This window comes from Lytechinus variegatus, chromosome 18 (genome assembly GCF_018143015.1).
Source record: "Lytechinus variegatus isolate NC3 chromosome 18, Lvar_3.0, whole genome shotgun sequence".
In the NCBI taxonomy this organism is placed as follows: domain Eukaryota; kingdom Metazoa; phylum Echinodermata; class Echinoidea; order Temnopleuroida; family Toxopneustidae; genus Lytechinus; species Lytechinus variegatus.
Genome location: NC_054757.1, coordinates 17,715,379 through 17,841,284, shown reverse-complemented (window position 1 = coordinate 17,841,284; position 125,906 = coordinate 17,715,379). Strand labels below are relative to the sequence as shown.

At 37.3% G+C, this 125,906-nt stretch overlaps 7 protein-coding genes and 1 long non-coding RNA gene across 9 annotated transcripts; 3 read left to right on the top strand and 5 right to left on the bottom strand.

Moving 5' to 3' along the window:
• Nucleotides 1-4,761: 4,761 nt before the first annotated feature.
• Nucleotides 4,762-14,366, bottom strand: LOC121405602 (cytochrome P450 2J5-like). Its single transcript, XM_041596533.1, has 6 exons — nucleotides 14,091-14,366; nucleotides 12,391-12,565; nucleotides 11,738-11,825; nucleotides 7,732-8,122; nucleotides 5,878-6,343; nucleotides 4,762-5,259 (listed from the first exon to the last, which is right to left on the bottom strand). Exons 1-6 carry the CDS (start codon nucleotides 14,286-14,288, stop codon nucleotides 5,081-5,083), a joined length of 1,497 nt encoding a protein of 498 aa, XP_041452467.1. The 5' UTR covers nucleotides 14,289-14,366; the 3' UTR covers nucleotides 4,762-5,080.
• Nucleotides 14,367-23,126: 8,760 nt separating this feature from the next.
• Nucleotides 23,127-25,056, top strand: LOC121432022. The gene is made up of 3 exons (XR_005972174.1): nucleotides 23,127-23,524; nucleotides 24,519-24,680; nucleotides 24,966-25,056. It is a non-coding gene; the product is annotated as an uncharacterized LOC121432022 (long non-coding RNA).
• Nucleotides 25,057-40,823: 15,767 nt separating this feature from the next.
• Nucleotides 40,824-74,038, top strand: LOC121432131 (endosomal/lysosomal potassium channel TMEM175-like). The gene is made up of 21 exons (XM_041629987.1): nucleotides 40,824-42,485; nucleotides 50,235-50,279; nucleotides 51,792-51,886; nucleotides 53,955-54,006; nucleotides 54,475-54,510; nucleotides 59,861-59,944; nucleotides 61,040-61,108; nucleotides 61,309-61,401; nucleotides 61,838-61,916; nucleotides 62,392-62,475; nucleotides 63,148-63,202; nucleotides 64,398-64,528; nucleotides 65,333-65,367; nucleotides 65,612-65,656; nucleotides 66,577-66,651; nucleotides 67,553-67,659; nucleotides 68,281-68,361; nucleotides 69,142-69,202; nucleotides 70,741-70,803; nucleotides 71,455-71,521; nucleotides 73,882-74,038. Exons 1-21 carry the CDS (start codon nucleotides 42,201-42,203, stop codon nucleotides 74,007-74,009), a joined length of 1,770 nt encoding a protein of 589 aa, XP_041485921.1. The 5' UTR covers nucleotides 40,824-42,200; the 3' UTR covers nucleotides 74,010-74,038.
• A 5,576-nt stretch (nucleotides 74,039-79,614) lies between these two features.
• On the top strand, nucleotides 79,615-82,770 carry LOC121431871 (carbohydrate sulfotransferase 5-like). Its single transcript, XM_041629642.1, has one exon. It carries the CDS (start codon nucleotides 80,564-80,566, stop codon nucleotides 82,286-82,288), a length of 1,725 nt encoding a protein of 574 aa, XP_041485576.1. The 5' UTR covers nucleotides 79,615-80,563; the 3' UTR covers nucleotides 82,289-82,770.
• Nucleotides 82,771-89,814: 7,044 nt separating this feature from the next.
• LOC121431732 (carbohydrate sulfotransferase 4-like) lies at nucleotides 89,815-93,755 on the bottom strand. Its single transcript, XM_041629421.1, has one exon. The coding sequence runs from the start codon at nucleotides 93,011-93,013 to the stop codon at nucleotides 91,394-91,396; it is 1,620 nt and encodes a 539-aa protein (XP_041485355.1). The 5' UTR covers nucleotides 93,014-93,755; the 3' UTR covers nucleotides 89,815-91,393.
• A 3,591-nt stretch (nucleotides 93,756-97,346) lies between these two features.
• LOC121431873 (glutathione S-transferase 1-like) lies at nucleotides 97,347-101,739 on the bottom strand. The gene is made up of 5 exons (XM_041629643.1): nucleotides 101,399-101,739; nucleotides 100,275-100,370; nucleotides 98,585-98,700; nucleotides 97,824-97,928; nucleotides 97,347-97,591 (listed from the first exon to the last, which is right to left on the bottom strand). Exons 1-5 carry the CDS (start codon nucleotides 101,538-101,540, stop codon nucleotides 97,418-97,420), a joined length of 633 nt encoding a protein of 210 aa, XP_041485577.1. The 5' UTR covers nucleotides 101,541-101,739; the 3' UTR covers nucleotides 97,347-97,417.
• On the bottom strand, nucleotides 97,370-111,379 carry LOC121431874 (glutathione S-transferase 3-like). 2 transcript variants are annotated; one of them, XM_041629645.1, is made up of 6 exons: nucleotides 110,904-111,379; nucleotides 109,183-109,275; nucleotides 108,394-108,509; nucleotides 106,207-106,311; nucleotides 104,819-104,975; nucleotides 97,370-97,434 (listed from the first exon to the last, which is right to left on the bottom strand). In XM_041629645.1, the coding sequence occupies exons 1-6, from the start codon at nucleotides 111,043-111,045 to the stop codon at nucleotides 97,418-97,420; spliced, it is 630 nt and encodes a 209-aa protein (XP_041485579.1). In that variant the 5' UTR covers nucleotides 111,046-111,379; the 3' UTR covers nucleotides 97,370-97,417. The 2 variants fall into 2 exon arrangements, with proteins under 2 accessions (XP_041485579.1, XP_041485578.1); XM_041629644.1 differs by lacking the exon at nucleotides 97,370-97,434 and having other exon boundaries at nucleotides 104,705-104,975; nucleotides 110,904-111,378.
• A 4,510-nt stretch (nucleotides 111,380-115,889) lies between these two features.
• Nucleotides 115,890-124,121, bottom strand: LOC121431844 (glutathione S-transferase-like). Its single transcript, XM_041629606.1, has 5 exons — nucleotides 123,766-124,121; nucleotides 121,748-121,840; nucleotides 120,612-120,730; nucleotides 117,533-117,637; nucleotides 115,890-116,526 (listed from the first exon to the last, which is right to left on the bottom strand). Exons 1-5 carry the CDS (start codon nucleotides 123,905-123,907, stop codon nucleotides 116,353-116,355), a joined length of 633 nt encoding a protein of 210 aa, XP_041485540.1. The 5' UTR covers nucleotides 123,908-124,121; the 3' UTR covers nucleotides 115,890-116,352.
• Between the last annotated feature and the right edge of the window lie 1,785 nt (nucleotides 124,122-125,906).

Here is a 125,906-nt window from a genome sequence, read left to right as displayed (position 1 = left end):
CATGCGCAACTTGATTTTCAACCAATCAACAGCGTGCATTTGGGACTTGCGATTGATTTTTTGGCTTGCGTTTAAACGCAACTCTTTCTGCAACGGGCCCCTGGTGGGTGTTTCATAAAGCTGTTCGTAAGTTAAGAGCGACTTTAAGAACGACTGGTGATCATTTCTTGCTGTAAATGGTATATGCATTGGCGATTTGGTTAAGCGCGTAAGGAAGGTTTACTAGTCGTTCTTAAAGTCCACCTGGTTGGGTTTTGATATTAAAGGTGGGCTGATAATTTGGATGGTACGAATCCATGTGTCTTTTTGTACAAGGTTGCCAGCCTATTCTTACTTCTGCGGATCTTCGGTGTGTCCCACTTTAGTTTTTGTAACATCTTGGTGACACTGGACTCCCTGCTCTAATCCTTGAAAGTGAATGTAGCTGCCCTATGTCGAACCCGTTCTAACTTGTCCTGGGACCCGTTGCAGAAAGAGTTGCAATCAATCGCAATCAACCGGCGCGCATTTGGGACTTACCATTGATTTTTGACTTGCGTTTAATCGCAACTCTTTCTGCAACGGACCCCATGTCTGATCTGTATTGTGGATCCAAAACTGCTGCGCAGAGATTTGCATGCAGTGTCCTTTGTTCGAGTGCTGTAAGATGAGAGTGCAGAATTCACTTTAAGAGTCCCAACTTGTTATAGGCTTTGGTGATACTTAGTCAATATGGGTTGACCAACATAGGTCCCTTGATAACTCCACCCCGAGCCTATAGTTGACTTCAATTCAATTCAAATAAACATTTATTTTCCTCCATTTTACAAAATTACTTCATTATAGAATATAAAGAATATAAAATAAACAACTTATGTGTAAAGAGGAAGGCGTATGTCCCTAGAAGCACATGCTTGTGGCGGGATACGCCAGTGGACAAATATATACAATACACAAAATACAATACAAAGACTTAGATTGGTGTTCTCTTTAATATGTGTGATTCTCAATTGAAAGTATTTAAAGGCATTGAATGACATCTACCAATACTTTCCCATGTAGTTAATTTGTTTAGATCCCTAGCATTATGTATGTCTCGGTATGCAATACAGTTACCAGCAAAAAGCCGAACGTTGGAGTACATCCTAGAAGTAAGATCGTTGATATATGAGAGGAAAAGGAGGGGTACAAGGACCGTCCCTTGCGGGACGCCTGATACATCATACTCAGGGTGACCAGATTTCACAAAATGAAATACGGGACAATTGACAAACGAAGCCCACACAAAGTGTTAAACTTGGGAAAAAATATAGAGAATTGGAAGAGAAGGTGAACGAAAGAATAAAGGAGAGAAAGAAAAGAAATGATTGAGAAGGAAAGAAAATAAAGGAAAACAGAAAAAATAACAGAAAGTTAGAATAAAAGAAGGATGAAAGAAATAATAAGAGATAGAAAAAAAAGGTTTCCGTCATTCTTTGAAATGAATATAGAAAGAAAGAGGAAGGGAAGATTAAAAATAAAATGTCTGAAAGACAAAATAAAGGAGAGAATTAAAGGGGGAAAGGGTGAGAAAAAGAAGGAGGAAAGAAATAATGAAGAAAATAAACAAGTTTCCTTCATTCTTTGAAAGAAAGAAAGAATAAGGGAAAAGAATAAGAATGGAAAAAAATAAAGAAAGGAAGAAAGAGCGGTTCAAGGGAAGAATGAAGGGAGGAGAAAACGCAAAAAAGAGAAAATAATGGGAGGATAGAAAGACCGAAAAGAAACATGAGACGAAGAGAAAAGGAAGCCAAGGTAATTATAAGATAATAAAAAAGGATATTTGATAAAGAAGGAAAGTAAGAGAAAGAAGGAAAGAAAGAAAAATGAACAGAGAGAGGGAAAAGAAAATGTCTATTGGAAAGAAAGAGAGGAAATAAAGATAGATGGAACAAAATAGGGCAAGCATAAAGGTTAGGGTATATATAAAAGAAAGAAAAAGGTAAAAGTTCAAACTTCAAGAAAACAAAAAAATCCAATCATCTAATAAAAATCATAATTTTATTTGGTGTTTTTTAAAATGTATTATTGAAATTTAAGAAATGAAATGTTTTGGAAATGAATGAAATTTCAAAGTGAAACATATTGTCAAACTTAAAAATTAGGTGAAACATCGCGGCATCGTACACACCAAGACTCGAAACGAAAGCTGAAACAACTAGATCTATGAAAAATCAACTTGTTCCTCTGATTACATCTCTAAATCATTAATCTGAAATCCATAGTATAATTATAAGAATTTCCCGCCGATTTTGTGATTATTTTGGTGGAAAAACTGTTTATCATGTGAGATTGTTTGCACAATTGAGAATTTGCTTCGATCCTATACATGCCTAGCTAGTAGCCTGCCACACACAGGCAGGAGGCCAGTTCGTGATTGGGTTAGCAAGAAATCACCGCAGATCTTGCAAAAGTTTACAGTTATCGATTTTATTGTTGTCCCTGCTTCGTCAGCTGTTGGTTATTTAATGAAAATTCTTCATTTTTAAAAGTCTTAACTACATTTTGTTCAATATTCTGAAATACGGGACAAATAGGCGTCCCGGGAAGGGTTTGTCGGGACGCCGGGACACAGGAGCAAAATACGGGACAATCCCGGGAAATACGGGACGTCTGGTCACCCTGATCATACTTGTCTGATGTTTCACACTGTACGACTACTTGCTGGTGACGATTTGTTAAAAATGAAACAATCCACTGCGAACTCCGGTATAATGAAGTTTTCTGAGTAGGTATTTGTATGGCAGGGAATCGAATGCCTTACTAAAGTCAATGAGGATTAATTCAACCTGAGCTCTATTATCCAGATCCTTTGCTAAGTCATCTACGAAAGCTGCCAACTGTGTCTCGCATGATCGACCCTTGCGGAAAACATGTCGTACATCGGCAAGTATGCCATGCTTGTCGTAGTGAGCCATGATATGATAAGGATTAAAAGGTATGGAAGTCAGGGATTCTGGTCGAGAGTTACTGGCCTAACTCCTGTCACCTTTCTTGTTTAGAGTGAGGTTACATTGGCTTCTCTCCAAACCGAAGCTACGCGTCCAGAGTCCAGGATTTCTGGTAGATCTTTGCCGGAATGGCGTCAGGTCCAGAAGCTTTGTTGGGTTTGATTTTTTTTCAAGAGCTATTCGACCCTCGTCTGTGTAACTATGATGTCAGGCAGATCAGGAACATCAGAATCCTGAATATCTGGAAGATTTGTCAAGTTTTCTTGCGTGAAGACTAAACTAAATTGTTTATTCAAAGCATTTGCCTTATCTTAGGTAATATGACCTTGACATTTTCTGCAGACCATGGGGGAAGTGGGAAGAGCTCCAATCTATGATGCATTTCACACTCAAATCAATAAATATCTGATAATGATTGAAAGACATATTTTTTCCTTCATATTCATCATTTAAGCATTTGGGGGAAAGACTGCAGTACTAGAAAAAAAATATAATGTAAAAAATTTACATTCATGCATCTCCCGATGGCATTTTGGAGCGTAAATTAAATCATTATTGCCCTCAACCTGGTAATTTCTTTTCAAGTATACTACACTTGCTGTTCAGCAAGGACTGATTTTTTGTCCAGTATTGTTCAAATCGATCTAGTCACCATCAAAACAATATACAAAATGTACCTAAATGACGAGAGAAATGAAAATAAAAGGGAACTTAACAACAAATTCAATACTAAGAAGAGAATATACACAGAAGGCTATCATACAGACACTGTATTGACTATTTATTAACTGGACAAAATTGATCATGAGAAGAAAAGAATTAAACTAAGTACAACATCTCCAGCACAATACCAGAAGGGGCACAATTTAACGTTGCGAGAGGAAGTAAAGGGAACTACTTTACATATACTTTTATCAAGTATATAAACCTTTTAACTTAGTTCTACGATGTTACAATCATACAATGGTTATTGTATAGTTAAACTATGATTTCTTCTGAACGAATTCGTTTCGAAAAACATTTGGATATATATTTTTCGGAATGATAATACGAAATGTACCATGCTATTTGTTTTTTCAAATACATTTAGCATGTTGAGGGTTACGAGAAGATAACATGAAGTGCAAATCTAGGATTGATCTCTCAACGGATTAACGAAGATTTTCTGCAGATTCACAAGATTTTCAATGACATTATGTGTAAAGGTTCTAATTTCGTTGTTTCAGAATTATTCCAAATAATATTACAGCAGTGCAGACTTGATAAGGTGAAACATTTTACATTATAGAACGCTAGTTTTGGGCATGAAGCTCATAAGGATAACGAAAATATACACATGATTAAAAAAAACTTGCAAACGACTGCTTTTGGATTTTTATATGTACATCCGAGAATAATAAGGTTGTGGACTAATATTTGAGCACCTTTTGATTTAAGGCGGAGGTGGCAAACGTTGCTGCACCTGTCAAATGGCACTGGCAATGGAAAACAGTACAAATTGTTTTAGAAGTATAGCCAATTGAATGTTCAGCTACCCGAAACATTTTATTATGATTGGAATAGTTTTCAGGTTGTGAATGGCCCTCTTCTTACTCAACGTAATTTTGATTTTAATATGTCTTCTTTCTTGCAACATGGGGGGGGGGGTGTTTCACAAAGATTTAAGTATGACTTAAGTCGCACTTAAATGCCGACGCGTACGTGATATTAATATTATTAATAGATACGCAGTAGTGCGCGTCCTCATAACACAATCTGACCAATGCGGTCAAGCCTTTCATACCTTACGCAACTTGGAATTTAAGTGCGACTCTAATTCATACTTAGATCTTTGTGAAACACCCCCATGGAATAAGAAGAAGAATAGAAGAATGTCGACTGGATCCGAAATTCTATGATTCTTTTTTCACCATTCTGTAAAAAAAAGTATAAAATGAAAATGTGGGACTAATAGAACAGACACGTAGAATATCTGTACGCGAAAGTATTTACTTAATTATGACGATTCGACATGAGATCTCGTAAGTTTTGGGACGAGGGGGACGGGGGGGGGGGCTTTCAAATACATGTCCCCCGTTCCCCAAACTGCCGCCCTAAGCAAAACGGATAGATTACTCGATCTTCTCAGCATGGATATGGTATGATTCCGGTCGGACGGTAAGCCCCACAAGGCACTTTGGATTTTCTGGAGTTCCTTCAGCCCGACGGAGGTTAAAGCGCTTCACGATGTAAGTGGTGAACAAGAAGATCTCGGCCCTAGCCAATACCTCGCCTGGACAAATTCTTCGACCTAGACACAGATGAATGAAATGCATAAAAACAAAATTAAGTCTCCTCTTAGTTCAGCTGCAGCAATGATTTTTAAATAAAGAAGACAATACTGCCCAACTTTGTCAAAAGGAAGCAAGTGACACATCAGTCAAATTTGAGTTATAACTGTTTCTGAAGCACCCCACGTATATTGCACATTCAGGCAAAATTTGGGGAAGAAAATAAAATGAAAGTTCTTTTGAAAGATATTGAGTCAAATATGCTGTTAAATACTGACGTCTATGTAAATGACGAAGACACATTGCTCATTTACAACAAATGACACTTTCGTAATTTGCTTCCTTTTGTCAAAGTACGGCAGAATACTGCCCCTAGCACAAAACAACCAAAAAGCCCGACCTCACTGGTTAGGATCAACGTTAACTTTATTGCAAAGTGCGCAACAGTTTGAATGAAAAAGTATGAGAACTCTTGATATTTTTCAGAAATGCTTTTAAAAATGCGCAGGAACCTACAGAAAAGGGTTTCGGGAGTCCGTATTTCATTATATTGCAGATATTTCAAGATCAAGAGACTCTTAAAGAACAGTTCTTATGATTCCCGCATACAAGGCATAACAAGGATTTGATTTCCGTACCCACTCCAAAATGAGATGGCTCTCGCTTCTTATTGAACTTCCCATCTTTAGTCAAGAACCTGTCCGGTCGAAACTCTTCCGGCTTTTCCCAGAGCATCGGACTTCTTGCCAAATCCCAGACGTTAAACGTGATCTGTGTGCCTTTTGGGATGTCGTACTCGCCGATCTTGAAATCCTCAACAGCAATGTGAGTGAAAGGAATAGGGGCCACTGGTCGGAAACGCATGCATTCAGCAATGATGGCCATAGTTTGGGGCATTCTGTTGTGGTCGGAGTACTGTGGAAAGCTGTCCTTGCCGACGACCTCGGCTATTTCTTGACGAATTCGACGTTGCGCTTCAGGATGCGATGCTAGTGTGTGGAGAAGCCATTCAAGAGATGAGGCCGATGTCTCTAGCCCACCAATCATCATTTCGATGGAAGATTCAAGAAGGTTGGTTTCATCAAAACTTCCCTTACCCTCCACCTATGGTTTAAGTAATCAGAATTGATGGAAGATCAAATAATTTAGTCGTATATGCCCCCAGCCCAAAAAGTATGAGACCGCTGTACTACTATAGAACCAAGAGCACGTAAACCCAAATTAGATCAGTACTGTAAGAGTAAGAGTCTATTGATTACTTCTACTCTTACAATGATAAGGAACCATACGTCAGGATTTCATGCTAAAGCTAGGCTGACACTTGAACGATTCCGTGGCACGCATTCGCATGACGCGCGTCGTGCCAGTGCGCAAGTTAGTCGTAAACTGGTGTGAAGTGTGCGTAAACCCGAAGTGACTGCTGCTATGTCGGGCCAAAATATTGTAATGTTCAAAATTTTGGTCAGGACGAAATTTAGCGACTGGGTCGTGAACTATGCGCAAACTGTTCATGAACTCGTCGGGACGATGAGGGGAGATGCGTGCCAGTGTGAGCCATGCTATGGTTGAAATGGTTCATGAACAGCTCACGTCGAGTTTACGTGTAGGAAGAAACGCAAGAAAAATTCCTCATCCACCCCCCAAAAACGAAATCCATCTGTTCTATTTTTCCCCCATTTCTCTCTCTTTTCAGTTTTTCTTTTCGTTTACTTCCATTCCTTGGGTTTTTTCCATTTTGTTTTGGGTGAAGGGGGTTTGTTTTCTTTTATTATTCATTTTCATTTCTCCCCCTTTCTTTTTTTTGTTTCTTTTTCAAAAAGTTTCCTTTTCTCTTTATTATTTCTTTGCAGGGGTTAACTTCTAAACTATTTCTCGGAACAGGTCAGTAAATTGTCATACTGTTCAAACTCGTGTCTTCTGGTAATTCATTCCCTGACCCACACTTTCCTTTGTGGATTTCTTCGAGGTGGGGTTACCTTTTGTTGCTCTTCTGCCTCTTTCAGCCTTTTTTGCTGCTCTTCAACAATGGCTAAAGCAGTAGCCAGGTATAGGCATCTTCTCTTTCTTGCAATGATTGTATCTCTGACATTCAGCATGTTGTCTCTTCCACACCCAATTAAAAATGACCAGGGGTGGGGGACCCCTTTTTGTATGGCGTGCCCAAGTCGGCACGACACCATCTGAATTGCGCAAACTAGTCGTGCCAATGCGGGGAATGCGTAAGCTATATGCGTAATCTCGTCGTGAACTACGATAAAAAACACGTCCCATTATTAGTGTATTTCAAAGGGAATTATTGAAAATTAGTAAATGACTTTCCCCAAATTGTCCCTATAGGAACTTGTTGGTCCTAATCGTTCTATCTGAACCATCTGACGACCGATTCATCATTGGAATGAAGTGGCATTAAACTTCGGCAAGTCTGTGGCCCTCCACATTTTTATTCAAAGATTATGATATCAAAACTTATACATATCAAAACTTATACATACCTTTCCAGACATCTCTAGATACTTCTTGATGAAGTCATCTCCTTGTGACCCAGTTGCAGACCTGTGGCTTGCGACACTCTCCTTCATATAGTCAAAGAGCGCACTCCACCCTTCTGTGAGCAGTTGCTTCGGCCGAGACGGGATAGCCGCAAGGATCGGCACTACGTTCAATAGGCCGCCTGGGCCAATCGCGTCAAAAATTCGCTGAGAGCGAACCAAAAGATGACGCAGTTTATCGTCGTCGTACTCAAATGAAACTCCGGTTGCGATCTTGAGGATGATGTTTCCAATGGCGGGATATAGCCATTTCTTAGGTTGGAACATTTGCCCTTTGCTCTTTTCAATCTCTGACAACACGCGAATCGCCTGGTCTTCGATGATATTTTCATACCTGTTTCATGAAAAACAAATAGCATTCGATCGTAAATTATATTGAGATGAAATTGAAATATACATTTATTGTTTTAAGCGCGGTTATATTTATGTATATTCAAGAACCCGGGATTTGTCTGATTATTCAGGGTGTGTTACATTGTTCATGTTGTGCATATCATGTTATCAGCATAATATGATTCCCAGCGAGTATCCATTCGAAGAACGTTCACCGCCACTGCCCGTTTTTGCAATGACCTCCTATTAGTTTGCGACCGCCTGTCGCTTGATGTCTTACAAGAACAGCTAGTCGTTGGCGATCGCACGAACCTGGTGAGCCTGGTCGCATCTGAAAGTTAAAAATGTTCAAAATAAAAACGCGACCAATTCACTCGCATCGGGTCTTGCGCGTGTTGCTCAACGTTCCAAAAACTTGATGCGAAAGTTGACACGACTACGCATTTCGTCGGTTGGATGTCGTGCAAAGCCTTGCATGTGTACTATAGCGACCCACAAAGACCAGTCTCGCGACCGGGTGGCGAAATTATTCTTCCCACAGTAGTTCCGGACCCCAATATGAATATTCATGACTTTCGTCTTCGGAACAAGAGTACGTATGTGCGTACACCCTCAAATTGCCTACCCTTCTAGCGGGCCTTTTGGTCTTAGGCTTAGATTTATAACAACATCCAATTCTTAAACACTTATGAAATTTGCCATCAATGACAAGGCTAGGCCATATGACTTGCCTATAGGCTAGATAGGCTAGGGCTTTAACTTTCGATTCCGGACCTGTCTAATGCCTGCAGTCAAATAATGCCATGGCTAACTCAGAACTACTTATTTTGCTTATTTCTCAGCAGTTTTACGCATTTTCTTTCAATGCTATGTGGCAAATATATTTTTATTTATACATAGAAACACTTTGGTGATAATTTCATTGGATGTTACCACAATTTTGTAAAGATCTAGTCCACGGGCATGCGTACTCTTATTCCGAAGACGAAACCATGAGTATTCATATTGGGTTCGGAACTGTGGGGGAAAATTTCGCGATCGGGAGCGATTGTGATACTGTTGCGCAATCGAACACAATAGTAGATTTGACAGTCTCATAGGCTCAATACACCAACCTAGAAATGTTATTCTTTCCGATGAAGTTTTTTTCTTGATTCGTGTTCCTATGGGGTCCTAGAACAAAGTCAGCTTGGTTGCCCAAAGTTGCCGTTTGGGCAATTTTGCTAATTTGCATAAATCCAAAATGGCCGCCAGATGCAATTTGAAAACCTAACTTTTGAACCCCTGTCCACAAAATGATGAGTAATGACTCGTTTTAGGGGTTTAGAGATGTGTAGAACCGATTTCTGTAATTATTTTTGCAATATAAGGTCATCTTCAGGTCAAATCCAAGATGGCCGCCATATGCCATCTTGAAAAATTGACCTTTGTTCCCCTTGCCTCAGAATGACGAGTAATACCTCTATTTAGGGGTTTTGGGGCGTACAGAATCCACTTCTGCTTTCTATTTTGCAATATAATGTCATCTTCAGGTCAAATCCAAGATGGCCGCCATATGACGCCATCTTGAAATATCAATTGTTGAACCTTTTTCCCCAGAATCATGAATAATAACTCTATTCATGAGTCATTTGGTATGTTGATTCAATTCATGCAGTTTTTTGCACAAAGGATAATCTTCAGATCAAATCCAAGATGGCCGCCAACCGCCATCATGAAAAATTATAGTCCGAGGCTTATACGTGTTAGAACTAATGTAAAGGGAATTCAGTAGGAATACTCATTTCTTTTATTAATTCTCAAGTTCAACGTCAAGGTGAAGTTACATCTTAGATGTCAGATTTCAACATTAATTGCTCAACTTAGAATGAATCCGCTTTAGGTTTGGGCTATGATCCATTTCGAGTCTATTTTTATTTGCTCCATCCATACCTTTGTACTGAAGAGGCTTTTAGGGTCTTATTTGAATTTGAAAGTGTTTTATAAATATTTTTTTTTCTAAATCAATGTGTCCAATGATTGGTAGGCATCAGTTCGCCTTAAAAGACGATGGTGTAGCGCTAGGCCTTACATTTTCGATAGTGACTCTAGAGCTCCACTCTACAGTCATGACAGTGGAAGTCTCTAGAGCAAATTTTTACAGATGAAGGAGGATGGCGCTGAGACACGTTTATATAGAGATGCTGTCCTAGCCTTCCGTCTGCCAATTTAGCATTCCGATTATTTTCTGACGTCTTGACCCCTGTACTAAGTAGCTCTCCATAGAATGGCGACTATCATCTACACCTTCATAAGTGTTCGTGTCTATGCCGGCAGGTTTTATGTCACGTTTGCAGGTGTCTTTGTAACGGAGGTGTGATCTACCGATGGGGTGAGACCAATCACACAGCTCACCTTACCTTGGGGAATCCAAGAAGAGATTTGCCAAGGTTTCATGAGGCAAAAATGCCCCAACCACCTGAGGTGCCTTTGGCTAAGGAGCTAGAATAAGCTTTTGATGCCAGCACGTACGCTGAAGGGCCTCTGTATTTTCCACTTGTCCTGCCATTTAACGTGCATGAGACGTGCGAGGCAGCTGACATGGAAGGTGTTTAGCCACTTTTGTTGGTCGGCGTACGTTTTCCAGGACTTACTTCTGTGCAAGAGCTTGGCCATGACCGTGACAGATTTTGCACTCCTGATGCTTATATGCTTGTCCTGTGAAAGGGGACAAGAGACATATAGTCGGTCCAAGGTAGGTGAGGAGTTCACCACAACCTGACGAGTGTGTGCTGTAATTAATATACATATCTGGAGGACAGTCGGTGTCTTGAGTCTATCAGGATTTCTGACTGTCTCAAAGGCTGATGGATGATCCAAACCCCTTACATGCACAGGACAGGCAGCTGTAATGTATGACTAGATCTTGTATTCCCACTTCTTGAGAGGCAGGGGCGACATCGTTTCCGTAAAACATATTACGAATGAGAAAAATCCTGACCGTGGAACAGTCTTGGGGGAGCCTATCTTCTGCAGGAGGCTAAAGAGTGCACTCCTGCTGACCAAGTCAATGGCTCTTGTCAGGAGGAAAAGTCCAATAATAATTATAAAGGAAGTTAATAAGTAAACTAATTTTTTTTTAAAAAAGGAGAAATCACTTTTGAATTCAAATAAGATTTTAAAGTTTTTTCACTGGAAAAGTATGGTTGCACAGAAATAAAAAAGGATCAAAACTCCCGGACATAAGCCTTGGACAGTAATTTTTTTCAAGATGGCGGTTGGCTGCTATCTTGGATTTGATCTGAAGATTATCCTTTGTGCAAAAAACTGCATGAATTGAATCAACATACCAAATGACTCATGATTTTTGGATTTATGCAAATTAGTAAAATTGCCCAAACGGCAACTTTGGGCAACCAAGCTGAATTTGTTCTAGGACCCCATAGGAACATGAATCAAGAAAAATACTTCATCGGAAAGAACATTTCTAGGTTCCGAAAATGTCAAATCGACTACAACGCGGCTTTAACGTTCCACTACCGTTGCCCGAGTGTGCGTCTTTGGAGTGAACACTCCTGATATGAACGTCACACTAGTAAGACAATCACGGAAGAAAGTTTTGAGAAAATCATCATACCTGATCCCACCTACTTCAGGTTTCTTGAAAGCGGAGAGAAAGAAGCGACGCTGCTCCTGCCATATCTCACCATTAGCGAAGGCAACACCTAAGGAAGATATCATACAAAAGCATTACTATGGAAGATTATCACACAAAAGCATTTGCATCTCTTTTGCGTCTATGTATTCAGTTAACCAAACACTGGAGAATAGAAATGAACTCTCAATGATAAGTGCAATTTCCCAATACACACACAAAACCCTTCAGACAACGGCTATACTAAACCATGGATCTCCAAATCAAAAGATGGGTGGTTTGGATGCCTTTGAGTCGATAAGATTCACCGCTTTCTCATTATGTAATGCTACTATTTAATGATAATAATAGAACAAATTTCCTAGTCTTTGTTGGCTTTGCCATGCAATGGTAACTTGCGTGGAATCTTTGTTGTCTGTTGATTAGCGATACCATGGTAGTTACCATTGGAAGGCAAAGTTACCATAATCGTATCGCTTTTATGCAACGGGGGCGTTGTCTTGGTCGTAGTAGGCCGATGTCCTTAATCAGAATACGCCTTCCATTTGACATGATTCAGATTTGGAGCAGCAATATTGAGAGCCAGAATTTTTATGAGCTATTTTTTTTTTAATTTTGTAACCGGCACTTCTTACCAGCAAACTTCCGTCCAGTGATTTTTTCGACGACAGGCATTGCCGGTCTATCGATCACGTGATGGCCCCCAAACACTTCTTGAATGAGCTGCTCATCGCGCAGTATTACGAGTCGAGTGTTGAAAAGCTTGATGCTAATGACGTTACCATACTTCTTCGTCCACTGAGCCACCACCTTGGAATTTTTTTTTGGGGAAAAAAATAATACCAGAGCCCCGGCTTACAAGGAGAAAAGTACATATTATAAAATCATTTCATGACAATAAACAACCAAAAAGTCTGAATGAAAACAGCAACTTCTCCCGGAATATGGGCAAACTACGCATTTGCAATTTTTCGTCAAGTCCAGAAACCAATGATCAAACTGTTTCTCCGGTACACAGACCTCCGAGCTGTTCATTGTCATTTCACAGGCATCTATATTTCCTTTACCTTTTTCTTGAATTCGTTGTGCGTCGCTGAAGCCGGCGCTGAAGCCCCCACTGCCGCCCGATGGAGAGCGAACATCGATTACTTCATTAAAAGTGAACAACTTTGGCCGAGAAAGCGCTAGCAATAGGCGTTCCCTGAAGGTACTCGAGGGAAGTCGTTGTAAGCGTCCATGGGTACCGGTGCCTCGGGAATCAAAGATATCGGGCTACCGTCGGAGTCCAAGCCTCCGTATTTTTTGGTGCTCCCCTGATGTATTATTCATAAACCTGTTCATAAGTTAAGGGCGGCTTTAAGAACGACTGGTGAACCTTTCTTACTCGCTAAATGATAACCTATGAACATTTAATGATGAATATCATTTACCACAAGAAAGGATCACCAGTCGTTCTTAAAGTTGCTCTTAACTTATACGAACAGCTTTATGAAACGCCAGGTCTTGGAGCACTTTTATAGAGGTACAAATTTCATGGCTTTGCACCTTTCGGACCAGAAAGGTGCCAAACTGCACCATTTTAATGGAACTGTAAATTAGACATAAATAAGTGCCGCAGAGTTAACACTCCTCCGTAGAATTTACGGTCAAAGAAATGCATGCGTATGCATACTTGACTTAGAAAACAAAATCCTGTAAGGAATTTACATCTTGTCATAGTTTTACCACAAACTGCCCGTTGGCAGACGGTGCTTTGCGTTCACGGCAAGGAGGGCAAATTTGCAGCCGCATAGGCCTATGATGAACAGTCATTCTTGCGTTCAGATACACATTAAATTTATTCAATTTCACGAATTTCTACATTGACTTTTGTAAACATAAATTCATGCAGGTATCAGATTGTTGTGAAGAATGAACATAACGTACATGCTATTTTTACAGAAGAAGGCGTTCAAGACCCTAAAAGCAAAGGATTGTGGTGGGATACACTGTAAAAACTGCGGTGTTAAAACTGACACCAATTGGTGTTTAAGGAGGACCACACCCTGAGGTGTTAAAATTACACCCTAGAGATTAAACATAACACCAAAGAGTGTAAATGTAACAACAAAAGGTGTTGTAATAACACCTTTAGGTGTAAAACTAACACCACCAATTTAACACCGGTGTAAAATAACTGGTGTGGTCCTCTATATGTACACCGGTTAACACCACAGTTTTTGCTGTGTACGCTCGTCTAACGAAGGAAGAAATCGTTAGACGCCATGTGTCATGCTTATTAATCCTGAAATAGATCAATTAAAATATTCACTTAAAATATAAGAAAAGGACCAACCTCATGTTGATATTTCTTCGTAAAAATCAGACTCAAAACACTGCCCAGAAATGGTAAACCTGTTGGTCCTGGCGGGTAATTGTACCGTTTGCCATTGAAGAACTGATAGAGGAAATAGCAAAGAAGAGCCAGAAATGATGTTTTGAGGACGCCGCTGACAAGAGAAGCATCATTGATGGAAATATGATCCAGTGCCATGGTTTCTCTCAGAACTCAAGAAGTCGTCTTTGGAAAAAAAAAACAATGGCAACGTCACAAATTTGTGGATGGCTTTTGTCAAGCGGTCAATGCCGTATGTCATGATAGTCTCGAAATTTCATGTTTATCTTACTGCTAATGTCACGTGATAACCTTCTCCGTGTCACTTGAACAAACATGATTCTCAGAGTTTGTTTGAACATTAATGAATGTTTACTCAAAACTTGTAGTGGCAATGACAGGGGATTATGGGCCACTATCAGTACATCTCTCAATTTGTGGATAGCTTTTGTCAAGCAAGGTCAATGTCGTAATGTCATGATCGTCTCGTTTATTGGCCTTTTTTATTTGCTAAAACGCGTACTAACCTTCTTTGTGACACGTGAACAAACCTATAATTCTCAAAATTCGTTTGAACATGAATAAATGTTTGCTCAAAATTTGAAATGGCAATGACTAGGGACTATGGGTCACTGTTCTCTCGATCAACCGAATGTTCCACAGCCAAACGAAGGGGTGGATGGGTGTAGGTTTTTTGTTTTTTTTTTTAAATATTCTCTCTGCACCCGGCAACGAATAAACTTAGAAAAAAACAACAACCAAAAACCCATAATTCATTTTGTTATTTTAGATAATTTTGCTGAATTTCCGCATGAACTGCGAAGGGGGGGGGGGAGGGGGCATAGAGAAGCGATCACCTCACAATGAAAATATGGAGGGGGACATCGAATCCCCAAGAATTTTGACAACTTGAAAATATGTAAAATGTAATGCAAGTATTCTGTTCAAATAGCATTGGAAAACAATAGAAGACCATTCAACCCTGCATGAAAATGATATTGAATAGGCCTATACAATCATTATAATTTCGCAATATTTAATCATGGCATTAATTTATGAATTTTCATTTAATTGAGGTCGATTGGATCAATCGTAACTCTTTGTGTTACCGTGCGAGAAATGTCGAGAAAATAATTTGAATAGACGTGCATTTTAGATGTTGACGTTTTTGGCTTTCCATAGCTGTGTCAATCGATCAATCACAACTCTTTGTAAGATGGGGCCCTTAGAAAGCATATTTGACGGAGCTATAGGGTTCACGTGCTCCACTGAGGTTGACGCCATATCGGGTCTATATACCTTTGGACTTCGCTCATTAATGCGTGATAGCAATATTTGAATATAAACATAACATTATATACGTGCATACGTGAATTCGATGCAAGCCTAAAACATCGAATGCGTTTTTCCCTGTATAGTGTCTTGTTATATCAGTCAATCAATCAATCAATCAATCAATCAACCAACCAACCAACCAACCAACCAACCAACCAATCAATCAATCAATCAATCAGTCAATCAAGTCGGCAGTATTCTCGAGATCTATGGACAACTTATCTGATTGCTGATTAACTAGAAAACCGCTTTATTTTGCGAGAGGGCAATGAGAGCGAGTTCAAGTTTATGTTTTGCCACTATAGGGACAGATGAAAGAGTCGTGAAACTAGCATATCCATTTGACAGAAGAAAGCAAAAAGAAAATGCGTGAATATTCGTTAGGAGGCTAAAAAAATTCTGAAAAAAGGTCATAACGGACTGCTAATAACACAAGCACTATCCACCAAAAACATTTTCTGACAACCCCCCCCCCCTCCAATGAAAAAGTGGTCATTTAGCCATTAGGAGATGCGGTATTGTCTGTCCCCTAAGCATTCTGCAAGATAGTAAGTAGCTAGCGACTAGTGGCTAACTTAATAAACGAGTGTGTGTGTTTGAGTTTTGTCAGACGTGTATCAATCAGATATGATTATTTACGTCTGGGACCGACCTTTAACGTCACCATCCGAAAGACGTGACCAGGGTACGAACCTCGAACTTCTGCATCAATGTTCCTCACGTAGCTTGGATTACAGGCGCACGCCACAACGCCCAGTTGATTAAAAGCTACACTGTTAAAAATAATTCAAACACTGTTTACTAGTGAATCACACAGTAGTTGTTCAAACATTTAAACAAGTGTTTAAAATATTAAACAACCATGCTTGCATTATTCATGATTAATGTGCGAATGAACACCTCCAACACGCTAGTGGGCGCCCTTCCCCAGCAATTTATTCTGCACTCATTTGAGTATCCAGTCTTCCCCTTGCTGTGTCTTTGGTGTATATACTGTTTATTGCTGTTAGTTCATGACGTACCTTTAATAAAAGATTTGGTCGTGTGCTTGTATACTTGCGACTTTTAAGGGGAAGTTCACCCTGAAGAAAAATTTGTCGTAAAAATAGGAAGTTTTTATGAAAATCTATCAACCATGGAAATTATTAGAATTATTAATTTCATTTTTCTTTCTCTCCATTCAGGTCCCCGTTCCGCAATCATATTCCTATTTTAAACAAAAATACTTCTTACATGATTCTTATCGATGTACGCTTGTATCATATTGCACGCGAATTACTGAGATAGTCACAGTACGTGGCAACCTTGCGCACCAAACCCTTAAACTAATTCGATATGAATAGAAAGAAATATACAAATATCTAAATTACTCCTGCCCTTGGCTTTATCTTACCAGGTACAGAAGCGTCACAGAAGAAGACAACTGATATTGACCGGAAGATGGCGGTATTCAGCATCGTTGCTTCTTGCTCCACCGTGCAGTCACAGATATTTGATGACTGCAAATATGCAGGGGGGGGGGGATGTCATAAAACTCAAAGTGCCAAAGTAGCAACACGGGTATTTAAAAACTAGACCAATGGACGAATATTTGTGCTTATCATCGTAAATTTGGGGTGTAAAGTTTTCCACTGACCACGTAATTAAATATTTAAAAAATATATGAATAAAAAAATAGAAAAGAAGTCAGATCTCTCTTAATCTTCCCTGTACAACATTCAAAAGGTAGATAAAGGGTACAAATGACTCAGTGACGAAATGAGACAAACATTTTAAGGGGAGGGATGGGGGGGGGGGCTAGATGTGTCGTATTGCGTAAAATGGGTTATAGATTTTGAGATACTGTTCAGAAAAAAACCTTATATTTCATCCTAATTCTCTCTCTCTACTTTAATTCCAATCATTTTCTTTTTTTTCTTGGTCGTGTTTTTTTTTTTTTTTTTGGGGGGGGGGGGGCAAGAACCCTCCAAGCCCGACATGAATGATATGAAAGACTGTCTGACAATAGTGTAAAAGTTTTTTAGTTGCACTATAATTGCTTCGAGCTTTTAGAGCAAGTTATTCAAGGAAATAACGACTTGATCCTGGTAAGAAAATCAGAAAGAAAGTAGTAGTACAGTAGTAGTATTTATTTTCCGATGCAGAATACATTAAAAAAACACAAATACATACATATATGAGAGTGAGAGAAACAACAAAATGGAATCGGCTGGATAACCCATATTTAGCTGTACCAGGCACGACACTGCTGGTCTTCCATGGGCTCCAGAAAAGAAGCTAATTAGAACTGTTATATTTACAAACAAACAAGAAAATAAATAAAAGGATATGAGTGTACACAAGTAATCTATATAATCTAAACACTAAAAGACATGATCATAACTATGCTAGCAATATGATAAAAAGGGGATTATGATTACACATAATTAATATGAATAATAACAATCAGATGAGAGAGAGAGAGAAAGAAAAAATAAGGGGGACAACCCCGACACCCCACAAAGAAAGAAAGAAAGAAGAATGGCGGGAGGAGGAGGAGAAGGAGAAAAAAATAAAAGAAGAAAGTAGAAAGTAGATTTAAAGACGATACGAATACAGCTTGCTGATGGAAGCGTATGTTGGCTATTTTCTTCAGGTGTGAACCCTACAGGTCGCCAATAAGTGCACTTTGGTTTATTATGCTATTGAACGTTTCTTTTATATCCCCATGCTCTTATCTTTACAATTTTCATGTAAAGTTTACCCTGTTTCTACGTGGATGTGTTTATCTCAGCCCCAAATATTTCGGAATGTCTTTATGAAATGTAACAGAATAAAGCGAGGGTGCCAGTTTTGAAGTTGAAATTTGAAACACGTTCAAGGTTGCTCAGTTACCTTGTTCAGTGCGATAGAACGAATAACTACGTATTTCCTCTTCACTATTTCTCCTTCCAATACTAACCGCCCTTTCACATTGTAAAACAAAATCGTAATTTGAATGATGATTCCAGTGAAAAATAAGGCTAATGACGAATATTTAGCACGTGTGAAACCAAACTAGAACATGATTAGAATGACGAACGCTAATCATATTTACGATTACAATAGTAATCATCATTACTACGATGATTTAAGATTCACGTGTGAAAAGGACCCTATGTATATTCAAATGATGCTACAGTCCCACTGAAGACACCTACACCAGACCGACCAAAACTATTTCGTGATTTCCTATGACATTGGTTGGCCCGAAGTCGGTTTGCCAATGTGACTGGGTATTCAATGTAGTGAAGAGAAACTGGTGAGGGAGCCAAACACCGTTACACGATGTAAGCGGCAAAGATTCTAAAATGCTGCGAGCTCGAGCGAGCGAAATTCGGTCCTTTTTTATAATGCAAAAATAGAATTTTGTGAACGATTTTGACATAATATCTTAAATAGTAATATTTCACATTTTGGTATTTCGTTTTCTTTCATTTTCTCCTGTTTTGTTGTATTTTAAAGGGGGGCTTTGGATTCAAGCCCCCCCCTAAAAAAAAATATGTACGTCAGTGATGGGCGATTGGGTATTCTACTTAATTATGAATGTTTCTCTCGAATATTTTACATTATGCATATCCGCTGTAAATTTGAATAAAATAAACGACGCTTCAAAGAAGCATGATAAGTGGAATATCATGGATGTGGAAATATCAGCATTGAAATTCGTAATAAAACATAAAATTCTTTTTTTTTCAACAAGGCTGGAACCACATGCTCGATTTGGACCCATGTGCTGCGCTACAGGGGGGGGGCTATAGGGGGTACCCACCAGTGCGATTTTTCAAGCGGTGGAAAAAGAAAAATTAGGACAAAGTTTGAGAAAGAAGTAAGAATATCATCAGAAGAAAGGACTGGGTGATTTTGCTCCGTATTTGCTGTTATTTAACTGGAAATGAAAATTGTTATTATCATCATTATTATTTTATTTGGCAGCATATCAAACAAGTCAAATACAATGATAAAAAATAATTGTTACAATAATACAGTAACAAAGAAAAAATTAAACAGTGGATTCACCTGGATGAGCTGCCAGGCATTGGGCAAACTTAACCAAATAACTGTAGCCTGCGGACCGCCCTAACACATACCCCATCCAGGTGTATCCACTGTAGTATTTTTATGCGAAAAAAACAACACAAAATTTCATTCAAAGTTACATAATATAACAAACTGTTCAGTTACTCAGAATCAAAATATAAAATCATACAAACGATTATCAATAAATACACTGCATTAAAAGGTAAGAAATTGAATAACAGAAAGGGAATATGCTGATCAATTATCTAAATTAACTTTGGTTGGCTTTGTCGTGCGATTCGGTATGAGATTGTATAAATTGCAATAAATAATTGAAAACTGAAAGTACTGTGGTATCTTGGCAAGAAATACAGCATATATTTATTCAATTTTATTGATAGCTTGATGACGATTCCCCTATTGAGTTCAGCTCCGCTCGCATATCGTAAACCCCAAACGTACAATATATCCTCAGATGCTTAGTCTGTCATTCACATTTTCTTTTGCACCAGAGAAAAGAGATTATTAGAGTCTTCAATTTCTATTTTGAAATTTTAGGACAAAATCCTACTTAAACCACGATGGGTTAACAAATAATACATAAAGCAACAAACTGGGAATAAACACAAATAAATGTTGATTTTGTTACATATTTTTCTTTAACATATTTTTTGTTTTCATTAGCTTATTATAAATATGAGGATATGAAGAGTTATCCCTTTTAACACTCTTTGTCAGCACACGCCTGAAAAGCAACCTCACAGTAATACTGATTTTACAATCTATTGAACAAGAGTACTAAGGTATTTTATTATCAGTTCGCTGAAGACATTTAAAGGATTTAATGACAGATCCGCCGATGTCCAAACAACTTTACAAGGAAGGGAAATAATGCTCAAGTATCAAGTTCAAAAACCGTCAAAATACCATGACAAATTGTTGCGTGAATGCCGTAAATAGTTCAAAATCTTTCTGCATATTCGCACAAGGTCACAATACCATAAATATAGTCTTGTGATCGTCTGTTAATCCCTGACTTCAGAAAAGGTCATATGACTTTATCTTGGTATTCTCCTTTTTCCTTTCATACTAATTATGCTGTTTTACATGTAGCTAACCCATTGACGACTAATTTCTATGACTTCCATTATATTCGCATGGACCATCCGGCTCCACGAGTTAACGGGTTAAGAAAACTTTTGCAGCCGAAGATGATTGTACACACAGAAGACGCAGAGTTTGGGTTTATTTCCACGATCAATGACTCTGTGTCATAATGTAGGTCACGATTGCTTGGTTTGTTATCGCGGGAGTAAATTTGTTTCTTGGAGTTACATGCAACTAACAACGTTGAAAGAGTACCAAAGAGGAACGTTCACACTTCCAAGTCAGTTATCACTGATTTTTCCGACTCCCAAGACTAGTAAAGGCAATGTATGTAGCAGACAAAATAAGATTTGCGAGCTAGGCGAGGGAGCAAATTATCGATTTCTTTTGATGTGTTTGTTTGACATCATTAGTTCATCACTTCCATTTTGTAAGCCAGATATTGAAGGAAAACGATGAAAATAACGAAATTGTAGAATCCAGTAATGTAACAAAAATACGTCTTTTATGATTTGTATTTGTTGTGATCTATTCATTTCAGTGAGATTTTTTACTATATATTTTTAGTTATCTATTTATTTTATCTATCTATTTCAAAATTGTGTATAGACATAAAAAGTTTGGGTCAATTAGTACCTTTTATCATTCTGTTGAACATTGGTAATTATTTTACGAATTTCATTTAAGAAAATATACGTTTTACTCCAGGGATCCTGCATAAACAAGCTCCAATGGGTTCCTTGTTTTCAATTCTTTTCATTTCATTTCATTTCTTTGTTTTATATTTTGCTTTGTATTGTATTTCTTGCTTGAGGTGGAAATTGAAAAGGATAAATACAATCAATTATTCAAATCAGTAGATCTATTTATTTATTTATTCATCTATTTTTCATGAATTTATTTAATTATTTATTTTTTGGTGGGGGCAGTAACCCATCACCCCACCTACTGAGTACACCACTGCTATTATAGACGTTATGTAAAGTAATTTGTTCCCAATTAATCATCTTTTAAAGCTATATCTCCGTGTAATGAATTGCTCCTGAAATGAAATTAGCAGCCTCATTAAGGCGTTAATCCGAACTACATCGAACACTTCCGAATTTCCCCCAACCTATTTTTCACTTACTAATAATATTGTGATCTCCTTATTACCTCCCCGTAATCCAATATAACAATGGAAATGTGTTATTATGGCCGGGCCCCTGAGGAGCTGACGACTTTACTCGGAAACTATGTTGATGTGAACACGGATCATGTGTTGAATGGAACTTAAAATAAAAAATAAAAATATGCAGGCCCGAATCGAAAGTCTTGTTTAAGTGAAGGACTTCCTCTATGTGGAGCGTTGTGGCCCAGTGGATTAGTCTCCGGACTTTGAAACAGAGGGTCGTGGGTTCGAATCCCAGCCATGGCGTAATTTCCTTCGGCAAGGAATTTATCCATATTGTGCTGCACTCAACCCAGGTGAGGTGAATGGGTACCTGGGAATTTATTCCTTGAAATGCGTGTGTGCTGTAATCTTAGTAATTACGGCTGCCAAGCTATAGCTATATACACTGAAAACCTAAACTAGTCCAGCGGAGGCTCGACTAGGCTTTAACTAGTCTGGCATGTTAGTCGAGGCTGCTGGACTAGGAAAAACCTGCATTTTAAACTAGTCCAGCCTCTAAGACAAGCTTTCGGCCTGCTGGACTAGCTTGAAATTAGTCGAAATTGCTCGACTAATGTCCTTTTCTGTGCTGGACTAGTTTAGGGACGGACTAGCTTCTGGTTTGTCAAGCAGGACGGACTAGTTTATCGCTTGTCAATCGAGACAGACTAGCTTTAAGCTTGTCAGACAGGACGAACTAGCGTGTAACTTGTCAAGCCAGATATAGCTTCTGACTTGTCAAGCAGGACTGACTAGTTCAAGGCTTGTCATTCGAGACAGACTAGCATTTAGCTTGTCAAACAGGACGGACTAGCTTGTAGCTTGTCAAGCCAGACTGACTAGCTTCGGGCTTGTCAAGCAGGGAGGACTAGTTTATGACTTGTCAATCTAGACAGACTAGCTTTTAGCTTGTCAAGCAGTACAGTCTAGTTTGAGTTATGTAAATCGAGATAGGTTGTCAGGCAAGGTTTCCTGCTTGTCTTAATAGTGAATCCAGCCTGGGTTGTCGAATTTGAGGCAAGGCAAGTCAGATGCTGAAAATAAAATAGCTTTTACATTTTTTTTAAACTAAAGTATGTTTGGCTCCACCACAAAAAAAAGAAGAAAGCTCTTGGATATACCATTGTCCTCTATTGTAATTTATGTATTATGATTAGTACGCCTAAAAAATATTTATTAGAAAAGATTAGGTATTTTAGCACTTTCACAGAATCATGATTATAGTGAATAACCTGCGGCTCAAAGTACGACACGGATCTTGATTCAAGACATCTGTTGAATAATGAAGAAAGTTCTAACAAAAATCAATGATTATCATGAAGTGCATGAAAGCAAAAAAAAAAAAAAAAGATCGGATGAAAGATGAGCAACATGCAATTAATGTTCTGATTCTTTCAAGATGTTGCCTATAGGCACATTTAACCCATGTCCCACAATCAGTGTTTACAGGTAGGCCTAACTGGAATCTGAGCCTGTGCATTGAATAACCCGAAAAGCAAACACATGCATTACTGTCAACATGCAGTAGCACTGAGCACTACAAAGAAGTTGCTTATTTGGATACAAAGACCAATCCTAAGCCAGCTTTTGTTTCAGTTGGAAATTGCCCGCTCAAATTAACGCTTTCACAAACAATGCATCATTTGGGTCATCATTTCGCTGTGTGATACGATCAGGGAAGCAAGTCTGAAGTTCTTCTACTGAAAGCCTGTATCTTTTGCCTGTTTTCTAGAATCAGTCGAACCATATCGAAAAATTCAAAGTAAGTACAATTTTCCTCCTTTTTAAAGATTAAAATCGATATAATGCATGCATGATCCTAAAGAGACAAATCTGGGAGAGGACGAAGAGCATATTTCACACAGCAACGGCACAAATATGTCACTGCATGCGAAGTGTGTGAGAATTTTCGTATTCTTATATAGGAGAGTATAGTGCCGATAACTTCGGCTGGGGGTTTTCGGTTATATTTTTTGACTCTTCACTAGCAAATACGCATTAAATTGATTTGTGGAACTTTTGAAATTAACTAAAGTATCAGAAATGCATCTTTTTTGAAGGAAATTCAAAAATATGTCATACATACTCGTAGCCCAAGTTATTTGAGATTGTTGTCTTTTCTACATGCATGTAGGAAAGGAAATTCTTTGTGTTTCTTTCTGAATTTTGTAAGATTAGATATGGTATTGTGAAAATAATTATAATTGTTCAGTAGCTATCATTAGTTTTATATTTTATTTGTGATATCTGGAATATTAGGTAGGCTTATATAATTTTTTATTAAGTTTCCATTAGCTGGATCTTTGTATTTGGAAAGCAGTCTTTGAATGGAATGTTTTACGCGTTCCCCCATTGTCAGTTGGATTGTGTTGGGTTTGATACTTTTATACTTGTACCACTTATGGAAAGGAAAGAAAAATTCTTTATTCAGAATCTCACCAAAAAAAATTGAAATTGGAGCCTACTGTAGGCAGTTTTTAGAATAATCTATATTAGGCAAATGTTCACGAAGAAGTGGCTTATATAAAAACTGATGCAAGTAGATGAAAATCGATAGGTTTATCCCTTTTTACATAACCCACGAGTGATTTAAAAGACCCATAAGCATAAAATCAATGTTTATATGTTACAAATGACGATGGCGAACTGCAGGAGCTAGTTAATTATTTTGTTTATCACATAAGAAACAACAACCCAATGAGACGCACTGATTCTGTAGTAAAACGATGATGATGATTTTTTTTTCTTTTACACAGTTATCTACAGAGATGGGTCGTCTACAGAATAAAGAAATATCGTATATGCCGATCATTGAAAATGGGTTCGCAAAAACGTCTAACTCATCGATTAAATTTGGGAATGGCAAGAAGAAGCATACCAATCATCTATAGACGATAGAGGTCTGGGAGGAAGAGAAGGTGAGGAAGCACTTCTATGCTTATCTGCTGCTTACAAACGATTTACATTTTAAAAGAATAGGCAGAATAAAAAAAACATTATAAATGATTAATTACTGACAAGTTGACCATCATCATATACCACTGAAGATACTGTACAAAACAATGTTTCACTGTTGTTCTTAATGGTGTAAAGGAGTTGTCATGAAATGTTTTTATTGTTTATTGTACCTGACATATTCTGCGTCGATTGATAAAAAGAAATAAAATGAATATAATAATTGAACATCTGTTCTTCTTTTTCAGTTAAGCATTCTAGAAGCAATGACATAAGCAGTGGACCCATCCTTGGCAACAACATGACTTCTTCAGCATGTTCATGGAAATTTAATCTAATGATCTCTTTGTGTCACCAGAACTGAGGTTAGTTAAATTTCTATGTGTAATGTTTTGCTTTCCTTCACATTTCCTTAATATTGATATGATTTAACAAAAATGAAACATTGTGAAATTTCTGATGAAGTTCCTTCCACATTTAACATCTAACTCCCATGTTCTCTTCAATTTTAATAAACACATTCTTATGGAAACATTAGTTACATTAGTCTTTAGGATTCGGTATGTTTATAATGTGATAGCTAGCTATGAGGCAATTGTTTTAAGGGGATTTCTGCACAAGTATCAGACTGTATGAAAACTATTCATAGTCCATGTAATTATGACGTAAGATACAGGGGTCATCTCTTTCTATATGACAATTACGATTTTTTATGACAAAAAAGATACATGTATATACTATTACTATGATTTTCGTAGTGGTGCCTTCCTCGCCAGCACATGCTGCTAACTCTGAATAATATCGATTTCATCTTTCTGATTTTCCAATTGTTTCTATCACTCTAATTGTCATTTCCATCGTCTGTTATATCATTTATCTGAACAGTCACAGAATCCCTTACACCTCCAGACGGACACGGAACACAATCCTCACAATCACCAAATCGCTCGACCTTCTGTCAGAGGCCACGATGTCGATCTGTTCGTTTTATATCGTCTATTTTCAATATCCCACTTGCCTAAGTAAGACTCTCATATTTATGCAAAGATCTTATTAGATATTCAGGATGGAGACAACAGTCCACGGCCCATATTTACATTAACAATAAATCAAACATGCAGTGAGTTAAGATAATTAACCTTCTATATCTATTTGTGTTAATTCTTTATTGCTGAAATCTAGTATAATCAAACACTCTAGTGTCCTAATAATTTTGGTTAAGGTTTATTCCATACAATAATAATAATTTAAGATAAATCTGATATTCCAAACAATATCAGATTTATTTTAAATCTGTATTATAAAATGTTGGTTTTCACAAATTCAAATCTAAATAGTGTTTTCTTAATCAGACGCCAAGTTTATTGTGGGATGCTCTGGGTATATGACTAAGTTTGAAAAGGTTTCCTTTTGCGTAATAAACAAATGCAAATGTTTGTGTTATGACATTACAGAGCAAAACATTAGTTCTTTTTTATTTATTTGGACAGCAACAGTTTGTACATACCAAATTCTGTAATTTGTATTATCTACATTTTATCACCCTTTTCACAAAGGAATTCATCTGACTATTAATTTGTATTATGTATTTTTTCATAATTCTGTCACTCGAGTACAAAACCAAAATTGTCCTTCTATACCTTGAATTTGTATCAAAATTATTTTGTTGATATTTTCATGAGGAGCATGATAACATACTGCAATGTACAAAACTCATGTTTACAGAAACACATCGAACAAAAGTAAGCAAGTAAACTTCCAGAAATAATAAAGTTTTCATATGTATATTTTCATATTTGAAGTCCTTCAATTGAATATCAACCTTTGAGTCATTTTCCTACTGCCATATTTTTCAACAAAATATACATATTCCCTGTATCGAGACTGAAATCTAATTAATGATTATAATTACAACTTTACAAATTTTATTTGATTTTTTATTCGAATTCATTTTGATTTACTTTTTTTTTGCAATGATTGTATTTAATGTATATAAATATGCAATATTTTTAACGCTTTTCTAATGTTTTCAAGTTTACGCCTGTCTAGAGTGGGGATTCCACTAATGTACATGCAAACTATGCTCGGTGTATTGATTTTGAATATTTAGTATTTAATACTTTATTTATTTCTTTCCTCTGTTACGTTTTTACCGTGTTTTTTTAATCTACGATTAATTCTACAATATGTACATTTTATTTTACTTTCTTTTGCTATATATTTTGTAAAGATTTTTTCAATCTCATTATTTAAATTGAAAGAAAGAATTTGAATATGATGGTTTACATAACCTTGTTAAAAGAAAAACAAATCGTCAAATAATCGTAGTATGTAGTGCGCATTAAACTGCACGTCCTAATAATATATGTTTAAATCTAGAAGGAACATCTTCATTTGGAAAAGTAAATAGGTTAGATTTTGCATATATGTTTGGAAGTTTAATTTCATTGGCAGTCAGATGATATGGGGTTGATATTATTTTCTTGTGAACAAATAACAAATTCAAAAGAATTTATTGTAAAGAATGCATTGATTAATTAATACTGTCAAGGAGGTATTTTTTCTACTTTAATAGTGAGAAATAATTTGTCTAAAATATGGTATATGCTCTAGCCCATCTGGATGCCATTATTTTGATGATGTGATATTAATTTAATGTCTTGGAAATATATGATATTTGGATAATAAAACTGTATTGTTACTGTAAATAAATTTACAAATTTTCTTGATTTCTTATTTTGTTCCTCGAAAATATTTTCATTCTTATTTTAGCGATGTCTAGCAACGTGGTGGGAACGTCTGAAGGCGCGGCTAGGTTTTCTGGATCATTCATGGCTAGTCCGTCAAGTTAGTCCGTCATGCTAGTAATGCAACCTAGTCCAGCTTGACGCACCGAAACATGCTAGTTCAGCAACCTAGTCCAGCTTGGTGGACTAACATCATGTTAGTCCAGCAGCAAGACTAACTTGAAGTTAGTCCAAGTGGGCACCATTTGGACCAACTTAAAACTAGTCAATAACTAGTCGAGCGACTAGCTGTATGTTAGTCCAGCTCGCTGGACTAACCAATAACTAGTCGCTGGACTAGCATCAAACTAGTCAGGCTTGCATGACTAACGTTAAACTGGTCGCTTGACTAGGAACATGCTAGTCAACCGACTAATGAAAGGCTAGTCTAGCAAGATGGACTAAGCAAAACTAGTCCATCATGCTAGTCCAGCAAAGCAGACTAACTTATAGCTAGTCCAGGTGGGCACCATCTGGACTAACTTTAAACTAGTCTGGCGACCAATTTTGGTTTTCAGTGTAGATTGGTTTCGATATCCAAGTCCTTTGGAAGCGCATAGAGACATTATTCATAATTGTGATATGCGCTATACAAGAACTCTTTATTATTATTACTATTATGTTAAAATTATGGAAAGCCCCCCCCCCCAAAAAAAAAAAAAGGATGAAGATAATTTTTTCAATAATTACCATTCCCAGTCGGTTGTGAATGATTTGAGTGTCAGATGAGATGACAAACTTTTAATAGTTAAACCACAACTTTAGACCACAGTTTAAATCAAACTCGAGTTTAGACCTTACACTTAATAAAGCAAAAATATCACATTGATTGAAGAAATACGCGTAAAATACGTAGAGTATTCTTTTAAGAGGCAATTTTTTATTCAGCAAGTTTTCATCTTTCAGCAATCAATTAACCCGATTTTGAACAAGGTGTTATTTTCAATTTTTAGTTTTCTTCATACACTAGTCATGTGATTTTTTTTTTTTTTGGGGGGGAGGGTGAGTAGCTTCAGACTATTAAGTGAAGATAAGATGATCAAAGCTAGCATCAACAGTATGAATGTGTGATATATCATAGCCCACGTGGGGAAGAGCAAGGGGCACTTGCTCCCCCTTAATTTCCCGAAACCTATACTTTTCATTGCAAATTTTCCCACAAAGTCACATGAAGTTTGCATTGGATCAGTCAATTAATTTTAAAACAAGACGTGAACTTGTGCTACGTGCTTAGCTTGTACAGCTAGATGAATGATACATAACATTGAAAACATTTTATTATTCTCTAAAATACGTTTCTTTTGTATTTTGTATGAAATATGGAATAGAATATTTTTCCTTCATTATGATGTGAAATAAGGTTTGATTCCTCCTTGAAAAAATGTTGGAATGCCATTGTTGCAACCTTTTGCGATTCATAAAGATTCGTTCTAATTATTAGATCTGAAAAGAGACAGAAATATACTGTAAATCTATGGTGATTTTTTTTAAGTGAGTGGGTGACGTCATCGGTTCCCCAATATTTTGCATACGAATAAGGAGGTGCACTTATACAACTCTTTCTTAAAATTAAAGGACGAATTGGATTTAGATCAATTGAAAATAACCGTCCCTTTAGGGGGTGTAACGTGAAGAGAAAGGCTTGAGCAAGATTTTGAAAGGTTATTGCATTAAGGCTTAAGCAGGATTTTGAAAGGCTATTGCATTCTTATTTCAGTGTTGAACTTTTCTTCTTCTTTTTAAGTAAACTTTTTGATGGGATGGACTTGGCCTTTAAAGGTATATTGCTCTATATCTTACTATGAGAAGCAAAAATATGACTGAGGTCGAACCAAAACCGTCTTTAACGCGGCTGTTCTAATAAGAGTTAATCTTTCCCAAAGACAGGGGTACCTCATCAAGAGGCGAAGCTGATCCTCCAACGCAATATAGCAATGGGTGATCATTATTTTGAGTTGATACTGGAAATATGATTTGATTAGATCTGCAAGAGAGATGGTTATGAGTCAGTTTAAACAAACTTAAGTGCAGGCCGGCTTAGGGATTGGGGCTATATAGCTCTCGAGTTTAGATTTTGGGATTAGTTATCATCTTTCTGGGTTTACTGGCTTTATTGCGAATGAGGCCTATCCCATTGCACTTTTCATTTTTCAATCTATAACATGAATTTGAAAATTATGTAAGATTCTTATCGTTTTGAAATCTTAGTGCTCTATGTTTACCTTAGTTCTAGATTAACAAGCAGTGAAGTAATGAGGCAAACATATTGAGGGGGCCAGGCCTGACGTAAAGGGCAAGGTTTCTTAAAAGTTGTGAGCGAGCCAAGCGAGCAAGCAAATTTTTTTCATGCATTAACCTAATTTTGTGAAAGATTTTGACATGATATTCAAAAAAGGAAACCGTATTTCACGCTTCTTTTTCCTTTTCTCTTTTGATTTTCTTGGTCAGGATTTTTTTTATTTATTTGTTTATTTATTTATTATTTATTTTTTTATTTCATTTTTTTTTTGGGGGGGGTCCATTGCCCCAAAGCCAGCCCCCATCGAGTGTTAACTACTTACATGGCAAATGTTAGAACTACAAGAAACTTATAATTGTCCTCAAAAAGAATACCACAATGCTAAACCTGGGTGAAGAGAGGCGAGAGACACTAGTTCAGCAGTTGAACTCATTCCCCGCCTCCATGGTCGAACGTCTGACATGTCTGAAGACATATAAAGGTAATAAATGGTTATAAGGATAATGATAAAGTTCATGATCATACTGGTGATGATGGTGATGGTGATGATTATGATGATGATAATGATGATGATGGTGATGATGATGATAATGGCGGCGATTGTAATGATGATGATGGTGATGATGACAGTTATAACTGTTACTACAAAAATAACGCCAATGATTATAACAATGAGATGATTCTGATTATTGTAACGACTACAATAATTATAAACATAATGATACTAATGATTTTATACACAAAACAATGACAGAATAATACAAATTGTTAATTTTGAATGGTAAACAGGTAAAATTAAACATATAAAATGACCAATGAAGTCGGAGGATTCATTTCAACATACGAAACATTGCAAAAAGCATTTTAAGACAATTTACAAAAGGAATTAATACTGGAATATTTGGGAGATATTCAAGAAACCGATAAAAGACACTGAAATGAAAACACACAAAATTTGAGCAAAATACTGCATTGCAAACTATAATAACACAAATATAACCAGCACAAATAACCTGTAGACTGTAAACATGCAATAGCATTTATTAGCGTTACATAATTCCAATGATTAAATTGATTGACAAATTGGACCCAATCATCTACCAATTGGATTTGAATCGCTGGGTGATGTCGGCAATCGGGCTCTCATATCGATTAAAGGATAGAGAAATTAGGTCAGGTTTAAGCCCTAGTCACACTCACGAAACCGACCCCAAACCGACCCATGGTATGCCATTGGTAATAACGTAATAGATTTGATCGGTGGTCTGGAGTCGGATTCGCTGGTGTGACGGGAATGGGACTTTATATTCCTTGCTACGAGAGGGGAACAGGAAGGGGGCAAATTGAGGGGTATTAAAGACACATCCGAGGGATTACTTGGTAGGTCCCACCAATTGATCGGGACTTCCTATCTCATTGGAGCATTATTCATAATCTTGATGAGGGAGGAGGAGGGGGGGGGGGGGCTAGTCTCCTGGGCAAACCCTTCACTCGAAATAGGGGTCTGAATGTGCAGCCTACTCATGCCTTGTGTAGTGAAGGCTCTCTCGCTCAGTATTGGAACAGCAAGTTTTGTATGTGCTAGTCTTTGCGTGGAGGCACACTTGTTGATTAAAGTTCCAATGAGGGTCTGTGCCTGCAGACTGGGGGGGGGGCGCCCCACTTGCAGAATTCCATTGGTCAATTAGGCCTCTAGCACCAAAGAGTGTTTATACAAAGGCATCTTCGATCATTGTCCTACATTCTAATTCTTTTACTACTTGGTAAATCTATTTAATAAATTCAAATTTGTACTTATTAAATTCCACAAAAAACAATACGAAATAATACTTTTTTTACCCAAAGCGTCTGATTTAGAATCCTGAAAATATGCATCATTCCAGGGCATTTTTACCCTTTTTTGTGCGTCAAACATTTTTTATTGTTCTTTGTTCCTACTAAGTATTCTTATCTTCAAATGTAACTCTGCTTTTCTTGCCAATGAATACACAGTTTTCGTGAGGAAAAATAAAACAAACAGAAAAACAAATAAATATGTAATTGTTAACATTAATACCTTCTGTTCGATTTTTTTTATACGTAAGACTATACATTGAAATTGCTTACCAGTAAATTGGGGGCGATATAATCACCCACATGGTCAATTTTGACTTGTTGTTCTTTTCAATCGCACTTTTGTAAATAATACTTCCATATACTTTTATGATTAACTTTTTTTCAAGCTCTTCCTAACAATGCTAAAACATGCCGAGAAAATATAAGGTTTTTGTTTGCGTTTTGATTTCAAAAAAAATAACCAGGTGAACAGTCCTAATCGTCATTTGAACGACAAAAAATCTGTCTAAACTGTTATATAGGGAATTAAATAGGGGCGGAGTCGGCACTGTCTTCAAGACAGCGTGATGACCTAAAAGGGACGTCATTTATTCTCAATCGAATTACAGGCGAGGCGACATAATCTCGATCTTTTGATTTTCTTAATTTCTTGTATTCATTATTGCTATGCTTTCACTATTTGAAAAGTCAAGGGGGAGTCGGCCCCTGCACCGTGCCCAATACAATCTTGGCCTTTAGAGGCGTAAATTATTTTAGTTTATAAAAGATCACGATATTTTTGGTGACTAGGACTCGATTAAATTTTATATTCTCGGTTTGTTTTAACATTACAAAACCAAACTAAACATATTAATTAAGTTTAACTAAGAAAATATATTTATCCAGTGGTGTAATTAGCCCCCACCCCCCCCCCCAAAAAGGAGATTAGGCATTTCCATAAAGTCGTGAGCGAGTAAAATTTTCGCCCCTTTTAAATGAAAATGTGATATATTTTGATATTCAGAAATAGTTTCTTATAAATGTCTTATTTTACCCTTTCCTTTCATTTTCTTTCCTTTCCTTTTCTGTCTTGGTCGTTGAAGTTTCATGGGTCTAGTGCCCCTAAGCCCCCATTATACATTAGCGTCTGTTTCTATTTTTGCCTGGGGGATAAACTTAGCAGAAATCTTTATGAACAAGACCAATGACGCAACGAATGTCATTTCTTACGCGCACACGTACGTAACCTGCCCAGAAAAAAATACAAATATCACATAAGTCACGACCTGCTGTCATATATAATGGCTTTTAATCCACAAACTTTCATATTGGCAAATTAAACACATTTACCATCCCGATAATAAAGTGAAACTGACAGTGATTATTTCCACAGGGATTGCTTATGTGCGCAACATTTCGATTCCCCAATGCGCATGTACGTATTAAATGTCACAACGATTTACTGCAATATAGTGTATGATGACGTAATCGCCTCCTCATTATCGTTAAGATAGCATCCATTTTCATATTTTTTTCATTAACTTTTCCCAAGAGGATTTACTTACGTAAGTTCTTAATTCAAAGGCTGATATAGCAGGAACGAAAGTCTTCAAAAATGTTTATTTTCGTATGACGAAAAGCAATTAGTAATAGACGAATCAAAGTGTTGTAAATATTTATTTATTTATTTTGGAGGGGGGGGGGTTGTATGTAAAATCGATTCTATTGAAAATCAAATTATTTCGTCTTCCGATAAATTTTGATTAATACATGAAAATGATGGGAAAACAGGGCTATATTTTAAACATGAATCTGAAAAGGTGCACATTCAATTTTGTAAATATATTCTTGGGGTAAACCGCAAATGCAGTAATTTAGCAGCGACAGCTGAAATCGGTAGATATCCAAAAGTCATCCAAATTGCAATAAATATACTTAAATATTGGATTCGAATACGTAATATGGACGAAGATAGTTTGGTTTACAAAGCTTTTGTAGAAAATGTAAGTCTATTGAATAACGGAAACAATTGCTGGCTTAAGACAATTCAGGATATTTTTAACATATTAGATATTTGTCGGAAAAATGACACCCCCATACTCGATCCAGAAAATATACCAATTTCCCAAAAAGAATTCATTACAATATGCAAAACATCCTTGGAAAGGAGATTTGACGAACAGTTTAAATTGGATTTATTTAACGACAGGGACAGTAGGGAAGGAAATAAACTAAGAACTTTTAGGCAATTCAAACTCAATATAAGGCAAGAAAATTATTTATGTTCAATACACAATGTCAATTTGAGAAAAAATATAACCAAGCTCCGACTGAGCGCTCATAATCTACCAATAGAAACAGGGAGGTACAAAAGACCGGAGAAGATACCATCTAACCTGAGATTTTGTGAGGATTGTAATTTGAATTTGGTGGGGGATGAGTTTCACATTATAATGAAATGTAACAAATATAATGATTTGCGCAAAGATTTTTTTGAAAAGATAAGTACCCTTAATATTAGGTTTTCTGAAATGGAGTGCCAGGAAAAATTTATTTACATCATGGAATTGGAAACTGATGCATTGATTGAATTATTTTGTTCTTTTGTCCAAAACATAATTAATATTGGGGGGGAATTCTGAGTACTAAAAATATCAACAGGCAAACACTTTGAAGTAATACACTCGCAATATTCTTACACAATTAGTTTACATGTGATGCCATTCTTCTCACTCTTCCTCTCTATTTTCGAACTTCTTTCCTCTCCCATTTTCCTTTTGTTTTCCTTGTCCTCTCTTGGACATCAGCTTTTTTTTTTTTACTCATTGTTAAAATGAGTACCCGAATAATGCCTATGTTTATAGTGTCTATTTTTATATATAAGTTGCTTTGTTATGTTTTGTTTTGATTTTATTTTTGTTTTGTTTGACAAAAATACTATTTTGTTTTTGTTTATCTGCATATATTTTCTTGTTTTGAACAAAATGTTGGCAATTGCCGATGACGTTCTGTAATAAATTCAATTCAATTCAATTCATGAAATTAAAGAAAAGGAGAGCCTACCAAGGCTAAAATTTCTGAGGCTAATTAGAGTTTGAAACAACGCAGTGTTCTGACCGATCAAAAACGTTAGCGAGTGTACTGAAATGGGGGGGGGGGGTCGATATCTAGATAGGCTGGGGGCTCCCGCTGAGGCAGAGGAGGCTCCGACACTGGCAAGCAAAACTAAATTTGTACCCCTTCTTTTGCTTTCAAAGGCTGATTTTCCAAACTTTACTTCCACCTCCCCAAGATGTGCACCCCCATACCACTTTAGTTGCACCCCCCAAGATGTGCACCCCCATACCACTTTAGTTCCACCCCCCAAGATGTGCACCCCCATATCACTTTAGTTCCACCCCCAAGATGTGCACCCCCATATCACTTTAGTTCCACCCCCAAGATGTGCACCCCCATATCACTTTAGTTCCACCTCCCCAAGATGTGCACCCCCATATCACTTTAGTTCCACCTCCCCAAGATGTGCACCCCCATATCACTTTAGTTCCACCTCCCCAAGATGTGCACCCCCATATCACTTTAGTTCCACCCCCCAAGATGTGCACCCCCATACCACTTTAGTTCCACCCCCCCCAAGATGTGCACCCCCATACCACTTTAGTTCCACCCCCCGAGATGTGCACCCCCATACCACTTTAGTTCCACCCCCCAAGATGTGCACCCCCATATCACTTTAGTTCCACCCCCCAAGATGTGCACCCCCATATCACTTTAGTTCCACCCCCCAAGATGTGCACCCCCATATCACTTTAGTTCCACCCCCCAAGATGTGCACCCCCATATCACTTTAGTTCCACCCCCCAAGATGTGCACCCCCATACCACTTTAGTTCCACCCCCCCAAGATGTGCACCCCCATATCACTTTAGTTCCACCTCCCCAAGATGTGCACCCCCATATCACTTTAGTTCCACCTCCCCAAGATGTGCACCCCCATATCACTTTAGTTCCACCTCCCCAAGATGTGCACCCCCATACCACTTTAGTTCCACCCCCCCCCAAGATGTGCACCCCCATACCACTTTAGTTCCACCCCCCCAAGATGTGCACCCCCATACCTCTTTAGTTCCACATCCCCATGTGATCAAACCAGCCTTTATACGCCCTTGATAGGCTATGCATTCCGTCACGCAAAACAGTGAAAAAATAGGCTGCAACGGAAGGCTGTCTGTGAAATTTATTGCGTTGCGAAACACAATGTTAGAGATGGAAAGAAATGAAATGAAATATGATTACCTAAACAAATCCATAATCTTTGAAGAAAAAAAAATAAATTATTTTTTCTTATTATCATTTGTTTTGCTTTTATTTATTTATTTTATTCTATTTTTTATTTTTATTTTTATTCTTATTTATTTATTCATTTTATTTATTTATTTATTTTCTATTTTTATTTTTATTTATTTATTTATTATTATTTTTTTTTTTTTTGGGGGGGGTTCCAGCTCGTACCTCAAGACCAGTCTGGTTATCGAAAAAAGTACACCTCGAGGCCGAGGGATCCTTTTGAGGGCATTGTTATGAAAGACAGCCTTAAACTTTTGTTAACATTTCCCTTGAAACAGGACACCAGAGCATTGACTTCCGGGTCACGTCTCACCAATTAACTTAGCAAAACATTTGTCTTCCAGTCTCTACCGCCGTTTCGCTGACTCTGCCTTCAGCTCTGCATATCCCTCAACAGACAGCCGATCGACCCTAACCGCAATGCTCACGGGGAACAGCGAACCCATGTTGCCAAATGACAGATTGGATTAGGGATCCGACGTCAGAAAATGATTCCATAGTCCCAAACCCAGACACATTACTTTGGTTATTATCGAGGGGTCTTATACGTAACATGGGAAGACTGCCTTGAGCATGATGGCTTTCGATTTGGTTTGTCTGTAGTCTGTTTTGTTTACATAGATAGAACTTATAATAATAATAATAATAATAACAATAATGATAATAGCTGGATTTATAAAGCGCCTTTTGCCTGAGGATACAAAGCGCTGCTATTATTACCCCGGCTTTACCTCGAGCTACCATCACCGGCGCTCAGTTCCTTTCAAGGGTATCAATTCACCTCACCTGGGTTGAGTGCAGCACAGTGTGGATAAATTTCTTGCTGAAGGAAAACACGCCATGGCTAGGATTCGAACCCACGACCCTCTGTTTGAAAGGTGAGAGTCAGAACCACAAGACCACGACGCGCCCACAAGAACCATTATGACGTACTAAATGGAGGAGGGGGTGGGGGGGGGGCCTTGTGGACCACGCCGTAAGTTCCACCATCGGAAAAATGAGGGAGAGAAAAAAGAAGAGAATGAACAATAGTGAAATACGATAATTTTTCTAAACATATGATAGATATTAAGAGGGTCAAAATGTGTGCTCGTTCGCTTCGTTCGCGACTTTTTCTTCTATCTTTAAAGAAATGTAGCTCCATGCACCTTGTTGGGCCACCTCAGTTTTTGACTCGTTTTGACAATTTATAGAACCATTGGAATGGGGGAAATCAGTGGTGCTGCATATGAATCTTTGCAATATTGTTTTAAATATCGATTGTTCAATCATTGACAGCCTTGGAAAAAATAAAGTTTAATTTGAATAACATTGAATTTATTCATTTTTTTAAGAGGTGCTCCTAAACAGTAAGGTAGTTTACTATTTTGGACGGAACATTGCAAAGGAACCTCTCTCTGCACACAATGATGGAAATTTACATGTTTTTTTACACGCTTTCTAAAAAAAAGGGGAGTCAGTGGCTAAAGCCACTTTAGCCATTTTGGTAGACTATTCAAATAAAAAAGAATATGCACCTAAAAGCCTCCCTCCTTCTCCAGAAACAGTATCTAAAGCTCAAAACTACCCCAGAAAAATGTTGATTTGAATAAACAGAGAAAAATCGAACTAGCATAACGCAAAAAATTCATCAAAATCGGATGTAAAATAAGAAAGTAACGACAATTTAAAGTTTAACTTATTTTTCACAAAACAGTTATATGCACAACTCGGTGACAAGCAAAATGAGAGTCGATGCCACTCACTCACTGTTTCTTCTGTTTTTCACTGTTTGCATTATTTCAATTTTTACAGATTTGACAATAAGGAGCAACTTGACTGTACCATAAAGTGTTAAAACAATAGTAACACTACATGTTCAGGGATGAATAAAACTTTGTTTCACAGGACAACGGGGAAAAAATTGAATATTTCATATTTTATATAATAAAATACAAAAGAAATAGTGAGTGTCATCAGTCCCCTCATTTGCAGACCGACCAGGATGTGCACATAACTGTTTTTGTGATATTAAACGAAACTTGAAAATGTCATAACTTATTTTATATTCGATTTTGATGAAATTTTCAGATTTGTGCTTGTTGGTTTTTTCTCCTTTTATATTAAAATCAAGTTTTTGTTGGGGTGGACTTGTCCTTTAAAAGGGTGATATTCCCATCTAGTCCCATCTCTGTCACCTCTACTATTTTACATGTCTTATGCATACCTCTTGGTATATCGAGATGAACTTTAGCTACAAATATAAGTCCTCTTTGTTGAACGAGATCAACAAATGCTAAAGAAATGATGAATAAGCGTTATTTCGATTTTCATTGGTCATTATAAAGTCTGGCGTGTGGAAGTTCCTTGATCCGGGAAATATTCACTCTCGAGTACCCTCCCTCCTCCGCTGGTTCAATACGACATTTGCTCCGGCGACAATTGCTCTGATGGAAAGTCTGCACGTTAAGCCAAACATAAATCTAACCTGAGACCGGAGAAACAATGTCGCAGGAGCAATTGTCGTGTCAACCTCCCACCCCCTTCCCTGTTACCCCTCCCTCGCCCCACTATGTGCTAATAATCATCTCTTTAGCATCGACTTGTATTCCTGCCCTCACTCATGAGGTTAATCACTGTACTCCTGGATTAACTAAATTGCCCATGACGAGGCACAATAACCTTCATGTTATTCCCGGTGTTAATCCAACTTAATCAGTGAATTGGCCCCGAGTGCCTCCCATAAGCTGTGTTCATACGAGGTAGATTTTTTTTTTCAATTTTCAATTCAATTCTTTATTCCATTTCCATTCAAAACATAATACAAAGTAATGTAAAGTAATACAAATCAAATACAATTTACAGACGAGCATTCTTACTTCGTAAAAAAACAATATAATGTTGAGCATAAATGGAAATGAGGGGGCCACTATATAATGAATAATTTGCCATTTGGTCTATGACCACTGAGTCATTATTTTCATTCACTCATGTAAATATTCATTTTCTGCGATTTCACAAATTTCATCATTTTTAAACACACAAAATAACATAAAATTCGTACAAATGAATTTGCATAAAGATTATCGATATAATTTATACGAGTTATGTTTATAAAAGAAGGTGCAAGTCTCTCAAACAAAAATTTGTGGCGGGATGCTTTCCTTTTGCTCTTGTCCCATATGGTCTAATCCTATACCGTCTACGTATAACTAGTTCAAACAAGGTAGATTGGTAATTTGCCACTAGGACTAGGTCTACTACCACTTCGTCTACTAATTGCTATCACCTCACATGGTCTGATCCCAGTTCGTCTCCAATCAGTTTGAATATGAACCATTTTCCATTTCCAGTTAGGCTACACCCATTTCGTCTAATATTCATTTGACAAAGTGAAAAATAGTCAAAAGGCTAAGTGGAGATTAGACTAAATGACAAATTTGTTAGATCAAGTGATGGTTAGACAAAATGATAATCAAATCAAATTGAAAGTTGTTTATGTAGGTTTAGCCATGATTGTATTTGGCGATCTAAACAATCAGACCATGTGCTAGTAGACTAGTATAATAGGTGGATGTAATCATATAAACCTATCACAACGAGGGGCCGTTGCTAAAAGAGCTCTGTGTAAAATGTAACTTACAAAAAATCAAACTCAAGTACAATGTTTGCTTCTCATTGGTTGACGCTCGATTCGAGTTTGATTGCAGCTTGCTGAAACAGGGACCAATCAGTGTACCTACCGGGGGGGGGGGGTGGCAGAGGGGGCGAGACTGCTCCCTCTGACGAGTCAGAACCCATGCAAGGGGGGTATCCCTGCCCCACCCCTCCCCTTGACGAGTCACAACTGATCCCTGACGAGCCAAAAGTGGCCCTTCTTTTGTACTTGAAGACTTTTTTTTGCTTGTCATTGTTTTTTTCTGGGGCGAAACGTCCTTTTTTATGCGGTTGAAGACCCTTTTTTTGGTCACATTTTTTTCTGTTACGAAATCCTTTATTTGTGGTTGGAGACCTTTTTTTTTTGCTTTTCAACTTTTTGGGCGGACGAATTTTCCCCACCCCACCCCTTTGGAAATCCTAGGTACGCCACTGCAGGGACCTGATTCGGTGACATCAAGAAACACGTAGGTTCCTCGATCCATATTTCGATAACTCCTTCCTGAGGAATGTGCATTTATGCATCGTTAAAACTTCATACGAAATACTTTCATGGATCGGAGCCAAAGAGTGACTCATATCAACAAAATACTACTAAAGATTGAAGTCGTGATGATTTTTTGTAGGAGACAACTTCCTGTTTGCATCACCCCCCCCCATCATGATCATCTCCCTGTCTTTTATTGCACAGGTTGTCTCATATCTGCTTCTGTTTATAGTAACTCACATAGGAACTCGGCAATACAGCACTTTGCTGGAATATAACCAATAACCAAAATAACCTAGGAAACATTTTACGTCTAGTTTAATCAGTCATAGTGGCTGACCTTTAATACAGACGACAGATATTACTCTCGAGCTTTTTTTATCAAAGTGGAGACAATGGCAGAGTGGGGATTCGAACTCACAACCTTACGATCATGTGTCTAATGCTCCACTGGACCACACGACCCGCTATCATTGTAGACAGGTCGATGTAGCGGAATGGTTAAAATTGTTTTCTTGAATGAATACAGGGCTACCTCTTTGATAATCAACACAGAGTAAATTGACTTGGTATCCATAGAAGCTCCCTCCCTGCATAGATTTTAAAATGATACCCGCCCCTTTTCGTCAAAATGTTCGAGGAGACAGTCTAGGCATGCGCACAATGACCACCAAACTTTCGGGCAATCGCGTGCGGCGCAAGCGGGCAGACAATGGAACAACGTACTTCAGAAACAGGTACATTAACTTCCTGTATTAGTGGATTGGGAACGAGTATTCTTTTTCAGAGACAAAAACAGTCTTGCCAATGTGACAGTCTCCATGTGACCATAGACGCCAGTGTTTGTTTTATGAGATTAAACCAAAGCAAATGTGACTCTTACTTTCTTGTGATAAGTTCACAATTCGCTGTTTAACACCAGTACGACAGTCTCTGTCTGTAATAGGTTTGAGACACGAGTCTATACACCAGGCCAACGAAAAGGAATGAAATTAATAACGTGAGTATGACTTTGTTGCGTGTGTCAAGTTCGGGGGCTGCTGTAACGACTTTATTGAACCAACACAGATCATTACGGGTGGGAACTGTACAATTTCCTGCGTTGACAAGGTAGGCGGAGTATTGGTGACAGAGACGATCGCCTTTCTGTTTTGAGTGCTAATTTTCCGACTTCACACTTCTTGTCATTCTCCACAGTCTCCAGTTGGTAGTCTCACTGCCGCTTGTTTAGACTCCAAGGGGGCAGCTAAACAATGTCAACCCGGGAATTAGTGACAAGGGAACTTTTGCTACGTGAGATCGTTATTCAAGGAGGAGCTTCGCGCGGATTGATGACTCCACCGCGGTTGGCGGATGGATGAAAAGCGCGCGAAAAGAAGGGACCAAAAATTATTTAGTCATCGCGATTACTCGATGAATGTGATCTTTAGTTCGTCTGCTCAGCCGATCGCGTCTTAGCTTGTGCCTTATTCCCTCCCAAGACTCGGAGTGCTTCGCACTATGACTTCATAACTGTGATATTTTCAGAAAAGTGACAAATAAACAATCACTGACTATTGTTTTTCAGCGAGATTATGACGAATGACTTGTTAACTGCCAATCATTTTTTTTTTCAAAGGCATGATTGGAATGCGACAGCTTTTTGACAGTTAACTTTACTTTACTGATATCTTCAGCATCTTGGAACCCTACAGCTCTCTTGCCGGTCCCCACTGTTCCTGAAAATTGCACATCACTCTTGGATTATAACGAGAAGAAGGACGTCTTTTTAAGGACCTAGGTAGCTCTATGTTGTCAGTTATGTGTCAAATTACCTTTGGAGGGAAATGGACTTAACATTCATCGGGTCATCATGAGCTGATGTAAGCGGAGTAATTGTGTTTTGGCTTGTCCGATATTTGCCTGGCGCTTCATCGAATTTCCTGTCTTCACATTAACCCCTGTGGACCTGCCTATTTCCAATTTAAGACATCGGAAGTTTCTTTTCGTTCTTATTATGTAAGATGATTTAGCAGCTAACGAATGTAAATGCGGCATTGTGTCTTTGAATCCTATGCATTGATTGTGTATACAAATATCAAGGACTGATGTAGTATTTTTCAGTGACGGATGCTATTATTTAAATGAGTATATAAAAAAAATCAGTAGTGTCTTGTAAAAACATATCTTAAAAAATGGAGAACAATAGTCGAAGTGTCGACGGTGATTTGGATAGCCTCGTCATCAAAATGGACGACGAATGCGAGTTCAATGGAGATCGCGACGTTGAAAAGGATGGCTACGGCGACCTCGACAACGATGGCGTCGTCGATGACGCCGACGAGACAGGGCCTGGACCAACTCCGATCAGTACTATTAGCACAAGACGGGAGATAAACCAACACGACCACGACTGCATACCGGTGGAGAAAATTGAAAATTACACGGACATGGTCTTCGCGCTTTGTTTGACAGCTTTGGTAAGTAAAAAAAATCACTTTATGGTAGTCATCGAAATCGTTTTATGTAATTATATAAATAGGACTTGGTGGAAAATTCCCGTAATGCTCCCCTTATTGGCGTTCAGGTGACCAAATTTTTTTACTGCATGTGTGTTAGAATGGGCGGCGATCGCTGGGGAGCGGGTGGGGATGTATCTCCTCGAGTTTCAAATTTTGTACAGCAGCCTACCAGGGGTTGTCTCTTTACCCCAGCCATGGCGTAATTTCCTTCAGCAAGAAATGTATCCACATTGTGCTGCACTCGACCCAGGTGAGGTAAATGGGTACCCGGCAGGATTAATTCCTTGAATGCATGAGCGCTGAGAGGCAGCTCGAGCTAAAGCCGGGGTAATAATAATAACAACGCGCCTCGGAATAGAATATTTCTAGATAGATGGCGCTATATAAATGCCTATTATTATTATTATTATTATTATTACCCCTAAGAAGACCTGTCAAATATATCCCACCCCCTATCTGTATAGCGACTAAGGAGATTAGGTGGTGAACATAACATCTCGGGATAATTGTAACGAATTAATTATTTTTATTTACTTCCTAGCATATATTCCTGCTAACCTAGAATCGTCATTTGAAATGAAGTCTTTAATTATTGCATGCAATTAAGTGTGGATGTGGAGGGGGGGGGGTGAAAAGGGGAAGGGTGGGGCGGAAGAAGTCAACCGGTTGCAGTCGCAATTAATTAGCATTGTGCATCTCCCTCTTTAAATGATAATTTATCATAGGGAGGCCTGTTTTACACTCTAAAACAAATCAGTAAAAAATGACTAGTTTATAGGGTCAGCTGGGTGCAACTGTTATTCTAGTCATATTTGACTATATTCTAGTCGCATTTTACTAGAACGGTGCTATTTCTAACGAGAATATTATGTCATAACTGTGACTAGGATATCAGTTGCGCCCAGCTGACTACTTGTCTCGTCAATTTGACTGATTTGTTGGAAGAGTGTACTGTTTTCAGCAACTGCGTCTTTCGGAGTGAGATTTTGAACAATCACACCCCCACTCTCTTTGCGTCGTCCATGAAATCCTGGATCCACCCTTGTCCACATGCCTCTTCCTTTGACCCTGTCTTAAAGGAGTCCTAGATAACAATATTATCACTGTCTTCAGACGAAACAAGTTAACCTTAGCACAGACAAGAGGACAAAGTGAAAGTTTGAGTCACATCCGAAAAAAGCCCCACTTTGAGGATAGGATGGATTTTCATTTCCTCGATATCATGCAACTGGTTCTTATTAATTTCCTGGCAGTCCGCTGAATTACCGCAGTCCTTACTAAACTATGGGCCTATATATCCTCAAATTCTATATGGTAATTGACCACAGTTGTTAGGGATCAACCGAGACTTGATTAATTACTGATAAGAAAAACAATCAAATCAGTGCTTCGTTTGGCTAAGGGTGTCGAAAATGAAATTACATTTTTTTTGTTAGGGATCAACCGAGGATTGATTAATTACTGATAAGAAAAACAATAAATCCTTGTTTCATTTGGCACAGGGTGTCGAAAATGAAATTACATATTTTTTTGAAGCCCCAATTTTTGGGGCCCCTTCTTAGCTTTAATCCCAATCTCCTCCCCTTTATCCCCCTCCCCCATGGGGCCCATCATTCGATAATCGATGACACGTTTTTAAGATTTTTCTATTATAGTTTGGTTAACCTACATAATCTCCTTCCTTCCTCCTTCATTTCTTCAACCATACACATCCTTATTTCAAACCTTATCATCTCCCCCTCTCTCTCTCATCTTTATCCTCTAACTTAACTTATCATTGTGCCAGCTGTAACAACTTTAACATGTTTAAGTTGAAGTTTACACTCAGATGTTGTTTGAAGGTTTGCATGGTGGTATGTACAATTTCTGAAGTGGTTTACGGTACACCATGTGGAGTGTTATAGAAAACAGTGGATAGAAGAGGAGAAGAAAAGGAAAGGCGAGAAAGTGGAGATTTGAGAGTAGAGTATTCTTTCTTGAAAGTAGTCCTGAAAAGGACTGTAAACCAGAAGGAATTGATGAGTGAGAACAGCTTGAGAAGTAGAGCTGATGAGGAGATGCTGGCTTGAGTCGGCGAGTAGAAATGATGAGTAGTCAGTAGTAGAGAGACTCGACGTTTCGTACAGGTTGACTGTCCGTCTTCAGGAGTCAGAAGACGGACAGTCCTGAAGTCCTGAAGACGGACAGTAAACTTGTCCGAACTTGTCGTTTGTGTCGGTTTTTTAATTTTCTCAAAAGTAAGGGCAGGAAAGTTCGTATGGCCATGGTGACATCTGAGGTCTTTGTTGCGCCCTCGCCAACGCCCCTGGACCGCCAAAACTACGATCAAGGAGCTCCTTGCTACGATTTAACGGTTCGTTTTGCGACAGTAGTTGTTTAATTCAACATTTGAAAACCTGATCGTAAAGTCTCGCGCATGGAGGGGCGGTACCAGAGTATTTTCATGGGGGATGGGGCGGGCAAGGCGACCCCACATTGAATTACAGGAAAATAGAGTTACATAACCTCTACCTCTTATGTTCAGGCTTTTCTGTCCTCTTTCTCCCTTTTCCTTTTTTTTCTACTTCCCCGTTTTTGCTATTTAAAAAGTTATAGCCGATACGGGATCGGTCGCCTCCTGCCTATGTAGCGCCGCTCATGGCCGCATGATATCAAGATCCATTTCATTCGCACCTTCTTAAAGTCCAACTTGGAAATGAATATTAGCCTCGATACTACCAACAAGTATTTTCATTGCCAGGTTTATCATTTGCCCCCAATTTAAAATTAGATTGATACAATCGTACTTTGATTGAATGTAAGGAAATTTGGGCTAGCATCTTAGCAATATTGGCAGTTCTACTGTCGTAAGGTCATGGACACTTTCTACATGTAACTCTATCATGCATGCCAGCGACCTAATGAGCCCCAGTACTTGAAGGGGATGGTATTTCGTATTGGGCAAATTATTTGTGCAAACGTCTAAGTTTTGTGATAGATTCAGAAGATGATACTTTGTTTTTTTTCACCAATTCCTGGTCAGGATTTTGGGGAGGTCCATGGCCTCGTCAAGCCCCATCGGTATACCAGTGACACATGCTATCAAAATCTAACGGGTCCTCTTCGTAATCAGAATAATATTGATGAAAAAACTATGCCAATAACGAATCTTATAAAAAATAAAATCAAAATGTTATTTTAAATTCGAAGTTTATTACTGACATCCAACCACAGCCGGTAGCATAATTCCTGATTATATCTTGTATTAACAAAACTTGGCAAACTCCTACTCTATACGTGCGGAGAGTTCGCCAGGCATTTGCTTAATACATCTTGGCAGAGTTCCTGATCAAAAAGTCTGCAGAATCTGATGAAGATGATGCATTTATCATGTATCATTTGTTTTATTTATCGATGATCTGATAACAGGTTTGTCTATTTTTACCGATCTGTTCTTGTATTAATGTTTGTTCTTATTATGTATTTCCTATTCTACAAAACTTGGAGAACTACCAATCGTAAAGATGTATAGTTGGAGGCTTCTTTATGAGTTAAATGTATCAGTCGTATAGAAGTGTGCACGATGTGCGTTGTCTCTTTATGGACAAATGTAAATAAAGACAATATTATGTAAATTTCTTGTAATATTTGTGTTAGATTGTTGAAGATTGTACTATCATGCATCCTTGACAATTGGTGATACTCAGTGCATTTGTATTATGAAATATACTTTCATTAGAAGACCTCATTACCTGTCCAAGTAGACGTTAAGACGATATCTTGTGGTATTTTGTAGAGAAGGGCTTATCACTGGTGTAAAGGGGGGAGGGGGCTATGGTTCCTCCGAAAGTTCCACTACCTAGAAGAAGAAAACAAAAAGAAAGAAAAAAGGGGAAAAGAAAGAAAATGAAAGTAAAAACATTTCTGAATGTTATGTACAAATCTATTATTTCATTTGTTTTCCATCTTTTTGCTCGAACGCTTCGCTCGTTCGGGACTTGAGAAGGTTGGCTCCCATGTCATATTGTGCCCCCTCAAAATTTTTGGTTTAGTAGGCCACTGCACATAATGTTATATTTTTCAAAATAAAGAATGTAGCTGATTACTATTCAGTTACTAAAGATGATAATAATCACCAGACCTCTCTGACATTTTGATATGAAGATTGTTTGTTTGAGAAGAGTTTCCTCGTATTCTCAACAGGCCTCGCAAGTTGATGATGCCTTGTTTTCTTGAACAGACAAGAGGCCAGGGTACAAAGGGCAATGCCCCTTCACGCATTCTGTTAGAACTTCTTGCTTCCTTGCTTCTAAGAGAAGCAGGTATTTTACATTGTCAAAAAGTCTAGTTGAGATTGTTACAAGGGCCCCGCTTACAAAGAGTTACAAATGATCCGATCAACCTTAACTATATGGAAATCTATCAATGTCGTACTTTTTTCCACAGGAAATTTGCACATCGTCCTTTGTAAACAAAGAGAAGCACACTAAAATTTGAAGAAAACAATGGATTATGAATATAAATCATGTCTAGAAAATATTTTGAACAAACATGAATTTTTTAGGTGTTGATGTAGTTGGCATTCCATATAGTAATTGATTGGATCAATCGTAACTCTTAAGAGTCAGCTATGAAGTCTGCTTGTCTTGTTTGACGAATGTTTTCTATAAAGCGTTCAAGGAAATGTCAAAGAACATTGTCAAACCATCATTGAGTCTAGGTCCCGTCTTTTACAGATTTATGGTGGATCCGGCGATCAACCTCAAATATGGGAATCCATAAATGTCATATTTTTTCATACAGGAAATTGGCACAATGTCCCTCTGGAAATAAAAAGGAGCACCCTGGATTTTCAAGAATATGATCACGATGCACGCATAATTTTTTCACAGAAATATGCCTTTTTTATGTTGGGGCTGCTAACTTTCCATAGTTGTGGTTGATTGGGTCCTGGGGCCCCATCCTACAACGGGTTTCGATTGATCCGGTCAACCACAACTTTATGGAAATCCATAAATGTCATCTTTTTTTCTACAGGAAATTTTGCACAATGCCCAATTGGAAATAGGAGGAGCACTACGGATTGTCAAGAATCTGATCACGTATTAAGTTATTTCGAAAACTTTTTTTAACAGACCTATGCATTTAAGATGTTGGGGTCAGTTGCTGACTGTCCATAGTGGTTGTGCACGTTTCGATCAATCGCAACTCTTTTTTGAGATTTGTACAACATAAGCCGGTTTTTGCAATCGTGGCGGGACGGATTCTACACCATAGAAAATATATTGAAAATGCCTGTCAACCTCAGAGGTCTTCGTCGAAAATTTATGAACCTGGAACAGCAGACCGTTCGAAGATTCGGACAGAAAAAAAATAGAAGTCGTTTGTCAAGAGTCCAGGACTACACTGCATGCTGTTTTGATTCACCGATTTTCGACAAAGACTGTTTTGTCAATGAAGGGCTTTTTGACAATAGATTCTCTGCGTTATAAAAAGCGTCTGCGAAGTCATTGCTAAAATGCCCTATTACACTGTAAAAACTGTGGTGCTAAAACTGACACCAATTGGTGTTAATAGAGCTAGGACCACACCCTGAGGTGTTAAAATAACACACTAGAGATTGAACATAACACCAAAGAGTGTAAATGTAACAACCATAGGTGTTGTAATAATACCTATAGGTGTAAAACTAACACCACCAATTTAACACCGGTGTAAAATAACTGGTGTGATGGTCCTCCATGTACACCGGTTAACACCACAGTTTTTGCTGTGTACCAAACGGGTACGCAAACGCTCAAGCAAAGGGCAACACCCTGAAACACATTACCATCATGACCATGGGGGGGGGGCTCGAAACAGTATTGTGTGACATTTAGAAGAGAAGAGTCCAGGTATATTACGTTTTGTGAAAGACAAGAAGTCTGATTGATTGTTATCAGCTAGTGCTATCCAACAACAAGAACGGGAAGTATCATGGAGACTCTTGGGGCTGTTGCTCATAACCGAGATCTAGCGTGCATTCGCCCCCTTGAAGACGCCTGTCCCGTGTTGTACCCTGACGCTGATGGAACAGAACACATTGTTAAACGCTTCATCCAAAATTTGTCCAAGAGTTGAATGTTTTAATTGCGTCTATGGATGTGGTTGTACCGTGTTCTCATCATTGTCCCTTAAATATAGGTTTTGATAGTGTATACCCAAGGCTTGTGGCCCCCGGGGTTAGAGGGGGGGGGGGGGGTGTTATTAGGAGATGGACACCATGCATGCTCACGTGGACTTTCAAATGACCCTGAACAGGCATCATTCTTTGATCCCGGGGTATCCTAAACAAGTATCATAATGCAGCATTGATAATGTCTCAAAAATTGTACTTTCATGGTAGAATGAAATATAATATATCCCCTTGTTACGTATGTATCCTGGGATACAAAACGTACCTCCCTCCCTTAGGTTTTGGCAGTTTTGATACCCTGTAGAGCGCGTACATCGATCAACTGCCCATGATTTTAAAAACAAACCTTTAAATGCGTGCTTTTGTGTACGAGAATGGTGTCTACCTGATTTTTTTGAGGGCTTGTCCTCATATCATATCTGTATAAATTTCATTCGTGTATGAATCTTATAGTTTCAAGCTCTCGCCTCTTGGTTATATCCTATTGGTTTGCCTTTCAAGTCGGTCGGTATAACCCCATAAGGGTAGCGTGCCCTTTAAAGGTTGGAGTACGTCAGCACTTCGTACCAGGACAGTTATCATGTCAGGAAACTATAGTTAAGGGATCCGAGTTCATGTTGAGGGGTGAGAGGGTGTAAGAGGGGGTCGAGGAGGGGGGAAGTTGTGGAGTTAGGCCCTGTTAAGATTTTAACCAACCATATTTCTGGTCTGGTATCAACTTGCGGCAGACAGACGAGGAGATAAAGTGATGGAATACCTGAGATTTTTCTTGTGGCTTTTACATCGTCAAGGATTTGAATATTAGAAGTCCGATTAGAGCTTTAGACGAGAATATGAACATGATGAAGAAAGTTGCAAAGTATTGGGAAATCTTCGCAGTGCATGCTTTCCGCAACGCCTTATCCCATATAATTCCAGAGCCAGTAGATCCATGACAGTATTTATTTATTCTAACTGGTTTGATATTGCAATGTCATTGGAATTCGCCATTGAACCTCGCATAAGAGGTGGTATACGATTTCATTTTAATCATAGTTATTATCATTATGAAGATTAGCATAATTACCATCATATTTATGACATTTTGAATATAATTTTTATGACATTATTATTATTCAATGATGAGACGACAACTTCTGTTGCTAATTTTACTACTACTATTACTACTACTACTACTACTATTACTACTACTATCACTACTACTACTACTACTTCTACTACTACTACTACTACTACTACTACTACTACTACTACTACTACTACTACTACTACTACTTCTAGTGCTACTACTACTACTTCTAGTTCTAGTTCTATATACTTCTACAATACTACTACTACTACTTCTACTACTACTACTACTACTACTACTACTACTACTACTACTACTACTACTACTATACTAATACTAATACTACTGGCAAATGTGCTTCTGAATACACTTCTCACATGTATGAGGCTTAGATCACTGATAGGATTATTTGATAATTGTGTCATAGTTTTTACATCCCTGAGAACATAATTAAAATTCTATATCTTCATTTCTCTTTTTACAGATATTTCCATTAGCGACCTCAACGAACCATTATGAAGTAGCAGAGGTGAGTTGGCAAATATGATGGTTTGGTTACACTTCGTAATTCCGAAGGTTTGTAATTCCGAAACACGTAAATTGCCTAAACCTCGATGTTCGTTAATCCGAAAACGTAGGTTTCGTTAATCCGAACATTTATTTTGTGGCGTTATTCCGAAGGTTCGTTATTCTGAAGGTTCGATAATCCGAAAACCAAATAAGGTTCGATGTTCCGAAGTTTCCTTAATCCGAAAACGAAATAAGGCTCGTTGTTCCGAAGGTTCCTTAATCCGAAACCGAAATAAGGTTCGTTGTTCCGAAGGTTCGTTAGTCCGAAAACGAAATAAGGTTCGTTAATCATTACGTTTTCGGACTAACGAACCTTCGGAATTACGGACCTCATTTCGTTTTCGGATTAACGAACCTTCGGAATTACGAACCTCATTTTGTTTTCGGACTTACGAACCTTCGCAATTACGATTCTTCGGAATAACGAACCTTCGGAATATCCGAACCTTCGGAATAACGAAGCTTCGGAATTACGAATGTATGCGTGATTCTTGTTCCCATCTCGCACATATTCGAAAAAGTCGCATAAAAACTAATCCGTGGTACTAAAACAATGTTTGGGAATCTTATGTGGCATCGTATGAAGATGTTAAGTAACAGATGTTGTCAATCACACAGAGATTCGAACCCCGGACCTTGTGGTTCAAGGTCGGAGACTTATTCACTGAGCCACAACACCTCTATACAAGTTAAACGGTTGTAAGAAGTGATTGATTCTTATTTATCTATTCAGATTTTTCTTCAATAATTCATCAGATTCTTTCATTCATTCATTCATTCATTGGTATACGTAGTTCATGCATTTAAGTTAGTCATTCATCCATCATTTATCAAATCATTTATTCATTTGCCACTTCAATGATTGATTTATTCAAAAAAATAATCCCCTATTCACCCGTTCGTTTTTTCATCGATCCTTCCATTCTTTCATTCCTTTATTTTTCATTAATTCATGCTAACTTTATTAACTCATTCATCTATATCAATTCATTTGTTCATTTATTCTTTATATCAGCCAGTCAACTATTGTCATAATTTGCATTAACATCATCTCCATCATCATCATCATCATTATCATCATCACCACCATCACCAACACTCTCATTTTCCCCATCGTCCTTCTCCTCCTCCTTGTCCGCCTTATCCATGTCATCATCATCATCATCAAGCGGTCAATTTTGTCATCATACCATGACTGCGCAATAAAGTGCTGAATTCGGCACTTAGCTCACGATATGCCTTCATAATGCCGGTTTTCAACGCTTTGGTGTAATTAATAAAGGACAACATCTTTGGTGTTCAATATAGTGTATCACGTGTTTTTTTTTAGAACCTTAAGGATGTTAAGCGTTTACGATATAGTTTTTAACATTCTTAAATTAATTCATATAAGTCAGTATAATATCTCCTTAAAAGTACCAAATTCAGCACATTATTCTTTAAACTAAGTTTGTAAATGTTTCCCCCAAAGGATTTGAGAGACATCCTTGCCCAAGAGTTCGCCAACATCGTGGTTTACGCTGGATCGTACATCATGCTACTATCTGTATGGCAACAACATTGCTGGTAAGTATCACGTATTATAGTTACAATTTATAAGAAATTAAAATATATATTATCATCTGGGAATAAAATTAGATAATACCTGATTTATAGGCTATAGACATTTGCGTTCAGAGGGGGGGGGGGGGGTTAGCCCCCCCCAAAAAAAAAAATAGACTGCCAAGTAAAGAAAAGGAAAAGGGAGAAAAGAAGAATAAGAAAGGAAAAATATGATTTTTGTTTAATATTTTGTCAAAATATATTTAATAAACAAAGACTTTCTTTTAAAAATTCAAATTTTGCTCGCTCCCATCTTCTTAGAAAAAAAAATCACATACATGATCACATGATGTGCATCCTCATATTTTTTATCATTACGCCACTGCCTAAAGAAATATGGTTTAGTAGCATTTAATAATCCAGAACTAAGTCAAAATATTATGAAGTTCTCGTTGATATCCTACTCACCAATAAGGTCTAAATGCTTAAAATGCAATGGTTATCGTTTTAAAAAGCTACTATTAGATCCAACTGAAGGGAAATATTTTTACAATTTTATACAATGCTTTTTTTAGCTGCATGGATATCTGGGCTCCGGAACATAAAGTGTTTGCAATCAATCTCTTAAAGCTAAGTGACCAATTAAACTCATCGTTGCATTTGCACTTTGTCCAAAACACTATCCTTGAACCAATCACAGAGGTTCTTTCATATTTGAAATTAATCGGAAATGGAATTGTTAAAGGGAACCCTGATTAATAATTTAAAAAGTACTAATATTGTCCTGTACTTAGTCCTAGTATCGATAAATAAACCACAATGCTCTAGTATTTGTTTACTTTGATTGACACAGCTCTTAATTGACTTTGATTATTAATTACTCAGATGATAAAGGAAAACCTCGATTAAATAGGATTATCACTTTTCAGAGGATATGTGTTTTGATCAGTGAGATTTCCAGAACGGGAAAACAGGCTGATTATGCCCTTGACACGTTTCGTTTGGTGATGTGGAAAGATTGGGGTGCAAGATTTTTACCTGTGATGTCGGTTATAACAGGGATATTTCATCATTTTACCTATGATGAGGGTTATAACATATTTTTTTGCTCCACGGCGTATGGAGGTTTCATAAACGGATATAATATTTTGTCAAATGCTTTTTACGACAAAGAACAACCATGGAGTCTTTGTCGAAAATTCATGCTTGATTACTGTAGTTTCGTCCTTCACCAAAACGAAAAGAGAATAGAAAACTGTTTAAGCCTGTCATTTTAACAACAAGTTTTTTGTAATAGTTTAAAATTTTTAAACAACCTGTTTAAAAATGTTTAAAAGATAGTTGTTAGAGTGACAGACTTAAACAACGTGCTTGAAATTTTAAGCAGCGCTTTTAAAGTCTTTACTCTGGACAAACGACATATTTACAAGTTACGTCAGCTCTGAAACTGAAGACGAAACTGTACAAATTTTCTGATAAATACCTTCACTCTAAAATAAGTTTACCCAATAATGGATGAAATGGAAACATGCATGCTTGTTGGGTAAAAAGATATCAAATATTTTGCAAATTTTACGCAATCTTGCGTTGAGATTTGCATTTTGCCCAATATTGGGGAAAAATTACCTAGCCAACGTGCATGTTCCCTTTCTACCCAATACGTGGTAAAATATTACTCTTTGTTTTTAGATTCACTGTGTGTTTGACCCCCATACTTCGAAGGGGCAAAACTCCCTAACCTCAATTATTTGATGAATTAGAGGTTCAAATTTCTTTTATTTCCCATTTATTTCTATTGGTCTATCATTTAAAATTTGATGACTTATAATGTCGATATATGAAAAGGTTGAAAAGGAAATGAAAAGAAAATAATAATCGATAATACCTTTAAAATTATTTGAAAAGCTAGACAAAAAAAAAGAAATAAAAGGTTGGAACCATAAACAATGTCATGCCAATATATAATTCAAGGTATCCACTAAAATGTATGATCTCACAATACTATTTTGTGTATTTTTAACGATACAGCTCTTTGAAAATTGTCAGTGATTTCATCACGTTATACAGTCCTTTATTATTATTTTCCTTTCAGGGTTTTTGCAGGATTCGAACAAATAGGGGATACGATCTCTATCTTGAATGTGGTAAGGAGCATTCAGTATTTTCGGTTAAAGCATTTTTGGCATGTTGGGGGTTATCATTAGATTTTAAAAGTTTTTTTTTCGGTCCTCTTGAAATGAAATACCTCACTTTCTAGCACATCTAAAGAATAATATCAAATAATGTACCACCGGGGCACAAACGGACAGCGATGTTACGATTTTTTCACATAATATAGACAGGGTATATATAGCAGTCCTCACAAATGCTTTTTTAATTGGCCAATGCAGTATCTGCTCATGCGCAAATAGTTTCTTAATTCAAATTCATGATGTCACTAAACGTATATGCAACTCAGTCTAAATAAATGATTTATTTTTTTAAATTCTAATATGCATCTATTCGATAAAGCATTAAACTCTAAAGTTAATTTTCGAAATTGGCATAATTATATAATATTTCATTTTGTATCCGAACTCTCGATTTACCATACTCTTCTCATTCTTTCATAGGTGTTTCTTTTGTGTGTCAGTTCACTGCCGTACTTCGTAAGTATACCATATCGCATTAATTTCATCTCTTCATCTATACTGTTAAAAAACCCTGATTTTACAGGGGAAAAAGTTGCAGAAAGCATTAACAGAATCATTCTGTAAATTCATAAAACAGGAATTTTCTGCAATTTAACAGAATAGGTCTGTTTAAAAAGGGAAAATTGTGTTTTATTTAAGGAAATTTGTAAGATTCCATACACAAAATGCCAATGTCCTGTAAGATTAAGCAATCTGGTAAGATTACAGGTGTTCTCGAGACTCTGCTGCAGGAACTTCTTTTATTTCAAGTGTATAGTGTTCAAGATTTTCATAATTTCGTTCCCTTAGCCCTCAATTAATTGATGCTAGGATACTAGTATAAAATTTGAAGTACCGGGTAATTATATTTAAGAGTCTTATAAACATAAAAAAATGTGTATGAGTTTGGTGAGTTATATCATTGAAAACGATGCGGGGATTCATTTGTCACTGGGTGACTAATGCAGCAATTCTAGTATTTTTTTATTTGCCGACTTTTCTGACGAATATTCAAACGCTTGCAAATGTAACTGCGAAAATAACAAGAAAATCTGTTTTCGACATGAAAAAAAACTGTTTGCCAACTGTTTTGCAACTTTTTCGCATGGAATCTCCCATGATGACCACCTCACTTAATGCCCCCTTCTTGTGCAGAAATTACACTTTAAGAAGAGGGATAATAATTTATGAAATGTTCAAATCGACATATTTTGCCTGAAGAACTAATTGCTGCTATGGTACCATGCAGGAAGGGTACATACACGGTATATCTGATTACATCAGTATTTAACGAATCTCAATATTAATCGCGACACGTCGATTTAATGAGATTATCATCCGGAACTACTTCACGGTGCAATCTGACACCTCTCATTACACCGAAGATTTAGCAGACGACGCACGGGCTGCGGAGGGATATACCCTGTAGCAAATGAGTCAAAAGAAAGTAAACCTGATATCCCTCGAATTCCTTGTTTCATCGCCTTTTATTCAAAACAGTCCACCCCTTAAATTCCGAGAGATAATGATTTAATTGACAACTCAATAGTGACATTGATATGCCCTACAATTTGTAGAAAAAGGGTGATGAACTATATTATGTTTCCGAGATTTCAGGAGGTTAACGATTATGCATGCAATCCTACCCATATGCATTTGCAGAGCATCAATAAACTGTTGACTGATACCAAAGCGATAAATGAACTAAACTCAACAAATTCCATTTTATTTTTTTGAACAGTATCATAAAAACAAATTTGGCCGAATTTCAAATGCGGTATAGTGGTTTGGAAGAATTTGAGAAAAACGAAGCTATCTCGAAAATGATGTTAACTTTCTTTTGGATAAGTTATTAATTTTCGAAATCAGAGGAGCGCGCTGACTATCTGAGAACGCTTTAATTTCTTATCATGAAATCCTATGTTAGATAATGCACATTCATGTTTTTCCGAAGAGTTTTATTTTTAGCATTTAGGTGTTTATAAACATGATAAACGTAAGCGCTAATGAAGTGTTAACCATCTTTATCCTAAACGTGTATAGGTGTTGAATTAAACGTTTGATGACAAGGAACCAATGGTATCATATCGGAAATAAAGATGGTGTTCATATTTCCAATAAAACGTGTTCAAGTCTTTTGAACACTGTCGGTCTGGCGACGCTGTGACGGGGGGGGGGGGCATGGACTGATTGTCCCTTTTATTTTTCAAGTTAAAAAAATGAGAATAACTAAGAAAAAGACGAAGAAAGGGGAATGAGAAGAAGGAAGAAAAAATAGAGGTCTATAGTACCCCTGTTATTCAGGTGTGTGTGTGTGGGTGTGTGTGTGGGGAGGGGAGGGGTGACGTCACATTTAGATAATCTTTTTTTCAGTTCAGTTAAGTTCAAGCTTTATTATTTCTCATGTGTCAAATGAACGGTTAAAGGTTACAATACAACAATATTTCAAAAATGGTACATAATAAGGACTGAGGTAAATTGGCAATAAATCTTGGATACATAATTTAAAAAAAAAAGAAATGGTGTAATGAGGCATTAAAAATAAAGCAGAGATTGTAGAAATGTTAGTACCTATAGATATCATTTGTAAGTCATAAAGTCAAATTTAGATTGTATGTATAAATCCTTGTCCCCTTTCAAAATAACAAGCGCGTTCAATTTTATAAAAGTATTTCGACACTTCAAAATCTTAAAGGTAAGTCTTAAACTATGTGTGTACTTAAAGATGTAGTCATGGAAGAAATTTCACAGGTATGACTAGTTGATTTTATATAGTCCTGTCAAATTATCGACAAATTGTTGTAAAATGACAAAGTCAGTTGTTCAGGAAGTTGGGATGATCTTCCAAATTATGTCAGGAGGATAATCCAAGCGATGATAAATGCATGGGGTTGAAAACTCGATAAAGGGGTACAAAGGCGGAACAAAAATGCACCCCTGTTAATCATCGTAATAGGGAGCCACATCCGAAAGGGGGTAATCTTATTTTTCCTTTCATAGGAACTGTTGAGAAAAGTAAAAATGAGTGATGCATGCTCATCAGTAAAACAGTGAAGTATTTTGAGTTTGGAGACTTGTGTCGTTAGCATGTCGAGTCAAAGTGAGAAAGTATTTGCTGTGGGTGTGAAACTATTACGTGAGGGTGTTTGTGATGGTGGTTCTAATCCGACAAGACTATTTGACGCGCTCGCTCGCTATATTTATAACACTAACATAAAACTCAAGGTGTGGGGCTAATGATCAGATTCGGGGGTAATACTTTGCGATTTGAGCGGAAAGTTCTCCAGGGGGCTTGCGGGTATTTGTTGGAATCAGAGAGAAAATTTTGGAAAGGAAGTCGACGAGACAGATTATTTGCTTTAAATTTCGTAATGTTTACTACCTAGTGCATATCACATGAAACATGGAAACATGTTTTGACTCATGACTATAATGTAATTTTAACAAAAAATGAAATGTTTGCAATCTTTTGAGTCAGATGAATAATCATGTTTACGAGGCTCTCTGGTTAGAAAACATGAAATCAAGTACTTTCTTGGAAAATTCCACATTGCAATATAGGAATTATACATTATTGGTTAAGGCGTATAGTGAAAATAGCCCTTTTTGAATGAACTTACTAAACAGAAATAAAAGAAAAATTATGGCACTCTGTTAGTGAGTGTATAATACTTTAGTTAATCACGACAACACAGGCTTGCAGATGTTTTCTTGGCATAGCATCGAGTACCTTATCGACTGTTTCTCAACAATGCTATATTTTCTTCTCCTCATGCAACTCCTTGTTTCGTATACGTTTAATTGTTCCATTCCACCCCTTCCATGCCTTCGCTCTCTTTGCGTGATGTGGGTCGGCGTGTGCGTGCAAATTTGCAATGAACAATATTTTTCTATATTGTGTTGCATTTTGCCCATCAACCGGGGACGTTCTACATTCGAAACATCCCTGGTCCAGATAACCGTATTAAAGGACAAGTCCACCCCAACAAAAACTTGATTTGAAAATTAAACTCAAGTTGTATGTGTATGGCGATATGATGCGTCTGTGGTTCGCGGACTATTATGTCCGAAAATGAGCCCGGTTAGTGGATTAAATTTAAAGTTTTAGTTTATGAGACCACAAACGCTGTCCCCACTTTGGCGATTAATGATAAGTGAGTCTCCGACTGTCAATTAAAACGACGATGTGTGTATGTGTGTATGTGTGTGAGGGGGTGGGGTTGGTGTGTATTTCTGTCTGCCTGTCTCTCCCTCTCTCTGTTAAAGTATCTTAAAACGGAATCAAGTTTCACAATTCAGTTGCTGACAGATACCCAGGGATGTGAACTCCCAGAAGATCATCCAATTCGTCTCCGCGAATTGGCCTATCCAATAGACTTCCATTGACATATCCACATATGATCCAGGCACATTAACGGTGCCTAGCCATGCAAGATGAAGAAGATATGAATTTTGGATTAGTCACCCCTAAGAGTTTACCACCTCCTCGGTGAATCATCACTTTGAAGATAAAATCTGATCTGCAGGTTACCCCCCACCCCTCCAAAAAAAAAAAAAAAACAGGGACCCCATTTTTTATTTTCCCTTTGTTCTTATTGTTTGTATTTCAAAGTACCCCGGGTTTCTGCTACATGGTTAAACTTGGATCTGCCATATTTTTCCCCCAATTTTTTATTGTCACTGTTAGCATACCTTTCTCACGAATATCACCATAATTAAAAATAAGATGTGATCTGAAAAAAATATAACGTTAAAGATAAGGGGTGCATGAAAGTTGTGCCCAGGCTTTACAGCCGATTATCAAACACCTCGGTCTATGATCCAAGCATAGAGATATATACTAATAACAACTAGTAATATATCTCTATAGATTCAAGTCAGTCTTGAAGATATTTGATTTTTAGCACATTTAGTCTCCACCCCCCCCCCTTTTAAACACCATGCAAACACTATTTCTACGCACCCAAATTTCATGCATGTTTGTTGGTACCAAAACAAAAATCAATGACTCGTTAAAATTATGCAATGTACACGTCTTTTATATCATGAGTATCGATATTATTGGAACCGTTTTTCTTCGATTTTTCAAATTACTATTTCGATCGTTCTTTGTCATCCATGAAGGTGCCGTGGCCGAGTGGTATAAGGCGCCTGGCTATACATAGAAAGTCCGGGTTCGATTCCCGGCCGCGGCACCTCTGCCCGGCATTGTACAAGGCATTTAATGTACAATGCTCTTTTATCCTGCTTTCAAATAAATGGAAATGCTATATGCATTATTGGTAACTTGGGGTGTCTAAGTATACTTGTTATAACAAAAAATCTACCCATTCAGTATGGTTCAAAGTGTAATATATATTGGTTTGTCATATTCTCAAGCATTTTGCTTACAAAGTTCAATATTGAATTAATCTGATTTATTGTCAAAGCTTCATTGTTATATTTGTGTTACCATATTATATTGTTATGCAGAAGAAGAATATATAAATCAAATCAATAAAAACCATTCCATATCCGCTCACCCCCACCCCCTTCCTCAGAAGAACCCCTGTCTCCGAACACTTTTTTCAACATGTTTTTCTTAAGGTTTTCATTTGAGTAAACTCAAGGTAAATATAAGCAAAATTGACAAATCTTCATTTTATATCAATAACAAACTACAAAAATATTTACCAAAAAAGTGAAGCAAATAATGATCCTGCTCACACATGCACACTCACCAACATTAATGCACAAACACTAACTTTTATAAACATCAAACATACTCTATTTCCTTATTCTATATATATATATATTCTAATATATTTTCATACTGTTGCTATGTCAGGCATCCTTTATGGCATCTCATCGGAGCACCCCACTCTCTGTGCAGCTTTTTGCGTTCAGTCTTATGCTCATTGGGCTCACAATGGTAAGTTATTTCAACTCATTCATTTCACTTTTTAGGTTTGTAGTGAAGGTTCAGTGTCTTGACATATCATGGGAAAACAATCCCCTTTTTCAAGAAATGAACGGTTTTCCTCTTGCAGTTAAAGGGGAAGTTCACCCTGAAGAAAACTTTGTTGTAAAAATAGCAGAAAAAATAGTAAAAAAATATTGGTGAAGGTTTGAGGAAAATCCGTTAAAGAGTAAGAAAGTTATTAGAGTTCAAAATTTTGGATTTGTGACGTCATAAACGAGCAGCTGCCCCATGTGTTATGTAATATAAAATGTATGAATTTCAAATTTTGTATGGTTCCTGATGACTTAATTTTGTTTTCTTTTCATGATCGGGTGTGAAATGATTTGTCTATTGATATACAAAAGGTACAGTGAAAACCATTTTCAATTTTCTGAGAAAATGACATTTCGTTGATTTTTTACCATTCGCTATGTAGGAATGCTGCTCGCATATGACGTCACAAATCAAATAATTGAAATTCTAATAACTTTTTAATTATTTGATAAATTTTTCTCAAACCTTCGGCAATATTTTTTATTATTTTTTCTGCTATTTTTACAATAAACTTTTTGTCAGGGTGAACTTCCCTTTAAGTTGCATGAAAGAAATGTCCTGAGAACTAAACATCCCGTACTCCAATCCCCCCCCCCCCCGCTCTAAGCCGAACCACAAACGCAAGTCTGGATTCCGCTAAATAAAGACTTGCTACAAGAACACATGCACAAATACGATCAACCACTCAATAATAATGATAATAATATGGAGCTTTTATATAGCGCTTAATACAATACAATACAATACAGTTTGAAGAACCATTCAGCTTGAATGATTTCAGTAGTTTTTAAATATTATTGCAAATTATGAAACCCTGTTCTCCATAATTATGAAATGGCCGAAATTTTCACTGTACATAAAAAAAATGAATTGACAATCTACCATGATTTACAAAATCAATGATACTAAGGTATTCATACATGGTTGAATACATCCCGGGTTTAACTGTCCCCCTTTGATAGAAATATGGCGATGTACTTTGATTTACATTATATTCTTCTTTCTATCCAGGCAGTGATTGTAGCTTTCGCATACAGGAAGAAAAAGATGCTGATTCGCGAGTTTCGTCAGAGGAGATATGTGAGTAATTATAATTATTGAACTATTAAATTATCAAATTGGTAACAATTGCCCTTTTCGTCCTAGTGCTGCGATATACGTTTAATATCCATCCATCCATCCTAAACACTGCAGAAAACATTCGCATTTCTCTGATTACATTGAATTATTGGAAATAATCATGATAATGTAAACCGTTTGTTTCATCTTTCTTCATGCAGAAACCTTCGCTTGTGGAGTACCTGTTAGCCTTTGGTATTCACTCGTTATTTTCAGCATTAGCAGTGGCGGTTTCACGTCAGAGTGTTCTAGCGGTAAGTCTATATGCATGATAGAGGTACTTATTATTATTATGGGTACATAATAAAAAAACACAAGGCCCCCTTGGAGAATGTTAATTCGTTTACTGAAGGGACCGCTATATTTGAATAAAACTTATCATGGCAAATTGAATCATGTTTGGAGTAGTCCACCAAAAAAAAACCTTTTCACAATTTGGGCAGGAAAAAAAAGGGAAAAAAGAGAACACAGTTAACCAATGATCCTATTGCAAAATGAGTTTGAGACGTTCATTAATACAAGGTTTCGAAATGTGACGTAAAATCCGTTTTGTACAAGAGGTTGTGGTCTTTGCTTATTTATGTCTTTTTTGTTCTTTATGTGCATTTTTTTTTTCAAATTAGCTTACGGATACTTAGTACTTTATAATAAATTTAAAATGATTTACAATTTAATTTTCATCTATTTCAGTCGTACATCTTTCTTTTATTCGTTATATTTGCTGGATCGAGTTCAGCGCTCTGCATGGCCCTTTATAAGTACTTGTTCGGTATGTATAATCATCAACTTGAGTACAATACAAATTCATTTTAACGCCATTTTGGGTAGACCCACACAAAAGTCTTTAAAATAAAGGCACTCTAATCAGCTCGTTTAAAATCATTTAATTTATTATAATGTAAACATACGTTCAACATGCATGTTTATAACAAAATATCTAGATTTTTAATAGTTTTGGGTTGTATTTATGTCTCAATATTTTTAAGAGTAATTGTTACAAATTATTCCTGTAACACTGTGATTTCAAAAAGTATACAAAAAATGTAATGTACAGTATCAGTAATTACATTAGATCCCGGAGTCAAAGCTTAACCCGTGGGAATTAATGCTTCAATGATTAAACCCCAATCCAACCATTATTTGTGTCACTGAAAGATTTAATTATCTGACTGTTCCCATGGTACTTAGTTCGATCAAACTTTCATTAAAACAGCACAATCCAACCTTTCTTATTTATTACACAGTTGGTTCTAAGCAGCATCGTAAGTTATGGAAGCAGTTTTGGGCTCGGCTCTCAGCCCGACCCCTCCCTAAGACAAGAATAATAGGTAAATATTTAGCATGGTTACAATTTCCATCAGATTCGATAATCGCCTCAAAAGTGAATATTTAGCATGGCTAAAATTCTTATAATTTGTGAAACACCTAAAAAAAGAATTGATCTTAACAATGCCTACATTCGACACTTTTTATCCCATAGCCAGTATTAACCGAACATTTTCAAATTTGTTTCTACCCACTGTTTATTCCAAATCATTTATTTCCAGTTTAATGTTTCCGTTGACTTAGAGATAAGGTTTTGTAGTGAAAGCAAAACATGAATACTGATAATTACAAATAATTTTGTGCCTCTGATATTATGTTAATTATACCTGTATCACTTACTTCTTGTTGTTTTCATGTTGTTTGATATTTATGTCCACTGTTAAAAAACATACTTTGAAGATGTATTCCTTTATTACGATATTTTAATAAATAAATAAATAATACATAAATTAATTAATATAAATAATTAATAAATAGTCTCATATTGCCCACACTCAAAATATGATACTTTTCCCAACCAATTTTTAAGCCATTTGCTCAAATATGCGTACATTAATCCCTTAATGTCATTCAAATACTAGAATTTTTATTAGGTAGAATAGTTAGTATTCAAAGGAAAAACTGCCAACCAGTAAAACTTAAATGTCTTTTGATATAACATTTTTCTTTATTAGCTCTTATGGATGGAGTCTTCGCAGTCGTTGGAATGCTCATAATGCTAAATTTAATGTGAGTTTCTAGTAATCTTCTGTTGGATATGAAATGTAATGTCGGCCGATATTTTCATTTTTCCCAAAGTCCCAGATGATAAAATATAGAGATATCAAACTAATAGTTTCAAGACAGTATACTCTTTCAACAATCGGCATTCTTTGTTATTTTTTAGTCTTATTTTTGCTTCTTTCTGTTTCTTGTCCCCGTTATCTTCCCTCTTTCATTTGTTCTCATCACTATAAAAAGATGACCAGGGCCCCGTTGCAGAAAGAGTTGCAATCAAACGCAACTCTAAAAATCATGCGCAACTTGATTTTCAACCAATCAACAGCGCGCATTTGGGACTTGCGATTGACTTTTTGACTTGCGTTTAAACGCAACTCTTTCTGCAACGGACCCCAGGGCTATCCCCCCGTGGTGCCCACTATTTACATGTTTTATAGGTCATTATATATTGTTTGTAATAAGGGATCTTTTCTGTATGGTTGGACTATTATGATATGAGCAGAGAATTATCAATTCAGATGTACTCTCAAATACTGACCATCCAAACAATGGATTAAGATAAGTTCGTAAAATGGAAAATTGTTATCATTATCTTAAATATTTCATGTCTAGAATTCACAATTGTTATTGTTATCATCAAATTTTAAATCATTTAAAAGTTTGACCCGCCACTATTTACAGTCGATATATATTCATTTTAAATTCACGTAGAGTGATGAGAGTAATGGGTTTTGTCCACTCTGGCACTCATCGTATCTTTGTGAATGAAAATAATATCCTTAAGTGCCAAGTAATAAAATAATCTTGATTTTATCATTTTCCTTTCTTCTTCTTCTTCTTCTTCTCCTCCTTCTTCTTCTTCTCTCCCCCTCCCTTTATCTCCCTGCACTGTTAGAACATGTATCCTTAAAATAAAAGAAGTTCCTGCAGCAGAGTCTCGAGAACACCTGTAATCTTACCAGATTGCGTAATCTAATACAGGACATTGGTATTTGGTGTATGGAATCTTACAAATTTCCTTCAATAAAACACCCTTTTCCCCTTTTTAAACACACCTGTTCTATTAAATTGCAGAAAAAATCCTGTGTTATGAATTTACAGAATGATTGTGTTATTGCTTTCTGCAAAATTTTCTTTGTTTTTCCCTGTAAAATCACGTTTTTTTAACAGTCTCTCCCCCTCCTCACTCCACCCTTTCTCTTAGAGGCGAGATGGCGCCGCATCACAAGCTGGATGCATCGAGGAGCTCTCGACCCCTCGACTCTCGGCTCAAAGTCATTCTGTTTCAGGAGAGAGAAGTTCTCTTGGCTCACGGGGCAGCCTTTGTGTCTACAGGTAATGGTGGTGACGATGATGATGATGATGATGGTAATAGTGACGATGATGATGATGATAATAATAGTAATTATGAAAAATGAAAATTAAATATGAAATGAAATGATAATCAATATTTTATTGTTCGAAATAGAATCTGAAAATAGACATAACACCGAAATTTCATTTTACCCAATTGACCAGATTGCGACGTTGCTCCATCCCTCAAATCGTTGAACGCCATAGTGGGTATAGCAGCAACTCGCATCTTTTAACTTGTTTTGGTCTGACGAGGCTGGGGTTTGAACTCCCGGTTGTGAGACAGACGCTCTACCAAATGAGCCAATAATGATTATCATAATGATAGTTATAAAAAAAATGACAATGATAACAATGATAGTGATAACGATTATGATTTTTAAAAAAATGAAAAAAAATACATCCATTATTTTTTACGTATTGCTGACATGCCTAACATAGCTCCATGACATTCTTCCCAATTATGCTACAGTCTCACCTTCGAAGCCGACTCCAGACCAAACAAAATATTACGTTATTTTCAATGATATACAAGCGATCGGTTTGAATTCTGTTTGTTGGTGTGACTGTGTGTATAGCATTATTAGCATTTCTTCAATGCCATTATGCAACCGAGGACCTGTCACATAGGTCTAAATACTGCCCTCTAACGATAATGCCTGACATGTCTGAGAAACGATTGAATTCTGTGTTCTCAGAGTAGAGTATATAATCTCAAACTGAATTGAAATATTAGATGGCATTGTTTACTACCTCGTATTTATTCCATTTCCCCTTTTCGTATAGGAATGATGTGGTATATACACACCATGATTTCTAATGTAAGTATACTTTTAAATTGTAAAACCATGGTTAATTAGATTGTGGATATTTTTAATTATTTGGTATGACGCAGGGGGTGAATTATATTAACAACTCATTCGGATGTTCAACTATTTATATTGATTGAAGTTATCTATTTTCTTGCCAGTAACGAATTGAAATCAAACTCATGAAACATTTAGATTCACAAGAAAAATAATAATTCATTAGTTTTCCTCCTCTCTGTTTTATGTCCACTTTTAGCAAGTCGAAACGATAAGTAGATATATGCGGATCGCTTTGCAATTGGTAAGTAAAAAAAAGTGTTTGGTAAACAAAAAAAAGTGTTTATTTCATCTTTTTTTATTCCACTCTATAGCGTAGTTGAATGCGCTAAATGTTACAAAGGGAGACAGAAGTTCAATGGCCAACGATCGCAAATTGTGTCATTTAAAACTTGTCAGGAATCAAGTACAAAAGAACTCATTCTCCAATGTAGAGCAATTTTAAATGACCTCGTAATTACCATGCATTCCTTCCATCTATTCAAATTTGATTGTTTTTGGCGTTTTCATATCATTCATTAAAAAGAAAAACTTATATTCACCGAATTACTAAATAGGTACTTTACCATTTCATTGATTGTTCCATACATACTAATCTATTCATTCAGCGGCTTAAAATAAAGAGACGTTTGATGATGTATAACATTTTGTTATATTCATACTCAACGAAGCCTGTGCTAAAATTAGAAGAAGCCGAAATGGTATAAATTATGTTTGCATTTTATGCGTTTTGGTTTTACTTTCTTCGTTACCCAAGCTTTAAAGGTGAAGGAAATATTTTAGTAATCATTCTCTGACAGTTTAAGGAATTGGGTGTCTGTATGTCCTGGTAAATTAAAATTTCATTGTTAGACATTATTTTGTGTCACGATTGGCTATCCATAGTTAAACCACAATTAATTAGACCCGAGATCAGTGTATATCAACACGGACCATAGCATGTACACTTGTTAAACCCTTCTTGTTTAGTATATATAAAAGTGTTTGGAAATCTTCATTAGAAGTCACTGAGAGGCAAATAAGTTATTAACTTCGTATGCCTATATTCAAGGTATATTCCAAGGTATATTTAACGTTTATAATTTACTCAAACGCGCGACTAAAAAATTTGTAATTGTTACCATGAATATTAACCAATGTGTCCCTTATTTTTTTATGGTGCAGATGATGATTAGTCTTGGTCTGACGCCATACAGCTTTAGGCTTCTCATCAGATATTCAAAATCAGCAAGAGAAGAGGTGAAATATTAATGATTAATATATCTCCTGAGGGTCAGGGCTGTAATCCCTATGTACCCCCCCCTTGATTCTTATTTCTTGTGCACTGTTTGAATGAAAGAATACTTGAATGATTCTATATGTCAACGGTTATAATAATGAATATACTTTTTTTAGTTATGTTTTTATTGAAAAATCCTCAACATACAAATTATTTACATCAAATTTCACTGTGAACTTGATAGATTAATGCATGCATGATTGATAAGTAGATAATTATGCAAGTAGATGAAGAAATAGATATAAAACAACATACATCAATAACAAATTAAATGATTATCCATTATCTCAGTTGATTGTTATGCATTGATAACTAGCTGCGTACAATGTTGATAGATAAGATAGATAGACAAACAGACAGATAGATAGATAGATAGACAAATAGATAGATAGATAGATAGGTAGGTAGATAGGTAGGTACATAAGATAAGAAACACACATATATATATATTGGTTGATGGATAGATGTAAAAGAGAAGTATTTTGTTTACTGCTGTGTTTCATTTACTTTGGGTTCTTATGATTCTGGTCCAATACTGACGCAGAGGTCTTTCGTTTTTTTAGATTGACAGATATGCCAGCAAAATGGAATCGAACACAGTTAAAAAAGGCTGTTTTAGCCTGTCAATCTAACAACAAGTAAACTGAAATTGTAATCGTTTAAACGTTTTAAATAAGTTGTTTGAAAAGTTTAAGCAGTTTAAAAAATAAACAAAAGTTGTTAGAATGACGGGCTCAAACGACGTGCTTAAAATTTTGAACAGCGTTTTTACAGTAAATATTGAAATAATCCTAATAATGTGACGTAATTTTACATACATTCATCCCCACTTTCTCTCTTTATTTTCTTTTTTTTTTATAGAAATCATTACGTGAGAATGAGGATACTACAATTATGTTTCATTGTGGCCTTTTGATTTGTGCATCGGGAATGCAACTGATCTATTGGATTTCCGCCCATTGGAAAAGGTAAAATTACCATTTGCAAAATACCATGGCAATTTTTTTCTATACATAATTTTGTTCTTAATATGGACTTACGATTTGATAAATGACGTCCATTTTTTTCTGAGCTAAAATTGTCGTCGCATATTGGCGTATATAGACACACTAATAAAAACGTTTATCATGTTTAATTAAATCTATTTACAAGGTAGAATGATGAGTCTTAGGGTAATAGACATGACAACATTTAATCAATTTGCATATTTGATTCGGTTGCTAAATGTCCTCCTCATTTGTTTGTCGTGTGTTGGCTGTTGGTTTAGGTGGTTTGGGGGATGGTGTTGTTTGGGAGGATAAAAATATGAGACCTCAAAGACAGATATCATATTACGGTCGAACATTCTTATGATTGTGTATTTTATAAGGCTGTCTTTGTAAACATGACTGTGTGTTACCCCCAAAAAAAAAGTAATAATGATAATAATGATGAATAAATAGATAGATAAACTAAATAAATGGATAAATGAATGAATGAATGAAATGAAAAAATAAATAGAAATACAACAAAATGAAATGAAATAAAACAGAATAAAAAAATAACAATAATAGTAATCGAATTAAAATAAATTATTCTTTTCCCCACAGACATAGGCATCGTGTTCATCAGATCCTTGGGGTACATCATGTAAAATCATTGACCCTGTTGCTGGTTTTCCCTATACTCAAGTAAGTATGATATTGGAGATCATTGGGTTTGGAGTGCAGGGCCGTATGCAGTGGGGGGGGGGGTAGGCCCCCCCCCCCCCGAAATTTTGAATGCTTACATTTTTTACTGAAGTTATACAAAATTCACAAAAAGTAGGCAAAATATTCTTCTATTTTACTTTCAAGAATGCAAAAGCGCCCAAATAACAGACTCGGGTCGCTTCGCTTCCTTACTTTCGATAAAAAAGTTTGTGCGTCCTGTCCCCTAGCAAAAAATCTGCGTACGGCCATGATGGGATGGTAATTAATTGAATTCTTTACTTTTCCTTTATCTAATATTCTTCGAAGATTAACCTAGCCGATTTTTTTTTCTATTTATACAACTTTCCACTTAGATGGGATGCATTTCCCTTTGATAATCGTTTCATGAATCAATACACAGTTCCTTCATATTTTTCTTTTTACATTTTGAGCATGTGTCTCTTAAAAAAAATATTTACATAACAATCATATCATACATTAAAAATTCGAAAAATTGTTCAATTTTTTCTTTAAGAATGTGGTTAAAATCGTAATTATGACTTGGTGTGCGTGTGGAGTTCAAGTTTGACTGTGATAAAAATGATATCGAAAATTGATTAGAATTATTACTCTGGAAACAATAATACTACATTATTGCAGAGCAGTTTGAGACTTCTGATAAAGTAAGCGATAGTAATCAAGAATGATGATATTATTTTCCATTTTTGATCAGTGCGTAATTTTGATAAAATTATTCCCAATCATTTCATTTTCTAATAGCTTGACACTGTTTCTAATGGTGTTAAAACCGGGAACAGTAACTTCCATGACAGTATGGAGGGTAAGTTGAAACAATGAAAATTAAATCGAAAAAGAGTGAATTTTCACTTGCTTTTCACCTCCTTTGTACATGCCTTTAGAGTGACATCAATGATTACTCAATATAGAGTTTAGATCAAAACTACAAATGCAAAAAATTACTCATTTATTTTATAAGGTATGGAGGATAAGTTTGATGAATAAACATTAAATCTAAAAAATGAGTGGATTTTCACTCGCTAAGATTCACTCCCTTTGGTAGTGACGTCTTGGATCACTCAATATGGAGTGAATTAAGAGTGAACATACAAAGGTTTTAAACAAATTTAATTTCAAAAGTATGAAAATCAAATGATTTCTAGTGAAAGTCACTTTTTATCTAACAAAGATTATTCACTCCTTTTGAGGAGTAAATTATTCACTCGTATCCTTTTTACAGTAGATTCAAAGGCAATACACCACGGTTACATTGAATAACGCCATCTTGAGTCCTGTGAGTCGTTTCATCGCATAGAGATGTATACTAATTATGTTTCATTGATACTTTCGACTGTTCTATCTTGGCCGGTGCCTCAGAGGCCCCTCAACGATTCGCGCAATATTTTCGCCGCGCAAATTTTATTTGGCTGGTCCACGATCCGATTTTTTTGAACAAATCGCATTTTGCTTATTTTCTGAAAATGTGAATAAAAAGTATTAATTTATTTTAGGTTGAATTAACTGAAAGAATACCAATATAACGATTGTTGATGATTGGAAGCCTTTATTTTGGAGTAAAGGCCAAATTGGTTTCAAATCATAAACAATCGTACGATTGCTTTGACGTCATTACGACTAGATATTGAATTCGCTTTTATTCTAAAAAAGGATGATAGAATAGTCACAGATTTAAATATAGGAATTCGTACGATGATTTAAAACATTACACAGTAAGATATTCCATGACTCAATATTAGCGTCAAATTCTATTACGTTTTATTCCAAAATCGGGTCGCAGACCAATCGTAAGATGTGCCGTGGCCTTTACTTTCACGTCTTGCGCATTTTTTAGACCATTTGCGACGCCCTGGTCAGATCGAATAAGTTTCTTGGGGTTTATTGGCTGAGGGGCACAGATGTCTGACAGTAAATATAGGAGTTGTGATTTTGTGATGCTATAGACGAACAACAACTCAATATGTCGTAGGATATCAATTTACAAATGAAAATGCAATTTTCTTAAATAATTGAAAGTGAATTCATTTGTTGGACAGGTATATCATCAGATGCATTATTAATACATTACAAAAATGATTTCATTTATCATGCTAGACGGAGGAGCTGCCCGCATTATGACGTCACAAATTAAAGACTTTTCAAAGTTCCCAACTCTTTACTTCTTTGATGGATTTTCATCAAACTTTCACCAATATTTTCTCTACATTGTCTGATTTATTCAAACCGACGTATTGTCAGGGTAAACTCCCTCCTTCAGTAATCAGACAGACATTATAACTTTTTTTCATTTCTTTCCTCAATAACATGAATAATGAGATTTTTAAAATTATTTTTTGCTAATAGGTTCAGTCTGGTTCGGTGCTTATTTTCCTGGCTGTAAAAATGGTGTTCGAAATTTACACTTATGTAAGTACGCATGTCTGATGATTATGTTGTAAGATTTTTTTCATACATTGCAAAAAACACAGGTGTTAATTTAACACCAGCCCGGTATCTATATCGGTCCACACCAGAGAGGTGTTGAAACAACACCGTTTAAGAATTAAACCTTTATTGGTTAACACTAAAATTAGTATTGCTTAAATGCCACATTGGTGTTTGCCTAACGGCAAACCAGTGTTGTTACAACACCACTCTGCAGTCTCTGGTGTGGACAGATATAGATACCAGGCTGGTGTTAAATCAACACTGGCGTTTTTTCCAGTGTAATGAATATGAAAGATGATGATGAAATGATAATTCTGATAAAAAATGATAATTTTAGATAATAATCATGATAGAAATTTTGCTGTTCATGATGTGATAATGATGGTGATGATGGTGATGATAATAATGATGATTGTATGTATGTAGTAACACTGATAATAATGATCAAGACTGGGGGGTCTTTTTAATTAATCATTTCAGTGATAAAATACAATGTAAGATATAAAAAAAAATTGTACATAGGTGTAACATGTAAGCTGAACTTTATTAAGAAGAAAATTATCACAGAAAATGCTAGTTATTCATTTGAAATAATCTTATAATTTTGTGTTTATTCATTTCGACATCCAGGTTTCAAGACGATCTCCACCACCCAAGTATGAATCGCAAACCTCGAGGGATGAGGATCTCGTTAAACGTAAGTTTGAAGAACAAGTCCACCCCAACAAAACGTTGATTTGAACAAATAGAGAAAAATTCATCAAAATCGGATGTAAAATAGGAAAGTTATGACATTTTAAAGTTTTGCCAAATTTCACAAAGCAGTTCTATGCAGTGCACATCCTGGTCGGTATGCAAATAAGGGGACTGATGACGTCATTCACTCACAATTTCTTTTGTATTCTATTATATGAAATATGAAATATTTTAATTTTCTCCTCATTGGAAGGTGAAATGAGTTTTCTTCTTCCATGTACATGGGCAAATACAATTGTTCCAACATTTTGTGGTTCAGTAAAACTGGTCCTTATTGTAAATCTGTAAAAGTGGAAATATTGTATGATTCAAACAATAAAAAACAAAAGAAATAGTGAGTGAGGGACATCATCGACTCATTTGCGTGTTGCCTAGTTGTGCATATAACTGTTTTGTGAAATATAAGCGAAACTTTAAAATGTCATTGCTTTCTTATTTTAAATCCGATTTTGATGAAATTTTCAACGTTATTCTTGTTTGATTTTTCTCTATTGATTCAAATCAACATTTTCCTGGGGTGGACTTGACCTTTAAGATGCAAACACAAAAATCAATATGTGGGCTTAAAAACCACACAGAAGCCTATAGCACCATGTAGGCTCTTTTGAAGAAAAATATTACGCAAAAACTGCACTAAGGATTTTTTTTCAGAGATTGTTGAAACTCTCGAGAAGTATATCAAAACAAAAAATAATGCACAATCAAATTCATTACTTTTTCATCTTTGTGTTTCGGTTTTTCGAGTGTAATAATAATTATACCACTTAAGGGCCCAGTTTTTATTTTGCCGTTTGTCCGAGCGATCCCCGGGGGCCATTTCCATTCGCGAGTGGATACCATGCGCGACCATGGGGTCTCGAAAAGCATCCTAAACACGTATTTTCCATATTCTGAAAATGCACCCCTAAACCAGTAATTGCGTGTGAAACCCTACCCTTAACAAGTAGTGGAAACAAAACGATACTTTTGGGAAGTATTCCCTGAAATGAACCCCTAAACAAGTATAGCGAGATTTTATTGTTATGTCACGGCCCCACCTTCCACACCTCGGAAAAATCGGACTCTAAACACGTAGTGTTGGGGCAAAAAGGACATCCTTTATAAAACATTTCAATTTTGTTTTATCATCCCCGCAAATTTGATCCTAAACACGTAGCTTTCCTAGCGAAATAGATACCCTTTTTTCATTATTTTTGTGTTTTTGACACCCTTATCACGTTACGTACGTAACATGCCCTATCGTAAAAAAGACATCATTTTTACGTGTTTTTTTTGGTCGCGCATGGTATCCACTCGTCAATGTAAGTGCCCCCCCCCGGGAGCGATTACAGCCCATTATACCGAAGATTGATTATGCAAAAGGAATTCGGATAGTGAAATACAGTTTGCTTCATTTTCGGACCGTAGAATTGTTGGAATAATAAACCCATGGCCGTACGCAGCAGGGGGGGGGGGGCAGAGGACAGATATTTTGAAAACTTACATTTTTTTACTGAAAATTGTCACACAACTCACCAAAAATATTTACGAAATCCTTTGATTTCACTTTACAAAATGTAAAAGCGCCCCAATGACAAGCTCGATCGCTTCGCTCCCGCGCCTTCGATTTTTCTAAAAAAAAGTCTACGTGTTCTGCCCCCCCCCATAAAACGAAAAAATTGCATAAGGCTTTGAACGAACTCAATACTTTCGCACTAACAAACGTTGGGATTAACGAACATAATATTATTGTTAGATTAACGAACATAATATTATTGTTAGATTAACGAACATAATATTATTGTTAGATTAACGAACATAATATTATTGTTAGATTAACGAACATTCAGAATAGAGTGCCAGAAAATTTCGGATTCTTCTTCTGTATCCTTCCTCCGTTGTTTCGGACAACGAACGAACATTTCTTAATTTTTTTTCACTACGGAATATTCTGAATTCTTCTGAAAACGAGCGTATAACGTTTACCAGAATACCAGGCTTATTTAAATGTAAGTGAATGTACTTTTTTCAGTTTGCATTGCTTAAGTTTCTTTTCAATTTACATTGCCACGACATTTCGGATTAACGAACAATTCTTTATGTTTGGAAAAACGAATATTCAGAATCTTTCATAAAAAAGGGGGTTTAAAGTTTACCCGAATACGATAGGCCCATATGCAACTGAATGTATATTTTTTCACAGTTTGCATCGCTTAAGTTTCTTCTTTTCAGTTTTCATTGTAGAACATGATTTATTTATCGATATACGTTATATCTGGCCTATCTTACCTCATATCCCTTTAAATTTTCTGAATATTGTAGTTGAAAGCAAGACATGCACTTGTGACCGCGCCGCCATCAAGAAAGCCAAGAAGAGCATCAAAGACGTGACACGAACTTCTGGCATCGCTGTAATATTCCAAGATAACCATGACAACGGTGAAGCGTAAGAATGACGTCATCGCGACGGATTGGGATTTCACTTAAAATGCACAATGTCAGTGTCATTCAGAATCGGAGTCACTTTAAAAAAATATTTAAAAGATCTATAAAACAACTTTAGATACTTAAATAGCTACACAGTCGAATTTATCACTACATGTAGCAATATGAATAAGCTTCAGTTTGGGTGGCATGGCTCTATCAACAAATTGATATCAGTTGAAAGCTGAGGCCCTGTCCTGTTGAAATTTGCGAACACTACATGATTTCAGTGACATGCAACAATAGCGGGTCAATGTAGCCCTCTTATCGAGGCCCTGGCGTCTGACTGTAAGCGAGTTAGGCCTGGCACATTCATTATTTATCTATTCATTCATACACACATATTCATTTATTCGTTTATTTATTCATCCAACCTTCTATCCACCCATTCATCCCTCCATGCATTCATTAATTTACTTATTTGTTCATTCAATTGTTTATTCGTTCATCGCTTGATTGATTGATTGATTCATTCATTCATTCATACGTTCATTTCATTAATTCATTCGTTCATTCATTCATTCGTTTCATTCGTTCTTTCATTCATACATTCATTCATTCATTTATTCATTCATTCATTCATTTATTTATTTATTTATTCATTCATTCATTCATTCACTCATTCATTCATTCACTCATTCATTCACTCATTCATTCATTCATTCATTCATTCATTTATTCATTTATTTATTCATTCATTTATTCATTCATTTATTTATTCATTCATTCATTCATTCAGTCATTCATTTATTCATTCATTCATTTATTCATTTATTTATTTATTCATTCATTCATTCGTTCGTTCAATCATTCATCCATCCATTCATCCATTATTTCTTTCATTTATTCGTGATAAACAATAATTTTTATTTATCTACCATTTTACAAACTTTCATTTTATTTTTTACATACAATAGATTTGTCATGAAAGTATATACCGTGTTTGTCTACAGAAGAAGGCGTAAGTCCCTAAAACAATTTTGGCGGGATATGTTAGAAAGAAATGAAGTGATGTACATATATATCCGTTTTAGAACTTCATTTTAACTAGGTTTTTTGTATTTATTTAGTAATAATCGTAGATGTGCCATTAGATGAAATTATCAGGATATTGTATTCTTACAACCAAAGAGACATTAATGCATAATTTTTCCTTTAAGATAATTTAAAACTTAAAAAAAAAACGTTGATTTAAAAAAATTATTTTTAAGAACAATTTATTTGTAGTTGAGAATTATTGTAGTACAATGATCCATATCTCACGTTTTTCATGTAAAAACCTGGAAATGTATTATTTGTTTTTCAGACGTTCTTGTAACACAAATTGTCATAACAATTGCCTATTTTATTTGAATTGTGTCCGACACTGTGATCGGAATTTCTGAAAATTAGCAATCCAAAAGTAAAAAACCAGCCCGTGATTTCGAAATTAATACAAACACTGTCACCCCACATTATTTGTACTGTTTTGTCTCTTTTAGCCCCTTTTCACTAAATGAAATGTTCCAAGTTTGCATCATTATCAAACAATTCCATTTTTTTGCAAATCATTAGAAGTTCTTTTTTCTTTCAGAGTGCAATTTCTTGTCAATCATTTTGAACAATGATCATGTATTGTGGAGTAAATAAATTTCGAGACTGTCAATGAGTCTGGTATAATGTTCATCGCTAATTGTGTTCGTTTGCTTATTTCTTGATAATCATGATCACGTGATCTTTTGATTCTTTGATAATCTTGGGGGCTCACAGCCATACGAATGATTTATTTTTACGGGGGGCAGTTGCGATCTACGAACGATGAAGTCAATCAGCACATTTGAAATTGATGGATAAGGGGGAGTGATTTATCAACATTTTGGTCTGACATGTCAGGGTCCATTTACTATTATGGTAACTTTGCCATCCAGTGGCAGCTACCATGGTAACGCGGATCAACAGCCAATCAGAATCAAGGATGTGCAAGTTACCTTTGGATGGCAAAGTTGCCGTAATGGTAACTTTCATGCAACAGGGCCCGGATTTGTCAAGTTTGGTTGGATTTGATCGGCTGAGAAGCACTGTTAAAATGGTAACTGTTCTGTAAAACAGTCGTTGTCGGATTAAACCGGGTTAAACTTTCGACAAGTCCTTTCATAAAATGCTCCCCCGGTGCACAATTTCGGTTTGGTTGTATTCGTGAATCCCCCGGGTATATAATTTTTCTTTCTGTAATTAGGGGTAGGGTGAGGTTTCCTCCCCCGGCCCCATCCGAAGTGATGACGTCACATTTTTTTGTTTCATATAAGTTTTTATACCATATTTTGGGAGAGCATAATAAAAAAAAATCCACAACCCAAAGTTGGTGGGAAACGGTCCATCAGGGGGGAGGGGGAGGCGCGGGGGGTCTTGGATATGATCTCATGGATACATATTCAGCCCCGTTGAAGTCAATGTGATATTGGTCTGGTTCCTCACATTTAGAACCAAGCCACAATGAAGCATTGATTTTAATGGGTTGTGTAGCAGTGGTGTACCTAGGATTTTCCACGGGGGGGCAAATTCGTCCGCCAAAAAAATTGACAAGCAAAAAAAAAGAAAAGGCCTTCAACCACAAATATCGGATTTCGTATCAGCAAAAAATTTGACAAGCAAAAAAAAAGGTCTTCAAGCTCCAATCTCGCTCGTCAGGGGGGGGGGTAAGTCCCTTGCATGGGTTGTGACTCGTCAGGGGGGGAGACTGCCCCCCGTAGGTACGCTAGTGCTGTGGAGGTATTTCATCATGATCTACCAACATATGGGTGTCAAAAATGCTGAATGCAAAAAGGGAACATTCGTGACGCCACACTTGACTTGGGTACTCATTATTTATGTTTTCACAGTATCCAAGGGTCCCGTTTCACATTGATTGCCTTTGATTCGATCAATCTTTTATCATGTAAATCATTCATTGTAATATTTTTTCCGAGCGGAAATTTGAACATGTCCTATGTTAACAAAAAGAAAATGCACTGAATTGTCAAGACAACGATTAATGCCTTTGTATCTAGAAAACATTTTTTTAAACAAACATACATTTTCGATGTTGACATAGTCGTGATAGTTGTTGGATGATCGGATTAATCGCATTTCTTGTAAGACGGGACCCTGACCACCTGGGGAGCTTTTCACCAGAGTCCTGTACGACAGCTACCATAGTAACGGTGGAGAGGTATGGAGTATGGAGTGTCGTACTCATCGGGTGAGGGCAAGGCAGCCCCCCCCCCTCCGAAATAGATAGTAGAATAAAAACTAAGTAAAATGTGTTTAGTACTCTTTAAATGCAAATGAGCTAATTGGGTCCCTGACCACACTCCTCTGAGTAAGATGAGGGATCAGTCCGGATGGAATGACATTTCAATCTTTCAAGAGTGAAGTTTTAACTTATTTGAAGTGAAAGTGAGCATCTTTATTACGCTTTAACTAAAAAAGGTTTAAGAAATCACTCGTGAAAGATTGAAATATCATTCCACCAGGGCCGGCACCTAATCTCACTCTGAGAAGAGTGTCATTAGGGATCAGATTTAACTCCTTTGCACTGAGTGACTGGATTTCTTTTCAAATCTAATTTTCAAAAACTTTCATTCCATCAAAAGGTTCTGACCTCGTTCTTCATTTAAATTTATAAATACAAACAACACCCTTGTCAATGTCATGCATGTACTCTACTCGGTCGCATCGCTCACTGGCTTTTACATCATTTGTTTTATGCAATGCCCTCCCCATGCAAAAGAGATGGCATCCATTGAAATGAACATGGAGACATAAAGAGTGCGAGAGATAAAAAGAGATAACCGGGTAGTAAAATGAGAGTAGGGACCCTTTCACGAATCACTCATAAGCTTAAGTTCGAAGACATTCCATAGGAAACGTATTAAAGATATGATCCACGTCTCTACGCATTGGCAAAGAAGCTAAACTTACGACTGTTTCAAGAAACGGACCCTGTCAACATGGTGAAACCTTGGCGATCGACTCCGGCGTCTTCATCGCTTTGTCGTTGCTAAGCACTTACGTAATCGGCATGGTAATAATAGTGCTTTGCATAATCAAACCCGTCTCAATGAAAATTCTCGCTCGCTCCTCTTTCTATCTCGCCCAAACATCATGAACATGCTATCACTTAAGATGCTATAACTCATACGGAAACTCTTGTAATAATACTCTTGTCATAATATCACATTTGCATTCGAATGATAGTGGGTGTATTTTGTTATATATGATTAATGCCCTGCAAGATGATTAGAAATGCGTATAAGTAATAACCAACAGTGACAGTGTTGTCAAAAAGCTGATTAATTGGGGGAAAGAAGTGAGACACTCATCATGGTATTCTATATTTACAATTATGAAAATTTGCCTGTTACAAAGGGTTTTTTCTTTAAGTTTCTCATATTCAATCTGAAAATGAATTCAATTCAAATTAATGCATGAAACGTTCATCATGTGTTTCACTTATTATAGATGTGTAGTAATTAGTTTTAATAGGATGAGCCTGCTGTGCCTATGAATGTTTTTAACATAAATATGGCGTAATATAGATGTTGTGGAACATCATCGTCATCATCGTCATCATCGTCATCATCATCATCATCGTCATCATCATCATCATCATCATCATCATCATCATCATCATCATCATCATCATTATCATCATCATCACCATCATCATCATCATGGCTTTTGATGATTTTTGGACATCGTGAGTCACTTTTCTATATAGTTCATACTGCAATTTCGTAAAATTGTGGTTATTTTTTGAAAATTTTCTTTCAATGTGCTGTAATAAATATCAAGAAATAATACATTAACCATAGAATTTGTAGTTTAAATCCACTTTTACTGAGTATGAATATTCCGTGATAATCCCTGAATTATGATAATGAAAATTTAATACAACATTTTATGAAGACATCGATCTTGAGATCTTTTCAAATTGCAAATGGAAAGTTAAGAAAATCGTCACAGTTTGCAAAGCAAATAATTGTTCATGTGATTTACCGAAGAAAGCTCAACTAAAATACGATATGAACGTTATGATCTTCAAGTATTTGTAAAACATTATTGAAGAATTGTTAACAAATGAAAAATCTTTACAAAAATAATAAAATGTTATGAAGCATATTAGACAAAGCTTACTAAAATACGATAAGAACTTTATTATTTCCAAGTATTTAGAACATTCCATAAAATGAATGGTGATAAACAAACGAAAAATCCTTTACAAAAAATGGTGAAATATATGGAGAGGGGGAACAGATTAGACAAGATTATCGGGATTATCAATACATACTTATTTTGATGCATCTGTTATCATTAGTTTTAGATTAACAACTTGACAACGTTGTCAAACTAAAATGCCATAAGTTAACGTGTTATCATGATCATCCAGGGAAGAGCTAATTAAAAAGACATAGAGTAAGGTCTTGGAGGTGTTGAATGGTTCGAATGCAAAAGGTTCTTTTATCCCTGTCGAGATTTAATCCCCCTTTCTTTACAGCTTCTCTGAATGGAAATGGTTTCCTTCTCAATAGATGGTCCACTGTTTACTATCCACTCCCATTCAAAGGGTGTCTTTTCTTCCAAAGAGCAAGTGTTCTGTACGCCGCAATCTCGGATGTGTATTTTGAGTGGCGCTCCAATCCCAACTTAACGTTACACATACAGTGACCACAAAAATGGATTCGAGTTCATCAATGGATGAATAGGTCTTATTACTTACGCCTTTTGTACATGTGTACAGAGGTGTGTGGAGAAAGTTCCCGCTGAGAGTGAGAAGAGTCGCCAAAGTAAGCAATAAACCCCCGGTCCCATTCGAAGGGTTGCGTGGCGTCTTCCAAAACATTCAACTCATATTGTGCTGCATATACCTTGATTGCATATTTTTTTAACATACGTGGTCCACAAACAAATGAGGATTATTCTGATTGTGCGGAACTGTCAGTGTTTCATCGTATATATTTTTTAACTGGAATGTTTAAGAGCGGTCAATTGGGAATAGTTTTCATCGGACTTTAAGAAGGAAAAATAACAATTGGAGCAATGGAATAAACAGATCTATGAACAGACATTGTCATCGTTGGATTTTCGGTCAAGTCGACATGGATTATTTTGACGTATACATCCAGATCATCTCAGTAAACGGTCCGTTATTATGATGAATGCACTTAGTGGACATTTAAAAGCTGAGGGCTGCTTTCTTTCCACTCTGATGGTGATTTTATTTGAGAGTGTTTCATTTTATCGTGGACAAGATAAACGAACGATGTAAGTTCACTTTTATATTATTAATGAAGTTGTAACCAAGTATGGACGCATCGCCAATTCCTTTGATATATTTGACATCAATATAATGGTATTATGTGAGACACACGAACAGTGACATTTACGTGAATTCATAACTAATGGAGACTCCTGTGACTTTAATTCTTGTGACTAAAAATTTGATATAACTTTGACACAATCTTTTATCATTGGACTGGGAAATCACTCGAGGTTGTTCATCATGCCTCGCATAACCAAACCAGCGTTCCTGAAGAGCTTGTGGCGGCGTTACCCTGGTACTATCCTATACCATGTTGGTCTTCTTATCTTCATCGTTGCCGCTTTCTCAAAGTTTGGAGGATTTTCCTTCATCACTGGCGCAGGGAAGCATAACGAGAAGAGAGACTTGGAGTTCAAGAAGTACGAATTAGACGTCGACCCGTCCATGCCGTTGGGCAGGGTTGTTGATGACGAGCTGGCTGAATGGATCGAGCAGCTGCTAGTGCAGAAGTCGACTGGTATAGGAGATGAACCAGTGGGTGAGAAGAGAAGAAGAGTTGGTGCAGGAAAGGAAGTGGAGGAGATCAACGGGGATGTTCCCAAGAATGCCATGGATTCTATTGAGGTGTTAGGAGAAGGTGGCACTCCATGGGATCGACCACCGATCAAGTTGGTCCTCAGGGACCCACACCTTGACATGCCGGAGCTCATCCCGGTCCAAAGGAAATCAAAGAACAAGATGCCCCGTCTTAAAGACCAACTACCAGGGCAGTTTCCTACTGTAAAGGATGTGAAGAAAGATCTTGTAGGAAATGAATCTAAGACAGTCAAACATTCGGAAGGTCAACCCGATCCGGATCACCATCCGGGTCAGGAAGTCATCACTTCCGCCTTTACTCCACTTCCATCTCAAGGTGAGGCAGTGAGAGTGAATGTCCTCATTGTTGCCGCAATGAGAACGGGATCATCCTTTCTTGGGGAGCTGTTCCAGCAGCGGAGTGACTTCTTCTACATGTTTGAGCCAGGGATGCAGCTGATGCACCGGCTCGATTCGTCAAATCTCACCAGGCGGGTGATCTACACAAAACTTGTCGATATGCTGAATGGCTTCTACCATTGCAAATTCAACGATATTCCATTCTTCATCGACGAATTGAATCATCGAACGTTGCACGGTCGTCAGCAATCCGTCGCCGCCCTTGTCACGTCGCAGTTTTGTCGGAAGGTGCGTATACCAACTCAGAGATCAAGCAAGTTGATGTGTGATCCTGTCACCGAGAAGGTCTTGGAGACAGCGTGTACCACAAGGGGCCACACCGCTATCAAATCTATCAGGGTACTGGATATAAACCTGATGATATCCGCAGTCAAAGACCCTGACCTGAACCTGAAGCTGATACACTTGATCCGCGATCCTCGGAGTATGATACTGTCACGATTGAAACTCAAATTTCCTGCCATTAAAGTTTTCAACGTGTCTGACCTCACAGATACCTATCGCAACATCCTCCTGAAGTATTGCTCCAACTGGCTCCAGAACTATGAGATAGGGCACTATGTGCCTTTGATGAGGAAGAACTACTTGATGGTGCGCTATGAGGATCTGGCCTTAGAACCTTACGTATACGCGCAGAAGATCTACGACTTTGCGGGTCTTGGTGCAGAAATTCCTCCAAAAATGAAAAGATGGATCGACATAAATACAAATGCAAACGACCCGAGCAAAAAGAGGGCTGCCGCCTTCTCGACCAAGAGGGATTCGAAAGAAGTCTTGGTCAGTTGGAAGTCGAGACTCACCATAGAGATGGCCCAGGCCATTGAAGAAGTTGGTGACTGCAGCCGACTTATGAAAGCAACTGGATATAAACTCATTGGGAATGATTCCGAGATGCTTAAAAACACTGACCATCTGGTTGGCCAAGTTCCTATACCAGCATTTAATGTTAATGAGTTTGATTTTATGTAATATATAAATAATATTTGAATGCGTTATTCAATCAGCCGTCCATGAAATCTTTCCCGAAACCGTAAGAAACGGAAGTTATTTGGCAATACCGTTTAATGTAACTGCGGTGAGTGTGAACATAATTTATTCAACATATTCTGAATTGTAAATATAAAATTTTGATGAAATGACGGTTTCTAGAAACGTTAAACTAGTCTCCAGGTTTGTCATTATTTACAAAAGGTTTACCCTTAAAGAATTCAAACAGCAGAAATGATTGGAACGAATTTGATATTTACTTGAAACTGAGTTTGCAACCATTTTCTTGTTTCGCGACATTTTTTTTTATCCATCAAGTCATCATTATAATGGTACCGTGAGGGAGTTTTCGCTTTCATGACGCAAGACGCATTCAAGAACATAGAAAATGTATGGTCAATGCCCTTCATGACAAAGCACAACCAAGAAGTCTTTGTCGAAAATTCGTGAATCGGTGAAACAGCAGTGTCGTCCTGGGGAGCGTTTCATCAATATTTTCATCCGACAAGTTGTCAGATCTGACATCTTTCCATGATTTTGATTGGCTGAGAGGCACTGTTCCTATGGTAACTCTCGGATAAAATGGGACTTGTCGGATAAAACGTCCGACAAGTCCTTTCATGAAACGCCCCCCTGGACTCTGGGCGAACATGACAAACTCATGCAGAAACTTAAAACTTTAAACTACTGTTCCGGATCACCGATTTTCGACCAAGACCTCCCAGCTGAACTTTGTCATTTGATGAGCAATATATTTTCTGTGTTCTTGAATCAGTCCCCAATGCCGCTTCCAAAACTCCCTAGTGATGGTAACTTTGTCACAAATGTCGTCCAGCATGTTATTGTTAAAGGACAAGTCCACCCCAACAAAAACTTGATTTGAATAAAAAGAGAAAAAATCAACAAGCATAACACTGAAAATGTCATCGAAATCGGATGTAAAATAAGAAAGTTATGGTATTTTAAAGTTTCGCTTCATCTCACAAGACAGTTATATGCACATCTCAGTTGGTATGCAAATAAGGAACTGATGGCATCACTCACTAAATTGTATTTTATTATATGAAATATTTTTATTTTCTCGTCATTGTCATGTGAAATGAAGTTTCATTCCTCCCTGAACACGTGGAATTCCATTATTATTAACATTTTGTGCTTCAGGCAAGGAGGTCCTAATCGTCATATTCGTAAAAATTGAAATATTGTATAATTCAAACAATAAAAAACAAAAGAAATAGTGAGTGACATCATCGACTCTCTCATTTGGATGTAACTGGCTCGTTCATATAACTATTTTGTTAAAGATAAGCGAAACTTTGAAATGTCATAACTTTCTTATTTTACATCCGATTTTGATGAAATTTTCAGCATTGTGCTTGTCTGATTTTTCTCTATTGATTCACATCAACATTTTTCTGAGGTGGACTTGACCTTTAAACAGTCAACATGGTCAATCAAAATTGTGCTTGTAGTTACGCCAAAGAAACCGACTATCACGCAAAACGATGGCACGCAATTCGACAACATAGCTTTGGTCGTTGGTGTGGAGTCGGTTTCACTGGCGTGACTGTTGCATTATGAACTGTAACGTACGTTGTGATTAATCACAAGTTTACCATCGATGGTAACTTGTTTTTAACAGGGTCTTGTAACAATGGCGATTGTGATGTAATATTTTTTTTTTTTTTTTTTAACCTTGGTATACATGTAGTTTTTTGTGAGATATTTTTATACCACTAGTCTTAATAACTTATACACTCAGATATTTTAACCAACTTACATGTATGCATGTGGTTTCTTTAAAAGTGTTGTTTAACATATACCATTCACTCTGAATACTCTTGTTCTGATCAACCATCGGTGTAGGTTCATAATTTTGTAAGGGAGTGTATAAGCCATATCTGGTAAAGTTAGTACAGTATTTCATGCATTTATCAACATGATCAAAGTGCGTGAATTTATTCCATAATATGACTATATTGCTACATGTATAACAAGTGTTTTTCATTATGTTTTAAGAAAGGATCAGGTAGCAGCAAAACTGCAATCAGGGGAGGGAATCAAAATGTATGCTGTGCCACCTGTCTAAATTTTACTCAACGAACATAGTGAAGATCAAAAGATAAATAAGTTTTATTTCTATAAATAATATATTGTTTCTTTTTCATTACACAGTAAAAACACCGTTTAAAATATTTGTACACCGCTGTTAATCATATGAACCGTATATTAGATGTTCAAACGGTTTAAATAGGTGTTTAACATTAAACAACAAAGTTTATTTCGTTTATGCTAAAATCTCAATAAATTTAGCATGTTGTTTAAACTGTTAAACAACTACTGTAAGGTTCATATACACGGTAGAAACAAATATTGGGTAAAATTTGTACCACCACGAGGGTAATTTACGTGTCCAACCAATTTGGGGCTGTATTTTACCCAGTGCGGTGAGCATATTGTCCAGTGAGGTTTAAAAAAAACAATTACTTTAGAATGGGCAAAATTGTCTTCACACTGGATAAATAAAAATGCCAAAAAGAAATGCCCAATGTTGGTTGGACCCATAATTACCCTCATGGAGCACTTTTACCCAATATTTTTAAGTGTGTTTAGTAAATAGCGTTTCATAAATCTTTAAACAACATTTTTACTGTATGAGTTAGCCTCATTTCGAAAATTGGACGTGTTCTTTCGAAATTTCTTGTCCCAATAAAATGCTACGACAAGATTCCTCTCAGTTGTAAAATGTAGTGATAGAATAAAACTAATTAATGTCATAACTTGTTTCTTTGATTGTCGTTTATATCACCATCAAAACGTTTGTTTCATTACTTTTATTGTACCTTAATATTTTTATTATTGGGATTATGATCATCGTTTCCGCCACCTTTGTAATTATTGGATTTATTTGTCTTTCGTATAATGTGTGTAGGAAGTTCTGTACACTGTTAAAAGACAAAAGAATTTACAGAAAGAACAGGATCATAGTACCATTTTTCTGCAATTTAATAGACCATGTCTATTTTTAAAAGGGGGATGTTACAGAAAAATATTGTAAGGTTTCATACCTCAATTTATAAATTTCATGTAATTAAACACTATGTAAGATAACAGGTGTTCATGGGATCCTGTTGCAGGAACTTTTCTGTTCTTTGAGGAGAAATTAATTGTCTAAAAATGTCAGAAGTGTTGAATGTTCACTGCAATAAAGCCGGTGTTAATTTAATACCAGTCTGGTATTTATATGGTCCACACCAGAGACGTATTGTAACAACACCAGTTTGGCGTTAGGCTAACACCAATTTGGCATTTAAGCAACATCAATTAGTGTTAAACCAATATCGGGTTGATTCTTAACTGGTGTTGTTTCAACACCTCTCTTGTGTCGACCAATATAGATACCAAGCTGGTGTTAAATCAACACCGGTGTTTTTGCAGTGTGACATGTTTTTTTTTAATTTCTAGGCCTAAATATCTGCATATTATGTGTTATGTAAAGCCGGTTTGTCACCATCCCAACACATAATAATTTTTATTGTCATTGACAGCGATATCTTGATCCTTGTTTTTGAAAGCATTGTGCACTATCACCACACTCCCGTTACCATCATCCTTTGTCAGTGTCATTATCGTCATCGTCATCATCGACAACACCATCACCATCATCTCATTTTCATCATCATTACCATCATCATCATCATCATCTTCAACAACAACAACAACAACATCATCATCATCATCTTCAACAACAACAGCAACAACAACATCATCATCGTCATTATCATTATCATATCATTATTATCTTATATTTACCACCACCATCATCATCATCATCAACAGCAACACCATCGTCATCATCATCCTCAAAGTTATCAGTTTCGAATGAAATGATGTCTTTAGACTGATGGTATCGTATGGTAAAAAAAATCTGTAAGCATTGTCTTTTTGTAGATTGAGTATGTATCTGCAGGCAGTTGTTAAAGTCTATTTAAACGTGTGTGTGTGTAAAATAAATGAAAGTGCAATTTCCAATGTAAACATCACTGCATTACCGTTGTTTAACATGTTAATAATTACTTAATTGCGAAGTGAGGGGAAGGAAGGTAGGTGTATGAGTGTATGAGTATGTGAGGGTGTGTGTGTGTGTGTGTGAGAGAGAGAGATATACGAAGGAGTGCACGGAGAGGGGGGGGGGGTCAGAAGAAGATGATGATAATGAATGAGGGGGAGGGGTAAGAGAAGTAAAGGGAAGAGCGAAATGGAAAGAAAGGGTCAGATGCCTAAAAAGTGACAATCGCATTTGCTATAGGCTTTTGTTGAGAGAGAACCCGAAGGTGTGCAGTACCCTACATGTACATAATTTGTCCTAGTAAGTGCAAACCAAATGCTTAATTTATTGAAAAGAAACAAGTTAGTTTGACACCACATCTAATGAAAATATGTTAATAATGTAAGAAGGTAATTTGCACTGCCACACCTTTGCCTTCGAGTCTTGTCTTATCTGTGAGTGGTGACGTCACTATGTTTCAAACTGCTAGAAAATGCTTTCTGAAGGCGAGGAAAGGGGTCAAGCACTAGCAAAGGATTGTGCATATGAAATAAAGCAATCGCTGAAGCATGCATGATCCTTCGTTTGGCTAGCAATTGCTTGCCAGCAATGGCTACTTTTTATGCATCCGACCCAACGATGAGATGGAATTAGGTTGGAGAGCGTGAACGGGTAAAATGGACTTTCGCAGATAAAGATTTAAAAAAACAGTAAAAGTTTAAACAGGAATGCAAATGAAGCGGGACTTTCATACCGTGCTTATAATGTATGTTTAGGAGAAAATACTGCAAATTTCTTGTTTTCTACAATGAATGGCGTGTATTATTCTACATAATGCAGTAGGCCTAGAATGTGGAACGAGATCGATGTTTGGGCTGATTCAATGTACACAGCCAGCCCATATGCTGAGAGGGTAAACATTCTCACTGTGATAGTCAAAATGGTTCCTCAGACAACTTTTAAGGTTGCAAGAAATGTTTTGTGTTTGTTTGGAGGTACGACGGGGGGGGGGGTGCAAAGTCGGCGCGTTTTAAGGCCACCGCACACCTTACGACTGTTCGCGATCCGATTTTGGAACAAAACGCATTTTGCTCATTTTCTGAAAATGTGAATGGAACAAATCATTTTATTTGAGGTTAAAATTAATTGAAAGAATACTAATATAACACTTTTGAAAGTTTGCAAGCCTTTATTTTGGAGTAAAGGCCAAATTAGTTTCAAATCGTAGCCAATCGTAAGACTACTATGACGTCATTACGACTTGATATTAAATTCGCTTTTATTCTAAGAAGGATGATAGCATAGTCACAGATTTGAACATAGGTATCCATAGGATGATTTAGATCATTACAGAGCAAGATATTCTAAGTCTCAATATTAGCATCAAATTCTACTACATTTTATTCTGAAATCGGGTCGCAGACCAGTCGTAAGGTGTGCGGTCGCCTTTAAGCGCCAACTTTGTGAAGGAAAGGACAGCTCTGTATTTTGGGTGAACGGGGGACTTTTCGCTGATAGAAGAAATTAGTAAAAGAAAAGTTAAATACCCCGAGGAATGGAGCGAAACGTAACGTATAGCGTGGGTAACGTCGAGTATATATATAGGCCTGCCCAATATGTGAAGATTATTAAAAAAAAAAGTCACTCACTCTTAATTCTAAGCGTGTCTTTGAACAATTTAGACTCCTCTGTGACAGGGTAAAGGATAATATATAACCATTTAATGTTGTTACCAACACTATTTTCCATTGTTTTTTCCCTTATTGTCGCAATAAGAAAAACTGAGCCCCTCCTCTATTTCTCCCCCCTCCCACTTACACACACACACGCGCCCACGAACGCAATCCCCTTCCTCTATCTCTCTCCCCCCCCCCTCTCTCTCACCCTCACTCTCTCTTCCATAAATTACCTAGAAAAATGTGGCTACCCCTTATACCCCCTTCTTTTTAAATTTCTAATAATACTCCTCCTTAACTACTACATTATTTTCAGAAATGATGTATTCCTATCTCTTCTTTATTAAACTTATTCACTCCCATCCTACTTTCTTCTCCCCTCCCTCCCCCTCTCTCTGCCCCCCCCCCCTCTCTCTCTGCTCTGATTCTTTCATCCATGGGCTCTTTACTTCTCTATCATGGTGATAATTTATGTCTCTCTCTCTCTCCTACTCACCCCCACTCTCTCTCCTCCATGCTATGAACCCTTCATTCATCTTTCTTGCAATTTTTTTGGAAAGATATTTCGTCCGCGAAAAAACAGGTCTTTAACCACAAATAAAAGGATTTCGTACCAGAACAAAAATTGACAAGCAAAAAAAGGTCACAAATAAAGGATTTCGTACCAGAAAAAAAAATTGACAAGCAAAAAAAAAATGGGGGCGGGGGACATCTGTTTTCATGCCATTTTTACATTACAAATCATTAATTTTTGCTTCGCAAGGGGGGGGGGTTGTGACTCTAGGTACGCTAGTGTTTACCCTCTTTTTATCCCTCCCCTCCTCCAACCTCATCTCTCCAATTCACTGCCACACTGTCTCCTTAGATGCTTTTATCTCTCTATAGGCCGGCCATGATTAAAAAAAAAATCATAAAATTAATACAACCAGCCATTTTTCACATACAGGTAAAATAACTTTATAAATTGCAACATGTCCATCTTCACATAAATATACTCAAGAAATATGGAGCAAAAAACGTATTATTTCATAAGATATCAAAACGGATAGGCTTCGTTTGTCTATTGTGCGTAAATAATACAAATGTGGGGCCCGTTTTATTAAGAGTTACAACTGTTTGTATCTTTGCCATTATGACAACTTCACCATGGCAACAGGGCTCAGCAGCCAATCAAATTCAAGGTTACCATGGTAGTTGCCATAATGGCAAAGTTACAACAGTTGCAACTCTTAATAAAACGGGCCCCAGGAAGATTTAGGGTGTTTGTTCGGTGAAACGACATTTGCTCCGACGACAATTGCTTCGGGCTTTATGTTGTCTAATTTAGGGTTTGGGATGGGTTTAGGATCGGGGTGTAGTCTTAAATTCAGGGGATGAAGTTGGTCATCCCAGGAAAAAAATCCAACTGAAAACTTATTGAACACCCATTGAATTTTCAATTTGTTTCAATTTGGATTCAATTGCTATCAATGGCCCGTATTCTGAAGTCAGGTTTAATATAGACCATGGTCTAACTCTGCGCTAAAATTATGGGAAGCCAAAAGTGTCAAAATTTGTATTAAGTTGTATGTTTTTTAAGTTTACTGTGCTCTTTCCTGATTCATCAATGGTGAAGACAATCATCTATTTATACTTCCTAGACAATTATGAATGATTTGAGAGCCAAATGAGCTGAAATATGATATCTCTACTGCTAGTAATTTATGTAACAATTGGCTATCCATACTTAAACCACAACTTTAAACCTGAGTTTAAGTTAAACCCGACTTCAAAATAGGGGCTAATGGGTCAAAATTAGATATCAATTAAGGTCCTACTGTAGGGTCAACTGGTCTCAATTGGTCCAACTGGCCCCATTAGAATATTCCATTGGCGTGTGGAAATTTCAGCGGAGCAATTGTCGCCGGAGCAAAAGTCATGGAACTGTTTCATAGACAAATTAGAGAAAACTTTGTCATTAGAATGTCCTTGAAACAATCGATTTTTCATCCAGTGTTGTCAAGGCATCGCATTTCACATACTTTTGGTATTCAGATGAAATATATACCCTAAGACCTCCCTTAGTTTTTCAGCTTTGAAATAATGTGTCACCAAATATGATGATATTCCGAAAGCCTACAATTACTTTGTTATTAGTTACTGTATTACGTGTAGAACGGAGCGATTGATAACATAATATGTATGTTTTACGAAAGATACCTAGAATGGCAGAGTAAAAACAAGAAAGTTATGATAATGATAAATATGCTAAATATACACTTGGTCGATTATGAAAATATTCCACATAATTTTATTTTCAACGATAAAATCATTCTTAATTTTCTAACATAATTTGTTAATTAGTCACACACATTATAATCGAATATATAAATGAATCAATGTACATTTCACTTAAAAAGTCACATAATATATGGCAAAGTCATTATCAAAAGTAGCAATTCATTTAAATTTATCTTAAGTATGGAAAACCAGCGACGCCATAATTCATACCTAGAAGCATTATAAATATATTGGACACACAATGCGCTTGAGAGATGACTATATTAAAAGCATACGTCATTTGAATTTCCACCAATCAGGACACTCTTTCCATGTTTCTTATTCATCAAAGGAACGTCCTGATAGGAGAATAATGATGTCGATAATTTCCTAAAAAATGATTACATAAAAATCAAGTCTAAAAATGTTGCGAAAACAATGTAAAATAGAGGACGGCCAAACGCATGAAATCGGGGGGGGGGGGGGGGTGGTGGTAGGTATGTCACATCTAATATACGAAGGAAATTGGAGAGAATTGTTATCTTGTTTTGATTGAACAATATTTGAATAAGAGTTTGGTACTACAAAATCGGAAATAGCGATGAACGCGGACATCGTAAGAATACACTGTGATGAATGTAATTATTATCCTACGTCGAAAATCATATTTGTCGGAGCTCAACATGTTCAATGCTATTTTCAGATTCAACAATATTAAGAAAATGGTTAACTTTCGATGATATAAACTGACCAATGATGGAGAAGTGGGGGCGATTCACCATGACATTTACACAGAAAAAAATGCTGGGTTAATACCCAAGTCACAACAACGAAACTGACCCTAAATCGATCAATATTGTATCATTAAAAATAGCGTACAACTTTGATAAGTCTGGAGTCTGTTTCGCTGCTCTGACTGTTACATAAGAGTGTTGTTGGTAAGTGTTACTGTTTGTAAGTAGACACTAATACTTGGTGAGCTTCCTTCGAGTGTCTTGTCATTTATGCTGATAAAACTTATAAAATACTTTCATCTCCCTGGCGATAGAGGACCAATGACATCTGACAAGCTATTACGAGCCACACATGATCTGTGATGTCCTTCTACAAAAAGTCAAATGCTTTGATATCAAGCTCAGGTAATGGGAATGTGTCGACAAGGTGGTCGGAATTGCTTAGCATCTCAGAGTCATTCCCAATGAGTTTATACCCAGTTGCTTTCATGAGTCGACCGCAGTCACCAACGTCTTCGATGGCTTGAGCCATCTCTAAGGTGAGTCTCGACTTCCAGCTGACCAAGACTTCCTTCGAATCCCTCTTGGTCGAAAAGGCTGCAGCCTTCTTCTGGCTTGGATCGTTGACATTGGTGTTGGTGTCCAACCACGTCTGCATGGAAGGAGGAATTTCAGGACCAACACCAACGAAATCGTATATTCTTTTTGTGTAAGCATAGGGTTCTAGTGCCAGATCCTCATACCGCACCATCAAGTAGTTCTTCCTCATCAAAGGCACATAGTGCCCTATCTCATAGTTCTGGAGCCAGCTGGAGCAATACTTCAAGAGGATGTTGCGATATACATCGGATAGCTCAGTCACATTGAATACTTTGACAGTAGGAAAATTAAGTTTTAATCGTGATAAAATCATACTCCTAGGATCGCGGATCAAGTGGATCAGCTTCAGGTTCAGATCAGGGTCTTTGACTGCGGATATCATAAGGTTAATGTCCAGTACCCTGATAGATTTGACGGCAGTGTGGTCTTTCGTTCTACACGCAGTCTCCAGGACCTTCACGCTCACATCTTGGCACGCATCTCGAGGACGTTCTCCTGGCATACGCTTGCGACAGAACTGAGGTGAAACTAGGGCGGGAATCATTTGCTTGCGGGCGAATAATGTCGTTCGATTCAATCCGTCTACAAAGAAAGGAACGGAAGCGAATTTGCAAAGGTAGAAGTCATGTAGCATTTCGATGAGTTTCGTGTAGATCACTCGTCGGGTCAGGTTTAATGAGTCGAGCCTGTGCATTATTTGCATTCCTGGTTCAAACATGTAGAAGAAGTCCCCTCTCTGCTGAAACAATTCCCCAAGAAAGGACGAGCCTGTCCTCATTGCAGCAATAATAAGAACATTCGCCCTCTTCGTCAGTTCCCTCTCAGACATTGCTGGTCCATGAACTGCACCTTCTCCCTCTAATCTGAAGTGATGTTTAATAGGATCATAGGGCTTCCTCTGAGGTCGAACTCGCGGCACCGCTTCGACTCTATTTACGCGGGGTATCATGGGAATGTTTTGAAGTATCTGAGCGTGAATATCGTGAAGATCGTACGGAAGTTGTCGGTTATCTTTGAACCTCCCAGAATCCTTTTCAGGGGAACCATCACCTTCTCCTAAAAGCTCTGCATTTTCCTGGACGACGGAAGAGGTGGCATTGCCTCGAGGTCGCCCTTGTGCCACATCCTCCATTCCTTCACCAGGGTCCCGAACGTCAGAATTCAACTCATCCAACGACTCCTCGACGTGGTCGACGAGCGGCATGGGCGGGTTGATGTCCACGTTGTCCTCTTCCGTGTTGACATCCCTCCTTTCGTAAAACAATCTGCACTTAGCAACGTTGGTGATATCGCCGTAGTTGGAAATGACTACAAAAACGACGACGAGAAGAATGGCGTGGTAAAGAATAGTGCACTGGTTTCGGCGTATCAGGCTCTTGATTCTCGCCATAGTGCAGAGCGGTTATTTTCAACTCCGGTCAAAAGTAAAGTATATCTCCCCCAATCTATTCGCGTACTGTTTCAATTGACTGATGTCCGCTATCCTATATTGTAGTACTCATCCAGTCATCAGTATCATTTACAGTAGCCCGATGTTTGATGTTCTAATGTTGTTGGAGGTAGATGAAATACCCTATAACCGCATTTCCAGGTAATACCATTTCCATTTTATGTAAGGACGTACTGGTGGCTCCGAATGAATACAAATGAAATACCAATTCCAGCTCTCTTGTAGAGCATGGAAACAGTTCCAGGGGAAAACAAAATCGAATACTCAATATTTTAGGACTCCTCCAGATGTGTGAGATGAGCATGTGAAGAGTAAATCACCAATTATACTCTTATTGCACTGTCCGAAGCAGCGTAAATCCAATAGATGGTGATACGTTTGGAAACATATTATACACAGCATTCAACAATTTACACTTTCCGTTTCTGGATACATAACACGATGTCTCCGATTTCGTTTTGGCACGAGGTCTGTAAACATGATTTTCACTTTACTAAAAGGTATATCGTTCGGGCGCATTCGTGTAAAGTTAATTAAGCAATTAGCGATTCCAATGTCTGTACACAAGCTGGCAAGGGAAAAAAGTACACTAAAACCTTTAAAACCGATATATGGTCATAGGAGGGTGTGTAAAGAGACGAATCACGGTTATTCAGTGTGACCAAACAATAGATACCATGATTTTTGTTTGGTACGGACGAGATCGACCAGACAATAGCGACGACATGCGTGAAAGAACTTTCTATGTATGCTCTTTATTGATTATGTAAGCCTCTCGTACGTCATGTACATTGGGGACTAAAATCATTGTCCGATTTATCCATTGGCCAAACAAGCAATTCACAGTCGTGTATGAAACAATACAAGGGCGGCGTCAGGCTATTGTAGGGGGAGGGGGATGGGGGGGGGGTAGACGACCTATTTTGTATCTTTTGACTAATTTTCAATAGACTTACACGTTCTTTAACTCTCTTCTTTATGTCTTCTTTCATAACTTACACGTTCTTTAACTCTCTTCTTTATGTCTTCTTCTTCTCCCCTTTTCACTATTTGAAAACAAAACAAAGGGGGCGAGGCCCCTGCCCCCTTGTGGTGGCGTTCCTGCAAGAATCATCAAGGGGCCGTGCTTATTTTAGGGAGTTTTTTGCAATCGCAACGCAGAACGCTTTCGGAAACATAGTGTTTTGTCAAATGCCATTTATGACAATGAACAACCAAGAAGTCTTTGTCGAAAATTGGTGAAACAAAACTGCTCTTTCGTTCTTGAATTTAGACAAACGACTTATTTTTAACATTTCGTCAGCTCCGAAATTGTCCGGTTCACCAATTTTCGACCTCCTGGCTTATTTTCATTATGATTTGATTTGCATTGTCGATGTATTTGTTTTATCTAGAATTCGTTCTCCGTAGCGGTGCAAAAACTCACTAATTTCGCCACACCAACCACGCCGAAAAAGTCGACTCAAGACCAAACATATCACTAGTCTGTTTGGTCATCATCATCACCACCACCACCACCAATCATTTCTATCATCATGCATCACCAATCATCATCATTATCATCAGCAGCGTCACCCATCATCGTTACCATCATCATCACCACCACCACCAATCATCATTTCTATTAGCGTCATTATCAGTGGTGATATCACCACTAGTAATATCATCTTATCATTACCAATTTACCATCGTCATCATCATCATCACCATCACCATCATCATCAACATCATCATTAATTTCACCATCGCCATATCATCATCATCATCACCATCATCATCATCACCATCATCAACATCATCATCATCATCATCACCATCATCATCACCATCATCATCATCACCACCACCATCATCATCATCATCATCATCATCACCATCATCATCATCATCATCATCATCACCATCATCATCATCATCATCACCATCATCACCATCATCACCATCATCATCATCATCATCACCATCATCACCATCATCATCATCATCATCACCATCATCATCACCATCATCATCATCATCATCACCATCATCAACATTATCATTAATTTCACCATCGCCATATCATCATATCACCACCATAATCATCTTCATCATTAAACCCTTTCCCCCCTCCTTCCCTAATCGGTCAGTACCAACCCTACTCATCATCATCATAACCATAATCATCATCATCATCGTCGTCGTCGTCATAATCATCATCATAATCATCAACATCATCTAGCATCTTTATCTATAGGGGAAGGCGGGGTAAGTTGTGACAGTTTTTGCTTTTTGCATGTTAGAACTGATATGATTAATAATCTTGTCGAAATAAGTACCTTGCCTTGAAATTTAATTCTTCTGAAATATTTTCCATCTATATATAACTTTCTATCCCCACACTGAAAGTCATCGTGACCTTTGAAAAAAACGATGTCAAATGGCTCAACTTGCCCCATATATGGGGTAAGTTTGAGCCACCTTCTGGGGTAAGTTGAGCCACAAAAACTATGTACAAAATGTATGAGGGGAGAACCAGCATGTCAATTTTTTGTTTAAAGTCTTTTCACTTGCTAATTCTCTATAAATACTAACATTCTTTCATAGGAAAAGAGCAGTCATGTAAATTTGCTCCTTTCAGCCAGCATTTCAATCGATTGTTATGGTTTGTTTGTTTTTAAGATACATTACCATAGGAATTACCATAGCTCAACTTGCCCCATGCTGTTTGGCTCAACTTACCCCAGTCCGAACTTCGTGCGATAATTTTGTATCCACACATTTATTATGCATCCATCATATAAAAGACTATGACAAGAATGAAGATCCATACCTGGACTAATAATGTTGTTATCATGTCTTTATTATATTTAAAGACGTGTGTGTTTATAAAGCACTTATCTATTTCACACTCTGTTTTACTTTTTTGGCTGAAATTCATATTTTTCCCTCTAAAAAACTACTTTTTGTTTCAAAGTTGAAAACAATGTGGTGGGGTTAGGGGTTATGCTATGGGTCATCAATACATGACACCACCACAATGTCTGACTCATTCATTATTGGCCTGGGGCTGGTGGCTCAACTTGCCCCTATGCTCAACTTACCCCGCCTTCCCCTACCTACAATCATTACTATGATATTCAGTTATGTTTTATTTATTTAAAATTTCACTTTACACCTTTTTTCTGACATCTCCTTCTTGTTGTATTGCGTTTGAAATTCAGAATGATAATTTTTGGGTGGATTTGATAACAATCTTCCAATCCGAAGCCTATCTAACATATTGTTAAAGGCCCGTATTCTGAAGTCAGGTTTAACTTAGACCACGGTCTAACTCTGTGTTAAAACTATGAGGAGCAAAAAATTCAAAATTTCTGTTTATGTTGTATATTTTTTTTTGTCCATTATTCTGTTTCCTTTTGCTTTCATAATCTAGGAAAATGCTTCAGATATCATTCCAAGACAATCATGAACAGTTTTGGTGTCATATGAATTAATAAATTGGATGTGTACTATTAGGGATTTGTGTCAAAATTGGCTCTCCAAGAAAGAAACCACAACTTTAAACCAGGGTTTAATTTAAACCCAAGTTCAGAATACGGGCCATAGGGTTTACATCACATAATGTCAATCGGAGGCTGGGGTGCAAAAACGATTATTTCGTGCAATGTACATGTATACTAGTTACTGCGAATGACTTTACAGTACAGAAGATCATTACCTTACATTTTGCGCGATAAGAGCAAAGGGGTTCCAGTTTTGTTCAGAAAAGGGTGAGAGGAGAGATATACCTGAGATATTCCGAAAATAACACTTTAATTGAAACCCGGTAGAAACCGGATATCTCGTGTCGCAAAGCTCGTTATTTTTCATTCCTTGTATATTTTTTTTAATTACCTTAATGTCGTTACGCCTGGGAGAAAAGCCTAGTTGGACCCCTCTAAAAAGAATGAATACCTGAGAAAGAAAGAAAGAAAGATCAAGAAAGAAAGAAAGAAAGAAAGAAAGAAAGAAAGAGAGAGAGAAAGAAAGAGAGAAAGAAAGACAGAAAGAAAGAAAGAAATAAAGAAAGAAAGAAAGAAAGAAAGAAGAAAGTAAATAAAGAAGAAAAAAGAAAGAAAGAAAAAAAGAAAGAAAAAAAAAAAGAAAGAAAAAAAAAGAAAAAAAAGAAAGAGAGGAAGAAAGAAAGCTAACCGAAAAAAAATTGCGAATATTTCGTTTGTCCCAGAGTCACGAAACTGCTGTTTCGATTCACGAAACATTGAAAGAACATTGCGGGGAACATAGTCACGAAGGACATTTGACAATACTGTAGATTATCCACGTTCCAGAAAGTGTCTGGGTAACTGTTGCGAAAGCTCCCTATTATGCATCCGTGACGGGTCGAGATTTCAGGTAAGAATTCAAAGGACCTTCCTCCTTGAAGAACTTGTAGAAGGCACTCAGTTGAGGGTAGGCATCGAGGACGCCCTCTATAGCGTACTTGCTGTTTGTCATCATATCCAGCGTGTGAAAGACTTCGATGTCCGCCAATGAGATCTGCAATGCAGTGGGAAAAGAGGGGACGAATACAGTTAATTCTCGCTAATACACCAGGATATAACATTCATTATTTTAGTTCAAACTAATGCAATATTGGCATTAAAATAACTTTAATCGGTGAGAAAATACATGGAGACTCAAACTGCTTATTTCGCCGACGTACCGTAGGGTATACTAGTAATAGGAACAGCGTGCATTAGACTGTGAGGTGATATTTTGATGATATTACCTTGTTTCCCACGAAGTACTTCCCTCCTGCATCCTTGATTAGTTCTTCAAGATAAGTGAAGTAGGGTTTGGAAGATGTCTGGACAAACTCTTTCCCCATTTCAGCCTACATAACGAGAGATATAAGAATATGTTTACCGATCAGTTCACAGCAAAAACTGTGGTGTTAATCGGTGTACATAGAGGACCACACCAGTTATATTACACCGGTGTTAAACTGGGGGTGTTAGTTATACACCAATAGGTGTTATTACAACACCTATGGTTGTTACATTTACACTCTTTGGTGTTATGTTCAATCTCTAGGGTGTTATTTTAACACCTCAGGGTGTGGTCCTCTATTAACATCAACTGGCGTCAGTTTTAACACCACAGTTTTACAATGTTTGACCCCGGGAGAGGGGGCACTCACGTTTAATGGCAGTGTACGTGCTGCTTTTCAGACTCCCTTTTCACCTCGTCACCCGTTCCTAGGTAGACTTTCACCTGAAGACAACCATTTCACATTTTTAGATCCTGAATGAAGCAAAACAATGCTTAAATGAGAAGTGGCTCAATGTTGTATGCCTTATCTTTTTTTCACTGCTTGACAGATTTTTTTTGCACGGGACAGTTTCATTCCTTTTGAAATGCGAATCAATGTGCTTTTATTTTTTTTACTTGTCGGAAAATTCTGGAAAACTGGTGATTTCCTGTGCCCCCTAAATTCGCTCATTGACTCAATTCGAAAGAAATTATTATAATTATCATGTTGTATTTTACCTTCTTACTTTCATCTTGGTTCATAAGGAGAGGTACAAGTTTTTTTCCGATGTCAGTGAGCGTTTCCAGGATGACGTCAATCTGAGCTCCTTCCAAACGAGTTGTTCCGAATAAATCTAAGGAGATAAGATAAATGGTTCGCATGAAAGTAAATTTGAATGACCGTTAGTCACGTGATGTGCAAAACTCGACAGTTTTAAAATACCATCCAGGGACCCGTCTTACAAAGAGTTGCGATTGATACGATGAATCGCAACTATTATGGAAAGCCAGCCACGCCAACATTTAAAATTACATGTTTGACCAAATATTTTCTAGAAATGATGTATATTCAATACGTTCACTGTTTTCTTGTCAGATCAGTATGCTTCTCTCGGTTTTCAAAAGACATTAAGCAAATCTCGTAAAGAAAATTATGACATTGATGGATTTCCATATACTTTAGATCGATCGGATCAATCGTAACTCTTTGTAAGATAGGGCCCAGAATTTCAAGATTCCAGATGGAAAATTCTAATGCACTGATACGATACTAATAATTCATAGTGGTTTTGAGGCTCTGCCGCATCGTTCATGGCAAGCTTTGCGTGTGACTTGCGGGTAACTATTTTTGCCATCCATATGTCGCCCGCATTGACAGTATCTCGCACGTATCTCACACGCAGTTGCCAGCAGAAGCGCACGCAAGTCTGATTTGCACACAAAGTTTTGAACATGCTCAAAAACCTTGTTGCGGATGAGTTGCGGCAATCATCCGCAAGGCTTGCACGAAATGATGTGACAGGGCCTTAACACGTAAAGTTGAAATTAAAAGGAATAACAAATAACGAAGGGAAATAAAATATTAGAACAATAAAGGGTGATTGATCACTGCTTGTACTCGCATTAATGCAAACTCAATTTCCAAAAGTTTGATTCAAGCCCCGCCCATCAACTTGATCAAGTCGTATATAATTTTGTACTACATGTATTTACTTATCGTCTTATTTCATGATTCATTCATTTTTGCCCGAATTCCTGACGTTGGTTGGAACTATCTTTGCTCACATGATGAGGATTAGTCGATTTACCTGTTAAGAATAGATATATTTTTACCACATATTCTATAATAATGATAATAATAATAATGATAATAATAATAATAATAATAATATTAATGATAATGATGATAATAATAATGATAATAATAATAATGTTAATAATAATAATAACAATAATAATACTTCTAATGACAATGATAACAATAACAATAATAATAACAATGATAATTATATTCATTAATAATAATAGCAATGATAAAAATAACATTAACATTTGAAATTTATATAGCGCATAATATTCGAGAGAATATATGCGCTCTAAAAATATAAAATCACTAAATTATACAAATTTTAAACTTAATCAAAATCATCAATCAAACCTAAACTTTAAACCTAAAATATGACAAACAAATTATATAAATTATATTAGAACAGTCTATATCCCTTTATTTCAAATAAACGATTACAAAATTCCGTTTTTAGATAGTGATAAACATATACCCCGATCTTGGGATTCTGCGCGTGGCTTGCCCGTATATACACAATGCATGCACTTTCTCCGTTCCCTGGGGAGCATTCCAACAAGAGTAATGCCAAGTTGATGTAACAACAATGTGTATTTTTATGCATTTAGTTGGCTGAATACGTACCAAGCTCAGAAGCAAGATATCTACAAATCGCCCTGATTTGCGGGATAACCACCTTGCCATCAACCGTCAGGACCGGAGCTTGGCCGAGAGGAAATGCTGTTATAGTTTGGGGTAAAAAAAATAATGATAATGAAATAAACATATGTTCTCCAAAAACAAATTGAGTAAAGGAAGTTGACTAAATGTTAATATTTGTTGGGGCACAATGGAGGTGCTTAGTATTGTATATATGCAGTGAAATCAAATATATATATTTTTAAATAATATTTTCTTTTCTTCCTCTTTCAAATCAATAAGTTTACAATCACAATTCATATGAATATTCTTTGCATGTATACAATAAATAAACAAACAAATAATACATCAATATCATTGAGATTACAAATATTCTTAAAATGATTACAAATGAAGTTAAACTGCCAAATTTCTCTTCTATAACAATGTCAAAGCAGAGGGGAAAAACCCATATCAATCGACAAAATAAAAAAAAACATACTTTGTAAACATCTCAATAATTCTCAAATATTTTTTTTAAACAAGTGCATTCCAAGTTACCAATAATGCATATAGCATTTTCATTTATTTGAAAGCAGGATAAAAGAGCAAATATCAATAATTCGTTTTATCATGTTTATGAAAAGTGCCACCAACGTTCATTATCATGATCGACCATTATTTTTCCTTTTTGGTCGACCAATATAGGGAGTTTTGACTCATAGGGAGTTTTGGCTCAGCAACGTACGTGGTTTTCCTCGACGAGGGCATATATATCGCATAAACTTTATCGACATTTTTTGCTATTTAGAAATACAAAGATGACAGTTCTTTATACCAAGAATTCTTTATATTTTTATGTCAAGAATCGAAATAATATTTGATAAGAATTCCATTCCTGATATTAATCAAATATTTTGAAAAGTTATTCCCCATACGCCATAATCATCTGCCCCCTTCATTTTTTTTTTTTTTGGGGGGGGGGCTCACCACATATACGCCATGCACTGCATGGTAATTAATATATATCATTCCAACAGTCTGCTTAAAGGCTTCCCTTTTAACAAAATTGAATTACAGCAAAAATGAAATTTAGATAAAAAAAATAAATTGGTAGCGTTCGATCTCACCAGCCTTGTCAATCTTTCGTTGTGGCCATTCCTCGTGTGAGAATCGTTCGTCCACGTACTCGCAACCTCGTAGAGCGAGCATCATTCGTGCGGGCTCGGCGAGACCGCGAATGTTGAAGTAGCTTATTTTGTAGCTTGGCATGACTGAAACAGCTTGGAATATGAAACAGATCGGACTCAGAAGAGTTGTATCAATTTTCTGGTTGCTAAATATCAATTCTTTAACGATTGATCTAGAAGTTGATCTCCAATGCTTAACCACTATATCATAGAGGCAGTGGTAAAGCACTTGTGACGGTATACAGGCCGAATTTATATTTCGATATACAGGTGCTGTGGGGTCGTCTGTTGATGTGCATCGAGCTGTGTCCATTCAATTTCACAATAAAACTAACATAACTCAACGAACAAAGGCTCATGCAGTCATGCCTTGCATCTTCTTCATTCATGCGGAATCATCCAATGATTTCCAATATACCTCGAAGAGGGGTGGATGTGTAAGAGGTATTATGTGTCGTACTGGCCGCCGAACCTAAAATATTTTCCCATTTTTCTCAAGTAAATCAACTGAAAATTAAATTCATTTTGGTTTGGTTTGTTGATTTTACTTTAAAAAGTGTCATTAAAATGGCAACAATGTGTAATATCGAAACATAAGGTTAACTACACGGTCGGACCCACGATTTTCCAAGGGGAGTGGCAATTTGGTCCAGAAAAATTCTTACAAGCAAGCAAGCCAAATTAAAAAAGTAGGTGTATTCACATACATAAGCTGCCATTTCCAGTATTATTCAATCATATAGCTATCAGAGATGTAGGGGAGGGGGCATGGGTCGGATGTTCCCCCTACCTAGATTCACCACTGATTAAAGGACAAGTCCACCCCAACAAAAAAAAAATGATTTGAATAAAAAGAGAAAAATCCAACAAGCATATGAAAATTTTATCAAAATCGAATGTAAAGTAAAAGAAAAGATAGGACACTTTTATTTTTCCCTTAATTTCACAAAACAGTTATATGCACATCCTGGTCGGTATGTTTATTAGGGAACTGATAACATCACTCACTCACTCACTATCTCTTTTGTATTTTGTTATACGGAATATGAAATATTTTCATTTCTCCTCATTGTCATGTGAAACAAAGCTTTGTTTTCCCCTGAACTTGTTGAATTCCCATTAAAAAAGGTTGTGGCACATTTTCACCCCCAGTGTAGAGTGAGATAAAGAACTTACCAATCGGATGTTTGAATTCTGAATTTGTCTGGTTTTCTTATTTAATAAACCTTATTGAGAAAATACATACCGACACGTAATGATTTTTTTAATCCCATGCTTTCCATTACGTGTCGTTCCCAATCAAGACAGTCTTATTTAGATCAATAAGATTCTATGACTGGAGTTTCAACAGGCAACAAATTTATTCAAGCAGCTGTTTATTTCTAAAGAAGCACATAAGAAAGGATGGTAATAAGGACCTTTTGATGTCAGCCTTCGAAGCCGCCAGTTTCAGTGAAGAAAGCAGAGGGTGAAATTTTACGAATATCCATTTGTATCAATTTTCCATCTTTCATATTAATAAACAAACTTATATTTGAATGCATGACAAAACATCAATAATCAAACACTATATTACAACGAGATACTAGCACAGATTATATCAATTTACCTGTAATTAGTGAAAAAAGAATTTGACCTTTGCTGAAACCAGATTTTAACACTTTCCCGATCTTTCGCGGCGAATGAAAATTTCAAATGTGGTCTGTACAATATTGTTCTTCATCACTGTATATGTCAGATGAGTGCCCGCACATGCCCAGTCAAGCAAATTTGAGTCATATTTCAGGACATATTGCATAGTTTATTTTTGCATGCCTCCGAATTATGTACTACACATATAACCAAACTAAGATGTGGCGAGAAAGTAATTATCATCACAAAAGCATATTTCCCTTTATGTATGACCTATAGCTGGGAGTCATGCAGGAATCATTTTTGTCTACACAATAATTGCAAGAGATGTTGAGCAAAGTGCATGCCTGACATACTTTCTGCTGGCGGCTTTTAACCTTGTTCAAAGAGATTTTATTTGCTGTTACTCCATCTCATTTGAAACCTCCTTGTTTAGATACATAATAATTATTCTCTATCGGAGCCAAATACATTAAGTAAGAACTATTAGATTTCAAAATTTTAAAGAAATAATTATGTTGAACTTTATTGTCAGCTCTACTGAATCACATAACAATGATAGCTTCATCCATGTTCTTATTTTTACAACAAAATTATTTATTGGATACATAATACAATTATAAACAGATGAAGATAAATCTAGCGATAACAAAACGTATGATTTTTTTATTGAATTCATATTTGAAAATAATGTCAAATTCACATGTATGCAAAATATACGACTCCTCGGTCAAATTTTCGAGCCGTGCAATCAAACCGGATTAATTTGTTAATCCATCGATTTGTTTCACCAACGTATGGCACTATGTTCGGGTGTACTATGGCTTGTTGAGATTTCCATGGACTTCAATGTATCATAAAGTATATTATACATTCACACTGGCAAGTTGGTGACACGAGACATGCTCCTGTGACATTTGGTCCGGTCTTAATATCTCAGAGGGCATAGGGTTAAAGTCCGGGATTGTAATAGAGTTTTGGATTCAGAAGCTTTGGAGCGGATGTCTTTCTTCTTTTTCTCGATAAGAAGAAAATACTATGCTTTGGAGCGGCTTTCTTTGTTCTTTTTCTCAATAAGACAGAAATGCTATGCCTTGGAACGGAAATTTGAGTGTAAAAATGGGGGTCCCCTCCGTGGCACGGTGGCACATACCGACTATATGCATTATATACTGAGCCACCCCCCCCCCCCCGGGAATATTGTAAAGATTAGGATTGGGACTTATTTAGTTTTGGAGGTTAGGTTATGTTTGGACTAACTATATGGTCACCGGAGTAATTGTCGTGGAACCAGCAATACCGACCCCAAACTGACCAAAGTTTTCTAGGTTTTTAGGCAGTTTTCGCTCAACAACGTACGGATGATTCAAGAACGGAGTAAATGTATTGAAAATGCCCGTCATATGACAAAAACAGCTGGGGTCTTTGTAAAAAGTTGGTGAGCCAGAGCTGAGGAAGCAGTTCGTCATAAGTTTCAGGGCTGACGAAAAACAGTAAATATGTCGTCCGTCCAAGGTTAAGGATTAAACCGATGGTTTTGCTCACCGATTTCGACAAAGACCTCCTTGTTGTTTTTTGTCATGGCAAGCATTTGACATAACATTTTCCCTTTACTTGAATCCTCCGTATGTCGCTGAGCAAAGGCTCCCTAACACCAATGCCACACCAACGGTTGCTTTCGTGAATGTAATTTAACAAGTCTGTAATCTATCTAAGAATCCGTGACGGGCCGCGATGCAATGTAAGCCTTGAGAGGACCTTCCTCCTTGAAGAACTTGTAGAAGGCAGCCAGTTGAGGGTGGGCATCAAGGACGCCCTCTATAGCATACTTGCTGTTCGTCATCATATCCAGCATGTTGAAGACGTGGATATCAGCAAGTGAGATCTGTCGTCATAAAGTGGAGGGAAAATAAATAAAAGTCACTGAAATGCATGAGGCGAATGTCTTTAGAGTACCAAAGTAATGCCCCACATCAACGAAACCGACTCCGTACCGACCGATGGTATGTCATTGAAATTAACGTGATAGATTTTGCCGAGCACTAAGGATAGTCTGATATCTGCCATTTACTTTAACACAGGGCAAAAACTCCGGTAAAATCAACCCGAGTTTTCTCAGGTTAAAAGTTTTATGCAACGGGCCCCAGGTGAGCGATTAATCGTTAAATGAACTGGCCTATCAAGATCATCGTTGAACGTTGCAATTTGCTCAGTAGACTGGTTAGAAACCAATCAGAATTGTTCTTTCATATTTTCGATTAATTTGCTAGCCTGTATGTTACGGGCCCCTCAGGTCGGTTTCGATGGTGTGACTGCATGTGGTAGCAGTGATTGAGTCTTTTTTGACGGCGTAGCCATGGTTTCACATGGTTTGCACCGGGCTTGTATCAACGGATGAAGCAAAACGATGCTGGGAAGAAGCAGCGTCATACATAGTAGACTGTAAAGTGGACTGTGACAATGTGATCCACACTGTTAAAGTGCTTAACGGTTTGAAGATTATTTAACAGTTTGTTCCATAATGTGGCCCACTTTGGGAAACTGCTCTTTGCAATTTGTATTTTTTCACTTATATCGCAACAATTACAATAATTGGCACTTAAGGCCCTATCTCGCCAAAGAGGAAGTCTTTTTTTTTGGAGGGGAGGGGGTTTGCAGACAAAGCCATTAGCGCTTTGCCCGACAGTAGCGGTGATATTGATGCAGACACATTTGGATGTCGCAGAGACATCTCCTCGGTTAAACAAAAACAAAAAAAAATAGGTTGGAGACGTATCCGCAACTGTAGATTCTGAGACGTAACAGAGTTTGAAGTCTCCTTGTCATCAACATAAATGTCTTCACTATACGTCTAGCGACTCCCCGCAGACTCCAGAAACATCATCGAGACGTTGCTACACCTAAGAAAAAATCTCCAAAACATTACAGCGACTATATACTTGGAGACTTCTCAGGAACATCCTCGCGACTGTCGAGCAAAATTCTTTTCACCTTGTCTGGAGACGTCGCAGAGACGTTTCCCTTGGTGACAGGGTCTTTAGGTGAGGGGTGGAGGCCAAAGCAAATATATATTTAAAAAAAAGTTCAATGGGAAATATTGTTTTCTTCACCATTACCTTATTTCCGACAAAATTCTTCCCGCCTGCTGCTTGGATGAGTTGATCAAGATAAGAAAAGTAAGGTTTGGAAGTCTTTTCCACAAACTCTTTCTTCAGCTCAACCTGAAAAGAGACATGAAGAAAAATGAATTACAGAGTCCACAATCTATACTTCACAATCCCGCAGCGGGAGACACAAATTTATCTTCAGGATTTGATTTGCGAAAAATTGTTAATTTCAATACTCCACAACCCGTAAAATTTTAAAAACCAAGTTCTGAATTTGGTATGAAAATGAAAATAATGAAATAAAGTCTACTGCCAGCCTCCCTATGAGAATAAAAGTGAATTCAGTTCCTAATGAGAGTGAAATGGTAGTAACCTTGACATCGACTGCGAGCTAAAATCAAATTAGACTTTACTCTAAACCACAGTTTCGCAGTAGGTCAGAATTTTTATTGTAACATTCATAGCATTAATCCAAACTTTTGAAATGTTTAATATTATAAAGTTTTTATTAAAAATCATCAATCATTAATCCCAACTTCATATAAGACAATTTCACTTTTTGAAAACTTTCACATATCATACAAAACGTTATTCAATCGGATCGTAGTCGGATTGGCATATACATATAGTGCATCGAATTCGATCAGCTCTACTGCGGGCACATCGACGAAACCGACCCCAAATCGTACTTAAAGCGATATGAAACCTTTGGAACAAATAGGCTTGTGTAGAAACAGAAAAATCAAAGAATAAGAATAAAGAAAGTTTGAGAAAAATCGGACAAATAATGAGAAAGTTATGAGCATTTGAATATTGCAATCACTAATGCTATGGAGATCCTCCCATTGGCAATGCGACAAGGATGTGTGATGTCACTGATGAACAACTTTCCCTATGGTGGACTATAAAATACCCTCAAAATGTCTCTTTTTGCTTTTTCTTACGATGATACAAACTCTTTATCCATTATGTATTCTTAAGAAATATGTATTACATGCCCTCATGTAGAAAGAACACATGATCTATGGATAGATGTGATAAAAGAGGCAATTCAAGTGAAATATAAAATAAAGTAATGGGGAGAGTTGTTCATCAGTGACATCACACATCTTTGTCGCATTGCCAATTTGCTATCTCCATAGCAATAGTGATCGCAATATTCAAATGCTCATAACTTTCTCATTATTTGTCCGATTTTTCTCAAACTTTTGTTGATCTGTTTCTTTGATTTTTCTGTTTTCACACAAGCTATCTTGTTCCAATGGTTTCATTCTCCTTTAATTGGAAATACATTTTTTGGTGGATTTCGGACTTGGTTTAACCGGTAAGACCAGAAATTTTCCCTCCGCAGGGTACGGATGGTTCAAGAACACAGTATATGTATTGAAAATGTCCGTAAAGTGACAAAGATAGCTGGAAGGTTTTTGTCGAAAACTGATGAACTGGAGTAGCAGTTTTGCAGATTCTGAGCCGACGAAAAATAGCAAGTAGGCTTCGCGTTCGTCTAGAGTCGGGGACGAAATTGCTATTGTGATTCAATAAAGCCTGTGTATAGCTTTGGTAAAGGGTCAATAATGTGATTGATAATCGAATATCATCTAATATGACAGTCTTACTGAAGCGTAGAGACCGTTAGATATTTTTCAAACTGCACTTCTCTGAGAAAATTTCAAATATTTAAATCTTGGATATATAGCGCCCTCTCTCGGCGATGCTTGTTTTAAATTTAAAAAATGGGCATTCAAGCACTTATCTTATAAATTTAGTGATTAGATATCCAAAAGTTACAGACAAAGAACATATCTTAAAAGTTTCAGCACATTCCATGGTTTGGAATAGGATTTAATTGAAAGACAAAAACACACAGATATTTTAATTTGATCGGGTGACCCGATCAAGTTAAATTTCCATGTAAAATCGCAAAATTTATCCTGTAAAACACAATTTCATTTCATATCCTCCACATCATAACTGTTGTAGGGCATATCAATTCATATTAGCTAGCAATGAATTGGAATAGTGATAGGTGCATTTTGGTGGATTTACCAAAACTATACAAAAGCTTTAAGACTTTTCGGATGTCCTTTGTCATGAGGGGCATTCGACAATACATTGTCTCTGCCTTGAATCCTCCGTACACCGTGGAGCAAAAACTTCCTCGTAAGGAATGAAAGCGGAGATTTATCATTCCAGTACCTTCTTTTCTTCAGTTTGTCCTACGTAGACATTATGTAACTTAAGCTCGATGTCGCCCATGGTTTCGAGGACGATGTCGATCTGAGCTCCTTCTAAGTTATTAGCTCCATAGAAATCTAAAACAAGACAGTATGATATCGAGAATGAGATTGGTAATAAAACTATCATGACTATACTGCATTTTCGTTTGTTTTATGAACACACTTGGAATTTTTTGTTTCATGATCAATGCTTATTGAAAAGTTATTTCAGTGAAGATGATGATGAATATGAAATTAAATCATTTTGTTTTGAAATACAAAAAGACCTCGGTGATTTTAAACTTAATCTATGGATCAAAATGTAGACTCATCCTTTGCCAGTTGCAATCGCACAGAATCCCCCCATACTCTCAAGGAGAATGTAAGCAACCCGGGGGCGTTTCATCAATATTTTTGTCTGACAAGTTGTCTATCTGATAACTTTCCTGGATTCTGATTGGTTGAGAAGCACTGTTACTATAGTAACTGTCGGATAAAACAGGACTTGTCGGATAAAATGTCTGACAAGTCCTTTCATGAAACGCTCCCCAGGATGCCAGATCACCACGACCTCTCTCAGTGACCTTTGAGTGGCTTCATTTCCGGGTGGGTCAAACATGATAATTTTCACTCCAGATTCATTCTAAATTTACCTCTCTTCAAGATTAGTTTCTCAATGGAGGACAAAAATGGAGACATAGAGAGGGAGAGAGAAAGAGAGAGAGAGAGGAAGGGAAGCATATATTTTAAGGTATTGGAATCCGTTTACCTAATTCCCTGGCCAGGTACCTGCAAATGGCGTTACTCTGTGGAATCACCTTGTCGTCAATCATCATAACGGGAGCTTGTCCAGTGGGGAACACTGCATGCATGGGGAAGAGATCAAGCAAATTATGTTAATTACTAATTCTCTAAAAGGTCGACGATAACCAGTTAAACTTAAGCCTTCTTGTTACGGATTTGAGAGTGAACAACAAAATCAAAATCATAGGGACGGCCGCTCCATTGCTGCCACCCCCTCCGCCGCCCCCATGGTGCCGCTCCTAGGGACCGTTGTTAGATCCGACATCTTTCCTTTATTCTGATTGGCTGAGGTACTTGTCGGATAAAACGTCCGAAAAGTCCTTTCATGAAACGCTCCCCAGATTACATATTTGAGAATTGATTTAGCAAACGACAAATAGACCCTGGTAATTGAGAGTGAACTTTGGACCGAGTCCAGTTGACAATGTAGTAATCAGTACAATATTTGAAACGACGAACTCTTCCGAAAGGGATGGCAAAAGAAAACAGCAAGGTCTATACACACATTATTTTGCACCCTTCATATTCCAAATTGGAAGCTCTTTAGGGGTGCAGTCATTTACAGGTACAGGTTTCTACACTGCAAAAACTCCGGTGTTGATTTAACACCAGCCCGGAATCTATATATATCCACACCAGAGAAGTGTTAAACTACACCACTTTGGAATCAAACCGATATTGTTTTAAGACTAATTGGTGTTGTATTTCACGTATCTGGTGTTAGACCAAAACGAAACTGGTGTTGTTTAACACTTCTCTGGTGTGGACATATATAGATTCCGGGCTGGTGTTAAATCAGCACCAGAGTTTTTGCAGTGTACTCAATTTTACACCATAAAGAGTGCAGAGTTGTGCCTTTTAGCATGGGCCTGGAAAGCGGGGATCCTGCTGAAACATCCACAATATTTTTTTTCCTGGGGGTGCACAGCGCCCCCTGGAAATTAGGTTGGTATGCTATAATATAGAGATTTTACCCAAATCACATTCACCATGTTCACTTGGAAGCGAACCCCCTTTTTTGTCAGTCCAGTAATAGGTCCATGGTCAGTCAAACCTTTTAAACAAACCAGCACCCCCACTTCAAAAATCGTTCCCAGATCCAAGCCCCTTAGAAATGGTTTAATTGCACCACTTTGAATGCAAAAATGTTCACACCCTTGAATAAGAGTACAACGTGAAGGGTTGCATACTCTCACCTTTTTTAAACGTTGTGGGTCATCCATTGGCGTAGATCCTTGACGTCATACTATTCAAGTTGGCGGGGGGGGGGGTGATAGAATAGATCTTCCTCCCCGAACATATAGGTTCACCGCTTGGATTTAAACTAGTGGCATCATCACCATCATCATCCCTACCCCCCCATCATTTCCACCATTACACACCATCACCATGCATTACCGCCGCACCACCATCACAGTCCCATATCATCATCGTCATCATCATCATCATCGTCATCATCATCATCATCATCATCAACAACATCATCATCACCACCACCACCACCATCCCTACCATCATACTCGTCGTCGTCATCGAAATTGTCATTATCACAATCATCATCACCACCACCATCGTCAGCATCATCATCGTCATCATTATCACCATCATCATCACCGTCAGCACCATCACCACCATCATGATAATCACCTCGACGTTTAAAAGGGTTTCAATCATCTAAAAACTCACTTTCTTTATTGGTCTTTCGCTGTGGCCATTCCTCGTGTTTAAAACGGTCATCGACGAACTCGATACCCCTTAGAGTAAACATCATACGGGCTGGCTCGGCACGACCACGGGCATCAAAGTAGATCAGTTTATAGTTGGGCATGGTGACGATCGAAGATGGTATATGACTATATATGCAGAGAGAATTTAATGCTTGGATTCCGATTTCCTTGATTCGATTTGAAAGCAGACCTTAGAAGGCGAGAAACACGACCATATACGACGTGAAAAATGAAGTCTTATACGAGTCAACTTGCCGGGTAAACTTGGTTTTTGTGAAAATCATAAACACTGGTCAGTGGTCACAAGTACAATATCACGGTGGTGAATCAATTCTTTCGGGTGTATTGTCTTGAACCCTCGTGATTTTGATCTATATTCCTATACGGTCGGTCTTTGCCAAAGTAAACTTCCTACCGATACTCCACATTACACGCAATACGTACGCGCCGAGGGTCTCTATGTGCATGACCCTTAACCTCTAAACGTGTTGAGCCATGGTCCATGGTTGAGCAAATATTAATCTACGGCAGACACAGACACGGCTTTTTGTATAGTGCATATTTAATTGTGTCTTCGACTGGGTTCTTCATTTCGTACAGACTAGAAATTTGCCTGGACCATTCATTCATTTCATTTCATTTATTTCACCTTCATGTATAGAAACACCAAAAAAAAACCCCACATATATTTGCATTACAATGTTCTTCATGATCGTGAACTATTCTCAGCAACCTGCCCGAGGGGGGAGGGGCAGTCGAATATATTGCTGTACACACGCGTGACCAAGGAATTTCCAAACACCCCCTAAACGAGTTTTCTCTGTGTGTAAAATATCACCTTAAACAAGTTTTTCGCGGGCTTTATATTTACACATTTCCCCTAAAGAAATTGTCGCCAAAATAATTATGACCTCGGTGAGAAAGCTTGGGGGGAAAAACCATACCCTAAACACATTTGGCTAGTCTTAAAAAGGCTTTTGGAAAAAAACATACCCTAGATACGCTTTACCCCGCGAATGAAAATTACCATTTTTTCAAAACTACCCTTTTTCATAAAAATATGCGTTTTTTGATACCCTTAACGAGTCCACGCTTGGACCGCGTCCGAAATTGAAAAAAAAACACCCCTTTAAAGGAAACCTACTCGACCCAAGAAGAGAAGCAATCTTATTGGAAAGAGTGAAATGAGAGGAACAATTTAAAAAAAGTTTCATCAAAATCGGTTATGAAATAAGCAAGTTATGCTCGATTAAAAAGTCTTGTTGTACTTACTATGTGCATCCTCAAATTGGCAAACATGCTTCAAAATGGCCAATTTTGTGGACAACTCTCCCTTTGTTTTGTACACATTTTTTTTAGATTTTCCACTTTATTTTACATATTTCACATTATCTCCTCCTGACCTTGACATATATGGTGTGGATTATATTTTCCCATGACATATGTTGTGCTCAGAAGGAGGCAAGATGCAATTTGAAAGATAATGAGGAAAATCTGAAAATTTGTGTACAAAACAAATGGAGAGTTGTCCACAAAATCAGCCATTTTGAAGCACGTTTGCCAATTTGAGGATGCCCATAGAAAGTACAACAAGAGTTTTCAAACTCCCATAACTTGCTTATTTCATAACCAATTTTGACGAAACTTTTTTTAAATTGTTCCTCTCACTCTTTCCAATAAGATTACTTCTCTTCTTGGGTTTTGGTTTCCTTTAAACGTGTTTTTTGGTTAAGCGTGTGTACAGCAATATATTTTACTGACCACCCTGTTCCCTCTTTCTCTTGTCCAATTTTCGAAGATGAAATATATAGATCGTTTGAAATTTGATAACTTTCCCCCTTATTTGCCTCAATGATGGACTGTTTTCGTTGACGAAAACCATGCTTTTACAAAGTGAAATAATATATAAGCACGAGCGTGTACTCTGCTTTCTTCTTTTTTCTAGTTTTTTCTTTTTAGTTTGCGTCCCTTGAAAGTGGCACATACGAGGCACAATTCACATTTTCCCTAAAACACTCTAAATCAGAAGGATTTAAGGTAAATCCAGATGAGTTATATTTAGAGACCATTTAAATTCTCGATTTAGTTTGAATCCTACAGATTCATTAAATCCTTTGAGATTTAAAAATGAAAATATGAATGTTTAGTTTTCAAAGTAAACCCTGAGGTTATTAGGAACAAATCAAATTATGGATCTAATTAGAATCCTAGGATATTTAGATTTAAAAATGAATCCTGAGGATTCAAACTTAATCCAGAATTTGATTGGTCCATTATGGTCCATCTTGGTTTATTTAAATCCTTGCATTTTGGACGGTACGCCACTCCTCACCCCAATGGTGGATCGCCATGGTAAGGCAGGGGAAGTATTTGCAGTAAATAGATTACAAGTTATCTTCTGATTTGATTTTATTTATTTCCTTTGGAAAACATAACACAAATAAATACATCAAAAGTAATTCATATCAATTTGCACACAAAATACAAGAATTTTATTGTTAATATTATAAATATAATCATAAGCATCATGTTTTTCTATTAGCCGCATGGATTTGAATTTTTATTTCAATTTCTGTCCTACAAAGAGTTACGATTGATCCAATCAATCGTAACTCTATGGAAATCCATCAGTGTCATAATTTTTTTTCTGCAGGCCTGTGCAAAATTTTTTTGTGACATTAATTTTTTTTACAGACACAATTAATTTCTTAGGTTTCCATGTAGCCCTTCCCTTTTTTGGCTGCTATGCTTCAAGCATGTATTTGCTTATATAGTTTGCCTCTGCATTTTACTCATTATATATATTTTTAATGTATTCATGTCTTCAGTCACTACATATAAGATTGTCACTTGGTTATGTACTTTATGCTATATTATGATTATGTTTTTAAAGCATTGTTAATTTGTTATGTATATTATTTCAATAAATGCAGAAAATCCTGCAAAAAAAAAAAAAAAAAAATGTCCTTAGTAAACAAAGGAGAACACACCGAACTGTCAAGAAATAAATGAATTTGTGAATATACATTCATATAATATCTAGAAAAACAATTGAGCAAATATCCATAGTAGATGTTGACTTTGCTGGCTTTCCATAGTTGCGATTGATCGGATCAATCGCAACTCTTTGTGAGAAGGGGCCCAGAAGTACGAATGTACTAATGAACAAATACCACGTAAGGCATGCTGGATTATCCGTTGACCTAAAAGGATATGAATTTTTTCTAAATAAATAATGGTAAAATTCTACGAGCAAAACACTCAATATTCCATGAATGCCGTCATGAGATGTGACATCAGCCCACCTAATTGATGTCACATCTCCACTATAGTCGTATGTTATTACATTAAATCATACATTTCATACAATGTGTCTAAAGCATATCTCTTTGTAATAAAAGAAGTTTCAGCAATGATTATTTTGCACAGTCATTACAGTAAATCGGAAGTCAATGATGAATTATGTAAATGAATTCTAAAAATCCATCTAATGATATAAGAAGTAGGGATATGGCATAACCATCTTGGCTCATTGGCCCGGGGGGGGGGGGCACTTCCATTCACAAGTGGATACCATGCGCGACCATGGGGTCTCGAAAAGCACCCTAAACACGTAATTTCCATATTCTGAAAATGCACCCCTTAACAAGTATTGGCGTGTGAAACCCTACCCTTAACAAGTATTGAAAACAAAACGATACTCTTGGCAAATATTCCCTGAAATGAACCCCTAAACAAGTACAGGAATGTTTTATTGTTACGTGTCCTTCGGTCGTCGGCTTTACTTTATTTGGTTTAGTACGACCCCACCTTCTACACCTCGCGCAAATCGGACTCTAAACACGAACTGTTGGGGCAAAAAGGACATCCTTTATAAAACATTTTAATTTTGTTTTATCATCCCCGAAAATTCGACCCTAAACACGTAATTTTCCTAGCAAAATAGATACCCTTTTTTCATTATTTTTGTGTTTTTGACACCCTTATCACGTTACGTACGTAACGTGCCCTATCGTAAAAAAGACATCCTTTTTACGTGTTTTTTGGTCGCGCATGGTATCCACTCGTCAATGTAAGTGCCCCCCCCCCCGGGCTCATTGGATATGAGGGCTTGCATGTAACTGTTTCATAAAACAATGCAAGAGTTTGAAAGGTCATAACTAAGTTATTTCGTGTCCAAAATTGATTTTCAGTGTTTTGTATATAGCCCTACGGTGAGAACACAGTGTCACACAAGATATGTGATAACAAGGTTTTCACATAGTGGACTATGTGAAAATATTATTTGCACTAAAAATTCAACAGTGAAGATATTTTCACACTGTGGACACCTCGACAGTGTGACTGTTCGCAGCGTATTCACATGGTCGACTTGTGTGAATGTGTGATTCACACTGTTGAAATGCTCATATTCAACAGTGTATAGATATTTTCACACTGTGGACAGTCGATAGTGTGACTGTTCACACCGTGTTCACATGGTCGGCTATGTGAATATGACTCTGATTCACACTGTTGAAATGCTCATATTCAACAGTGTGCCGATGAAGTCCCTCACTGTAAACACACTGCGGGACACTGTAATTTTCCAGTATAAGGAGAGTACCCCTTTAATGCCTCAGTCACACTAGCGAAATCGAACCCAGATTACCAATGCCATACCAATGTTCGGTTCGCAGTAGGTTTCTTTTTTGGTGTGACTGCAGTAGTTCAGCAAGTCTACAATCTATCTAATAGCGTGTTTGCGCTCCACTGTACCCTACGGATTCAAGAACATAGATCGCATATTGTCGATCGGATATTGTTGACTCAAAAAACTGTTTCGTCACAGACTCTGGACAAACGACATATTTGCCATTCTTCGTCAGCTCCGAAAGCTTCTGTTTCAATTCATCAATATGTGGATGAGCCTAGGTGTAGTGGTTCTGACTCTCGCCTTGTAAACAGAGGGTCGTGTGTTCGATGTCTGGCGTCCTTTGCCAAGGTGTTAATCCACGCTTTGCCACTCTCGACCCAGGTGCTAAATGGGTACCCGGTAAGATGTGAAAGTAATTGTAGCTTGTCCAGTAGGCATATACTGTCTGCGCCTCACCGGCGACTAACTGGAATACCTCTCAGGGAGTGGAGAATGTGTACACATTGTGTGCGAAATCACTGATTGAATCCGACGACTGGGGTAATGATACATCTTTAAAGCGCCGGCTTAGATGTATTAAGCTAAGCGGTATATAAAATCGGAATATTATTTTTTTTCCGTAAAAGACCGCCGAGCTCTTTGTCTGTTTGTTGGATTGATTTTTTTGTCATTGAAGGGCATTTTCAATACATTTACAATATTCTTAATCCCGTCTTGCGTGGTGGAAAAGCGAAAACTACCTGTTGCAGCATAACAAGTCCACGATCTGTATCTAATAATCTGCGGCGGGCCGCGATGCAATGTAAGATTTGAGTGGACCCTCCTCTTTGAAATACTTGTAGAAGGCTCGCAGATCAGGGTAATCATCAAGGACGCCCTCTATACCTCGAGCACTGTCAGTAAACATCTCGAGCATGGTGAAGACGTGGATGTCGGCGAGTGAGATCTGTCAACATAAAGTGGAAATAAAAATCGTCAAGTCACTTAAATGCACTAGGCGAGTTTCCAAAGAGTATTCCCCCCTAAAACCCGAACAGCCCCTGGTTGTTAAACATTCATTAATTCGTTTATTTATTTCAGTTTTCGTTAGGGAGCAGGGGTGATCACTTCAGTAGGCCTACACAAAAACTGCTAGAAAGCGCTGTCTATATAAAAATCAGGATACAGTGTCTATGAACAGTGAAAGCTAGTAATCCGAATAAATTCAGTTGAAAACGACATGCTTTGTAACAGAAATGAAGTTGGAAATCCAATCTTCCTGTACACGTTGGTAACAAATTATACATGTGTGCGTCTCGGTCATGTCGGTCTAGTGCATGGTTCTGACACTCGCCTTTCAAACAGATGGTCGTTGGTTCGAATCCTAGCCATTGCGTATTTTCCTTCAGCAAGAACTTTATCCACACTGTGCTGCACTTGACCCAGGTGAGCTAAATGGGTACCCGGCAGGATTAATACCTTGAATGCACTGTGCACCGGTGATTGTAGCTCGAGCTAAAGCCAGGGTAATAATAGCCGCGCTTTGTATCCTCAGGCAAAAAGCGCAATAAATCTAGCAATTGATAGATACACGGAATGATCGAAATTTGAAAATGCAATAGCAAACTCCATCAAAATAAAAAAGAAGTCGATGTCGATGAAAATAATGGAATGAAATGAATGAAACATGAAATAAGTTTAGAAATAAACAATCGAACATTAGCACAATAAGCTGGAGGTGCCGTGGCCGAGTGGTCTAAGGCGCCTGGCATACACATAAAAAGTCCGGGGTTCGATCCCCGGCCGCGGCACCTATGCCCGTGAGCAATGCATTTTTAATCTACAATGCTCTTTTATCCTGCTTTCAAACAAATAAATGGAAATACTACATGCATTATTGGTAACTTGGTGTGCACTTGTTTGTTAAAAAAAACTGAGGGGGATGTTATTATTGTTGTTTTTTATTGTATTACCTTGTTTCCTACAAAATACTTCCCTCCTGCCTTTTTTATTAGTTGGTCAAGGTAAGAAACGTAGGGCTTGGATGTCTTTTCCGCAAATTCTTTCTTCAGCCTCGCCTGAAATAGAGAATTAAAAAAGTAAAATGATAATAATCCAAATATCACAAATAGACGACCGTACAGTGACAATCTGTAAAACCCAAAGCACGCTGATCGGATCGGTTTGCGGACCGATTTTTGGAAAGTTATAATTGCATTTGATATGAGCAATACAATCTGTAAGACATTTGGTCTAAAGATCAAATTTTAAATACTGGTATGAATACTAAAATCAGATATTTCAGGCTACTGCGAGCAGTGGCGTAACTACGGGTGGGGGGCATGGGGGGCACGTGCCCCCCCATCGGCTGACAAAAAAAAACGGGGAAAGGGAAAAAAGAGGGAGAAAGGAAGAGAAACGTAGTGGGAAAGAAGACATTATTATTCATTATAATGTTATATTATATCATAATTATGTTATGTTATATTACATAAAAAACTTTTTTTTCATAACTTAATGAAACATAATTTGCTCAGGGCCTATCTCTTCATTGTTCCTGGTGCTTGCATTGTCTGTTTGCCGAGATATATACTCCTGTTATACTAAAACCTCCCGTTTTCAAGTCAATATACACCAAACTGCCAAATATATTTCCTCGCACTTCGAGTTATTATTGTTTTATGTACGATAGTATGCTTCTTTTTCATGACTGCTTAAAGTGATTGCCCTATTTAAGGTCTTAATATAAAACATTTCCTTTCCGTGATTACGTTCGCAGTAGTGGATTGGTGAAATATGTCTGCTCTCCAAGAATTCCTAGAATCAGTCATTAAAATTTCCCTTTTCTGATCTAAATATCAAAAATTTTCAGCTCGCGCTTCGCGCTCGCATCATTTGGTTAGTGAACTACGTATGGTCTTCGTGAATTCCTACAAACAAGACTTAAAATGCCCCTCTTCAGGTCTGAATTTCCTAAATTTTCAGCTCGCGCTCGCAAGATTTGATTAGTGAGATGGGCATGTTAATCACGATTACAAGTGCTTTATGTGCATGTTTAGATATAATTCTAACAAATTCAGCAAGTGCTTATTGGCAATCGCATTGGTTGACTTAGTGAGATGTATATACTCTTTTTGGATTCCTAAAGTAATTATGCTGAATATTCTGTAGAGCGCTTAGAGACTTCTGACGAAGTAAGTGTTAAGCGCTATATAAGCAAGTATAATTCAAATATAGTCCCGTTAAAATCTTCCTGTTTGGGGGTCAATATTTACAAAAATTTTAGCTCGCGCTTCGCGCTCGCATTTTTTAGCGAGACAGGTACGTATCATGATTACAAAAGATTGATTATAATGATTATAATGTCTCTTTTTAGGTCTGAATATCAGCAAGTGCTTATTGGCAATCGCATTGGTTGACTTAGTGAGATGTATATACTCTTTTTGGATTCCTAAAGTAATTATGCTGAATATTCTGTAGAGCGCTTAGAGACTTCTGACGAAGTAAGTGTTAAGCGCTATATAAGCAAGTATAATTCAAATATAGTCCCGTTAAAATCTTCCTGTTTGGGGGTCAATATTTACAAAAATTTTAGCTCGCGCTTCGCCCTCGCATTTTTTTAGCGAGACAGCTAGGTACGTATCATGATTACAAAAGATTGATTATAATGATTATAATGTCTCTTTTTAGGTCTGAATATCAAAAATTTTAAGCTCGCGCTTCGCGCTCGCATTATTTGACAAGTGAGATACATATCCGTTTAATTGCACTGTCCTTAAAATATCTCTAATAGGTCAGTATACCTGGTAACTGGGCGCGCTTCGCGCGCTCACTAAGTGACTCAAAATTCTCGCTGGTGCCCCCCCAATGCCGCGACCCACGGTACGCCACTGACTGCGAGTATCTCTAGGCAGTGGTGTACCTCGGATTTTCCAAAGGGGGGGGGGAATTTGTCCGCCAAAAAATTTGACAAGCAAAAAAAAAAGTCTTCAAGTTCAAAGGAGCGGGCCACTTGTGGCTCGTCAGGGGGGGGGGGGGGGGCAGGAATACGTCCGTTGCATGGTTGTGACTCGTCGGGGAGGCAGTCTGCCCCCCCCCCGTAGGTACGCTAATTAATGTCTGTAAGGAGTGACGTGATAACACTTATTCCAACAAACTTCTTGCACTGGTTGCATATTAAAGACAATTTCATTTTTTAAAACATTGATATCTAATGCAAAATGTTATTTGTTTAAAAAAATAGGTTGTTGTCGAATGTTAAAGACATTGCTCGGATAAGATAACCGCATAGACTGGATGAAAAAAAGCTACCTCTATGGATAAGCTCTAACTACAGTCACACCATCGAACCGGCTCCACAGTGACCAATCGGATATCATTCGAAATAATTAATTGATTCAGTCGATCCAGGTCCCGTCTTACAAAGAGTTACGATTGATCCAATCAATCTCAACAGTATGGAAACCCATCCATACCATATTTTTTTCTACAGGAAATTTGAACAATCCCCTACTTTAACAAAGAGAATCACACTAAAACTTTCAAGAGAATGATGAATGTACGAATATACGTCATGTCTAGAAAATATTTTGAACAAATTTGCATTTTAGATGTCGATGTTGCTGGCCGTCCATAGTTGTGGATGATCGGATCAATTATAACTCTTTGTAAGACGGGGCCCCGGAGTCCGGGGCGGCGGTTGTGGCATTAAAGTGGATCCTGTGACATGTATTCTGATCTCAGGTTAAATTCAAACTCTGGTCTAAAGTTGTGGTTTAACTATGGATAGCCAATCGTGACACAAATCTATAGCAGTACAGGTTTAATTTTCAGCTCATTTAACAATGAAATCATTCATAACTGTCATAAAATAATACCTAAAATTATGTTTCTTCGCCATTAAAGCATGATGAAAGACCAAAGAAAACAAGAGAAATATATACAATGTACACAAAGTTATGACATTTTCGGCTTTCCATAGCACCGAGTTGGACTATGGCCTAAGTTAGACCGGACTTCAGATGCTGGGCCCCCTACCATATTACCACATACCATCTCGTCCTCAGGAGGGTGGTGCGCATAGATAAGAGTAACCTTTAGCTCGAGGTCGTTCATGGTTTCGAGGACGATATCAATCTCAGTTCGTTCGAAGTCGTTTGCTCCATAAAGATCTAAAACAAGACAGTATGTCGACAATTAGACTAAATGCGGACACTAAGGAAAAATTGGAAATTTTACAGAAAAAAATGCAGAACCATTCTCTATAAATTGTTATGACAGGAATCCTTTTCTGCAATTAAAACAGAAGATCTATTTTCGAAAAAGGGGGGAATTCATACAGGAAATTTATAAGGCTTCATATCTCATAAACAAATTTTCTGTAATTTTACACATTGTAAGAATAAATGTGTTCTCGAGACTCTGCTGCAGGAACTTCTCCGTTTTTAAGAGAAATTTTTGTCATGGATGTCACTCATTTTTATACTGTTATGGACAAATTGAATTACACTGAATTTGAACTAAAACTGAAAATCAATTAGACTGCATTATAATGCTGATTTGAATTCAATCACATTGTAGATGATGACTGATATGTAAAACTCTCGGCTTTGTTGAAAGAAATGTTATCGATCACGTGATAGGAAATGTTTTTTATATAAATGATTAAATAAAAATGATTAATAGGAATCAAAGTTGCTGCAGAGTTGAATGTGAAGGCCTATACGATTTTTAAACATAATTGGGGTGGGGTGTGGGTAAGTGTGAATGAGGTGTGGAGATCGGGGGGGGGGGGGTGATACTTGGGAGAAAGTATGTACTTCTGAATGAACATTTCCAAAACATTTTGTTACTACGGTAAGAGAGAAGTACTGAGATAGGCATGATATGGAAAAGGAGAGTCATTAGAAAGAAAAGTGATAAATAGGGAGAGAGAGAGAGGAAGAGGGAGAGAGATAGATGAGTTGGGAGAAAGTCAGAAGAATGTGTTCACTTCTATAAGTGAACATTTCCTCCCATTTTTTATCATACGGTAAGACAGAAGGGGATGGGTGATTGAAAAAAAGGTATGGTAAAAGTTAAAAGAGAGCGTCATTGGAAAGAAACGAGGTAGAGAAAGAGGGGGAGAGAGGGTGGGAGGGGTGAAGGGGCCGGGGTAGACAGGCATATAACCTATGGATCTCGCTTACCAAACTTTCTGGCTAGGTACCTGTTGATGGCTTTACTCTGTGGTATCACTCTGTCATCCACCATCAGAACGGGAGCTTGTCCGATGGGAAAGGCTGCGAGAACAAATGAAGCAAATTAATATGACTAACGCCATAGTAGTACCGACCTGACAAGGGGCGGATCCAAGATTTTCCAAAGGAAGGGGGGGGGGCACATTTTCCAGAGAAAAAAAAATTGACAAGCAAAAAAAAAAACAACCCCTTAACCCTAAGGTCCTCACTTTCAAAAGTGGGCACACTAGTTAACGGCAGCTTTATATTTTTACATTTTAATTGTGCCCCTCAAAAGGGGGAGGGGCATGGGCAGGCTGTGATCCCCCCCGGATCGGCCAGTGGATCTTTTAAAGCTTGTCCAATGGGGGGGGAGAATAAACGGATGAATGACCAGTTTATCATCCTTATTGCCACACTGTCAAAAATATTCAAAATGTAAAAAATATATATATATATTTTTAAATATAATTTCAAAATGACTAGTTAAGTAGTCAGAAGGTTGACACTATTAATCTAGTTATATTTCTTGTCATTTTGTATAGTCAGAAATGACCAAGTGCTAGTCAATTTTGATAGAAGAACAAATGTGACTGACATAATAGTAACACCTAGTCAGATATGAGTAAGTTCTAGTCCTTCAACTCGTCATATTTTACAAGCGGTTTGTATATAGAGTGCACAGATTTGAGAGCGAAAATAAAATGAAAAATTGAAAAAGCAACAATTCACCCTCTTCCCTCCAGTACTCCCTAATTTCAGCAAAAAGGGGGACCAAACAAGGATTTATTTGAAGGGTGCAAAATTTAGGCACATAAAAATTCAAAGACACCCAAGATAATAATAGTAAGAATAATAGCTGGATTTATAAAGCGCTTTTTGCCAGAGGATACAAAGCGCTGCTATCATTACACCGGCTTAAGCTCGAGCTACCATCAGCGACGCTTAGTGCATTCAAGGAATAACTCCTGCCGGGTACACATTCACCTCACCTGGGTCGAGTGCAGCACAGTGTGGATAAATTTCATGCTGAAGTAAAACACGCCATGATTACGATTTGAACCCACGACCCTCTGTTTCAAAGGCGAGAGTCAGAACTACTAGACCACGACGCACCACTATATGAACGAGAGAGTTGCCCCCATCTCGGGTCCCTACTCCGACCAAAAGATGATTCTCATTTGCATGGAAGCTTTATGCATGTCATCTCAAAATACCGAGACCATTTTTTTCTGGGGGGTGCGATTTTTCTGAACTTTGTAATACATGTGATCATGATTGTTCATCTGTTTTAACGTCTACTTTAAGATGATGTAGAAATGGGCAATTATGAGGACATAATCCCACATGTACTGCATCAGTGTTTTAAAAAGTAGCGTTGCCATTGACTACTTTATACTATTCGATCTCTGAAAACAAATATTTGAATATCATGTTTACTCACTGTGTATTCATTAACAATATGTACCAAGACACAGGTAAATAAACGACTGTATAGATCAGGTTAATTTACAAAATGTACTTTGGACCGACTTCAGGTGAAAAAAAAAAATCAGTGTATGAACGAGAGACACCCCATCCCGGTCCCCTAACCCTATACCAAAAATGATAACATAATAATAATGATGATGATGATGATAAGATCGGGAACTTACAAGGGCATAGCCTACAATTATTTTCGAAATTCTGCAAAATAGATGACAACATATTTGATTGTTACACGAAACATAATAAAAGGACTCGACTGTGAATGTCACAATTCAAGAATCAGGTTGTCGTCCCCTTGATCGTGTTACACTACAAAGAAAAAATACTCCCATAATAAACGGTCAGCTAGGGCCACCCCCCCAAAAAAAATATATATTTAATATTCTTTTGATATATTATATATATCAAAAGAAGACAAAAGAATTGAGTGAAAGACAAGTCACCGCAGCCAATCAGTACGCATCAATACATTACAAACTTATGACTCCGTATCAACTCACTAGCTGTGTCGGGCTTCCGCTGTGGCCATTCGGCGACTTCGAAACGCTCATCGACGAACTCGCAACCACCCAGGGCAAGCAACATGCGGGCCGTCTCGGCACGACCACGAACATTAAAGTAGATCAGTTTATAACTGGGCATGATGATGTCGATGGCGATATCTTATGGACAGCCGAGTACTAAAGAGGCTTGGATTCTCGAGATTCGATTCGTAAGATTTGGAGAGCTGTTCTCTGGCGTGAAGTCTATACAAGTCTTCTCGTGAAAAGCACTGACCACAAAGCTATTACGTAATGATGACCCAACACACACCCATAACGCGTGTGTTACAGTGCACATTCGACATTGATCTTGGACTATGACCAGTCGATTGCCGAAACAATACCCTTGGATTGGTTGCAATCGTCTCTGATTCTATAAAAGGGGAAGTTATTCACCCTGACGTAATGTTCATTATAAAAATAGCAGAAATAAATAATGAAAATTATTGATGAAAATTTTACAAAAAAATAGAATACAGCCAGTGTTAATTTTATCTGGTGATATCAGAGATGGAGAGAACGTGTGTGGAGGACCGTAAGGGTGATCAAAGATCTCCTTAGAGTTTGTGAACTTTAATTTTTGATAAAAAATTATTAGCTCAGTCCCTCAGTCACTGTGACTTGTACTATCTTAGACGTAAAATGTGTGTCAATGTAATTGGCCATAGCCGCCATACCATGGTTGGTGCTGGTGTTACGCAATAGAAGGATCAGGAAGCTATATAGTATGACGAGAGTTCCTATACAAGAGTCAAAGAAACAGAAGTCTACCATGTCTACGGAAGGTTCAAGTGCCAACCAGAAGACGAGTTAAGAAGATGGGTTCAATGAAAAGATGACGAATTGTTTGAACGCGGAAAGTATACTTCTTTGGAACAAGAAGAGAAAGATGACGAGTTGTTAAAACTCGGCAAGACGACTTCAGAGTGTTTAGGACGAGAAGCACGGGTGACGAGTTGTTGGAACTTGACAAGCGGGGTTGTGTGGAACTCGGAATGTGAACTTATTTTTTTTTATAGGTTTCTGTTTCTGTTTGTGGTAACTCCCGTAGGAACTCGGCAGGACAGCACTTTTTTGCTGGTAAACGCCAAGCTGGTATATAACCGATTACCTTGGAAACATTTTACGTCTAGGTTAATCAGTCATAGTGGCTGACGTAATAGACGACAGATATCACTCTTGGGCCTTTTTATCAAAGTGGAGACAATGGCAGAGTTGGGATTCGGACTCACAACCTTGCGATTATAAGTCCAATGCTCTAACCGTCACTGGACCACACGACCCAGGTGACAAGATAGCTGTTAGAAAGACTCCTTCTCATCATTAACTCATATTGCAAGTGCAAGTGATTGATTAATGTAAAATTTGTTGCTTGTTGAGTTCATTTCAGCAGTACAATAATGTACTAAGATTGCATTTTCAGAGACAAAGGGACAGGTCCCCCCTAAATATTTAAAGTTTATGGACACAGTAAGGCCATCCCTAAAAATGTTTGTTTTGAAATCTATTTCTATTAAATTATTCAATGACAATTGGATCTGCCTAGTACTTTTCTGAATATCTCCCCTATACTCCCCACTACTACTACTACTGCTACTAATTCTACTTCCGCTATGTCGATATCTACTGCTGATGCTACTATACTGCCACTCCATCTACTATAGGCCTACGACTACCGCCGCCGCCACCACCATCACCACCATGACTATACTAATTCTACTATTTCTACTGCACCTTTTCCTCTTGCCCACTAACTATACTATACTATACTACTACTACTACTACTACTATACCGCTGCTACTACTACTACTGCTGCTGCTGCTACTACTACTACTACTGCTGCTGCTGCTGCTGCTGCTACTGTTACTACTACTACTACTACTACTACTACTACTACTACTACTACTACTACTACTACTACTACTATTACTACTACTACTGCTGCTGCTACTACTACTACTACTACTTCTATTACTACTACTACTACTACTGCCACCTCTTCCACCACTATTCACTACTACTGCTACTGCTGCTCCTATACTACTACTTCTGACTTCCATGCCCGCTACTACTACATTATTGCATCTAATTCTACCCG

Coding starts and splice junctions, on each gene's coding strand:
- LOC121431844 (XM_041629606.1), bottom strand. CDS start 123,907: ATGCCCAGTTATAAACTGATCTACTTTAATGTTCGTGGTCGTGCCGAG. Junction 120,731..121,747: donor GTACCTAGCCAGAAAGTTTG/GTAAGCGAGATC, acceptor GTCTTGTTTTAG/ATCTTTATGGAGCAAACGAC. Junction 117,638..120,611: donor ACCCTCCTGAGGACGAGATG/GTATGTGGTAAT, acceptor TCTCTATTTCAG/GCGAGGCTGAAGAAAGAATT.
- LOC121431871 (XM_041629642.1), top strand. CDS start 80,564: ATGCCTCGCATAACCAAACCAGCGTTCCTGAAGAGCTTGTGGCGGCGT.
- LOC121405602 (XM_041596533.1), bottom strand. CDS start 14,288: ATGGCACTGGATCATATTTCCATCAATGATGCTTCTCTTGTCAGCGGC. Junction 12,566..14,090: donor CGAAGAAATATCAACATGAG/GTTGGTCCTTTT, acceptor AAAAATTCCAAG/GTGGTGGCTCAGTGGACGAA. Junction 8,123..11,737: donor CCTGAAGTAGGTGGGATCAG/GTATGATGATTT, acceptor TTCATGAAACAG/GTATGAAAATATCATCGAAG.
- LOC121431873 (XM_041629643.1), bottom strand. CDS start 101,540: ATGCCAAGCTACAAAATAAGCTACTTCAACATTCGCGGTCTCGCCGAG. Junction 98,701..100,274: donor ATATCTTGCTTCTGAGCTTG/GTACGTATTCAG, acceptor TTATCTCCTTAG/ATTTATTCGGAACAACTCGT. Junction 97,929..98,584: donor ACCAAGATGAAAGTAAGAAG/GTAAAATACAAC, acceptor CTCGTTATGTAG/GCTGAAATGGGGAAAGAGTT.
- LOC121431874 (XM_041629645.1), bottom strand. CDS start 111,045: ATGCCCAACTATAAACTGATCTACTTTGATGCCCGTGGTCGTGCCGAG. Junction 109,276..110,903: donor GCGAAAGACCAATAAAGAAA/GTGAGTTTTTAG, acceptor CCATGCATGCAG/TGTTCCCCACTGGACAAGCT. Junction 106,312..108,393: donor GACAAACTGAAGAAAAGAAG/GTACTGGAATGA, acceptor GTCTCTTTTCAG/GTTGAGCTGAAGAAAGAGTT.
- LOC121432131 (XM_041629987.1), top strand. CDS start 42,201: ATGGAGAACAATAGTCGAAGTGTCGACGGTGATTTGGATAGCCTCGTC. Junction 54,511..59,860: donor TCAGTTCACTGCCGTACTTC/GTAAGTATACCA, acceptor TTGCTATGTCAG/GCATCCTTTATGGCATCTCA. Junction 70,804..71,454: donor TGTTCGAAATTTACACTTAT/GTAAGTACGCAT, acceptor TTCGACATCCAG/GTTTCAAGACGATCTCCACC.
- LOC121431732 (XM_041629421.1), bottom strand. CDS start 93,013: ATGGCGAGAATCAAGAGCCTGATACGCCGAAACCAGTGCACTATTCTT.